Source organism: Malaclemys terrapin, chromosome 2 (genome assembly GCF_027887155.1).
Source record: "Malaclemys terrapin pileata isolate rMalTer1 chromosome 2, rMalTer1.hap1, whole genome shotgun sequence".
Lineage (NCBI taxonomy): Eukaryota > Metazoa > Chordata > Testudines > Emydidae > Malaclemys > Malaclemys terrapin.
In genome coordinates, this window is record NC_071506.1 from 40,134,574 (window position 1) to 40,238,728 (window position 104,155).

The 104,155-nt window shown below is 45.3% G+C and overlaps 1 protein-coding gene across 2 annotated transcripts; it reads left to right on the forward strand.

Moving 5' to 3' along the window:
* Positions 1–4,689: 4,689 nt before the first annotated feature.
* On the forward strand, positions 4,690–80,532 carry NIPAL2 (NIPA like domain containing 2). Of its 2 annotated transcripts, XM_054020305.1 has the most exons (12): positions 4,854–4,932; positions 26,732–26,800; positions 27,987–28,055; positions 32,026–32,197; positions 44,787–44,846; positions 48,668–48,789; positions 55,418–55,514; positions 57,457–57,592; positions 72,202–72,290; positions 75,489–75,552; positions 77,739–77,833; positions 78,181–80,532. In XM_054020305.1, the coding sequence occupies exons 2-12, from the start codon at positions 26,795–26,797 to the stop codon at positions 78,273–78,275; spliced, it is 1,005 nt and encodes a 334-aa protein (XP_053876280.1). In that variant the 5' UTR covers positions 4,854–4,932; positions 26,732–26,794; the 3' UTR covers positions 78,276–80,532. The 2 variants fall into 2 exon arrangements, with proteins under 2 accessions (XP_053876279.1, XP_053876280.1); XM_054020304.1 differs by lacking the exon at positions 26,732–26,800 and having other exon boundaries at positions 4,690–4,932.
* Positions 80,533–104,155: the final 23,623 nt, after the last annotated feature.

The window sequence follows — 104,155 nt, forward strand, 5'->3', positions numbered from 1 at the left end:
GAGAAAATATGTTGTATGCCTGTTAGGGAGAGAAAATGTATTTCGTATTCAACAAACAAATCTACAATGTTTTAGATTATTATTTAGAGTGTTGGAGAGCTCAATCCTGCTCCATTGAAATGAATGGGAGTTTTGCCATTGACTTTAAGCGGATCAGGATTAAGTCTAAATTGAGAGAGTAGAGAAGATAAAAACGAAAATGCAAAGGACCAAAATCTCTGGACTGTGAGTGAAAGAGAGTAAAGGGCAAAAGCCTTCTCTGGGGTCTGTAAAACGTATCTCTGCTCCAATGCTCTTTTTTTCCTTACATTGATAGACATCCCAAAGGGAAGCAGCTCGCAATCAATACTGTAGTTGAAATCAAACCAAAATGGCAGTTATCAAATGTAAGCCAGGCAAAAGTACAGCACTGATGACCTACACTACAGATTTCAAAGAGCATTATTCTTGGAAACGTTCTGCAGTACACTTGTGTTCTGTGCAGGATGTTTCCTCAGAACATTTAACTCTAAGTGGAATGACGTTTTACAAATTATTAAAAATAAAGTGATATTCGACTAATTGCAGCTGCTGGAAGGAGAGACTTTCTGCTATTGGCAGGTGGCAATTGAACTGAAATAGTTCAATATTACTCAAGTGAATTTGACCCTTCCTCAGACTGTAAGCTGGTATAATATAAAAAGAAGTTTGAGACCTATTACATATCCAATACCATCTTCAATTCTAAAAATCAGTGTAGTGTTAGAGCATAGACAAGAGGGGGTGAAATGGCTGGGGACCCTAGAATAATGCTTCCATCACTACTAGCATTGCACTGTACCAACAGCAGGAGAAACTCAGAATATGCTCAGCTACAGAGAGCCCGTCACCACCATAACAACAACAAGGAGTCCGGTGGCACCTTAAAGACTAACAGATTTATTTGGGCAAAAGCTTTCATGGGTAAAAAAACCACTTCTTCAGATGCATGGAGTGAAAATTACAGATGCCGGCATTATATACTGACACATGAAGAGAAGAGGAAGATCACAGTCATGTTTTTATTTCAAGTGATAAGCTGATGAGAAATGAGTGATCTATGACAATGGTCCTGTGCCTTGCAGGTTTATTTTGAGGGTCAATTCAATGTATTTTATGCCGCCTCCAAATTTTCGTTATGCTGCCAATTCGTGCATTTTTGAAAATGGGGAACTGCATTGCAGAAATTATTGGCAGCTGAGATGGGGACCAATGTGGCTTTTGGCACCCAGGAAGGGGTTGGAGGTGGTTTTGGTTATCCAAGCAGATGAGGTTTTTGGCACTAAGCATGGGAAGCATCAACTCCTTCCCTCCCAACTTGGGGCAGAGACAGAGATAACTTTAAATATGGGAATAGGAGCTGGATTTGGATTTGTGTTCTCACCCCAGCAGCTGCTCCAACTGCTCTCTGGACCTGTATCTGCCATTACATCCAACAATTACAAACTGAAAATGACAAATAAGAACATTAGCTGTTTCTGCTAAAATGATCTGTCTTGAAGTAGCTAATGTTGACATTTAAATTGTCCCTAGCCTTTTAGGTTAACAGAAGAATGGAGGCCATTCACAATTCTCCCACAGCTATTATTTCAACTCTTTCTAAACGCAGGCAAACATCAGTTGCATCAGTTTACATTCCATACCCATTTTGAAGGCTACTTTGCAACCATAAACCAAACTGCCTACAGACAATTTTTTTAAAATGCAAGCTTAGATTCCAGAGCACAATTATGCAACATTTTTAAATAATCTGCAATTATGCAGCCATTCACATAGCCATGTAATAGAGAAAAGAAGCTCCAGTAGAATGTACTTATTTATTCATATCTATAAGCATCCCGGAATTTACAAAGTACTCACGGGAATTGTTATCACAGGAACTGGTATTTCAAGTTAGACTGTACACATTGAATCACTGAAACAAGATGTTTCTTAGTATTGAATTATTTAACTGAATAAGTGGCTTTTAGAAATAGGGTCAATGAAGAATCAGTTTTAGGCATGCACAATAGAAAACTAGTTTGTCTAGAATACTAGTATTGACTATGTTTGTTCTTACTGGCTGCTTGGAATAGTCTTCCTGTCATAGACCACCAAACTTCCTTTCTTTTTTTTTTTTCAAATGCTCCTTCAAGCCCCCCTCTGTGTTCAGGATTTTTTAGCCCAACCCACTCAACCCTTGTAATATTGAATAATTTAACCTATGGAACAGGGCATCTCCTACATTTTCCATTATTGTCACGGCAAATCCCAAAGGAAAGTGACCTCCTTACAAATTGAACACCACCTGGACTGAACTCTGGCAAGATGCTTAAGGTAGCGTGGCCTGGTTGAGTATTTACTTCCCGTCCATTTGGCAATCTAGTCCTGCCACTGAAGCTTCTTGATGCCCACTGAGCACCAGCCATGAAGAGGCAATCATTGTTACACATGCTTGGAATTCATCCATTTTCCATCCTAATAATACCTCCATACCAAGAAAGCTACCAAAACTGAACCAGTGATGATGGAAGTAGTTGCTAGGTTCACCTTCAAATATCCTCATTTCTGACCACGTCCTGTCACTTGATTTGGGGCAGCTAATGAAGACTATATGAATCAGAAATATCAGTCTGGTGTTCTCCAGTCTGTCTTAGCACCCATAGTTCACCGCTATACAACAGAGTTAGTAAAACTATGGTTCTATAGCATGACATCCCCCCCCCCCCCCCCCAGAGGCTGCTGGCAGCAATTGCTTACATAGAAAAGTAGCAACAGGACAATCTGTATTTTATCTTTAGCTTAATGTATTCATGTGTTCTGTCCTTGCTGAAAGCAGCTAATCACACCTCTCTCTGCCCCCTGCATCTGTCACCTGGGCTCTGCCCCTCCTTCTCTGCTGCTCAGTTCCCTTATACACGATGCTCAGTCACCTGCTGAAAGTTCATTTCTGCACCTGCTCCCCGGGACATATTGCCCAGCTGCCTAGTTCTCTTCACCCCTGCGTCTCTGGACCCTCCCTGCTGGTAGGTGGGAGCTCCAGTCTCACTGGGTGCTCTGGAACTAAACAATGAATCCTATTTTCTCTCCTCCAGCTCTGCAGATTGTGTTGTTGTATCCACCTGTTGGCTCTCATCTGAGATTTAGATTATATGCTCTTCAGAGCAGGGACTGTATTTTCATTATGTATTTGTACAGTGTCCAGCACAATGGGGCCCTGGTTGGGGGGGCCAGAGGTGCTCTGCAATACAAATAATAAGTGCAGCCTGAATGGCCACCAGTGCCCATGTGTGTCATACAAAAGATGTTTCAGAGGTGCACACTGCTAATAATGCTGCTGTCACTTGTATCTCTGGGAGCACTGCTCAGCAAAACAACAGTACCTGAGAAACAACATGGAATGAGGAAGGGATGCCAACCTAATTATTCCAAGAGTTTTCTCACAGTATACCTTCCTGGGCCATTTCACATAAATGAGGCCAACAAGCAAGATTTCTAGCCACAGCAGACTGGCAGATGGACAGTGTAAACAATAATTGCCCAAGGGTATCCAAGATTCTCTAGTTCTCCGATAGTCATGTGTCTATAGAACTGTTCAGATTATGCTCAGTTACATTCTCTACAAATCCTAGGATGCAACAGCTCTGCCTTTGGTTCTCAATATAGAGCCCTCTCTGCTACTCTGTGAGACCATGTCTATCCTCCTGTGATTGTCAGCCCCCCACAACCCTTCTTTCTTCATGATCCCCCAAATGTCTTGACCTCCTTTAAAGCCCTCTCAATCCTTTAACTTCACTTCTATTCCCTTTTTCCACTACAGTGATCAAAATTTGTCCAGAGGAATTTCAGACTTCATCTTTAAAACCCAATGGACTAGTTTCCCCTTACAAAACCAGAGTTATTTACATTTTGTGCACACTTCATACACACACTCCAATTTAATCTCATTCATTCATGTACAAAACCATCCTACTGAAACTGAGTAGCCCTTTAAGAGGAAAAAAGTTGGGTGAACATATGAACAAGGGTTTACATGCACCATCAAGTGTATTTGCCCTTGATTATTACTTACTATCCCATTGAAAAAGTTTCACTTGTCTAGTCACTGAGCAGAAATAATACCATGTTGTACAGGTGACTAATCAGACATTGCAAATAGGTGAAGTGACATCTTGAAAACAGACCCATCGGCTGAAATCTGTTCACATAAATTATTTGGAAAATACTTACAAATAATGAATAAGATCACAGAAATAACAGTCTGTGCAAATGACTCAGTACTAAAAAAGAGCTAAATTAATTGGATAGTTTATTTGCTATGAATAATCTGACCAGCCTAAATTATTAGAGTTAGTCAATGCTCAGTGGGTTGTGAAAGAGTTAACCTAGCAGGCAGCTGATACAGAACAGGGGTAGGGCACTGGGACGTCAGAGGGGGGAGAAATGGTCGGAGTGCTGTGCTAGGAGCAGTAAAGCTAGCTGAAAAATTCCTGCATTTGGCTTTGTTGTTATGCTACCCCCTACAAATTTGTATAGGCAACAAAACAAGTCATAGCCCCCCCGCCACCCCCATACACCTCCAAGTTCCCCAGTGTCCCAGCAGTAGCTCTCCTCCCTCCCCCGACTCTACATACACCTGTGCAATGTCCGGGCAGCAGTAGGTGCAGAGGAGTGTGTCATACAAGCAGAATTTCCTACTCCCAAACCGTCCCGAACCAGGAAGTGACTGTAAAGTCTTCACGCTCCTCTCCTGATAGCAACACGTCCCCGCCTGCTCATGGCACTGCCTGCAGCGGAGTCCCCCTGGGGGCACAACTGATGGCTGGAGAAATGCACATCCTGACCATATTAGACCATCTGCCCTGGAACTCCACCTCTGCGGAGCAAGGGGCCAGAAATGGGTCCCAATCCAACTTTTGGTACAATACAAACAAGGTAAGCCAGGGCGTGTTTGACCCAGGAGGGCTTAGGAGTGGGAGTGCCAGACAGAACCAAGGAGAGGGGGAAGGAGAGCCCAGTGGAGTTTATTACAGGAGTTACTACAGTTTCACAGGAAGTTTATTTTTGTTACCTCATGTTACTTGCTTTAAAGAGCTACTCTTAAGCAATTTACACCTGCTTTTCATTAGTTAATTAATCAGCATTCAGCCTCCACTCCCTTAGCTCTGGACACCCCTCTATCCCCAAAGCATAGGACACTGAAAGATGCAAGAAATAGGCACTTACTAACCTTCACAAGGATAGACAAATGTTCTCCTATGATAGTTTAGGGTGTAGCTATTTTTTTAAGTGCCAACACTGTGCTTGGTGCTGTATAGGTCACAAAATGGAGACCGGCCCTGCATTTTAGAGCTGACAACTTGTTAGTACATCTGCTAATAATAAAAAAGCTTTCAAGGCTGATTACATACCTTGGCCTCCTCCCTTTTTATGGATTCACAAACTGTGAAGTAATGGAGGTTAATAAACACGCTATTCTGTTTGGATGAAAATTGAGCTCCCTTTTTGTAATGCAAAGTTCTTAATCATTACTGGAGACCGTCCTTTTTACATTTGATTTGTAAAGAGCTACTACCCCTCCCCACAAAATGTCCCAACAATAGATCATACTCCCCTACCCTGATTCTGCATTCACCTATTGGGCAGGTATCCTGGCAGCAGTTAAGATAGATAGAGGCATGTGTCAGACAGTCTCCTATTCCCAAACCAGTGAGTGACTGTGAAGTCTACACAATTCTCTCCTTTGAGTAACTAGTCCTCTCCAGCGCTGGTTGTGCCTGGTATTGCTTGTGGCAAGACTGCAGCGCTTACCCAGGAACTGGGCAAGTGAGAGCCAGAACTTAAGTGATGCCTGATGATGGCAAAGAGATAGCTGGTCTATGGCATTCAGGATGTCTATTGGGGAACTACACCTTCAGGGAACAGGGGGGTGGCAATGGATCGTTGTCTGACTTCTGGTCCAACACAGGCAAGGTAAATAAAATGACTTGCAAGGTAGGAGGGAGTTCAAGTGAGTTTAGAAGCTAGAGCCCAGGAGCCCAACTGAACTTGCTGAGCTACGCAGGGAAGGTAGTGCAGAGGAACTGCTGCTGTGACACAAGGAGTCACCAAGTGCTTATAATACGAGGCTACTCTGTTTTACTCTCTCTAATGCCCAGCCCTGCTTTTGTTTTTTTAGGGGATGGTTATTTAAGTATAACTGTTGTTGTTATTGGTTAGATAAAAGATGTCAGTACTCTTGGAGTTTTGAACTGTTTTGTGGAACATTCTATCACTTTAATTTGGACACCAGAACATGCTCTTTGGGAAAATACTTATTCTTTCTGTAGTCCCAGTTTTACAAGTAAACTGAGGAACAAGGGAAATAACATTAGCTAGATCTAGGGTTGTGGGGACAGTGTGTGTGTGTGATATATATAATATTAAAAAAATAAGACTAACATGATGTATGCCCATCATTGGCCTGATCCCTCTGCTTGTGTATCTTAGCCCTTTCCCACACCTTTCACCTGTCTATTTAGGCCACAGTTGTACAATGAGAAGTATGGACGTGCATCCCTGTGCACATGGAGCCCACTGAAGTCTATGGAGCTTGGTGTGCAACTCCTTGCAGGAGCAAGCCTTGGATTGTATTCTTTTTGCTGCAGGGACTGGATCTTCCTGTGTGTTTGTACTGCACCTAGCACAATGGGGCCCTGATCCTGATGGGGGCTTCTGGGCAGGAGGACAGTTAATAAGAAATAATGCTTATCAAGATATGGGTATTGTGAGGCCTAAACCATGGTATGTAAAGCATTTTGAGGTGTTCTGATTATATCTCCCAGACTTCAGTTCCCAAACTGTTGACCTTTTCCCCTTTTCAGTTTGCCTCTTTGGAAGTATTGAAACTATTTCCTGTTTCCTTTTTTGGAAAATGGATAGTCCCAATTTTGTTTGTGGACTGATGTCCTTTTTCAGAACCTCATGGGGCGGGCCCTGAAGGCAGGTGATCTTTGACCATGTATAACAAAAGTATAGGAACCTTTTGTTTTATAGAGAAGTGAATGATAATGGCTGAGGCAGTTTATTGTTAGTTTAGAAAAGTCCATCGAGACAGAATCATATATTCTCACATTTTCCCTGTGTCTGCCCTGTACTACACATTGTTACATACTGACATGTTTAATAATGGATTCAAAATGGATTAAATATGCATTTAGTTACCTGTAACATTGCTTGACAAACTATTGTCACCTTTTGGGAACTTGTGACTTATTGCAGTCATTCCCTAACTTTTTAGTAGGGCAACCCACCCACTGCATTTGTCTCTTTTTTTGTGTGTGTGTGTGCAACCCACCCAGGGTCCACATTCATGGGGGTGGAGGCAAAATCATAGGCCAACATCTTCATCTTCTGTTGCCACTTCCTTCTCGCTCCACCACAGGGCATTGACTGCCCTCAGTATCACCTTCCACCCTGGGGGAGGGAAGCTGCGATCGGCAGCACTTTGGCGGCAGCACTTCGGCAGCAGCTCCACTGCACCACTTTCTTCTTTGGCAGCAGGTCCTTCCCTCTGAGAGGGACCGAGGGACCCGCCGCCGAAGAGCTGGACGTGCCGCCCCTTCCCCTTGGCCACCCCAAGCACCTGCTTGCTGTGCTGGTGCCTGGAGCCGGCCCTGATTGCAACCCTAATCCCTACCTAGTATATGTGTGTGTGTCTGTGGCCGGGGGAGGCTGGAGAGCGAGCACACCCCATGTTCACCCTTACTCCTGTCCCACACCGCTGGGCCTGGCTTCCCTCTCTGGGCATTGCAGCCTGGGCACCCCCAGAAATTTTTCACGTGGTACACACAATTGAACCATTCTCATTTTCACTTGGCATAGCGTCTACACACACTCTTTTATCTTACATTGGGCACAATGCAGCTAGGCCAAACTCCCTTCTGTCCACCTCCCATGCTCTCCGTTGCCCCTCTGCCAGTCGGCTCCCTTCTGTGGGCACTCACCGTAGTTCCCCATACTTGTAGCATGTCTTCAGGCTGTCACTGAACAAGTCCTGCAAGCAGAGCAAAGGGGACATGGGGTGCTGGAATCGGGGTGAGGCCAGATAGGCTCCCAGGAGGGAGCCTTGGTGCAGGAGCTGGCCCAACGACAGCAGCAAGGAGGAACAGTGCTGCCTGCTCAGGTTTGGCCTTATGGCCCTGCATCATGACGGGGGGCACCAGGGCTAAAACTGAGTGAGTGGCATTGCAACCTGGTGCACGAGGGTCACAACACTGCTCAGATTTGGTCTCGTGGACTCTCCATCATGGGGGCCAATATTCTTGCCGGCAAGTTGAAGAAGTATGGGCTGGATGAATGGACTATAAGGTGGATAGAAAGCTGGCTAGATCATCGGGCTCAACGGGTAGTGATCAATGGCTCCACGTCTAGTTGGCAGCCGGTATCAAGCGGAGTGTCCCAAGGGTTGGTCCTGGGGCCGCTTTTGTTCAATATGTTCATTAATGATCTGGAGGATGGCGTGGACTGCACCCTCAGCAAGTTTGCAGATAACACTAAACTGGGAGGAGTGGTAGATATGCTGGAGGGTAGAGATAGGATACAGAGGGACCTAGAAAAATTAAAGGATTGGGCCAAAAGAAATCTGAGGTTCAACAAGGACAAGTGAAGAGTCCTGCACTTAGGACGGAAGAATCCCATTCACTATTACAGACTAGGGACCGAGTGGCTAGGCAGCAGTTCTTCAGAAAAGGACCTAGGGGTCACAGTGGACGAGAAGCTGGATATGAGTCGACAGTGTGCCCTTGTTGCCAAGAAGGCTAATAGGATTTTGGGCTGTATAAGGAGGGGCATTGCCAGCAGATCGAGGGACTTGATCATTCCCTTGTATTGGTGAGGCCTCATCTGGAGTACTGTGTCCGGTTTGGGGCCCCACACTACAAGAAGGATGTGGAAAAATTGGAAAGAGTCCAGCGGAGGGCAACAAAAATGATTAGGGGACTGGAGCATATGACTTATGAGGAGAGGCTGAGGGAACTGGGCTTATTTAGTCTGCAGAAGAGAAGAATGAGGGGGGATTTGATAGCTGCTTTCAACTACCTGAAAGGGGGTTCCAAAGAGGATGGATCTAGACTGTTCTCAGTAGTACCAGATGACAGAACAAGGAGTAATGGTCTCAAGTTGCAGTGGGGGAGGTTTAGGTTGGTTATTAGGAAAAACTTTTTCACTAGGAGGGTGGTGAAGCACTGGAATGGGTTACCTAGGGAGGTGATGGAATCTCCTTCCTTGGAGGTTTTTAAGGTCAGGCTTGACGAAGCCCTGGCTGGGATGATTTAGTTGGGGTTGGTCCTGCTTTGAGCAGGGGGTTGGACTAGATGACCTCCTGAGGTCCCTTCCAACCCTGCTATTCTATGAAATGTGAGTGGACAGTGGGGCACACAGGGCTGCTCCTCTTTACTGCTGCTGTTGAGCTGGCTCCTGCACCAGTACCTGAACCAGACCAGTTGGAGCTCAGGTTGGGCCCCGCAATGAATTTGGCCCTAGGCATGTGCCTAGGGCCTTGGCTACACTTGGCAATTCACAGCGCTGCCGCGGCAGTGCTATGAAGCGCAAGTGTCACGCTGCCAGCGCTGCGAGAGCTGTCTCGCAGCGCTGCAAATACTCCACCTCTCCGAGGGGAATAGCTTGCAGCGCTGTGAGTGAGCGTGCAGTGCTGCAGGTGCTGATTACACTGGCACTTTACAGCTCTGCACTCGCTGCGCTCGGGGGAGGAGGGGGGCGTTTTCACACCCCTGAGCGCAGCAAGCTGCAGCTCTGTACAGCACCAGTGTAGCCAAGGCCAAGGTTTCCTATGCCTTAATCTGGTCCTGCAAATGGTACGCACCCTGCGTAATGTGCATACATTTGGGGGTACCAGTGCACAGCACCAGTCAGGTTTGGCCCAGTCATCTTTCTGTCTGTCATGATGGAGGGGCAGCCTGTCCAAACCTGAAGGGAGCTGCAATTCTGTGCACCAGGTTGCAATGCCTGGAGTGGGGAGCTGGGCCCAGCCCCACAAGACAGGAGCCACCACTGCAGGGTGAGTGCAGGTCAGGTTTGCTCTCCGACCTTCCCACCGGGACATGCATTTTCCCTGGGACTGCTACCCATCTAGAACCTTCCAGAGACACTATTTGGGAAACACTGTCCCAGGGTATGTCTTCATTAGCAACATTAAAGCGCTGCCAGATAAGCGCTTTGACATGGACGTGTAGTCGCAGTACCAGTGCTGGAAAAGAGCTCACCTCCAGGAGGAGAGGGGAGTAGCTACCAGCACTGGGAGCATGGCTCCCAGCACTGTAGCACTGTCTACACTTCCACATTACAGCACTGAAACTTGCAGTGCTCAGGGATGTGTTTTTTCACACCCCTGAGCAAGAAAGTTGCGGTGTTGTAAAGTGGCAGTGTAGACAAGGCCCCAGTCTTTCTAGGCTTGTCTACACTGAGTTAATTGATCACCAGTTAACTTGAGGTAGTTAACGTTTGTAAAGGCTCCACTGGATACTCCCTAGATGTTTATTCCAGCGTGCAATGTCTGTGGTTTATTCCGTGGAGTGCAGGGAATATTCTCACTGTCCTGATTGCAGAATTGGGACTGCTGTGCTCCATGAGATACACTTGTGCACCTGCATACAGCATCACTGAAGTCCAAGGGTTTTCCCCCAGGAAATGTGGCAGGATTGAGGCTGATGTGAGTTATCAGGAAAATGGGAATGCTCTCCTTTCTCCCCCGGATAAAATGTCTACTAAAAATGAATAAATGTCTCAAACCATGCTTTGCAAAGTACTCCCTCCTCATTCACAGTTTCTTACGTGTCTGGACTATGAAACTTTATACTTGACATTTTTAGTTCTCTGCTTCAGGGGAGTGGACAGAATTTCCTTACGTACCATATTTCCCAGTACTCCTAATGCAAAAATATGCTCAGACTTTAAAAAAGCAAAACAAATTCCCCTTTTGGGATCATTCCTGGGGAATTTGAATGCAAAAGATTACTGTTAAAATTAGGAATGTAAAACCTGGTTTATAATGGAACAGTTTTGCAACCTTCACTAGCGCAGTTTCTACCAGTGCTGATGTATATCACTCATTTCTTTTCTTGTATTGTGACCACCATTCTGAATGAAAGGGGACTGTGCTGTTTATCTGCCATGCCATATAATTAAAATCGCCTAGTGAGGAAGTGTGGCCTGCTGTTTATAAATGCACGGCTGGGAGCCAGACAGGCTTCTAGATGAGCTTTCAGGCTCTGCCAAAGACTTGGACCTTGCATACCCAGGCAGAGCCTCACTAAAATCAACAGGGGTCCAGACGAAAAGGTGGTGCTGTTTTCATGAGCAATATCCTCTGTGGGGTTATCATAGGTACTTGATATGGTAGGGATTGGCAACATCTGGCATGCGGGGCCAGGTCAATTTGTTTACCTGCCGCGTCCACGGGTTCGGGCGATCGCGACTCTCACTGGCCGCTGTTCGCTGCTCCATGCCAATGGGGGCGGCGGGAAGCGGTGGCCAGCACATCCCTCGGCCCGCACTGCTTCCCGCCGCCCCCATTGGCCTGGAGCCAGTGGGAGCTGCGATCGGCCGAACCTGTGGACGCGGTAGGTAAACAAACTGGCCCGGCCCGCCAGGGTGCTTACCCTGGCAGGTCGCATGCCAAAGGTTGCCAATCCTTGTGATATGGAATTGCTGGATTAAACATTTAAGAGAGTTGTATAAGTATTATGGGTGAGATTCTGTATGAGCACAGAACTCACAGCCCTGAGGAATGGGGGGCTAACGTGGCTATAAGTCACCTTGGTGCCTTCCTTCCTAGGCTGCTCTGGGGACTGCAGAGACCACCAGCATAATTTAGACAATTCCATGGGCTCGCTGCCTAGGCCACAACCCCACCCAAAATATCTGCAGCACTGCATGCTGCTTTCCTGCCCAGGACATCCCATTCCTAGCCACGCTGCCAGTGCACCCTCTATGCCAGAGGTTACCAGGGGTCCACATTGCCTGCACCAAGGGAATCCTCCACAACTGAATATGGGGCTTTTTAGGATCCGTTTATGCTGCCTCAGCCATTTCCTACCGCATAAAGGGGCAGGAGCTGGGCTGAAGATCTTGCCCTCTTGCCTTATTTCCTTTTATGCATATCCTAACAATATTTTTCTAAAACTGTATATAGCCTATATTGCAGCAGTCAATCTTTCTTTCTGAATTTGGATACTGTGGTCTATGTGATATGATTGTTTTCTCTGTATTGAACTTGTAAAATTTCTTAGAGCAGTTGTCTTCAGGGACAGCTGGCATTTTGTGAGGCAGAAATGATGCAGCATGTTACAGAGAAGGCACATATTGTGCTCTCTCTTGGAGATTTTATTTTTGTTTGTTCTTGCTTTTCCCTTGCTCTAAAACAAACCATTGGGATTGGAAGCATGTGACTGCTCCTTGTATATCGGGGGGGAAAAAAAACATAATGAGGCTATCATGGAGTTGGCTGAAAAATGGTAGTTTTGTGACCATTTATAAAACAATATTAGTACCACAGGTTTAAAAAGGAACAATTCTGCATTTATAGGAAATTTTTCACAGCCGTGTACATTTTTATTTATTGTTTGTTTGTTTTAATTCCCTTCCACTTTCACTTTTCCTTTTCTCCCCCTTTTTCCAAAGGTGGAAAAAAAAGGAGGGAGGAGAGAAATTGGAAAACCAGAAACTTTATTTTTTTGTATGGGGAGGGGGGTTTGGAACAAAAACTTTTTGAAGAAAATTAAAATTCCCCTGGCCTCCCCCCCCAAAAAAGAAAAAACAACAACAAAAAACAAAAACCCTTCCCTTCCCATTTCAATAAAGGACATTTTACAGTGAAAGGATCTGATGTTAAAAGCTTCCATTCAAAAAATGTTGACCAGTACTAATTATTACTTGTATAAAATCTTTGAAGGCACTCATAGAGTTTAAGGCCAGAAGGGACTATTATGTAAGGGGACTGTTGCCCCCTTACTAACATTCAGTGGGGGTGTTTTGGTTGGCTAGCTCCCAGCACTAAAAGGGGAAGGGTCGATGGCAAATCAGAAGCCTGAGACTGACAGTCCCCAGGAACAATAAGTTCTAGTAGCACGGTCCGGGCCTGGTTGAGTACCCTACCATGGCTGGAATTGAAGAACTATGAACCTAGTTTGCTGAACTTCAGCGCAGATTATCAGACCAAGCGGAGGCATTACAACAAGCTAGACCTGAACAGAGAGAAGCCTTATCGCTGGCCAAGGCAGTAATAGACCAACAGACAGCAGAAGCTAAGAAACCCCCTACTATTTATGTCCCACAGGAGCGGAAGGTCACGGAGTTTGGTGGCTTCCCGACTAGACCAGGAGACATTACAGTAGAGGAGTGGGTCAAGTCTGTAAGGCGGCTCTGCGTGTGCTAAGAGTACCTGAAGAAGATCATGTGGACTTCATAGAGGAGCACCTCAAGGGCCAGGCCAAGGCCACAGTAAAGTTCATGCCAGTGGCAGACAAGAAAGATGTGGAAAAGGTATTTGAACTCCTCCTAGAAGTGTATGGAGACAAGGTACCTATTGGAACCTGACTAAAGGAGTTTTTTGAGAGAAAGCAGGAGCCTGGTGAAACTGTCCGGGCATACGCATATGACCTCCAGGAGAGAATGAGCAAAGTGGAGCGGCGAGACCCTCAGCGAGTTCCAGACCCAGATACGGTTCTGAAAGAGCAGTTGGTGCTGGGGCTCCGTGATGACTCCCTCCAACGTGAAATGAAAAGGAGGTTTAAAGAAGAGCCCAGTAAGAAGTTCTATGAACTCATGCAGGCTGCCATTATGTGATCAGAAGAAGAGGAAGTTCCTGTGGCAGAGACAGCCAAGACTAACCCCCGTACACGAAGTGGCGACCTTGTGAATGCAGCTGCTGGGGAAAAGGCCCTGCCCCAAACAGAGCTAACATTGGAAAGCTTAAGTGAAGCTACCCAAAAACTGGCGGTCCAACAGGGGGAGATGCTGAAAGTGATGACCGAGTTGATGAAAGAAAAAAATCCCATTAGTATGCCAAAGTATCCAAGGTACCGGGATCCCGAAGAGCCCCACTGAAGGACGAGCTGGGAAGATACATTTGTTACACTTGTGAAAGGCCAAGACATACTAGCCAAGAATGTCCACTGAGAAGGAGAATAGAGTCTCAGGCATTTGAAACCAATGGGGCACCAGGAACAAGTGGTCCATGTACAGTAGAAGGCCAAGCAGTGGCAGAAGGATTCCTAGGCCTGTCCTTCGTGGAAAATCCCTCTGCATACAATGTTGAGAGGAACATGGGCAGTGCCAGCATATCTAGTGACTTCTGTAAGCGAGCATTTGGAGACTGTCTAACCGCTGAAGTATGTATAGCAGGGATGAAGACCAGATGTTTGTTAGATACTGGCTCAGAGGTCACCACCATTACTGAGTTGCATTTTCAAAAATATTTGAAGGACAAGGACCTGACCATGCACAGCACACGGTTTGTACGTCTAACAGCTGTTAATGGACTGGCAATCCCAGTGGTGGGGTGCCTTGAAGCAGACATAGCGTATATGGGCCAGACTCTGCCAGGAAAATGCATCTTCATCCTGAAAGACAAAGCCTCAAAAGGGAGCCATATTGGAGAAGGAGTCCCAGGGATTCTAGGAATGAACATCATTAGTGAGCTGAAGGAGCTACTCTTACCAGGAGAAGGAACCAGGAGGATGAACTGTCACGAGCACTCTATGAAGAATGCTGTGCTGAGTAGAGTAGTGGCTCGAGCAGAGAGGCAGAGTCATTCCCTGGGCCCCACACGGCATATTGGAAATGTTTAAGTGGGCAGAAAACGGAAGACTATTATTCCTCCTTGGAGAGGGAAGATCCTTGACGAACACTGCTGTTTACCAGGAAATGAGCTGCAGGTGACGAGGGAGAAGGGAGGACGAGTTACCTTTCTTCAAGAAAGATGTGATGGGAGACTGCCAGTTCCAGTTCAAGAGGTACACCCAGGGCTGATTCCTGCACATGTGGCTAACATAAGGGCGTTGCCAGAGAAGCATCAAGAAGTCTTTTCTAAGGATGAGGTGACCAATTATGATGACCAGGTCAAAGGTCACCATGACAGGCTGAAGACAGCCTGGAAAGTTGCTCTCAGTACATCTAAAGACACAGCCCAAAGTAGGAAAAGGACTTATGATAGCAAGTCCAGTGGGGTTCTCATCAGATCTGGTGACTGTGTACCAGTTCGTAGCCGTAGACGCCGGAGATGTAATAAAATACAGGACAAATGGAAGCCAAATTCCCCACACTGTGGTCATCCACAACAATCCCGAACTGCCAGTGTACGCTAACCAGCCTGAACGAGGAGGTCCTGAGAGAGTAGTACATAGGGACCAGTTGAAACATTGCACTCTTAGTCCAGACAGGGAACATAGGAGGTGTAGATCAGTACACCCCGAGGAGGCTGAAACCAATTGGGAAATGGTTCTAGTCCCACAAACCGAATACAGAGGGGGACAGAGTGGGGCAAACCCAAACCCTAACGAGAATGGCCAGATCCTTCAAACTGACCTAGTATTACCCGAGGATAGGAAAATAGAAAATATGGGTAATGAACCGCCAGTCTTAAGAAGGTCCCAGAGGGCTAATAAGGGAGTACTTCCTGTTAGACTTAGAGATAAGTATGTTATTGGTTCTATGTTAGGGTTACCATATTTAAAAAATAAAAAAAGAGGACACTCCACGGGCCCTAGCCCCGCCCTCACCCCAACTCCGCCCTTTCCCCGCTCCTTCCCCAAAGTCCCCGCCCTAACTCCCCCTCCTCCCTCCCAGGCACGCGAAAAGGGCTGCCCAAGCGCTACTGGCTTTACGGTTTGCCGGGCAGCCTCCAGACCCTGCGCACCCGGCCGGCGCTTCCCCGGCACAGCTGGAGCCCGGGAGGGGAAGCGCCCAGCCGGGAGCTCAGGGTCTGGAGGCTGCCCGGCAAACCATGAAGCTGGTAGCACTCGGGCTTCGGGCAGCCCCTATGCCTCCGGACCCTGCGCCCCCGGACGAGCACTTCTCCTCCCCGGCTCCAGCTGCTCTGCTCCTCCCCGGACTCAGACTTCGGCTCTGTTTAAGAACCAAGCTGCCCAAGGCAGTGCTACCGGCTTCGGGCAGCCCCCTTGCCTCCGGACCCCGAGCCGCCGGCCGGGCACTTCCCTTCCCGGGCTCTAGCTGCTCTGCTCCTCCCCTCTCAGACTTCGGCTCTGTTTAAGAGCCAAGCTGCCCGAGCCAGCGCTACCAGCTTCGGGCAGCCCCCCTTGCCTCCGGACCCTGCGCCGCCTGAGCAGAGCCGCTGGAGCCGATGAGGAGAAGTGCCCGGCCGGCGGCTGGGGTCCGGAGGCAAGGGGGACTGCCCAAAGCCGGTAGCGCTGGCTCGGGCAGCTTGGCTCTTAAACAGAGCCGAAGTCTGAGAGGGGAGGAGCAGAGCAGCCGCGGGAGAGGAAGTGCCCGGAAGGTATTTTTCCCGGACATGTTCGGCTTTTTGGCAATTCCCCCCGGATGGGGGTTTGATTGCCGAAAAGCCGGAAATGTCCGGGAAAAACCAGACGTATGGTAACCCTATTCTATGTAGCGTTTTAATGAATATTGTTATGTGTGGTATTAAGAAGTAGATGTGGAATGTTAAATATGTTAAATGTTCTTTTGATAATTGCTAATGGGTTGTTGATATAAAATGATGTGGGTATATGTTGTTACTATGGGGCCCGGATGTACCGGTGTGAATATTGTGGATGTGGCAGTATTTTAGCAAGGGGGAATGTAAGGGGACTGTTGCCCCCTTATTAACATTCAGTGGGGGTGTTTTGGTTGGCTAGCTGTTTACGTTATTGACATAAACTGGGACCATATAGATCATTGTTGCAACCAAGGTCCTGTAGTGGCACCCAAATCTTGTATAAAGGGGGTCAAATGGGGTGTCTAAGACAAGGTTATGGTTTACTGGTTATGATTATGTTGTCTATATGTGTGTATCAGTTTTGTAGTTGAAGTTATGAATATTGGCTCTATACTGTCTGTATGGCAAACTTATGCTATGCTTCTGGGTAACATCCCAGACAAGCTGAGATTAGCTCTGCCTAGCCTGCTTGATGGCCCATTAAGGACCATCAGCTATACAATGGACTCATTGAGAGAAGGTAAGTATGCCTTCAGACTCAGCAAAGTATGCAGGAACTTGCCCATGTGACTCCAGACTCCATTTTGCTGTAATTTTCCACAGTAAGGACAAAGTGGGGTTCTTACACCTGGAAAAGACTATATAAGGCGGATGCCTCATCTCCATCTTGTCTTCAATCCTGCTTCATACCTCTGGAGGAGCTTTGCTACACTAAAGCTCTGAACTGAGGACCCATCCCAGCAGGGGATGTATTCCAGAGACTTGATTTGAACCTGCAGTTTATTCCATCGCTGCTGCAAGCCTGAACCAAGAACTTTGCCATTACTATATGTAATTGATTCCATTTAACCAATTCTATCTCTCATCTCTATCTTTTCCCTTTTATGAATAAACCTTTAGATTTTAGATTCTAAAGAATTGGCAACAGCGTGATTTGTGGGCAAGATCTGATTTGTATATTGACCTGGGTCTGGGGCTTGGTCCTTTGGGATCAGGAGAACCTTTTTCTTTTATTTGGGTATTGGTTTTCATAACCATTTGTCCCCATAACGAGTGGTACTGGTGGTGATACTGGGAAACTGGAGTGTCTAAGGAGATTGCTTGTGAGACTTGCGGTTAGCCAGTGGGGTGAGACCGAAGTCCTCTTAGTCTGGCTGGTTTGGTTTGTCTTAGAGGTGGAAAAACCCCAGCCTTGGGCTGTAACTGCCCTGTTTGAGCAATTTGTCCTGAGTTGGCACTCTCAGTTGGGTTCCGCCAGAACTGCATTGTCACACTAGCTCCCAGTACTAAAAGGGGAAGGGTCGATGGCAAATCAGGAGCTTGAGACTGACAGTCCCCAGGAACAATGGGGAGAGGCCAATGCTCCAGATCAGCCTGATTGACAGGGCGGGCAGGCTAATCAGAGAATCAGGAGGCCGGGGGGGTCCCGTCCTCCGTGTGAACTGGAATTGCCTGAATCAGACAGAGTGGGGCCGAGCTAAGGAGAGAGCAGGGGCCTGAGCTAAGTTGCTGGAAGCAGAGCTGCAGCCCCAAAGCCAAAGCACAGCCCAGAGAGAGCAGACCTGCCCTGGGAGCAGAGCTGCAGCAACCGGAGCCAGAGGGGCCAGACAAGCAGCCCAGGGAGCTGAAGGCAGAGCAGCAGCAGCAGCCGTGCTGAGGCAGAGTGGAGCTGGAGCCGGGGCTGGAGCCGTCCGGAGCTGGGTGCGGTGAGCAGCTGGGGAGAGTGAGGGGGACCCTGGGCAGTGGGCCCAGCACAGGGAGACGCCTCAGCCAAGAGGCTCTGCAGGCCAGTTTTGGAGGGGGGTTATAACCCCGATCGGGCAGGGGCAATGCTGGAAAAAAGGGTCCTGCCACCTAGAGCCTGAGAGCGTGTGGCCACTGCCAGAGCAAGTGTCCAACCCGCAGCGTCTCTGCAGCACAGCCAGGGCCTGAGAAGGAGCCTGGGACCTACAAGAAACAGACTGTGAACGCCTTGATGTTCCAGAGACACTGTTTGTGATGTTCCCTGCCACAGAGGAGGGTGATGTGTTTCCTTTAATCTTTCCCATTTTTCCTTATTCTTTTTTTAAATTAATTATTAATTAAACAACTTGTATTTGCTTTAAATTGTATGAAATGATCAGTGGGTCAGGGAGGTGCCCAGTGCAAAGAGAGTAGCCCGGAGTGGGGACACCCTAGCCCCTGTCCTGGGTGACCACAGCAGGGTTGGGGGTCAAGCCCCTCAGGAATCCTGGGCCCAGCCTTGTTGGGGTTTACGAGGACTCTGCCAGACAGGAAAGTGGAAGAGGAGTCCTCAAGGGCAGGGAGGCCTCTGGGTAAAGGAAGTGGGAGTGAGGACTCAGATCCTTTCGCTAGCCCACTTCACTGGGGTAGTGCAGAAGCTAGGAAGGTTCCCCACAATAGTGGGACCATTCCCCCGCTTACAATTAGATCCTCTCACAGGGCTTTAAATTTCACCCATTGTTTGATTAAAGCATCACTTGTTTGGTTGAAACATCACTTCCAGAAAGGCATCCAGTCTTGATATGAAGATACCACTTCCCTTGGTAGTTTGTTTCAAAGATTAATCACCGTCACTATTAAAAATGTGTGCTTTATTTCTAAATTGAATTTGTCTGACTTCAGCTTCCAGCCACTGGTTCTTGTTATGCCTTTCTCTGCTAGATTAAAGAGCCCTTTACTACCTGGTATTTTCTCCCTGTGAAGATCCTTTATACACTGTAATCAAGTCACCTCTCAGACTTCTTTTTGACAAGCTAAACAGACTGTGCTCTCTAAGGCCTTCTGTACCCAACACAGTTTTGTCGATAAAAGTCAGCTTCCATCACAAAACAGTGGAGGTGTACACGCTGAAATGCTCCTCCTGCTGATGTAACTCCCCTGCTACACTGACATAATAAAATCACCTCAACAAGTGGTATAGATACGGTGACCAGATGTCCTGATTTTATAGGAACAGTCCCAATTTTTTGGGTCTTTTTCTTATATAGGATCTTATTACCCCCCACCTCCATCCCGATTTTTCACATTTGCTGTCTGGTCACCCTAGGTATAGAGAACTGCAACACGGGATGGCGAGCACGCCCTCATGATGCACTGCAATCCATTCCCAGAGCTCCCAGCAGCAGAGGGTGACACAGGGTGGCAAGTTGCTCAGTGGGATAACACGAGCAATGATTGTGGACGTGCTTCATCGACAGTAGGAGAGTTGTATGGACATGCACAACCAATGTAATTAAAGGATCTTATGATAGTCAACATAACTTAAATCAACTTAACTCTGTAGTATAGACATGGCCTAAGTCTCTCCCTCTAAGAAGAGCGAGCTGCTTGCACACACTAGCAGACCAGGGACAGCTGCTGGTGAGCGTGGTGCCTGCCCCAGTGGGCAGGGCTGGAGGCGGTATAGCCACACCAGAGAAGCTGCCAGCACGGGGCTCTGGCTTCTGTGAGCGGTGGCCCAGCATGCTGCTTCTTTCACCGCTGCACTTCCTAGTAGAGCCCTGCAGCTCCATGGATATCCACTTTATATCCGTGGATAGCCGCATCCATGGATATAGTTCTGCAGATGCAGATATCCATGGATATAAAATTTTGTATCCACGCAAGGCTCTACCTCTAAGACATTTTCTCCAGCTCTCAAATAATTGTAGTGGCTCCTTTTTGCCAGGATGAAGTTGTTTATTTTTTGATTTATCTGAGGACTGTAAAGGCATCGCCCATTTGATTCCTTAGTGCCAATGTAATTCTGAGCTAAATGAAGGATTTATACTTGTGCTAATTTAGTTTATGTAGGAAGGTGAACGTTACTGTTGAATTTGCTAGCCAGTAATTAAAATTAAATGTTGCTCTCTGTCAGGAGGGGGAATGCAGAACAGAAGATGAGCTCAAGAAAACTTGTAAAATAAAAACACAGTTCCATGTATCATGCAAAAAGAAATAACTTAAACAGTACAGAGTTTGGAAGACTCTATTTTCAAAAAGATTTGGATGTCTCAGTCTTCAGAATGGGTCTGATTCAACTCCCATGATAATCAATTGAAAGACTCCCATTGATTCCAACAGAAGTTAAATCGGCTCAAAAACCAGGGTTTTGGATTTGTAGGGAAGCAGTAGAAGGTGTGTAATAGTGTTGAGGGATGTGACAGATCCTTTGGTAACCTGATAAATGAAGTTACACTATACAAGGCTGTAATTATTCCATTTGTAGTTTTGGTGACATTAATAAACTAACAGTTATACATTCTTCTTTATAATATCACCGCAGATCCCCTGAAAAGAATAAACCTTGTTAACATGAATAGTTGGGTGTATACCCTTTCTCTCTAGTGACTAATCTGGACTTTGAAATGTACTACAGTAAACTTGGAGATAGCCAGTTGGTATGTAACTAAAAGATGAGAGCTAAAGAAATGCAGCATTGTTATTTTCGTAGGAGTGAGCAATGAAAATTCAACTAGCTTTCAAAAGTAAATGCATTCACTATCTAACAAAACAAACAAGGACTCAATTCACTGGCTTTACAAGTCACTCCATCTTCTTCAAAGGAGTTAACCGCTGATTTACATTCATGGTATCTAGACTAGAGTTGTTGGTCCTGCTGTAACAAATTTTAATTGGTTATCAGTTAGTGAATTAACCCGACATGATCACAAATGCTAATGTGGACACATCACAAACAATTGCTCCTGGCCAGGGTTTACCTGGTGGGTCAGCCACCACCAGAAGCAATGCTTGTGTTCTAGAACAAATGTTTGTGAAATGTGTACATTAGCATTTACAAGCAAAGTGTTACATTACAACATGACCAAACACTCTAGTCTGGATAGAATGTGAGAGGGGAATCAGGCATCCTGTGTCCTAGGCACAGGGTGTCAGAAATCTAGTTTAAATGGGGTTTGTCTTGAATAGAAAGGTAGGAGCATTTGTTTTACAATACATTAACTAGCCCGTTCTAACTAACAGATGCTAAAACTCCAATGCTTCAAGTCAACCAGCTTAACATTTTAGTACATCTTGCCTTTACTAGAATTTTAGCTAACACATTCTAACTATACATATTTTATCCTAGTCAAGACAAACCCAATGTAACAACTAGTGTGGATTGCATTATTTCAGTCTACATTTTTTCTGTTTGTTTTGATCAGACTTCTACCTCACTTAAATCTACATTACAGAGGGTTTATTATAAAAGTTACATCGAAGTGGGGCCCTTGTGTGCATATGCAGACTTTCATCAAAATAATTGAGGGTATGAATTAAAACTGATTTAATTATTTTGGTTTCAGTATGTGTGTAGACAAGTCCTGGCTCCATTTAGTTTGTTCTGTGAGTCTAACTTATTTTTTCTCAACACTTTCTTTCCTATTTTTTTTTTTTTTTTTTTGGCTTTTGGCTTTGTTGTCACTGGGTTCTTGTATTTATCTACTCCTTTTCTGTTGATATTAATCTCCTTGCTTTATGTTTCTCTCTTTCCCCTGACAAGCTGTATTTCTCTGCAGTGACTAAGCCACCATGAATGTTATCATTTGGAGCCTTTGTTATCATGCAGCAATGATTCAGTCCTCAAGTCAAGCTGACAGACAGTGAAGCCTGTAGTGTCTGTGGAAAGCTCAGTCAAGCAAAGAATAACAGCTTTCATCTAGTCAGGATTCTAACAGCATCTCTTGACTGGTATGTCAGAGGCTACTAGAACAAATGAAAAGGAGTGTGGGTTTCCAGGAGCTTAGAAAAGTTTCTGAAAAAGCAGCAAGTGGCTCAGGAAAATGTTTGCTGAACTCAGCTTCGTGTTTGTGCTTTGTTTTGGGTTTTGGGGGGTGCAGGGTTGAGGGAGGCTCTAAAAGGAGAGAGTAGGCCATTTTTTTTCTGGGCAGCAAGTCTGCAGTGCTCCTTATCAGCCTACTAGTTTACATAGGGTTAGCATACATCCGGTTTTTCCTGGACATGTCCGGCTTTTTGGTAACACTGGTCTACAATTTTTGAGAAGTCGTCTGCTTCAGAAATAAAATGTGCTATTTATTATGTATTTTGATGTGCTGAATTCAAATATGACAAAACAACTGCTTGGCTACTGTTTCTAAGATATTTAAGTTTTTACATTTTGTGTCTGTATATTGTGTAGATAGTAGAGTTTTAATCATAAATTGTAAACCTAGGTCTTTTCATGTGTTTATGGTTGCTTTACATGATAATATTTCACCTGTCCTGTTTATGTAACACTTTAAAAATCAGCAAAAGGGTTATATAAATAAAATTTATTATGAAACAAAAGGCAAAAAACTATTATGTACATCGTTTAGTCCTATTCAGCGTCTACTCGGCGCTTCTTGGCTTGTCTCTTGTATTCATTAAATGGAGCATCTCTTGTCACTGTCCAGCAATAGTCTGCATGCATTGATGGGCTCCATTTGCCCTGATAGCGTTTCTCCATTGTTGCAATGTCCTGCTGAAATCGCTCGCCGTGCTCGTCACTCACTGCGCCGCAGTTCGGTGGAAAAAAATCTAGATGAGAGTGCAAAAAATGTATCTTTAGTGACATGTTGCAACCAAGGCTTTTGTATGCCTTGAGGAGGTTTTCCACCAACAACCTGTAGTTGTCTGCCTTGTTGTTTCCGAGGAAATTTATTGCCACTAACTGGAAGGCTTTCCTTGCCACGCAGTGCATGGTCAAATGCATCATCTCAAAGAAGTTCACGAATCTGAGGACCAACAAAGACACCTTCCTTTATCTTAGCTTCACTTAACCTTGGAAATTTTCCACGGAGGTACTTGAAAGCTGCTTGTGTTTTGTCAATGGCCTTGACAGAGTTCTTCATCATACCCAGCTTGATGTGTAAGGGTGGTAACAAAATCTTCCTTGATTCAACAAGTGGTGGATGCTGAACACTTTTCCTCCCAGGCTCCAATGACTGTCCGAGTGGCCAATCTTTCTTGATGTAGTGGGGATCTCTTGCACGACTATTCCATTCGCAGAGAAAACAGCAGTACTTTGTGTATCCAGTCTGCAGACCAAGCAAGAGAGCAACAACCTTCAAATCGCCACAAAGCTGCCACTGATGTTGGTTATAGTTTATGCACCTCAAAAGTTGTTTCATGTTGTCATAGGTGTCCCTCATATGCACTGCTTGACCAACTGGAATTGATGGCAAAACATTGCCATTATGCAGTAAAACAGCTTTAAGACTCGTCTTCGATGAATCAATGAACAGTCTCCACTCATCTGGATCATGAACGATGTTGAGGGCTGCCATCACACCATCGATGTTGTTGCAGGCTACAAGATCACCTTCCATGAAGAAGAATAGGACAAGATCCTTTTGACGGTCACGGAACATGGAAACCCTAACATCACCTGCCAGGAGATTCCACTGCTGTAGCCTGGAGCCCAACAGCTCTGCCTTACTCTTGGGTAATTCCAAATCCCTGACAAGGTCATTCAGTTCACCTTGTGTTATGAGGTGTGGTTCAGAGGAGGAGGATGGGAGAAAATGTGGGTCCTGTGACATTGATGGTTCAGGACCAGAAGTTTCATCCTCTTCCTCGTCTGACTCAAGTGAGAATGATTCTGGTGCATCAGGAACCAGCAGTCCTTCTCCGTGGGGTACTGGGCGTATAGCTGATGGAATGTTTGGATAATGCACAGTCCACTTTTTCTTCTTTGACGCACCTTTCCCAACTGGAGGCACCATGCAGAAGTAACAATTGCTGGTATGATCTGTTGGCTCTCTCCAAATCATTGGCACTGCAAAAGGCATAGCTTTCCTTTTCCTGTTCAACCACTGGAGAAGATTTGTTGCACAAGTGTTGCAGCATATGTGTGGGGCCCACCTCTTGTCCAGATCTCCAATTTTGCAGCCAAAATAAAGGTGATAGGCTTTCTTAACCATAGTGGTTATACTGCGCTTTTGTGATGTAAAAGTCACTTCACCACAAACATAGCAGAAGTTATCTGCACTGTTCACACAAGTACGAGGCATCTCTGCTCACTTTGGCTAAACAGAAATGTGTCCCTTTGCAAAATCAAACACTGACAAATAAGAGAGCACGACACTGTATGATTTCTAGAGCTGATATAGGGCAATTTGTTCAGCAGAGTGATGTAAGCTTCGTTATGATTGCATTACCCATGACTTCTAGGAATAACATGATGCAATTCATATCATGTATGACGCAATCCCAACTTCAGATTGCATTATTCATTGTTTTGCCTAAAAAGCAAGTACTGTCCAAACCCAGTCATAGATTTATTCATAGATCCAGTCAAAGATGTATTTTAGTCATTTCTGGTTTAAATTGAGATCCCTTCCCTTTATAACTCACTTATCCTCTGCCATTCCCAAGTCAAGGGTCGTATATACTGACCCAATAGCATATCTTGAAAACTAGAGCCAATCAACAATTTTAAGCATCATTTTCGTTCTCAGTGAGCCAGAATTAGTAAAGTTTGACTACATTTATTTCAGAAGCATTTTGGCTGTAGAGCAGTGTAATCAAACCCCCGTCCGGGGGGAATTGCCAAAAAGCCAAACATGTCCGGGGAAAAATACTGGCCGGGCACTTCCCCTCTCGGGCTCCAGCTGCTCTGCTCCTCCCCTGACTCTTCGGCTCTGTTTAAGAGCCGAGCTGCCCGAGCGCTCCGGCTTCGGGCAGCCCCCTTGCCTCCGGACCCTGCGCCGCCGGAGCAGAGCAGCTGGAGCCCGGGAGGGGAAGTGCCCGGCCGGCGGCTGGGGTCCGGAGACCTGGGGGCTGCCCGAAGCCCGAGCGCTACCTGCTTCACGGTTTGCCGGGCAGCCTCCAGACCCTGCGCCCCCGGCTGGCACTTCCCCAGCGCAGCTGGAGCCCAGGAGGGGAAGTGCCTGGCCGGGGGCGCAGGGTCTGGAGGCTGCCTGGCAAACTGTGAAGCTGGTAGCGCTCGGGCAGCCCTTTTCACATGGCTGGGAGGGAGGAGTGGGAGTTAGGGTGGGGACTTTGGGGAAGGGGTGGGGGAATGGGCAGAGTTGGGGCGGGAAAGGGGTGGAGTTGGGGCGGGGCCCGGGCCTGTGGAGTGTCCTCTTTTTTTTGTTTTTTAAATATGGTAACCCTAGTTTACATTTCTAGCTAAAACTAGAGTGTGCAGGAACAGGCTGACAATTCTGGAAGATTATCAGCAAGTGCTAGGACTCGAGTATTTGGCTAAACAACTGTTGTTAGAAGACTCTCTGAGTTGGAGAAAACTATGCTCTGAGTTGGAAAAAGCTTGAGTTCTTTCCTTCATTCTGTTATTAGATGGCAACACTTTTCTTGGTGCTGCATACAAGACAGAAGAAGACCTGGCCTTTGCTCTGAAAATTGCCTAAATTGATAATATTTCTTACCGGGGGGGGGTGGGGGTGGAGCAGGGGCGGGAAGAGGCAGGGCGGAGCGGGCTGGGGCCAGGTCACTTGCTGCTGCCAGGCCCCCCACTAACCCTTCAGGACCCCCTGGACCCCGCATCCCCCTAAAGCACGGAGCTCACCAAAGCGCAGGGCCCGAGGCAGTTGACCCGGTCCATCCTATTGACGGGACGGCTCTGAAAATATAAGCCCAAACATTGGTGGAGCCGGGCCCACCTTCCTGAATATTGGTGGAGCATGGGCGCCACGGGCCCATATAACTCGCCATATATGGACAAGGCAGTGTATACCTTATCACATGTTCGGCTGGTTGAGTTAGGGTATGTCTACACAGCAGCTGGAAGGTATAATTGCCAACTTGGGTAGATGTATACATGCTTGCTCTGATTGAGCTAGCATGCTAAATATAGCTGTGGCTGCAGCGGCTTAGGCTAGTTCCCAAGTACAAGCCTGTTCGAGACCCTAGGTAGTACTCAGGTGGCTAGCCTGAGCTGCCACCTGTGCCACGTTGCTATTTTAGAGTGCTAATCAGGGTTGCAAACTTTCTAATTGCTGACAACTGGACCCCCCCCCCCTTGCCACACCTCTTCCTCCAAGGCCCTATCCCCTACTCCACCTCTTCCTCCAGGCTGCCCGCTCGCTCCTCTCCCTCTCTTTACCCATCACTCGCTGTTCTCCCCCTTCCTTGTAGCTGGGCTCGCTCTGCTTCGAAGCTGCAGCCTGACATGGAGCCTGCTGCCTGCCTGCCCATGAGATGCAGGTAGGTTGATAACCCAGGGCCCTCTTTCCCCCCGGCCTGTGGTAACTGGACTTTTGGTGTCTGGTCAGTACATCTGACTGGACACTGCCATGTCCCCTCTTTGACCGGACTTTCCAGTTGAAAACTGGGCACCTGGGAGCCCTAGCGCTAACTGCTAAACTTCACATGGCCACACTGCTATTTTAGCACACGAACTCAAGCAGAGCTGGAAACGTACATCTACTCAAGCTGGAAATTACACCTCCCACTAAGGTTGCCGACTTTCTAATGGCACAAAACCGAATACCCTAGCCCTGCCACTTCTCTAAGGCCCCACCCCCTGAGGCACCGCCCCCACTCACTACATTCCCCCTGCCTCGGTGGCTTGTTCTCCCCCACCCTCACTCACTTTCACAGGGCTAGAGAGCAGGGGCTTGGAGTGCAGGAGGGAGTCAGGGCTCTGGGCTGGGGCTGCAGGCTCTGGGGTGGGGCCGGGGATGAGGGGTTTAGGGAGGGCTCAGGGCTGGGGCAGGGGGTTGGGACTCAGGGTTACCTTGGTTAGCTCCCAGTCAATGGTGTAGAGGAGCGTGCGCCCCAGAAGCGGCCAGCAGGTCCAGCGCTAGTAGATGTGGGGGCAGGAGGCTCTGTTTGATGAAATAACAAAATGCATTAAGGAAGTTATCAGGATACCTGTGTTGCTGGATGTCATGTGTCATATGATGAATACATTAGTACACAAATGACTGTGCTGTGGTGTGCACAGTCTGATTGCTGTTGACTTAGATTCTAGCCTCTATAATAAAATTGTTAAACATTCTTAGCTGTATAAAAAAATTCACGTCAGTATAACATTTTCTCAAATCCTATCAGGCTTTCTTTGGATATAATACAATGTGTGCTATCAAAGGATGGCAAAAACAACTGTACAATGGAATAACCTTTCAATTTACAGTTGTTTACTGCTCATGTCGCAGGCAGAATGCACCATCTTCATTATCTTTATGGGTATTCAGGCAGAGGCTTTCCTCTTTGATTTACTTAGTGAGGCATGAATTCAATAACTGAAAAAAATCAATTATTTGGGGTTTTTTATTCCTGATTTATCCTTTCACAAAAGTGTTAGCAGGATCCTTCTGTTCTATTACCCTGTATAAATTCATAAGTAGCAATGTTTTAATTTTCTTTGTTTTTTAATTAAATTTTGCAGACTCAGCTCTTGGGTGTTTTGCTGGCAATCACTGGAAATTTTCTGATTAGTATCTCTTTGAATATCCAGGTATGAAATATTTGTTTCTAATTATTTGGATTTATTTAAATTTTAGTAAATGATGTATGTTTTATTATTTAATTAAAGGACTTTTTAAATAATCATTTTAATAGCCAATTGAAATGTAGACTTCCTCCCCCAGTAACTCTGTGATAGTGCACTGGTTCTCTACCTTTTCTATGTGACCCCATGTTACATCAGAAGAAAGTTTCAGGATTCCTCCTCCAACTAGCCATAAAAACAGGAAAGCAGATCACTACACCCTTGGACCTCTTCATGATCTCAGTGGTGATTGTCGCCCTCAGCTTGAGAGCCAGTGTGTTAGTGAATGCAAATCCTAAAGAGAAGCTGCCCATAAACAAAGGCTCCCAATCCTGTTTAATAGAACTAGTCTTGTAAGTAAATTAACGGGGGGAGGGATAGCTCAGTGGTTTGAGCATTGGCATGCTAAACCCAGGGTTGTGAGTTCAATCCTTGAGGGGCCTATTTAGGGATCTGGGGCACAAAACAAACAAACCTACCTACCTATCAGGGACAGTATTTGGTCCTGCTAATGAAGGCAGGGGACTGTACCTGATGACCTTTCAAGGTCCCTTCCAGTTCTATGAGACAGGTATATCTCCATATATTATAGCACATTTACTTAAGTGTTTGCAAGATTGGGGCCGAAAGCAATCCTTGCCAGACTAGTTTCATTGTGCAAACTGAAGGAAACACTAATAATAAATAGCATAAAAGACAAAAAGCAAACTGAGGTCCTGACCTTGCACCTTTACCTTCAAGAGTAATCCGTTGAACCCAGTTGGACTGTTGGCATGAGTAAGGATCACTGAGGTGAATTCTTAAAATCTCTTCTGTTTTAATAATCAAAATTGCTACTAGTTAAACAGTAACAATTTTTTTATTGTGATTTTTTTTTTATCTTGAAAATGTCCCTTTAAGTATTTTCAGTAATCTTACAGATGAATTTTACTGGCAGAATCCATGTTTGAAGCTTCGAAGATTTAAAAAAGAAAAGAAAAGCAATTTCTCACAAAATTACTTTGGTAACATTGTATTCAGGCTTTTTTAAGCTCTCTTAGTATAAAACTGATTTTGTCTATTAAGGATGCAACTGCAAATCTATCTCTCAGCATAATCTCTTTTACACAATCTTTCATGAAAGTCTTCACCAGCCCACTCCTATTTTCTTAAGTGGATTTAGTGCTTTTGAATTATTCTAGATTGACAGCCCCAGAAACAGAAGTACTCTGTGTATCTGCAGACCCCTTGTAATTTGCCATTGTTCTCTAAGACAAGCCAGTGTTCCTCAATTCTGGGTTGGAGACTAGGATCTCCTCTAATGGGAGTAGATCCAACTCCCGTAGAAAATCTCTCCCATTGACTACAGTGGAAGTTTGATCAAGGCCAGGGTGAAGAGGTAATTCAGAGTTTCTGTCCCTAGTCTTGCTTAAAGTGTTTTTTGTAAGGTGGACCTTCACTAGGAAGCACATTGAGATTACACAGGCCTGCAAACAAGCTTTAACTTTTATTCTTTAACAACCTGGGCTGGATTTGAACTGAATCATCTTCCTTTCTTTAAACACTGTGTACAAACTTAATAAAGACTTACTCCCTTTCCCCATGGATAACCAATTGCAGCAGAAACTTCTGTTGCGTTATAAAAATGGTATTGTCCCCTTTAGTAATGAAAGAGAGGTTTATTAAATGGACACCTGACTTCTTTAAACCCCAACATTTATTTTCCTATTAATATTAATGGGATATAGGCCAAATTTTGTTACTCTTCACTATCCCACCCACCAAATGACCCCTTCTCCTTGTCTTCCCTTCCCCACCTCCATTGGTCCCCAAATAAAAAAGCAGTCTGCAAACAAACACACCAGAGTCAGTACAAATTTGTGACTGAATTTCAGCTGCATTGGAAATGCCCTCAGAACTCCCATGTGGGCAAAATACTTATTCTTGGAGCATGAGCAATCTGAACAGAGGAGGATGTGTAAGAGCTGCCAGTGGATTGGGGTTGTATGATCAAATACATGGAAAGTGTCTCTTCATGCACTCTAGAATTTTTCTCAGGGCCTCCATGTTGTTTTTTGCGGGTGAGGGAACAGAATGAGGGTACAATTAGAGCTAATCAGAAATTTTCCTTCAAAATTGTTTTTCAATAGAAAATTAGGTTTTTGACTAAATGGAATTTCTCACCCAAAGTGTCAGCTTTCTGTGGATAATTTTTTTAAACTGAAGCCTGAAAATTGAAATATTTCAGACAAAAGCCAAAATAAGTTGATTCTGAAATGCCACTCTGGTGCCTCATGAGAGTTGTAGTTCAGCTGCCTTATCTTCCCATTCTGCTTCATGGTCAGGCTCCCCTGCTGGACGTCATTCTGCAGGGTGCACTACAGCCGTGCACCTGCCATGATGCACCACCTCCCCTCATCAAGAGGCAAGACCACGATGCCTCATGGGAGATGTCATCTGACCAGAGAGCCCTGCCTCTAGAGGAGAACGGGACACCTAAACTACAACTCCCATGAGGCACTGCATCTGCATTTCCAAATCAAAATGTTTTGGTTTTAGAATTTTTTTGCCAAAAAAAATGAAATTTTCCACAAGGAAAAAGGCATTTTCCCAACCAATTCTAGGTAGAGCAGTAACACCAGCTCTCTTGGTTACTACCTCTTACACTGTGCAGAAGGGCTGGTGAGAAATTTGGCTCTGTATGTGAGACCACATAGATAATTATTTATGTATGTATTTGTAGTAACATAGCACCTAGGAGCCTTAGTCATAGACCAGGACCCCATTGTGCTAGATGATGTACAAACACAGAACAAAAAAATGGTTCCAGCTCCAAAGAGTTTGTAATCTAAGTATAAGACAAGAGACAACAGATGGATACAGACAGATGGGAGAAACTGAGACAATATTAGGCAGCGTGATAGGCAGGGTATCACGAACTAGCAAGACTGGCATAGTGAAAATTGCATATCCACCCAATAATTATACATTCTTGACTATCATCTACTCACTCCTTTAAGTGATTTCAGTGCAGCCGGAACCCTGTTTTAGAAGACCCGAATGACCACGGTCATCAAAACATCCGGTCACGGCCCAATTTAAGGTGTAAAACTAAATAGAAAACAATTACCATGCAAGTAAATAGTACTTTTGCCCTGTAGAAAAAGGTGTTGACAAACTGTTATTTGCCTATGTTATACAGTACTGTTGAAATAGAAATTAAGACATTTGGAACATAGACAGTGTTGACAAACTTTCTTTCACTGAGACTAAGCAAATCCAGATTATGCTTTACAATGTGCGGGTTTTTGTTTGTTTGTTTGTTTGTATAGCAGGTGATCATGGCCCAAATCCTGCTTGCTTTACTAATGTGTGTGATCCTACTAAAGTCATGCATGAGTTAGGTGAGCAGAAATAGGCCTCTGTCTTGTGTGAAAGGAATGCCAGTTCCTCCTGATACTAGCCAGGCTTAGTTGCACAGTTTTATTCTTAAGCTCCTTTGAAGCCACTTCATGGATCAGCTAGAAGGAGCACATTCCTCTATGGCCAACTTCACCTAGTTTGTGGCTTCAGCTTCATACATTGCCGCTTAGGCTCCCCTGGGAATTTTTTTTTTCTTCCTGAAAAACCCTTTGAGATAACACCAGAGGCTTGTAGTGCTAGCCACCTAGACTATATATTAACTTCAGAGTGCCTTGATATTTTTTTTCTAGTGGGGTAGATTTTTCATCCTTTCAAACCAGGGTATTTGGTTAAGGAAGCATCAAGCCAGAGTAGCACTGTATTAGTACAAAGCACTATGTCTGCAACATCAAACTGAAACTAATTTAAAAAAAAGACGAAATCTTGATGTACCTGGAATTTGCAGTTGACAGGCCCCCTAATTACTCAAATTTCATTCTATGTATTAACACAATGAAAGCTTCTTTTTCATCTGTTCCTAATAATTAATTTCCAGAAATATGCTCATCTCCGACTGGCATGCCAAGCAAATCAAAAGCCCTATTACACAAGCAAGCTGTGGTGGTGTGGAATTATCCTCATGGGGCTTGGAGAGCTGGGAAACGCTGCAGCTTATGGATTTGCTCCAGCCACCCTTATAGCTCCATTAGGATGTGTATCCGTCATAGGTGAGCTGGTTTTCCATGTTTTATTTATGTAGATATTTTACTAAACACTTGTTAGTGAGAAATATAAGAAAAATACAAGAGGGATTGCAGAGAGAAGAGAGAATTTGGGGGGAAATAGGGCTATTACAGTCTGGAAGTGAATGAATCATACAATTGAATAGGATGTAATTTTAAAATAAACCCCCCTACTCAGTGCAAAATATCCCGTATTAATCTATCCCATAGTTTGGCTTAGTGGTCTAGGATAATTCTGTGTAGAACTGCAGTACATGTTGATAGTGGGTCAATATCCAGTTGTTTGAGGTACTCCACAATGGGGCCTGAGCCAAGGCCCATTGACATCGACAGAAGTCATTCCTTTGACTTCAGTGAGCTTTGGATTGAGCCTTTTGTGCTTAAATACTTTCTCTGTCTGTCTTATACAGTTGTCTCTCACTGTGGCATCAGGTGGCTTTCCCCTGCTGTCCCTTGCCCATTGCCATCCTCCATGCAGACTTATGCATGGCCTCCACACAGACCCTTTCTGGCACTCCGTTCTCCCTCTGCTCTATTGTTGGCTCCACAAGAACTACTATACTAGGAAGCTTAAACAGTGCTGAGTGGCTCTCCTGAGCCCTTGCACCAGAGTGAATGCCACACTGTGCATTTGCACCGAGTTGTGCTTTTCCTCAGATTAGTGTCTTTGGTTCCTTCTCTCTTTTGGGAAGTTTATTAAGTGCATAAACTATTCTACCTCCTCTGATAAGAGGTTTGTGTGGTTAGAGAGGCCTACAAAATTCCAGAAACCTTCACTTTGTTCTGGGGCACTACTAATGCTGCCATCTTGTGCTTTCATAGGACAAATTAACAGACCTTTCAAATAATTATTTATACCATGGGCCTTATTTTATTATTTCTTATTCCATATTTAGAGCCTTTTATTAATGCATTTAAGCACCCAACCACTACAGGGCCAAAATCTTTTTATCTTTTATTTTAGTTATGGTGGTGGTATTTCATTTATATTCTGTTCCTTCTTTTCTGGGGAACTCTATTTTTAAACAGTTTTGTCTCATCTGTACCAGTGGAAATTACAGTAGATAGGCTAACATAGTACAGAAGCTGTAGAAATAGGAATTCACTGGTGCAGCTGCATCCCTTAATAATGTTGCTTCACATCCAAAACTGAAGCATCCAGTGCAGCCGTATCAGGATCCAGGTACACTGGAGTTCATCTTGACACCAGAAACAGCATGTATTTCATGGACTCTCTCTTTCTATCCGTTATCCTCCTCGACTCAACACTTCTGAAAATGGTGCTGCATCCTAGAGTCTTTCTTCAGAAAGGCTGAGTTCTCTTCCCTGCAGACTTCCTGGCTGTAGTGGAAGGATTCATTCATGCATGCATGTGTGAGGGGTTTGTGTGTGTGTGTGTTTGTGTAAGGAGAGAAGGTGTAGGCAGCTTACGGTACCCTTTAACATTAAAATGTCCCTGAGTTTTGGCATCAAGTCCAACTGTACATCAGCACACACAATCCTTGGAAGGATTTACCATAGAAGGAAATGAAATATTTACCTGAGGATCAAACAGTATGTTGGGCTGACACATACATATGTGCTTTCTAGTGGCAATAGTTATAACTTCAGCAATTGCAAATCTTGCCAGTTCCAGATGTCTCTGAACACTAAAGAAGCATTGTTCAGATAAAAATCAGTATTAAAAAATTACCCAGCAACCCATTAGATTTTTGAAAAGTATTTTTCTTTTAATTTTTCATTTCTTCATTCTACTTTATATTGTGTTTACTTTATGCAGTTTGGATAACAAAACTAGATCTGGTCAGTTTCACATTCTTTGTATCTTTCTCTCCACCTACCTTTGCAGGGAAATGTCTTCATTAAACAATCTGTCTCTATTGCTTCTCCTGCTCCTCCTACTCCCAAAAAATCATGGAAAACATTTCCATAAACATTACATTATTCTCACTTCCCTGCCTCCCACTCTCTTTTTAACCAAACCAAAATTTGGTTTTAAAATATGACTATCCCTCAAACACTTTATATTCCATTCCCTTCTACCCACTCTGAATATCATTTTTTTAAGCAATGTAGAACTATTAAACTATATATTGTCCAGCAAACACATTCATCTAGCAATTCTGTACCTTACTGTGCCTGTTTCTCCAGTACTTAGTTTGAGCACAGACAAACTATTTTAGTTAGATAACCTCCCAACGATATTAAAGAAGGGAAAGTAAACTGCAAATGTCAAGAAGAAGAAATAAACTACCAGATTCAGTGTGCTGATGAAGTCAACACCTCCAGTAATATTCCCTACCAGTAGATGTTTTCTTCCTGAAACTACTGCCATGGAAACAGTATTTTGTGAATTTTAGGCCCTCCTTTCGAGCTGTGATGGACTGATCAAGTCAAATATTACCTTCTGCTAATAACTGGGCAAAAGTAACTTATATAGCAAGTCTTCTAATAGAAGAAATATTTTTCTCATTACATTTCAGCTAGTTCAGGGGGGAGGAGGTCATACCTGAGCTGGCTTCAATTTTGCACTGAAGTTGAATGTGCTTCTTTCCACAGGTCATAGTTCAGTGTCAAGATTGAGAAATTAAGCACTCAAAAGTAAAATTTCCTACATTTATTTGAACAGACAACCTTAACTCTGCCCTCTTTGTGCGTATTTTTCAAAATATCATCCCTCTGTCACAAATGTGTCAAATAAGAGAATCTGGATTTTCTTATATTCCTACAGTACTTATAATGGACCTGCTCCTAGGATTGGATATGCTGTGTGTTACCATGCTGTACTACTACATATTACAGATTATACATTTAAAGTAATGATATGAACATTTTGTTTTCAATTAATGTGAAAACTTTGTGCCTGATCCTATGAGGTGGTGACATTAGTGAGTTTTATAGGGGGCATCCAGCGCTGTGAGGAAATGGGCCAGAAATTGGCCCTATAATAGTAATTTTTTAAAAAATAGATTCAATCCAAGAAGACAAGACAATGTTTTTGAGTGACACAGTGGGAATATTCTTTGAATAGTTGCAATGATGTAAGCTCTAACATCTGTTCAGGGTTTTAAATAGTTTGAGCAGACAGCTGTTCTCTTCTCCAAGGAAAGAAAACGGTACATTTTTAATAATGTATTTTTAAAAATAGATCTTAAAATAGCATTTTTATGTTTTTAAAAATTAAAAATATAGTGCTTTACATATATAACAGGTGATTCTTTTTTATTCTTCAGGCTTCCGTTTCTGCTTGAATAAGTGGGCAAGAAATAAGGAGAGGGCTGTGATATCGGAGGCCATCTTTTATAAAGTTCTTATCACTCTATAAAAAATTAGTTTTATGCATAATCCACTAAGATTGGCATTGCTGAGATGTTTTGCCTTTTCATATATCCATTCCCAAATGGCTTTGGGTCAAGAAGCTAGTTCTGCTACTTTAAAGATGATATAGTTCAGGGGTAGGCAACCTTTCAGAAGTGGTGTGCCGAGTCTTCATTTATTCACTTTAATTTAAGGTTTCACGTGCAGGTAGTACATTTTAACGTTTTTTAGAAGGTCTCTCTCTATAAGTCTATATTATATAACTAAACAAGGTTTTCAAAATGTTTAAGAAGCTTCATTTAAAATTAAATTAAAATGCTGATCTTATGCTGCCAGCCTGCTCAGCCCGCTTCCAGCCTGGGGTTCTGTTCACCTAGGCCGGTAGCGGGCTGAGCGGGGCCTGTGGTCGGGATGCCAGCTGGCAAGGGGCCGGCAGCTGGGACCCCAGACTGGGGAGAGGGGTTCAGGGGTCAGGGCAGAGGGCAGTGGAGATATGGCAGGGGTTCAGGGCAGAAGGCTGGGTGTGTGGGAGGGGTTCAGGGATCAGGGCAGTGGGGATGTGGGGGGGTTCAGGGCAGAAGGCTGGGGACGTAGGGGGTTCAGGGGTCAGGGCAGAGGGCTGGAGGTGTGTGGGGTGCAGGGCAGAAGGCTGGGTGTGGTGGGGGTTCAGGGCAGAGGGCTAGGATGCTCGGCTCATGGCGGTGCTCCCAGCCCCCTGCCCTGAGCGGCTCATGGCAGGGGGCTGGAAGGGATATGCCCTGTTCCACCCCCTTCCCCAAGGCCCCGTCCCTACCTCTTCTCTGCCTCCTCTACGGAGCAGGGAGCACGCTGCCACTCCTCTCCCTCCCCCTTGCAAGGGCCATAAGCTGATCGGCACAGGGAAAGAGAGGAGGAGGGGCAGGAGAGCACCACACTGGGGGAAGAAGCAGGGGAGGGGGAAAGTTTGGCTGCTGCAGGACCAAGCTTCTGCCTCCTGCCCACGCAGGGGAGAGCGGTGGGGGGGGGGGCTGAGTGGGGCTGGGGGCCGGGACCCCCCCCCCCCCACTCTCCCCTGCGGGGGAAGGAGGCAGAAGCTTGGTCCTGCGGCAGCCAGCTTCCACCTCTCCCCTGTTTCTTCCCCCAGTGTGGTACTTTCCTGCCCCTCCTCCTCTCCTCTTCCTCTCACCAGGCAAGTAGCAGCGTGCCATTCAAAATCGGCTTGCGTGCCATGTTTGGCATGCGTGCCGTAGGTTGCCAACCCCTGATATAGTTGAAAAGAAGTACTTTACGAAAATGTCTGAGAACCCTTTCCCTAGAGTGGAACTCTGTCACATGTTCCACCTCCTCTCTCATTCATTATTATGTAACATCCCTGTGATAAATGGGGATCTGTGGTTTTGAGAACTCAGCTAAGAGCAGCCCGGATATAGTCACCATAAAGTTTTATTTCAGAAATTTTTAAAAATTCGTTTATTCTTCTCATTCTAAAAGAACACATAGCTGGATGTTATGGTTTTCTGTGTAGTCTCCTGTCTTTCTTTCTTTCCTTTTCTTTGTAATTCAGCATCTTGAATTAACTAAGATTTACAGTTCTCTGTTGATACCAGCCTCCAATATTTCTGTTATCTTTTTGATGGAAGAAGAAGCTAGGTATGGAAAAGACCTTTTTCTGACATCTTGTCCACCATCTTTCCCTTTCTGTCTCTGCCACTCAGTCATTCTTGACGCGCCACATCTTCAGTATGTAATGGATAGAAAAAGGTCACTTTTTATAATTCCTTCCTTTCTTTTGTGTTCAGGACAACATTCATATCTATCTTGCATGATAAAAACAGGCTTGATTGGCCAATTAACTGTTATGCACTTCTTCTAACACGTCTTGGGCAGAATGACACTAACGCTAAGAAATTATATCTAGCTTCATGTTTAACGTTGTGTATGCATGCAATCATTGTTTCATTTTCTTCCTTTTGTGGTATGTTTTGACACTGGGATAGATCCAGGGCTTTATCTAATCTGTCTAGCCAAGTGCACATAAGAGCATCCATCACCATAGTATCTAAGTATCCCTCATCAAAATGAACCATAATAGGTCAGTAGTCTAATTTTTCTCCCTGCTCCTAGTTATTCCCTAGCTCCATTCATGGAGTGGCATATTTTAGGGACATAGGCTGATGCAGTGGAGGTTAAAGAATGACACTGTCGCTATTCTATTACCTGGGGAGAAAAATTCCTTTCCTATAGGCCTCCAGGAGAGAGACCCTTTGCAGTATCTAAAGTCTGTGCTGGATGAAAAGATTTAGGACTTATTCAAGAGGTTGACCGAGACCAGAAGTAATGTTTTCACCGTTAAAAAAACAAAAAACAATGAAGAAAGTTGGTCCTTTTGCAGTGTTTTGAAACTTAAATACTGTAGCACAAAGAACGTGAAGACAGATCCTCAACTGGTGTAAATTATCATAGCTCCACTGACTTCAATGGGACTATGACAATTTACATTAGCTGAGGTTCTGCCTCTTGAAAATGAAATTGACAGAAGGGCTTAAATAATGCCAGGTAAACATTCTTTCTCATTTCATCTAAATTGTTTAGTGATGTTGCAAAACATACAGTTTTAAGTTATTCCCCTTTAAATAATGGATGTGATCTTGTGCTTGCTCTAGCCAGGCTTAATAGACAGAGAGTGTGAGTCAGAACTTCACTTCTGGGTCACACATTACCAGAAAGATATTGACAAGTGGGAGAGATTTCACAGCAGAGCAACAAAAACTGTGTGTGGGTGTGTGAGATCTATTTAAAAAAATAAGTAAATGAGCTAGTCTAAGATATGAAAAAGGGATCTGGAAGGACAATTTACAAATATTTGGAAGTTATAAACATACAGAAGAGAGAGGAATTATTAAGGGTAATACACGGGAATATAAATAGGAGTAATAGGATGACGTTTAGAAAGGGATAAGATTAATAAATGGGAAACAGCTTAACAATGAATTATTACACTGTGGAATGTTTCAGAGTAGCAGCCGTGTTAGTCTGTATCCGCAAAAAGAACAGGAGTACTTGTGGCACCTTAGAGACTAACAGATTTATTAGAGGATAAGCTTTCGTGGACTACAGCCCACTTCTTCGGTTATGCATCCGAAGAAGTGGGCTGTAGTCCACGAAAGCTTATGCTCTAATAAATCTGTTAGTCTCTAAGGTGCCACAAGTACTCCTGTTCTCTTTACACTGTGGAATAGTCTCTAAGGGGAAAAAGTGGTGGAAATCTCATCACCTGGATCTTTTAAGGTTAAATTGGTCAAAAGGTACTGTAGGGATCAATCCTGCATTGACAAAGGGATGGATTGAATATTCTAATGTTTTTTGTCGCCAACTTCTGTGATTCTATATTATTTCTTTTTAAAAGAAAAACAAAAATAAACCTAATTATACACTCCATATCTGTGAGATGACAGTTGTTTTTCAATCACTACTCAGACTATTAATTGTTTATTAGTGAAAGACATCAAATTTAAAATTATTCTCCATTTCTACTTGTGCCACAGAAGGCATATAGTTGAGGATAACCAGACACAGAAAAATCCTGGGAAAAATCAGCAATAGTCTAAATTAATGAATGTAGCGCTCTATATTTTTTCCTGGTTAAATGTATAATTGTACATCATGCAGAATAAAGAGTCTTCCAAACATTTCTTTCAGGGAACTGGAATTTGTATGCTGTAGCACTACACTGATAATGAATACAATGTTGATGCATGAGAAGACAAGGTTGTTTCAACAGAACAATTAAGCCCCTGAATTAAGATCACCCCCTGCTTTTGTATGCAGTAGTTTTTGCCTAGCATGACTGTGATACTGCAGCAAATCATAAGTCTTGCAGTGCAATGGTAACTCTGTTTTTGAAGACTCAGTCTTGGGTTTTTCAAGCCTTTAAAAAGGGCCCATATTTTCCCTGGGGCCTATCTTCTCCATTTTGTATGTAGCGCCTACTAATGTCTAACCCAGGGTGGAAAGGAGCTCAAAGAATCCTTTAGATTTTATTTTTTTTAATCAATGAGATCTTGCTTTGTCCAGGCCAAATTTTACTAGGTGCTGAGCATTAGGACAAAGTCTTCAAAAGTGCCTAGTGGGACATCTATAGGTACTGAAATCAGGAGGTATGATTGCAGTATGTGTCGATGTACCCAAGCTAGCTTTGATCTAGCTAGACCAAAACTAGCTTAAATAACAATAGCTGTGTGACGTTGTGGCAGCATGGATGGCAGCTGTTCAAGTAGGTACCCTGGGTCTTGGGCGGGCATGGCTAGCCTGTGCAGCCACCATACTGCCGCAGCTTCATTGCTATTTTTATTTGAGTTAGCTAGATCAAAATGAGCCAGGTACGTCTGGATATGCTGCAGTCATACCTCCTGATTGCAGTGTAGATATACCCTCAGTGGAATTCTCACAATCCCATGACCCCAGGAGTTGTGGCTTTAAGAAAAACACCAAAATTTATAAAACTCATGATAAAGTTGCAAGAACTGGCAACTCTCCAGCTGAGTAGTCCCACTGATGTCAATAGGAACAGTCATGTGCATAAAGTTACTCATGTGTGTTTGAAGAATCAGGGCCTAAAATTTATTATCCTCCCCTGGTGTTGGAGACCCTCTGTTCCCCATTCACTTTCATGGGAATTGAGGGCACTTGGCATCTTCCAAGAGGTACTCAGTACCTTGCAGGGGTAGGTCACAAATCTTTTTGTTCTTTCATTTAACATATTCATTAACTTATAGGACAAGATCACAGGCTCAAAAAACCCCTTCTATTACGGAAGTATCAGTTCATTAAGCAATAAGCAACGGAGGGTCCTGTGGCACCTTTAAGACTAACAGAAGTATTGGGAGCATAAGCTTTCGTGGGTAAGAACCTCACTTCTTCAGATGCAAGACATCTGAAGAAGTGAGGTTCTTACACACAAAAGCTTATGCTCCCAATACTTCTGTTAGTCTTAAAGGTGCCACAGGACCCTCTGTTGCTTTTTACAGATTCAGACTAACACGGCTACCCCTCTGATACTTCATTAAGCAATGGTTCTTTGTTGTTATAGCAACTATCTAGGTAGATGGCCTGATAAGAAATTTGAAAGAGCTGTGATTGCAGGGAAAGAAAGAGAGCAGTAATTCAGTTTCTGGGGGTGGAGAGTGGGGGCTCTCCCTCTCCCCTCCCCCTTACTTTTTTTCCACTTTTTTTTTTTTTTTTTGGTTGGTTGGTTGGCTCTGGTTTTACAAGATGTTGCTTGGATACCAATGTGGTTTTGCTCAGCAAAGCTGTCATCTTAATGTTGTGCAAAGGAAGCATAATCAGCTAAGTAGGTACATCTTCGAGATGCACTTTCAGAAATAGTTTCTTTTATCATTATTAGTGGTTTAGCTAGACCTCCATAACTCTTCATATCATTTACATCTAAGCTGTTTAGAAAAATGTAGAAGAATGGATGAGTGCAGAAGTGCTGTTGAATGCTGATTGTCTGTCTATCTCCTGATGTTCATGGAGACCTCACACTGATTTTTTTTTTTTTTAACAAATGTTTTGCAACTCAGGAAATCATTTGTACCCTCCTTGTCATGCATGTTGATATCTCCCATGCAGCAGTCACAAGCTGGATATTTTTTCCCTTGTCTTCTGCATTTTACAATCATTAGGACAAGCACTATAGCAGAAACAATGACAATACTTTGCATTTCTGTAGTGAAAGATTGTGCAGTGTTTTGCAAATGCTCAAAATATGCTTGGCAGCTAGGCACAGGTGATTTGTTTTGTCATCCATGAAATGGAGATACTGAGGCAGAGAAGTCAGCAATGAGAGGTTAAGTGATTTGTCCACGGGTCAAACATGAAGTTCATGGCATAGCCAGGAATAGAGCCCAGGTCTTTTGAATCACAATCCTGTGTTCTAGGCACAAGATCATCCTTCCATCCCCTCCCTCTGTAATCGTACTTGGAAATTCCAAGTGAGCTCATATCCCATCTTTCTCCTCCTTACATCAGCTCTGCCTCCTTCTCTCCTCAAGTCCCTTTCTCTCTCTCATTCTTTCTCTTAAATGAGAGGTTTCCATTAAGTTCTCGCCTCCATAGGCCCACCGCCCCTCCATCCCCCAACAGTATACTAGAATAGAACTCTCGTTTCTGGGATGTCAACAATTTCATACTTTCCCTGGCCTTCACTCATCCAGCCGTGGTCCCTGCCACTGCTTCTGCTCTGAACTGCTCACCCACTGCCACTTCCCCACATGAAGCAGGACTGGGAGCAGGCATCGGGGGAAGAGAAATAAAATGAGAGAGTTGGCCAGGGAAAGGAGTTGGGTCTCAGAAAAAAGGATGTGGCTTGCACTGAATTGTGACTAACTTCTCCCAGTACTCCTCACTTTGCCTTCCTCTCAGAAGCCGTAAGGTCCTCCCCGCTACTCATTACCAGGCCGCTTAGACATAAGCGCCAACTCTGTGGGTGCTCTGGGGCTGGAGCACCCACAGAGGAAAAAATGGTGGGTGCTAAGCACCCACCAGCAGCCCCCCTATCAGATCCTCCCCAAACCCCCAGTGCCTCCCGCCAGCGGGCCTTGCAGCTCAGCACCTCCTCCTCCCTCCCTGCACCTCCCGCCCACCGCAATCAGAGCTGGTTTACAGCATGCAGGAGGCTGGGAGGGCAGGGGGAGGAGCAAGGATGCGGCACGCTCCGGGGAGGAGGCAGGGCTGGGTGGGAAGAGGAGGGGTTGGGAAGAGGTGGTGTCTGGGTGAGGCCTTGGGGGAAGGGGTGGAGTGTGGGCAGGGCCCGGGGCAGAGCCGGGGATTGAGCACCCCTTGGCATTTTGAAAAGTCGGCGCCTGTGCCCTTAGAAGACCTTAAAAAGCCCCTACTCCTGAAGTTTGTTACATGTTGTTAATTTTCAAATTTCAGCAAATCACAACCAGTCTCCTAGTCAGTAGTGCAAATTAGAAAGTTTGTCCTGTAATCTGCATGTATATAATGGCTTTCATCCACAGATTTCAAGGTACTTCTGCAAATATTGTATACTTTAAGGAAGTATTATCATACCTCTGTACAGATGAATAAAGAGAGGCCCAGAGAGATTCAGAGTTATGCGTGGCCATGAAGTGGGCACAGCTGGGCATAGAACCTAAGAACTGGTCTACTACACCTGAGGGAATTCTGCGCCACTGCGCATGTGCAGAATTCATGTGCCCCACAGATTTCTTTGCTTCCCTGAAGAAAAATGACTTTCTGACAGAGAAGCAAAGGGAAGCTGCAAGAGCAGTCACACACCACTCCCTAGCAGTGCAGGTATGTCATTTCAGGCACCTGTAGCAGGTGGCAGAGAGGTAAATCACTGCAGGGCTGGGGACACTCCAGCCAGTGGCTCCTACTCTGAGCCGGGATCAGTTGCTAGTCCCGGCTGGAGGCAGGAGAGGATGGGACTTCCTCTTCCCCTACAAGGAGTGGCTCGGGCTGTGTCAGATCCACCCCCAGAAACCTCCTCCAGCTGCAGGAAGCTCAGTATCCTCCCCTACTTCCTGACCCCATTATTCCTCAGCGGGGGGGGAGGGGTCACTGTATGGGGAGCTGCCTCCTCCCCCATCTACCCAACCCCTGTGCATCTGGACCTCCCATACCCAGAGGCCCCCACCAAGCCTCACCCTGTACGTCCAGAGCCCCTCTAAGCCTCCATACCTGAACCCTACCCCACTGAACCTCAACCCCTACATCTGGAGCCCCCCTGCAACCAGACCCCCTGCCTCTGGCCCCAATCCCTGAACCCAGACCATCCCCCACTGAGCTTCCTGCACTCAAATCCCCACCCTGATGAGCCCCACCTCCCTGCACCACCCTGAGCCCCCACATCCAGACCCCCAAGCCACTGACCCCCAACTACCTGCACTCAGACCCCACCCCACCAAGCCCCACTCCCCCAGCATCCAGACCCCCCTGCTGAGACCCCCACACCCAGACTCCTCTGCTGAGCCCCAACCACTTTCACTTGGAAGCCCCTGCAGAGTCCCATTGCACCTGGAACCACACCCCAACGAGCCTCTGTGCATCCAGATCCCCACACACCTACACCCCCCACTGAATTGCCTGCACTCAGATTGTCCCACACAGAATCCTCTCACTCCACACTGAGCCCCCTCCACACTTGGATCCTGCCTGGTTGAGTCTGTCTGCCCCACACCTGGTGAGCCTGGTGCAGCGGAGCAAGGCCCCAGGGTGTTTCTGGGGCAGGCCCAGGCCTTGTGCAGTTTCAGAGTCGGGTGCAGCCTCCCCACTGAGTCCATGTTCCCGGGGTGGGGGATGGGTCAGGCTGCAGGGTGATCTCCAGGGCTGTCCCTAGCTATTTTGGTGCCCTACACAGTCCCCCCTTGAGGGGGCTATGTGGGGCCCCAGGCATGCGTGGGGGGAGGGGAGCTGGTCACTTCCTGCGGGAAGTGGAGTGACCTAGCCCCAGCCTGCTCTTCTCCCCTGGCTCCCAGGCTTGGGGATGGGGGGAACCGCTCCTCAGCACTCGCCGGTGGCATGGCTTGGAGATGGGGAGAGGAGCAGGCTGGGGCTGGGTCGCTCTACTTACTGGTGAGTGCAGGCAGGGAGTGGGGGCAAGACGGGGGCAGGAAGAGGCGGGGCTGGGGTGGAGCAGGAGTGGGGCCCTGGGGAAGAGCCAGAGCATGCAGCTGCGCAGGGCATCACGAAATTTGGTGCCCCAAATTTCCTGGTGCCCTACGCAGCCGCGTACTTTGTGTATGGGTAAGGATGGCCCTGGTGATCTCCCACCTTTGTACAGCCGGTGGCGTGTGCTCCTCACTGCCATGCTGCAGCCTCTGCATTTATTTATTGACAAATAAAGCTTGCAGAATTTTAAAATATTGTGCACAGATTTTTTAATTTTGGGGGGGGGTCACAATGCTTGAACAGCATTTGTTTCAAATGGATACAGTTAAAATGGTACAAAAACTGTGGGTAGACAAGCCCTAAAGACGGAATTCTGCTTTCAGTTACATCAGAGCAAAACTGGAGGCTCTTCCAAAGTCAATGGAGTTAATCTGAACTTATACCTACAACGTACACCATTGCAAGTGACAGCTCAGTTTGATTCCAGAAGTCCCTGTTCCCAATCCCTACCACTGCACTGAGCCTCAGTATCTGCATGACAAAGCATGCTGCAGCCATCACAGCAATTATTATGTGTTTTATGCCTGGCCCATCCCATTTTAATACAGTGCTGTATAAATATATAATTTTTTCCCCCCAGGTAGTGCGTTTATTTCTGTCTTATTCCTAAAAGAAACCATGAGGGCTGCTGATATGTTAGGTAAGTAAGCAGTTGCGAACACAAGCATGTGTGGTTCCATATGTTTAGCAAACTGGAAGTCTCAAACTCAAACACCCCCACTTGCCCCAGCAAATGTTTAAAGGCATATACTTTAAAAAATTGGGTCCATGTCACAATGTGAAGGAAAATCTTTAGGGCTGTCAAGCAATTAAAAAAATGAATCGCAATTAATTGCGCGATTAAAAAAATTAATTGTGATTAATCATGCTGTTAATAATAGAATACCATTTATTTAAATATTTTTGGATGTTTTCTACATTTTCAAATATATTGATTTCAATTACAACACAAAATACAAAGTGTACAGTGCTCGCTTTATTTTTGATTACAAATATTTGCACTGTAAAAAACAAAATAAATAGTATTTTTCAATTCACCTAATACAAGTACTGTCATGCAATCTCTTCATCATGAAAGTTGAACTTACAAATGTAGAATTATGTCCAAAAAAACTCTGCATTCAAAAATAAAACAATGTAAAACTTTAGAGCCTACATGTCCAATCAGTCCTACTTCTTGTTCAGCCAATCGTTCAAACAAACAAGTTTGTTCACATTTGCAGAAGATAATGCTGCCTGCTTCTTGTTTACAACATCACCTGAAAGTTAGAACAGGCATTTGCATGGCACTGTTGTAGCCGGTGTCGCAAGAGATTTACATGCCAGATGCGCTAAAGATTCATATGTCCCTTGATGCTTCAACCGCCACTCCAGAGGATGTGCGTATATGCTGATGACGAGTTCTGCTCAATCACGATCCAAAGCAGTGCAGACCAATGCATGTTCATTTTCATCATCGGAGTCAGATGCCACCAGCAGAAGGTTTATTTTCTTTTTTGGTGGTTTGGGTTCTGTAGTTTCCGCATTAGAGTGTTGCTCTTTTAAGACTTCTGAAAGCCTGCTGAACACACCTCGTCCCTCTCAGATTTTGGAAGGCACTTGAAATTCTTAAACCTTAGGTCGAGTGCTGTAGTTATCTTTAGAAATCTCACATTGGTACCTTCTTTGCATTTTGTCAAATTTACAGTGAAAGTGTTCTTAAAACAAACAACATGTGCCGGATCATCATCCGAGACTGCTATAACATGAAATATATGGCAGAAGGCGGGTAAAACAGCAGGGGACATACAATTCTCCCCCAAGGAGTTCAGTCACAAATTTAATTAACGCATTGTTTTTTTAACAAGCATCATCAGCATAGAAGCATGTCCTCTGGAATGATGGCCGAAGCATGAAGAGGCATATGAATCTTTAGCGCATCTGGCACATAAATATATTGCAAGGCCAGCTACAACAGTGCCATGCGAACGCCTGTTCTCACTTTCAGGTGACTTTGTAATTAAGAAGAGGACAGCATTATCTCCTGTAAATGTAAACAAACTCTAAAGTTTTACATTGTTTTGTTTTTGAGTGCAGTTATGGAACAAAAAACAACATATGTAAGTTGCACTTTCATGACAAAGAGATTGCACTACAGTACTTGTATGAGGTGAATTGAAAAATACTATTTCTTTTGTTTATCCTTTTTACAGTGCAGACATTTGTAATAAAAAATAATATAAAGTGAGCACTGTACACTTTGTATTTTGTGTTGTAATTGAAGTTGATATATTTGAAAATGTAGAAAAACATCCAAAAATATTTAATACATGTCAGTTGGTATTCTATTGTTTAACAGTGCAGTTAATCGCGATTAATTTTTTTGAGTTAATCGCATGAGTTAACTGCGATTAATAAACAGCCCTAGAAATCTTATTTGCATATGAAAATTAGCTAGTGATCCAAAATCCTCCACCCTTAGAGCTGTAACTTAAGGTTTACATATGGTAGAGATTACTTACTTAAGATCACTCTTTCATTGCATATTTTTAACTCTGAGATGGTATTTAGTATTTTATGAACATGATGCAAGTTCAGTACAAATGGCTAGGTGATTAGATGTTCTTTCAAATTAAAGAGTGTTTTTACACTGTAGGTATTACACAAAAATTAAAGCTTCATTTAAAAAATGAGAACTATTTACTCCTTTATACTAACTTAGTCATTCCAAAAAAGCAGGAATGATAATCATGTTATCAAATGTCTTACTGTGGAACAAGGTCTTTGTTGCAAAAGCCGTAGGCTTTCTGGCTGCATCAAAGATTTTAGTTGTGTTTCAAAACGGTCTTGCTCTGCATTCTTCATTTATAGCCTTGAAGGAATCGAGCATTTTAACAGAAAGAGGCCAGCAGATTTCAGTTTTTGCTTTTTAAACCATGCCTTCCCGGATGAATTATCCAAGTGGCAGTGCCATTGATATTTTTGGGGACATGTTACTCATGTGGCATGTTGAGCAAGATTTAGTCCATAGTGTGATAATTATAGCACAGCTGTTGTTGTGCACATTTTTGAGAAAGAGGTTCAGTATTGTTCCAACAACCTATAATATTTACTTAGGTTTTGGATCCTAATCTGCCAACTCAACTGATACACTGAGACTACATCCCTCAACTGATCATTGCCTTATACATTGCACATTGTTTTAACTAGCATTCAACACTGATTTATTTTATTTCTGTTAGTTTGAGTTTGCATGAAAGATTTAACAATGTTGCTGCATTCCATAGGAATGAGCTGTATAATGGGAAATATGGTGATGTTTTTGCAGGCACATAAATTTAGAACAGTTCTGCTTTTCCAAAGAAACCGTGCTGTAGCAGTGCCAGCAATGTCCTGCTGATGTGCTTTGTTTTGTATTCTTAAACCTCATGTTCCATATTGATTTATTGGTTTCCAAGAATGTTTAATGATTACTTAAAAAACAACTACATTGAATTAGGTAAGATATTAGCTAATCAATGGAGCTTCTGAGCTCAGTAATCAGCCTAGTTACATCTAGATATCCCCAGGAACATCTGTGTTTGTCAGCTGGCTATCCACAGGGCAGAAGTTCCAGACTTTTATTAAAACCACAATAATACAAGTTTGACCTTGAAAAGGGGCCCCCACAACCGGATAACTGAGTAGCCTCTTGCAAATCAATTCTGCCCTTTTATGAAACAGTTCATAGATCTGCAAGGATGGTAGGGAGTGGCAAAAGGGCTGGCTTCAGGTCAGCTTTACACTTAGCTATGAAGTTGTCACACATCTGTTGCTCTTAGAGATTCCAGGCCAGATCCTTAGCGGTGTAAATCTGTGTAGCTACTTTGACTTCAGAGGAGTTACACTGATTACACCAGCTGAGACTCTGCCCCTGCCTCAATAAACAGCATGTCCTTTTAGTTGACAGTAATTTGGGACATGGTCATGACTATCAGAAATAAGGGACCTGATTCTCCTTTGTTCTGCTTTGCTGAACCAGGGTCCTATTTCAGAAAAGTATGAAACTGTGCTGATAACGTCTCTTTACGGTTCTGAAGGAGTTCCCCAGAATTCTTCTGGATTTTATTGAAAAATTATAGTAGGTAAGACCGGGGCCGGCTTTAGGACCTGCGGGGCCTGATTCAAATACCTGATGGCGGTCCGGGTCTTCGGCGGCACTTTGGTGGCGGTGGGTCTGCTCCGCGTCTTCCGTGGCACTGAAAGACCCCCCGCCTCCGGAGTGGACTGCCGCCAAGTGAGCCTAAGGCGCGGGGCCCGATTCCGGGGAATCGGCCTAAAGCCAGCCCTGGGAAAGACTTCAGATGCAGGCAACATGACTAGCTAATTGTATATCTAATTAAGTGGATTTAACTTTATGCTAGAAACTACTTTCAAAGGGGCTTGAATGGTAAATTGGACAATAATATACTTTGTAAAATTAATGTGTGTTTTTATTTAAAGGTGGAACCCTGACAATTGCAGGAACATATTTGTTGGTGACATTCGCTCCAAATGTAACCCAGGAGCTCACGGCAACTAAAATACAGAATTATTTAATTAGCTGGCAGTTTCTGATCTATGTGGTGAGTTTCTTGTTTATAATTCTCTGTAAGTCAAAATATCTTGATTTTTGCATCACAAGTCACAATGTCAAACAGCTGCTCCTGAAGCAAATTGTTTCCAGTACCATGGCCATAGCCATGTGCTGCAGATCAGCTTCTCAAGTGCTTTCCTCCTCTCCATCCCTGGGGTTCAACAGATCCTGACATTTGTTGAACTTCAGAAGAGCAGAGGATAGATTGAGAAAAAGGTGGGAATTTGCAAGAAGAGGAGAATTTAAATGTTAGTGGCTTGGGAGGGAGTAAATATTGGCACTGGTTGTACGTGATTTGAATGTATTTATTCCACATTTTCTGTACATGTATCTAAGAGTATTTATTTATTTACAACTTGAAATAATAGTGGTTTTGAAGATGGGGCCCTATTTCTTCTTTGTATAGATGGCTCAGTTGTGCTCCCTGTGTTGCCCAGCCAAGAGAAATGGCTCCTTATTCCACTGATTGGCTGAGTGAATGACTCTGCATTGTTGCCATTAGCTATTAATCAATGTCTGAATTTGAATTCAAATACCAAAATACCACTTTGATTAGAGCTCCTATATACAAACCTTCAAAATCCATCCTTGCTCTTTGATGCATTCTAATTAACTTCAGGAACAAGACCAGAGTGAGTGGGAAGACTCTGTCTGTCTCTCAAAAATGCAGAAAAATATCTGTTTCATCTGGATGTAGAAGTTGCAATATGCTCTAAACCCCAGAAGTTTTTTATTCTTCCTTCCCCTCCTACCCCCCCCGAGATTATTAATGTTTTGTCATTTTAAAAAAATGACATTTTCAAATAGGTGAAGATTTCAGGATGCTCAGTTAAGAAGTTATAGACTAGCTAGCTTCACCCTGAGGCCTCACTACTCCAGCCAGTTTACCAGCTCACAAGGCACCTATACTGTAGATGAGACTATTGATAAAACAGTCAGGACAAGATAATACTAAATAGCTTTTCTTTCTTCTGTTGACTGTGCATTTTCAAAGCTCATGAAAGACGGTGATACAGCTCAATGGAAGAGACTGATGGGGTTTCTAGCCATACATCAAAATATGCATTTTTAGTCATGCAACAGAGTTGATTTCAAGGTGCTGCATGGAGACTCAGCCACACAACTTGACATCAGTGTCAGTGGGCATTGGGTAGCTCCATCCTGTGCACAACATAGAAACTGTGCTGTTCAATATTTTAAAAAGGTCTGGCTTTTTAAGAAATGCTTTTAAATAGCTGCCTTGCATTCTTAAAAAGCTTCATTTAAAGATGTTAGAGAAATAAAGTACACCCTCATTGACAGCACAGGTTTTAGTGAGCGGCTTGCTTTGCTAAAATGCCAATGATAGTTCAGTGTCAATGAACTAACACTTTTGCAAAATCAGTGGCTTGTCTGGAATAGGGCCTTCTCCCACTTCAGGAGATTAAGGCTTTGCTCTTCCCAGGAGAAAGTGTAAAGGGTTGGAAGGAAATTCTTACCCCTTCTTACCTAATCCCAATGCAGTGTCTGTGCTTAGTAATCAGCCCACTTACATCAAGTTACCCGCATCAGCATCCGTGGGGGCTTGTCATCTGACAACTACCCTCCAAACCTTGTCTCCTTTCACTAGCCCCTTTGCCTCCTTCATTGTGTCCAAACCCTGTTACTAGCTAGACCCCCTATTTATTTCCTTCTCCCATTTTTGCCTGGCTGCATTCTTTCGAATTCACATATCCCCCGATGCCTGAAGCCCCCTCCATGACCTATTCAACCATGACCCCGTTAAACTCTCTCCTTAAAACTCACCTCTTCCACAAGACCTATTATCTCATCTTCTCGCTTACTCCCAAATACCAACTTATACCCCTACAGCTTGGGGTGGGAAAAGGACAAGACCGAAAACAAACAAACAAAAGGCAAGTGCTGGATATCAACACTCGTTTAATGGTTAGATTTGTTGCCTTCTGTTCCTTGTTTTCATCTACTAAGAGCTTCCTATCGCTAGAGAAGGGAGAAGAGTCAAAAGGCTGCCATAGGGACCTTGTTATGCAAATCTAATCGACCCGGGAAGAGTCTACATGCTGCAATGATGGGTATTTAATACGAAATTCAAACAGAATTTGATTTAACCTGTGCAGGTGAAGCCTAGGACAACCTATGGTAGAAAATAGGCCTGATACTACACTCCATTGATTCAATGGAGTTGTCCGAGTTTTTTCATCAGTGTAACAGAATTAGCAAGAAAGATTGAGGTCACGTTGTGGCTAGCCGATGCTTCATCTCACCCAGACTCCCCATCACAATCTAGGAAAGCATGTTGAGGGAAATAGGTGACAGCATTATATATAATGCTGCATTATATATAATGGGGGAGGGATAGCTCAGTGCTTTGAGCATTGGCCTGCCAAACCCAGCGTTGTGAGTTTAATCCTTGAGGTGGCCACTTAGGGATCTGGGGTAAAATCAGTACTTGGTCCTGCTAGTGAAGGCAGGGGGCTGGTCTCAATGACCTTTCAGGGTCCCTTCCAGTTCTATGAGATAGGTATATCTCCATATATGTATATATACATAAACAGACACACACACATGGAGTTAATATCACCCAGGATTTAGATAAATTAATCTTGCCAATAGATGTGCTTACTAATGCAGTCTTTCTTCATATGAAAAGTGAATGCCTTAAAACTGCAACCACAACCCCATAATCTTCAATCAGTGTCTGTAGACATTTCAGTGCAAAAACCACATCCTTCTAGAATGTAAGATTGTCCTTTGATTACACTTGGGGCAGGAAAACACATTTTAAAAAAAATAATGGGACAAGAAACCTAAAGGGTGGGATGCAGCGATCCTTCCCTTGGGAAAAAATTGAGACTTAGGGTATGTCAACACTGCAAGCAGTAAGTAGATCTAAGTACGTTGACTTCAGCTACGCTATTCACGTAGCTGAAGTTCTGTATCTTAGATCAAACCTGTACGATAGTGTAGACAAGCCATTACAATGGTGGGAGTAAGGCTGTAGTGTGTACACTGACATAATTAGGTCAGCATAAGCTGGCTTTCTAGTGTAAACCAGCCCTAAGAATTGCAAGTTTTGGATACTGTGGTGTTGGGTTCTCACTGTACTTTCTGTCCTCCCCAGAGTCTGTCACTATCCCAGCACAGTCTCTGCTCTCTCTCTGTCCAAGCCCTTAGAGATTGTAGGGCATCCTGTGTCTGAGGGAATGGGGCATTTGGAGCATCCTCAGGCTGCTACTTGTACCCCAGTGTGAGGTGAGGATATCAGGGCTGCCAGCTTCCTGGTGCAGGGTTCTATGCTGAGCTGGCTGGCTGGCGCTGTGTTCCCTACTGCATGCTGCCTCCTGCTCTGCTCTGCTGCCTGGCCTCCCGCATTTAGTGGCCATAATAGCAGCCGAGTGGAATAGAGCGGCCAGCAGAGCATGCTGTGACAGAGCTGCAGCCAGCGGTGCGGGGTGCTCAGCAAGAGTTAGACGTGAGGGCATCAGTGGAAGGCAAAAGGTTTGGAGGGAGAAGTTGTCCCTCTGAGTGCCCAACTTCCCCAGTGCTTGTGCCCAATGCTTGTGCCTATGTGTTTCCATGACTCTTCAGTGTGTGGAATTCCCACTCACTCACATGGCAGTTCCACACACACAGCACCTGCAGGATCAGGCCTGGAAGAGACACGAGGGCACTTGTTTCTCAGATGATCAGTCTGATGCTTCGAAGGGACAGAGGTAGCCATGCTTGTCCTGTTATACCTCCGAAGTATAGGCAGATAGTCATCAGCAGGCCATGCCTTCCTGTGGCTCAGATCCTGAGTGCTCCATGCAGCTGAGGAAGCAGGGTGTAAAGATGGCTTTAAGTCACTTTAATGCTCCTCCAGCCTTGGAACTATCTGGGGCCCTAAGGCAGTTGTCCCCAAAAGTTTTTTAAGTCCCCCACCCCTTGTTCCTAATATAATTTGACCTCCCCCACCCCCGGAAGCCATGGTCGGAGGCTGGAGCCAGAGCCATGGCTGAGGTCAGGAGCCGGGGGCTGCGGCTGAGAGCTGGGCCGCAGTCGGGCCGGGAGCCCGGGGCTGGGCCGGAGCAGGGCTGAGGCCAGAGCAGGGCTGGGTGCCACTCCGTCCCCACCTCCCATGGAGCCTGGCACGGACCCCGCCACGACCCACTGAACATTGCTCCATGCTCCACTAGGGGGGCTCTCCCCACAGTTTGGGGACCACTTCCCTAAGGGCTACATTAATTTATACCAGCTGCCAACAGCCCCAAGATATTACTGGGGATAAAAGAGCCCTGGCCACAGCCCCTGCACCAGCAACAGTGGAGGGAATGGAGAAGGAGCCACTATAGCAGCTACTAGGCCACCTGACTATTCCCCTGTGGCAATACTCCCATAGCTGGTTAAGTCAGCTTTGAGCTTTGGGAGTGCCACAGAAACTGTCCTAATGCAAGCCAGAATCTAGGTCTACATTTCAACCTGTGAATCTGAACTCCGCTAAACTGACAGTAGAATAATTACTTGTTTCTAGATGGGCTGCTGGCTGCCTGCCTCATTCTATTACTCCCAAGAGCTGTTTCACTCATTGCCTGCTTTTTCAGTACAGAAAGAAGGTTGAATGTTGACATATGATTAAAAATTCTGTTGCTGATAATAGCGAGGCTGTTTTCTGCAGCTGGTGATGTTACAGAAGTGTCACAGTACTGGCAAGGGAGCAAGTGTTACTGTGGGAACCTGTAAGAGCTAGCATTACTAGTGAAGCCAGTAAATTTAACTGTCAGTGTGGAAGATGGTGGTGACATAGATGAAGCGAGTCTGGACTGTGTACAGTGAACAGTGTGTCAGCATTACAGATGACCTGCAGGGCAGTCTCTGCTGGTGTGTCATTGAGCTTCGCCAGTGTACCTTCTGTCATGTACCCTGACAGGTAGGTGGGTAGCCAGTGACTGAAGATCATTGCATAGCTATAATCTGAATGAAATACATTCCCCCCATGATTGCATGGCGGGAAGTTTGGACATGAAGATAGTGCTAACTAAGGTTTTGTTGACTGAGGCAAACGAAAAGGGCAAAGAGGAAAGAAACTAATGCAGTCAGATATTATGGTGATGGTCACTGTAGAAAAATTGAGCTAAAAGTAGATAATGTTCTGCTTCAGGCTAGCTCTCTACTCTTTAGCCCTGGGGGTTATATATTTGGGGGTGTCTGTATTGATAATCCCTAGCTCATGTGGGTACCTTTTGCTGTCCCAGAAAAACAATCTTTGTTTTAATCTTCTCAATGCTGTGAAAGCAAACAGACTCCTCGAGAGCAAAGAAATGAGAAAGTTAACTTGAAACGTATCTTAGGAGCAGGAAAGATTTATGAGAACAATTATTTGTTAACTCAGTTGACTGGAGATAAGGTTACTGTGACGTTCCCCTCTGGTGTTGTCTGGACCGGTGATCTGCTAAGCCACTCCAGTCCTTGACTCTGAGAGCCAGCCTTACCCTGCTCTGCTGTGAGAACCCCCACTCCTGGGTTGTTCACGCACAGCCTTTGGCATGTAAGCTGCTCCCAGGTACTTGCAAGCGAATGACACTAGCCAATATCTCCAGTCCCAGACACAACCCTAGGAAGCTCCGTCTTGTAGTGTCCAGTTGTGCCCGCTGGATGCTGCAAGCTTATATGATTTAATAAAGAAATTGATATGTACCCGGCTTGTTATCCCCAGGGGAGCCTCTGACACACTTCAAACCAAACGCACTCTTCAGGTAGAATAAACAAACAAATTTATTAACTATAAAGATAGATTTTAAGTGATTATAAGTCAAAGCATAAAAAGTCAGATTTGGTCAAATGAAATAAAAGCTGACCTTAACATGTTCAATGTCCTTACAAACTTAGATGCTTCTCACCACAGGCTGGCTGGTTGCTCTTCAGTCAGGCTCTGCCCTTTGATCAGCGCTTCAGTTGCTTGTTGTGGTGTCTGTAGATGTAGGTGGAAGAGAGAGAGAGCATGGCAAATGTCTCTTCCTTTTATCATGTCTTTTCTTCCCTCTTGGCCTTGCTCCATCTCCCACTTCAGAGTCAGGTGAGCATAACCTCATTGCAGTTCCAAACTGACCAAAGGAAGGGGGGTGACTCCCTTGAGAATCTAACAGATTCTGTTGTTGCTGCCTATGCCAGCATTTTTTGTTCCTGTGAGGCTGGGCTGGGTTTGCCCCATATCTGCCCTGATGAGGTGTGAACTGCCTCTCTGCTCTTAAAGAGTTTTTGCCTGTGCTTATTTTAAGCCATGAGGATACATTTTCAGCCTCATAACTACATATATGAAATTATAACCTATAACAGTACTGTAACAATTACTATAACATCACTATAACTACCATGCTCAATGCATCAGGAGCCTTCCGAAGACACCCTACATGACAAACTTTGCATTGGATACCACACAATCATTTTACAAGGATGAACAAGGGGGTGTTGGATGTTCCCCCGAGGTACAGAGCATCCCAGTTACTTTTTAGTAGATGTTTAATAAAGCAATCCTCCCTTGAACTGTTTGAGCAGAGTAGATCAATGTGACATTTTAAAGAATCTGAATGAAGCATTTGTTATATTGTTTACAGCTTAACCTTTCTTGCCTTTTTTTCCAGATCTTAGAAATAATAATATTCTGCATTCTTCTGTATTTCTACAAAAGAAAGGATGTGAAGCACATCGTGGTTTTGTTAATGATGGTAGCACTACTAGGTAAGAACATATTATTCTGTTTGTATAATATTCCTCTCTCTCTCACTTGACCACTCTCTGTCACTCGGTCCCCTGTGTTAGCTTATGTCAGTGCTGTGTTCAAAGGGACAATCTGAAGGGGGAATCCTTAGGTTTTTATATGGCTTCAATGAGTCTCTTTCTAACAAGCAAAGCTAATTACTCAACAAACTTTATATGCCTATTGCTAGTACTGTTTGGTTTTCTAGATTTCCAGTTTGATTCTGTGTGAATCCGACTTGTGCATGGATATTCCAAGGCTTTTTGTCTCTGCCATTTGAAGTAATCCTTTATCATTAGCTTCCTGGAAGAATGAATTACAGAGACTTTTGAAACTCCATATGTCTAGAACATATTTTGGTGACCAGGACTAGCTGAGGAAAACAAATCACTAATTTAAAAACAAAAACAGAAAACCTCTTAACCACTCTGCTTGTGTGCAGTTCTTCAGTATAACTGCCTGGGACCTTCTGCCTGCATTCCTCTACTCCCACCTATGTATGAATATTTTTTTTCTAGAACTGAAGCCTTAATAAATGCAACATATTTTCCTATACTGCCTTTATAGATATGTATTAAGACTTCAGTGGTCCACTAAACTTAGTTAGAGTTTGCCATTTGCATTAACCTCTGCCTAGGTATTCCCCAGAAAATCCACTTAACACTTATTGTCCCAAAAATCCATTCTTGTCTTGTACATTTGCAGTGTAGTTCTTTGAATTCCCAGACCTTACATTTCCCCTGGAGAGTTTACGTACAATCCCGGCCCACAAGAATACATAAATCATTCATTAAATACAATGGACCTCAAAGGTACTTAAATGTAATTTGATCTCCCAAGGATGTGGTAGGATGTTGCCATGTCAGTCACACTATCATGACAAATCTCTTCACCTTTCAGCAATCCAGCCCTCATCTGGAAAGCCCAATTTCTACATGCTACCCTGTAACTGACTGAGGTTTTTAACCCCACACATCACCATGATGGTTTGTTGGTTTTTTTGTATCATACTCATTATGGGCCAGAAATTCAAGGATTCCCTTTGCTCACTTTGAGTACTACCTTGAACAATCCGATTGATTTCAATAGGAGTGTTCAAGAAGTAAGGTACTACTCAAGGGGAGCAAAGGAAATCCTTGAATTTGGCCCTAATGGTGAAATTCAAATAGGCCATCACAAGGCCTATGCACCACTTAAACCCCATGCCAGAGTTGCTCTAAGCAAAATACTTGGAACAGAACCCCAGATCTGAATCCCTTCCCCCACCCTCCTGTCCAGAGTGTTGGGAAGTTCTGAACTGTATGTCAATATGAATTTTGCACCTGGGAGCTATCTCTGTAATTGGGCAAATTGGAACTTTGGAACTGAGCTTCTTGGAGAACCTGGAATTAGATCCAAGTGATGGGACCTTGTCCCCTGCTATTAATTACTTTCCTTTAGTGTGACGAGTGCACTGTTACTCCTCTCATCTTGCCACCCCATATGTTTTGAATTTGTTCTATTTTCTGTGAGGTTATTGTAACCTCCACAATTGAGCTTCAGCAGCAAGGGCTGGGGCAAATCAAGAGCCCACGCCAGAGGAGAAGTGTGAGTGCCTTTTAGTCTAGCCATCTGCACCTTTACTCGCTCAGGTAATGAGGAAGCCTGATTCTGCTCTCCAAACTGGTAGTACGTCATGCTGCAATGCTTCTCCTCCTTGGCTGGCCTGAAGATTGCTGCTCAGTTTCCTTTAAAGCAAGCTTTGTTTGTGGTTATGTGCATTTCAAACCTTTTATTGGTTTAAAAAGAAAATCAGAAGAAGGGTTAAAAACATAACTAACTTTTTACATAGCCTGCTGATCAATATGTCTTTCTGCAGCACTGACACTCTGGGGTAAAGGCGAATAATTCTATCTTGTTAACATCTCTCTCTCTCTCTTCCAGCATCATTGACGATCATTTCAGTAAAGGCTGTGGCAGGCATGATAACATTCTCTGCAAAGGGCAAAATGCAGCTAACATACCCCATTTTCTATATCATGTTCATTACAATGGTGACATCTTGTGTTTTCCAAGTCAAGTAAGTTAGTTTTTGTTAACCTTTCTATCCATTTATCTGCTGGTTTTGCTAATTACTGGTGCATATTGACTCCTGGTGTGAATAACAGTTAAACACACCGATTGCCTTCACTGATTTTTTTTAAAATTTATTTATTTATTTATTTATAATTTATTTCTCATTGGATTATTTCACTTGGATTTATTATACTGGTGCCTTCCTCTCTTATTAACAAACAATTCAGGTTCGTTCAAAATGCATGTTTATTTTTCTCACAGTTCTTAAACCCAACTGTGAAGTAAAACTTGCTGTTTTCTTTCTGTTACTTTGTCATGCAGCTTTTAGACCCATTGCTGGTAACCAATTAATCTAATAGCCAATGCGCTTTCAATAACTTTGTCCTAAATTTAGAAAGGGAATTCTTTTTCCCACTTAGCCCTGGTCTACACTACAGAATTAATTCGGTATAACTACATTGCTCGGAGTGTGAATAATCCACACCCCTGAACGACATAGAATCATAGAATATCAGGGTTAGAAGGGACCTCAGAAGGTCATCTAGTCCAAACCCCTGCTCAAAGCAGGACCAATCCCCAACTAAATCATCCCAGCCAGGGCTTCGTCAAAACTGACCTTAAAAACCTTTAAGGAAGGAGATTGCACCACCTCTCCAGGTAACCCATTCCAGTGCTTCACCACCCTCCTAGTGAAAATGTTTTTCCTAATATCCAACCTATATCTCCCTCATTGCAACTTGAAACTGTTACTCCTTGTTCTGTCATCTGGTACCACTGAGAACAGTCTAAATCCATCCTCTTTGGAACCCTCTTTCAGGTATTTGAAAGCAGCTATCAAATTCCCCCCTCACTCTTCTCTTCTGCAGACTAAACAATCCCAGTTCCCTCAGCCTCTCCTCATAAGTCATGTGCTCCAGACCCCTAATCATTTTTGTTGACCTCCGCTGGACTCTTTCTAATTTTTCCACATCCTTCTTGTAGTGTGGGGCCCCAAACTGGACACAGTACTCCAGATGAGGATTCACCAATGCCAAATACAGGGGAATGATCACGTCCCTCGATCTGCTGGCAATGCCCCTCCTTAAACAGTCCCAAATGCTGTTAGCCTTCTTGGCAACAAGGGCACACTGTTGACTGATATCCAGCTTCTGGTCCACTGTAACCCCTAGGTCCTTTTCTGCAGAACTGCTGCCTAGCCATTCGGTCCCTAGTCTGTAACAGTGCATGGGATTCTTCCTTCCTAAGTGCAGGACTCTGCACTTGTCCTTGTTGAACCTCATCAGATTTCTTTTGGCCCAATCCTCTAATTTGTCTAGGTCCTGCTTTATCCTATCCCTACCCTCCAGCGTATCTATCACTCCTCCCAGTTTAGTGTCATCTGCAAACTTGCTGAGGGTGCAGTCAATGCCATCCTCCAGATCATTAATGAAGTGTAGGGGTGGACACCCGCTGCTGCTTGGGAGAGCTGGAAAGCAGCCCTGGAGAGGGCTGCAGCTCTAAAAGCTGGGCTGATTGGGGAAGCAGCCGCAGCTGGGCCATGCCCCAATCAGGCCACAGCTGGCCTGTATAAAAAGGCTGTGAGCCAGGATCCCAAACAGTTTCTCTTTGTTTGTAGAGGGAGATAGGCCTGGCTGCAGGGAGCTAGAGACAGGATACCTGAGTGGAGCAGGGCTGGGGAAAGACAGAGGAGCCAGGGAGCTCCAGCCTGGAAAGCCCCGGGCTGCAGCCTAGCAAAAGGCAAATAGGTACTGAGGGTTGTAGAGGGCAGCCCAGGGGTAGGCAAAGGCAGCAGGTCCAAACCCAACCTTCACAATGATGAGTGGCTTATACTGCAGTCTGCCCCAGGGAGCGGGGGCTAGTTGGTGACTGGCAGTGGCCTTATTCTGAGGCAAGGTGGGGATAGTGGGTGGAGGTTCCCCGGGGAGGGGAGACCCAAAGAGAAAGGGGTTACTGCCAGGGGGCAGCCCCCCAGATAAAGGGGCACCAGGTCCTGGGAGGGACACGGGGGCCAAGAGGCAGTGGGACACTGGCCTGCAGAGGGCACTTCCAGAGCTGCCACGAGCTAATTCCCATGGACGACCAGCAGGAGGCGCCGCAGGGGTGAGTCCGACTCCTTACATGAAGATATTGAACAAAACTGGCCCCAGGACCGACCCTTGGGGCACTCCGCTTGATACCAGCTGCCAACTAGATGTGGAACCATTGATCACTACCCGTTGAGCTCAATGACCTAGCCAGCTTTCTATCCACCTTATAGTCCATTCATCCAGCCCATACTACTTTAACTTGCCGGCAAGAATACTGTGGGAGACAGTATCAAAAACTTTGCTAAAGTCAAGGAATAACACATCCACAGCTTTCCCCTCATCGACAGAGCCAGTTATCTCATCATAGAAGGCAATTAGGTTAGTCAGGCATGACTTGTCCTTGTTGAATCCATGCTGACTGTTCCTGATCACTGCATCAGAATTGATTCCTTGAGGACCTGCTCCATGATTTTTCCAGGGACTGAGGTGAGGCTGACTGGCCTGTAGTTCCCCGGATCCTCCTCCTTCCCTTTTTTAAAGATGGGCACTACATTAGTCATTTTCCAGTCATCCGGGACCTCCCCCAATTGCCATGAGTTTTCAAAGATAATGGCCAATGGCTCTGCAATCACATCCGCAATCCAACCTAAGCACCAGTGTAGACAGTGCTATTGTAACCCACACACCTTGTGGGGGTGCGGGGGAGGGGAGAGACAGACCGAGACTGCTCTACAGCCTTACTAAGAGCCAGCTTTTACCTTATGCAGTAGAGGCTCATGCACTAAACTCCAAAGGCCCCAGATTCTATCCCAGCCACCCACAACCAGAGTCTGTCAGTATTACACTATCTTGGTGAAAGAGCTTCTCGCAGAGGTGGATTAACTAAACCGACAGAAGAACCTCTCTCCCTTCAGCTAAGAGGGTCTTCATTAAAGCGCTACAGCTGCATCGATGCAGCATTTTAAGCCTAGATCTGCTCTTAGATTTATGTTCACCTTTTGTCCTAAGGTGGAAGCAATAGATTATCCTCCCATCCCCTTTGGCTAAATCTGCATACTGTGTTTTGCCTCTGAGAAATTTGTGCCTGAAGTGCAAGCTAGGTATGGCTGAGCCTCTCTAGGAAATAGTTAACTTTGGAGAGCACTCTGCAAAATCAGGATTTTTCCTGCCGGGCTCTGGCCTGCTAAGGGCTGGTCCACACTAAGCCCCCAGTTCGAACTAAGATACGCAACTTCAGCCACATTAGTCGAAGTATCTTAGTTCAAACTTAAAGGTACGTACCGCAGGTCCACACGCGGCAGGCAGGCTCCCCCGTCTACTCCACCTATTCCTCTCGCGGAGCAGGATTACCGGCATCGACGGTGAGCACTTCCAGGATAGATTTATCACGTCTAGACAAGACGCGATAAATCGATCCCAGAAGATCGATTGCTTGCTGCCAAACCAGCAGGTAAGTATAGACGTACCCTAAGTGATCATTGTATTGCTGCCACTGGAGACTGCTGCTGCCATCAGAAATGTAAAATAGAACTCCCAGCTGAATGGAGAATCCAGTCTCTTTATCCTTGTCCCTATGCTTCTGGTGCAGATTGCACCATTCAGTGCACTTGTACAGGCTGCTCCAGATTAATTTGGAATGTTTGTTTTCATTGTTTTTAATGAAATAGCCAACCTAGCACTCTAGTGGCAGCGCTATCATAGGGGAATCAGGATTATCATTCTTCTTCGAGTGATTGTTCACGTCCATTACACATTAGGTGTACGCGCGCCGCGTGCACGGACGTCGGAAACTTTTTCCCTTAGCGGCTCCTGTCGGGCCCCCTCCTTCCCGCCAGAGCGGCGCCCCGCTCCAGGGTATATATATCCCTGCCGACCCGACCACTCCAGTTCCTTCTTATCGTCCGTGGCGGCGTTGGAACAACTCTGTCTCTCGTCTGAGAGTGTCCCTTAGCAATAGACAATTAGAGTTCTAACAGTTATCAGTTAGTTGTTGTAGTGTTTAGTCAGTAGTTAACAGCTCATTAGAGCACTTAAAAGTTCCTGCCGGGGTTGTTTGTTCAGCCCCGGCACCGGCCCCGGGCGGTGGGGTATGCCACACGCCCAAGGCTTCAAGGCTTGTGCCACGTGCCGCAGGCCCATGCCATTGAGCGACCCCCACGCTTTGTGTCTTCGTTGCCTGGGGGAGGCTCACCAGAAAGAGCGCTGCAAGATCTGTAAGGCTTTTAAGCCCAGAACTAAAAAAGAGAGGGACTTCCGCCTTAAGCAGCTGCTCATGGAGACGGCGTTACAGCCCTCCACTTCGACGGCACCGTCTGCCTCCGTGCGGAGTGCCCCTGCCTCGGTGCGAGACCCGGCGCCGGTGGGTCATCCGAAGACCGCGGCACCGACACAGCGGGGAAATACACGACGCCGATCGTCTTCGCCGGCGAAAGTGAAGGGCCAATCTAAGGCCCGAGGTCGCTCCCCGCACAAGAGGGCGGCACCGGTAAAGACCTCGAGTGCCCCTAAGGCCGATACGGCCCCAACACGGACCCCGGTAGTGGCTCCGGCGCCGAAGGGCCCGTCGAGCCCCGGGATGGGCGCGTCGAGCGAGGAGGAAGGGCTGGAGGAACTCGTGGAACAGCCCTCCACTCCGGACACGTTTGAGGCAGCTAAGGACCTCATTGCCTTGTCCGTCGAGGCCCCGGCACGCGCTGAAGGCGCCCCGCCTATGCTGCCACGCAGAGGCAAGCCGGCGATGGTGCACCCATCACTGTCGCCGTCTCGGCACCGTTCCAGGGACCGGTCCCGGTCGAGCTCCGCCTCGGTGGACTCCCGGTTGCCCTCGGCGCAGGAAGCACCACAGCAGTCGGGCTTCAGCAAACAGTCGGCACCGACTCAGCAACCAAGCACGAGTCGGCACCACTAAGCATCGGCGGTTCGTTACCCGAGGCCGACCAGCCGTAGCCGTTCCCGGTCCCGAGATCACTGGTACGGTTCCAGGTCCAGGTCGGCAAGGCACCGTTCCAGATCCTGGTCGCGGAGGCGCTACTCCCCAAGACCAGACCGGCACCATCCGACGGCGCCACCGTGGCCTTCCAGATCACCGTCAGTGGTCTCGGGGGCTGACTCAGACCGATACGGCGGGTATGCCCATAGGTCACAGGACAGCAGGGACTACGGTCAGTCCCAGTGGGGCCAGCCGAGCCAATGGCCATTCTGGACACCCTGGGCCTACCACCAACAAGGGCCCCCATCGAGAGCCTCGAGATCCGGGCCATCCCGGTACCGATCCCGCTCCCCGCGGCACCGTCCGCAATCGTATAGGGAGGCAACGGTCTCTAGACCACCGGAGCGGGAAGGAGTGGACCCGGCACCGAGTACGGTACCGTCCCAATCACACGCTGCGGGTCAAGCCGCAGAGGAACAATTGGCTGATGCAGGTCTACAGGACAATGAGGATGGGCAGAAGGCCCCGACCTCTTCCTCCTCGCCAGATGAGGCGGTAGCGGGCACACTGGTGTCCAGCCCTCCCCCGATTGACCACCGGGCACACCAAGACCTGCTTCGCCGGGTAGCCCTCAATCTGGGCTTGCAAGCGGAGGAGACTGTAGAGCAGGATGACCCCATGGTCGATATCCTGAGCCCAGAGGGCCCCTCCAGAGTCGCACTCCCCATTATACGGACAGTACAGTCCAACTATAAGACGGTGTGGCAAACACCGGCCTCCAGTGCACCAACTGCAAAGGGAGTGGAGAGGAAATACTTTGCCCCGTCTAGAGGGTTTGACTTCCTCTTCCTGCATCCGTCCCCCTGTTCTTTGGTGGTCTCGGCGGTCAATGAAAAGGAGCAGCATGGCCAGCAAGCTCCTGCCCCCAAGGGCAAGGAAGCCAAGAGATTGGACTTATTCGGGAGAAAAGTCTATTCTTCGGGGGGCCTTCAACTGAGGATCGCCAATCAGCAGGCGATTCTAAACAGACACAATTTTAACTCTTGGGCATCAGTCGCCAAGTTTAAGGACTCCCTCCCATCTGACGCGCATCAGGAGTTCACGGCCCTGGTGGATGAGGGAATGGCAGTGGCCAAGACCTCTTTACAGGCTGCGCTAGACTCAGCAGACGCTGCGGCTAGAACAATCGCGTCGGGAGTCGTGATGAGACGTTCGGCGTGGTTGCAGGCTTCAGGCCTCCCGCCGGAGGTGCAGACTACGCTGCAGGACCTCCCGTTTGAAGGTTCGGGCTTGTTTTCCGACCAGACGGATGCCAGGCTACATAGCCTTAAGGACTCCCGAGCGACCCTTAAGTCGTTGGGTATGCACACCCCGGTAACGCAGCGTAAGCTCTTTAAACCCCAGCCGCCGCAAAGGCAATACCACCCTCGACCCCGACACGAGCCGTACCGCCGTCGAGGCAGAGATAACAGGCGGAGGCGTAACAATACGCCTAACCAGGGCCAGAGTCACGGCCAGGGCAAGCCGCAGCCAGGAAATAAGCCAGGCTTTTGAAGTTACGCCCGAGGACAGCGTACCATATTCCATTCTGGATCCTCCTCTGTCTTTCAAAGACCGCCTGTCCCATTTCTACCGGGCATGGTCGCGCATAACATCGGACCAATGGGTCCTGCGCACAGTGAAGGCGGGCTATACCCTCCAGTTTTCCTCGCCCCCTCCCTGCCATCCCCCTTCCCCGTCCCTCTTCAGGGACCCTTCTCACGAGCAACTTCTCAAGCAGGAGGTTCAGACCCTTCTCGCTGCTGGAGCAGTAGAAGAGGTTCCAATAGACCTAAGGGGAAAAGGATTCTACTCCAGATACTTCCTGATCCCCAAGGCAAAAGGAGGCCTCCGTCCTATTTTGGACCTGCGCGATCTCAACAAGTTTCTGATCAAAGCTCGCTTCCGTATGGTCTCCCTGGGAACTATTATCCCATCCCTGGATCCGGGGGATTGGTATGCTGCCCTCGATATGAAAGATGCCTACTTTCACATCTCAATCAATCCGGCCCACAGACGTTTTCTGCGCTTCGTCGTCGACCAGCGCCACTTCTAGTTTACGGTCCTGCCCTTCGGCCTGGCGTCAGCACCACGAGTGTTCACAAAATGCATGTCCGTGGTAGCAGCCTTCCTTCGAAAGAGAAGGATGCGTGTATTTCCGTACCTGGACGATTGGCTACTCGCGGGCAGGTCGGAGGCCGAGGTCCGGTCTCACGTGACGCTGGCCCTGCAGACGTTCGACAAGCTCGGCCTCCGGGTCAATGTGCCCAAGTCCACGTTAGTCCCCACACAGAGGCTGGACTTCATAGGTGCAACCCTGGACTCGGTAACCGCACAAGCGAGCCTACCAGAATCACGGTTCAGGTCAATCCACAGAGCCGTAAGCACGGTCCTAATGTTCCCTACGACAACGGCAAGGTGTTGCATGCAGATTCTGGGGCATATGGCAGCTTGCACACACGTGGTCAGACATGCCCGCCTGAGGCTTCGGCCCCTACAGTTGTGGTTCGCCCATACGCACCGCCCCAACAGAGACCCATTGGATCAGGTAGTCACGATCCCAAACCAGGTGCTCGGCTCGCTACGCTGGTGGCTAGATCGCCAACAGGTATGCGAAGGGATCCCCTTCGATGCCCCACAGCCCACTCTGACGTTGGTAACAGACGCATCGGACTTGGGTTGGGGGGCGCACCTGGGAGAACTGCGGAGCCAAGGGCTGTGGTCCAGAGAGGACAAGCTGCTTCACATCAATCTGAAGGAGCTAAGAGCGGTTCGCCTCGCCTGTCAGACCTTCCGCGCCACCTTAAAAGGTCACAGCGTGGCAGTCCTGACGGACAACACTACCGCCATGTTCTATATAAACAAGCAGGGCGGGTCACGATCTTCCCCCCTCTGTCGCGAGGCACTCCAATTATGGAACTTCTGTATAGCCCATGCGATACACCTCATCGCGACGTATCTTCCGGGGATTCAAAACGGTTTAGCAGACCGCCTCAACCGGTCCTACCGAATGCACGAATGGACGTTGAGGCGAGACGTCCTGCATTCGATCTTCCGGAGGTGGGGCTTTCCCCGGGTGGATCTATTCGCCACCAGGGACAACAGCCAATGCCCTCAGTTCTGCTCGTTCCAGAACCTCAGCCGGGGATCATTAGCAGACGCTTTCATGATTCCATGGGGAGGGAGCCTCGGATATGCCTTCCCTCCATTCCCACTCATACACAAGGTTCTCCTCAAGATCCGCAGGGACAGGGCGACGATCATACTTGTCGCCCCGGCCTGGCCACGCCAGCATTGGTTCACGTCCCTGCTGGAGCTGTCAATAGCCGATCCAATCACCCTCCCTCTACATCGCGACCTAGTCATGCAAGACAAAGGTCGCCTACTCCACCCGAACCTGTCTTCGCTACATCTCACGACATGGCATCTCTCTGGCTGAATGATGCAGAGCACAGGTGCTCTCACCAAGTCCAGCAGATCCTCCTTAATAGTCGGAAGCCCTCGACAAGAGCGACCTACCTGGCAAAGTGGAAAAGGTTCTCCCACTGGTGTGAGCCTCAACGCATACAGCCCTTACAAGCCTCGGTCCCGTCGATCCTGGACTACCTTCTGCACCTAAAAAATCAAGGGCTTGCGCCCGCCTCTATTAGGGTTCACTTAGCTGCAATCTCGGCCTTCCATCCGGGAGAGTTGGGTGTGTCAGTGTTCTCCAACCCCACAGTGACCCGATTTCTCAAGGGGCTGGAAAGGGTGTTTCCCTACTCGCGCCCGCCGGTCCCGACGTGGAGTCTGAACCTAGTCTTGACAAGACTCATGGGTTCCCCCTTTGAGCCCCTAGCCACTTGCTCCCTTACGCACCTCTCGTGGAAGGTGGCGTTTCTCGTGGCCATTACTTCGGCCAGAAGGGTATCGGAGTTGAGAGCCCTCTCTTCGGAACCACCCTATACAGTGTTCCATAAGGATAAGGTGCAACTGAGGCCGCACCCCAAATTCCTCCCAAAGGTGGTAACACAGTTTCACATGGGACAGGACATTTGCCTACCGGTGTTTTTTCCCAAACCCCATACGGACCCTCACCACCGCAGCCTACATACCCTGGATGTCCGCAGGGCGTTGGCTTTTTACCTGGAACGGACCAGGCCGTTCCGCAGATCGCCCCAGCTGTTCGTTGCTAGTGCGGAACGTATGAAAGGCTTGCCTATCTCGTCACAGCGCTTGTCGGCATGGATTGTGCATTGTATACGCACTTGTTACGAGCTCGCCAATGTTCCGGCCCCGGAGATCCGGGCCCACTCGACTAGAGCCCAAGCGTCCTTGACGGCCTTCTTGGCACAGGTCCCTATCCAGGAGATCTGTAAGGCAGCCACTTGGTCGTCCGTGCATACATTCACAGCCCACTACGCGATCCATCATCAGACCAGAGAGGACGCGATGGTCGGTCGGGCCGTGCTACAGTCAGTTGTATCTTGACTCCTACCCACCTCCAATGGTAAGCTTGGGAATCACCTAATGTGTAATGGACGTGAACAATCACTCGAAGAAGAAAGAACGGTTACTTACCTTCTGTAACTGTTGTTCTTCGAGATGTGTTGTTCACGTCCATTACACTTCCCACCCTCCTTCCCCTCTGTCGGAGTCTCCGGCAAGAAGGAACCGGAGTGGTCGGGTCGGCAGGGATATATATACCCTGGAGCGGGGCGCCGCTCTGGCGGGAAGGAGGGGGCCCCGCCGGCCCGACGGGAGCCGCTAAGGGAAAAAGTTTCCGACGTCCGTGCACGCGGCGCGCGTACACCTAATGTGTAATGGACGTGAACAACACATCTCGAAGAACAACAGTTACAGAAGGTAAGTAACCGTTCTTTCTGCAGTGACTCTGGAACTCCCTGTCACAGATTGTAGCATAGTTTACACCCAGATCTTTGCTGGGAGAAGAGTTCAGGGCATTTAAGAGAGGAAATAGAGCTTGGTAAATGGGAGGCTGCTGAATGAGTCTCTTCTCCTTCGGCAGATCGATTTTTTTTTTTTCTTCCTTCACTTGGTCAAAACTCAAACAAAGGCAAAATGTGGCCACTTTGCTTCCTGGGCCCAATATCTGTCTTCTTCCATTCCACCTGAGCAGACTTTTCAAAAGGAGACAATGCTGTTACTCCTGACTCCCGCCCCCCCCCATTTTACCTAGATCTCTCACCAAGTTAGTTTATTTTACTGATTCTTGAGAACTCAGAACAGCTTTTGTTACATCTTTTGGGGACTTGCTGCTAAGCATCAGCATCTATGTTTCGGTCCCTGAGACTAAGATTATTGCAAATGAGAGAAAATAATGAGGTGTTTTCAGTGACTTCAAAATCCTGACTATCCTGTGGATATGTAGGATTTCTTTATTTTTAAAGCACCATGGAGACTGCTCAACAGTCACTAAAATAACCTTGCAATTACTTTAATGGCTAAAACAGATCAGAGTTTGGATTTTTAGTATTCACATATATTGTACCAATGAAATGTTTAAGCATAGTTCTTTTTATAGGTTTCTAAAACACTCTGCCATCTCTTAATATTTCTTTCTGTTTCAAATGCATTGTTGGCAGGATACAGTATGTGGGGGTGCAGTGACACTGAATTTACAAAGATACATTCCAGTGTTCACAGGCATGATTCATAATCCTATGGGTAGATATGGATGTGGCAGGTTGTAATACTTCTGCATGAGACTTTCATTCTCCTTCAACATGATGAATTGCTTTGTTTTTGTTACGGGATTAAATAGACCATGAAGGTTGGTGTAAGAACACATACATCCAAGCGTTGTCCTACACATCCTTGTATAGTGCACAACCCCGTTGCACTCCAGCTGAGGCTACGGGTGAGGTTCTGTGTTGTGCTTCTGAGAGGTGCCGCACTGAACATGTAGCCTAGAGGGAGGTGGGGCTAAGGTAACTGTAAATCACCTTTTTGTGCCTTCCCAACTCTGCTGCTCTGGGAGCCAACGTGGCCTCTAGTGTAAATGAGATGATCATCCATGGCTACTAAACTACATCAACCTGTCCCCAGCTGCCTGTGGGGAGAGGTGCTGCCCAAAATCTCCATGGTGCTATGTACTGTGGCCCCACCCCGATGCCTGCCACGACCCCTGCATCAGTGCTTGGGTGGGGGCTAGGGTGATCAGGTGTCCGGTTTCGACTAGAACACCCGGTCAAAAAGGGACCCTGACGGCTCTGGTCAGCATTGCTGACCAGGCCATTAAAAGTCTGGTGGGCAGTGCTGTGGAGCTAAGACAGGCTACTCCCTACCTGTGATGGCTCTGCGCTGCGCCCTGGAAGGGGCCAGCAGGTCCGGCTCCTAGGCGGTGGGAAGGGGCACAGGGCTCCATGCGCTGCCCCCACCCCGAGCACTGGTTCCGCACTCCCATTGGCTGGGAACTGCAGCCAATGGCAGCTGCAGTGGCGGTGCCTGCAGGCGAGAGCAGTGTGCAGAGCCGCCTGCCACGCCTCCACCTAGGAGCTGGACCTGCTGCTGGCCGCTTCTGGGGCGCAGCACGGAGTCAGAACAGGCACAAAGCTTGCCTTAGTCCCCCCGCTGCGCTGCTGACCGAGAATCGCCGGAAGTAAGCCCATGCCCAACCCCTCTGCCCTAGTCCTAAGCCCTTCCCCAAACCTGGAGCCCTCTCCTGCACCCCAAACTCCTCATCCCCCACCCTACCCCAGAGCCTGCACCCTCAGCCTAGAGCCCGTACCCCCTCCTGCACCCCAACCCTGTGCCCCAGCATAGAGTCCCCGCACATATCCTGCACTCCTGTGTCCCACCCCCCAGCCTGGACCCCCCTCCTGAACTCCAAACCCCTCATCCTCGGCCCCACACCAGAGCCCCCACCGGAGCCCTCATCTCCTCCCACACCCCAATGCTCTGCCCTAGCCTGGAGCCCCCTCCCGCACCTTGAACCCCTAATTTCTGGCCCCACCCTGGAGCCCGCACCCCCAGTTAAAGACCTCACCCCTTCTTGCACCCCAGCCCAGTGAAAGTGAGTGAGGGTGGCGGACAGCGATCCACCGGTGGAGGGGAAATGTAGTGAGCGGGGGGCAGGGCCTCGGGGAAGGGGACGTTGTCTGGGGAAGGGGCGGGATTAGGGTGTTCGGTTTTGTGCAATTAGAATTTGGCAATCCTAGTGGGGGCCCTCAACAGACAGTCCATGGCTGTTTACCTCTGACATAGGGAAGGATGTATTCTTCCCTGTGAGAATCTGTGGCTTTTTAAGCCCCTTTTATTCAGAGTACAGGAGCTGGAACAGGGGTGAGAGCCTTGCGTGGTGTGTGAGCACAAGTCAAGTTAAACATTAAGGTTAAATACCATAAAAAGGCCAGGATTTGGGTGCTTTATTGGAGATGGAATGGTTTGTCCTTAGTGTGCCGGCAGGTTTGGTGAGCTCCTTTCTCCTGCTCTGACGCTGACTTTTGTCTTTGGGGATAGCTGGCGCTTGTACACTTTGATATTCTCCAACTATTTCCCAGCTGTGATTGCACATGCTTCTCCTCCCACCTATCTTTGAAGGCAGTGAGCTCCAGAAGGGTCCATGCAAATACATGAGGCCTGCATGATAGCTCTTTTGAATTTTCTCCAAAAAATTGTGCGACTCTGAGAAATGGTAGTTGCTTGCTACCAAAGTGGCTTCCAAATGGGGCCCATGTGGATTTGCCAAAGCTGTTTAAACAGAGGAGTGGTTTCCAGGCATACTGACCCCCACTGAGAGATCAATTCTGCAGTGACTGGTGCAGTGTGGGATAGTAATGGGAGGACTGTTCACTTATATAAGAAGTGGGATGCATCCACTGGAGCTAAATTGATTTAACTGCCACCAAAATAGAGTTGTGGCATTTGCAAAATGGCTTCATTAAATAAATGTAAATCCAGTGATCTTGCAATGGGAGATGTGTGTGAACACATGCCAGCTCCCACCAAAATAAGGAGAACTATACTAACTTCTGTGTGGAGACCAGGCCTTATTCCTCTGCGATAAACGGAATAAAGGCTCAAATCTCCTGCTTGCTTCCTTGCTCAGAAACATAATCTATCTCCCACAGTATTCTTGCCAGCAAGTTAAAAAAGTATGGATTGGATGAATGGACTAGAAGGTGGATAGAAAGCTGGCTAGATTGTTGGGCTCAAGGGATAGTGATCAATGGCTCGATGTCTAGCTGGCAGCTGGTATCAAGTGAAGTGCCCCAAGGGTCGGTCCTGGGGCTGGTTTTGTTCAACATCTTAATTAATGATCTGGAGGATGGCATTGACTGCACCCTCAGCAAGTTTGCAGATGACACTAAGCTGGGGGGAGCGGTAGATACGCTGGAGGGTAGGGATAGGATACAGAGGGACCTAGACAAATTAGAGCATTGGGCCAAAAGAAATCTGATGAGGTTCAACAAGGACAAGTGCAGAGTCCTGCACTTAGGAAGGAAGAATCCCATGCACTGCTACAGGCTGAGGACCAATTGGCTAAGCAGCAGTTCTGCAGAAAAGGACCTAGGGATTACAGTGGACCAGAAGCTGGATATGAGTCAGCAGTGTGTCCTCATTGCCAAGAAGGCTAACGGCATATTGGGCTGCATTAGTAGGAGCATTGCCAGCAGATCAAGGGAAGTGATTATTCCCCTCTATTTGGCGCTGGTGAGGCCACATTTGGAGCATTGCGTCCAGTTTTGGGCCCCCCACTCCAAGAAGGATGTGGACAAATTGGAGAGAGTCCAGTGGAGGGCAACGAAAATGATCAGGGGACTGGAGCACATGACTTACGAGGAGAGGCTGAGAGAACTGGGCTTGTTTAGTCTGCAAAAGAAAAGAGTGAGGGGGGATTTGATAGCAGCCTTCAACTACCCGAAGGGGGATTCCAAAGAGGATGGAGCTCGGCTGTTCTCAGTGGTGCCAGGTGACAGAATAAGGAGCAATGATCTCAAGTTGCAGTGCGGGAGGTTTAGGTTGGATATTAGGAAACACTATTTCACTAGGAGGGTGGTGAAGCACTAGAATGCGTTACCTAGGGAGGTGGTGGAATCTCCATCCTTAGAGGTTTTTAAGGCCCAGATTGACAAAGCCCTGGCTGGGATGATTTAGTTGGTGTTGGTCCTGCTTTGAGCAGGGAGTTGGACTAGATGACTTCCTGAGGTCTCTTCCAACCCTAATCTTCTATGATTCTATCCCAGGTATAATGGCCCGATGCAAAGCCCAGTCAGTGGAAAGATTCCTGTTGATTTTGGTGGGCTTTGGATCAAGCTCTTAAAAAGGGGAAGAGGGTGGGTGTCTGAAGAGACAAAAACTTAAGCTTCTTCATGCTAATCAGCATTTAGCTATTGTCAACAGGCTAGATCTTACTCCTGCTAATAGGCAGGAATAATTTGGCAGTCATACAACATTACTCTAATTGATTCAGAGTTGGATTTCCTGTGCTCATCATCTTTTATCTTGCACTATTCATTTGTACTATGCAGGGTCAAAACCAGTATGCATATCTGCTGCAGACGCCAACACGTACTGCGCTGTTAGCTGTTTTAATGTGAAAGTATTACACCTATTACTACACTTAGTGCACAGCACACTTTGTATCCAGGAGATGTAATAACTGCCTTCTTTTAGGTTCTTAAATCAATCTATGCAGCTCTACAATGCAACAGTCGTTGTGCCGATTAACTTTGTGTTCTTCACAACCAGCGCCATCATTGCAGGTTTGTTTTTACTTTTTATCCAAACAAAAGCTCTTTCTAAATAGCAAGATTGAATTCTCTTCTTTGAATCAGGAATGCTAACAAATCACTTTTATCTTCAAGGAGAGATCTTTATGTAATATGACAGGTGTATATTTTGAAAATGATCATAAGTTCAGAACTTTGAAATACAATTAAATGCCATCAGATTCTAGCTTTTCCAGTACAATACAGCCATGTACAGTTTATTCTGCTTTACTGGCTTATTAGGTACTGTCATTAGTATTAGCCTCCTCTGGAAGTACCATAATGTGTTTACCATGTGTACATTGGCCTCTCCATACCCTAGCTAGTAAAGTAATTTTAATAGTGTGGCAAGCTACTCAAATGACAGACAGCTGTGTTTTGTGGTAGTTTGTGTATTATATTTCAGAACGCTGCATTCTAGGTTAAGTGAAGGAAATAAAATACTCCAAAGGCCTTTAAACCTTATAACGTTTTATTCTGGGTGAGAACTTTGAACTTGCTCTCATTAAAGAGAGACTGAAAATCTTGGAAATTGTCTGCACTGAAAGAACAAGAGAGGAGAGAAAGACGATGACGTCTACACTGAAAAAAAATTCTGCCGCACTGAGTCTCTGAGCCCGGGTCAATTGACTTGGGGGGAGGGATAGCTCAGTGGTTTGAGCATTGGCCTGCTAAACCCAGGGTTATGAGCTCAATCCTTGAGGGGGCCATTTAGGGAATGGGGGTGTATGGGTTTTTTTTTTTTTTTTAATTAAAAAAAGAAAATTGTCTGGGGATTTGTCCTGCTTTGAGAAGGGGATTGGACTAGATGATCTCCTGAGGTCCCTTCCAACCCTCATATTCTATGATTCTATGACTCAGACTTGTGGGGCTAAAAATAGCAGTGTGGACATTCAGGCTGGATCTGGAACCCAGGCTTTGAAACCTGGCCAAGGGGTTGGGGCTCCAGCCCGGTTAGGAATATCTGTACTACTATTTTAAGCCCCGCAGTATGAGCCCAAATCTGTTGACCCCGGCTCTAAGACTCAGATTTTTATTTTTTTTAGGGCTGTCAATCAATTGCAGTGAACTCAAATGATTAACTCAAAACAAATGAACTCAATTAAAAAAAATAATTGCAATTAATCTGAGTTTTAATCGCACTGTTAAACAATAATAACATGCTAATTTACATTTATTATAAATATTTTGGATTTTTTCTACATTTTCAAATATATTGATTTCCATTACAACACAGAACACAAAGTGTACAGTGCTCCCTTTATATTATTATTTTTTATTACAAATATTTTCACTGTAAAAAAGATAAAAGAAATAGTATTTTTTAATTCACCTCATACAAGTACTGTAGTGCAAACTCTTTATCATGAAAGAGCAACTTACAAATGTAGATTTTTTGATTACATAACTGCAGTCAAAAACAAAACGATGTAAAACTTTAGAGTTGACATGTCTACATTTGTAAGTTGCACTTTCACGATAAAGAGATTGACTACAGTATTTATATGAGGTGAATTGAAAAATACTATTTCTTTTGTTTATCTTTTTTACAGTGCAAATAGTTGTAATTAATAATAATACAAAGTGTACAGTGCTCACTTTGTATTCTGTGATGTAATGGAAATCAATATATTTGAAAATGTAGAAAACATGCAAAAATATTTAAATAAATGGTATTCTATTATTGATTAACAGTGCGATTAAAACTGTGATTAATAATAATTATTTTTTAATCATTTGATGCCCTAATTGTTTATGTATTTATTTAATTTATTGTAGTATAAATGTACCTAAAGATCCTGTTTCAGCAATAAGCCAAAATGATACAGCTATAATATTTATGACCGATTTTAACGTACACAGGGGCAGTCCTGTCATTGGTCTGCAGGAAATTTAATATTCAGAACTTCCATAAATGGTAAAGGGAGTTCCATGAAGATTGCCTCAGCAGCTGTGTTAGAACAGACCTGTGCTTTGTGACCGAGAGGAGACATCGGCCAAAAGGGCTTGCACTGGAGTAACCATATGGAGAGTTTGGTCTTGTGCCTACTTTTTTTAAAGGCCACATCCTTATTCAGGATCATCTATATCAGTGGTTCTCAAACTTTTTTTTTTTTTTTTTGCGGACCACTTGAAAATTGCTGAGGGTCTTGGCGGATCACTTAATGATCTTTCCAAATGTTGTTTGTACCATTAGCTAACTATTGTAAAGCGCTTTGGATAAAAGCGCTATATAAAAACCTTAATAGTAATTAACTTTTTTTCTTCTACAAATAAAAGCACACAACTCATATTTTAATATCGGTAGTCTTACCTTTCTAATGCGATGGATGTGCTCTCTCTCCCCCGCCACGGCAGTCCCCAAGCTGGGGCTGGGAAGGAGGGCGGGTCTCTCCCCTGCCGCAGCAGCCCCACGATATGAACTGACATAAAGTTAGATGGGTGTCCCTTCATTCTCTCATGTGCAGCCGCCCAGGCACGCACCTTACAGGGAACTATCTGTGGACCACCTGAATGGAGCTTGCGGATCACTGGTGGTTCACGAACCACAGTTTGAATATCTCTGATCTATATACAAATCTGCACCTGTTTAGTTAAATGAGCTAAAATGGTGCAAACCCCTATGAGGCTTAAGAGAAACGTATTGCCGTTTTAAATGTGTTCCTAATTGTCTAAGCTAAACCCAAATAAACCTGATTTAATCTGAAGTAAGAGTCTTTACAGAGCCTTTTGTACTTAACTTTATTGGTTTAAAACAACACATTTAGTTAAATTGCTGCAACTCTGCATGTAGACAAGCCCTCAGTCTGAGCCTGACCTGAATAAACACTGTGTAAGGACCTCTATGTAATTCAACAAGGTTTCATTCTTTAAAAATATCTTTTACACTTAACAAGGGTTTTCAGTTGTTGGCAATATAAAATGTGACTATACTGAACAATTAACAACACAAGCAAGAAGTCCAAACCTGGTAGAGTGAGATCTTATCAAGATATATGCAATTACTATTATCTAAAAAAAGGCATAGATACTGAATATGTGCATATAATATGAACCCACCCAAAATTTGTATTGACGTATTTGGGATTTTTTTCCACTTGATCATAACCTACCTTCTGACCCTGTCATCGGTAATTCACTTCACTTGGAATTTGTTCAAGATCTGCATTTCTTGTTTCTGTCACATTCTAGGGGTCATATTTTATCAGGAATTCCAAGGTGCATCTTTGCTGAGTGTGTTCATGTTTCTATTCGGGTAAGTGTATTTACTGAAAATCTGTAACAAAGTTTGTATCGAAACAGCAGTTACCTTTCCAAAGAACTTTTCCTTTTCTCCTGAAGAAGAAACCTATTCCATTGCAATGTGTTAAGGAGTAGCTGTTACAGTAGGATAAAAAACATTACAAAGGCTAATATTTGTGTTTTGTTATAAGGGCCTGTTTTTGAATCCAAACCTGTAAAAATATTAATATTTGCCATTTGTGAGCCCCTATCTCTCCCACTCTCCCCAATGGAATGAAAAGCTAACATTACGTGTTCCCTCTGTAAATGAGACAAATCATTGGCTGTTTTCCATCAATGATCGCATTGTGGAGTATGTACTGATTAGTGCTAGAAAAGTCCCTCCCTCCATGTTATCTTCTACCTGCTGTTCTCTGCTGCTACTAGCCATGGGCAATACTGTTAGTTAATCACACAGAAGGCACCATGCTCACTTTAGTAACGGCATGCCTCTCTCCTGTTGCCTTTGGATAGGAAGGGACAATCTGTCTGTTGGTGATTATAGTTCCTGTCATGCTAAGTAAGTGGTAGCAGTAAATGCTTGAAGGGCAGCCTACCCGTCATACAGCCAAGTGAAACAGAAGCAGCCACAGATTCCTCAGGAGTTGCCAGTACAGTAAAGGCTCAGGTGATGGGTGAGAGATCATTGTTGATGGGAATGGGATACTTAACACACAAGTGGAAGAACAGTTCCCAAAATTATTAATTAGATGTGAGGCCCTAATGTAGTGAAACAAACGCAACTGACAATTGTATGTGACCACTCCCACTGGAGGTAGGACTGAGCGGCCCCATAGAACTATTTAATGGTTTGTGTGACTGACCGTGTTTGTAGTGGAAGTGGTAGAAAATGAAGATAAGCAAATTAAATGCACACACTTGGCAGGCGTGAAGTTGATGTTGTGTACAGCCTTAGAGGGACAGAAGACACTTACCAAGCAGTTGAAAATCACTGCCGGCCAGAAGCCTGGTTCTGAGACACAAAAGTCAAATGAGCGAAACAAAGGGCCTGTCTAGACTAGAGTTTTTGGTTGTGTTGTAACTTGAGTTAACTAATAATCAATTTAACTGTAAATGTTAGTCTAGATACTCCACAAACAATTGTTCCAGGATGCAAATGTGTTTTTCTTGCTGTGGCTCAGTTTGGGGCTCAGCTCAGCTTTCTCACATCAGTTCCTTTGAAGTCAGTGAGATTAGGTGTGTGAGTAAGGCAAACAGCCTTTGAAAACCCACAGGAATCCATAAGCTGCCAAGGGATTGTCGAGAGCATAATTTGGTCCCCAGAACCTTTGTTACCTTCTCAAACCGCACTCCCACTTAAGAGCCCAGCCTGACATTGGGTCTGACTACACAGCAAAGAAAAACCTCAGGGCTGTTTCATTGCTGTGTAGGCGTCTGGGCTCAGACTAGAGCCTGACCTCTAGGATCCTGCGGGGTAGAGGGTCCCAGAGCTCAGGCACCAGCCTGAGCTCGGAAGCATACACAGCAATGAAATAGCCCCGCAGACTGAGCCAGGCAAGCCTGAGTCGGCTGGCATGGGCCAGCCATGTTTTTTTATTTGCTGTTTAGACAGACCCACTGAGCCCTGGATGAGTTTGCTGGGCTGCCAGTCATGAAAAACTAATTCTCTTTACTTGTAAACTGACAGCTCAGATATGGAAGCTGTTGAGAGAGAAACACGGATACCCAGGACCAGGGGCGGCTTTAAGCCGATTCGGCTGATTCCCCGGAATGGGGCCCCGCGCCTAAGAGGGCCCCGCAACCTCCGGGGCTGCCAGCAGAGCGGGGGGAAAAAAAAAAAACGCGTCCTGCTTCTCCCCCCTCCCTCCAGCACTTGCGCTGCTATACAGCTGATCAGCGCAAGCCTGGGAGGGAGGGGTGAGGAGGAGGAATGCAGCGTGCTTGGGGAAGAGGCAGGGCCAGGGCGGGGATTTGGGGAGGGATCTAATGGTGCGGGGCTGGGGGCGGGCTAAGGGCAGGGATTTCAAGAGGGATCCAATGGGGCAGGGAGGGGCGGAGTTGGGGCGGTGGGAGGGTACGAGACAATTCGCGACCCGATGTGGGGCTGCAAACCTGCTAAAGCCGGCCCTGCCCAGGACAAGACCCACACTTCAAATGCAATGAGCTGCTTCTAAACTTATTTTCACAATGCCTTTGTAGGTGTCTTCTGTCATTTCTTGGCGTGTTTGTAATCACACGAAATCGAGAAGAGGAGCATTTGCAAGTTCCTTATATTGATTGCGGACACATTCCTGGTAAGCATGGTTTTGGACGTTCTTTGTTAAATATTTGCCAATCATCTATGTTTAAAAGTCTAAAAGCATCAGGTAATGGAGTGGAGAATGAATGGAGAGAATTGAAGCAGAAATATTCTCCAATCATATTTAATAAACATACTTCTTTCTTCATTTCTATTCCTATTTCCAATTGATTTTTTTCAAAGACTTTCTTAAATTGTTTCTTAACTATTTCCACAGCCTATCAAAGGAAAACAAAAGGTGTCTAGACTGAGGAGCCTTTAACAGAAAAATAATGGATTAGCAGGATTGTGATTTTTTTCATTTTTTTTTTTTTTTTTTTTTTGTTTGTTTCTTTCCCACAGGGAAAAAAGAGATTGACAAAATACAGCCAGATTCAAACAGCTTATCCTATGGCACTTTGCATGATGAAGATGACTGGACAAGTGCTCAGAGCTAAGAGCAGCTTCAATTCCAGTGAACAAGAGGAACTCTCTATTCATTGACATCATATTCATCACCCCAAGTTGATTGCATATATTCAGTGTGTGTGTCATGTTGTTTTATGTTGAGAACCCTTAGTGTTATTTAAGTATCCTTAAGTATCCCCTTCCTATCACAAATGTGTTACGATGAGCAAGGAGGGCTATTAAGCTAGTAACCATTAAATGTAGCTGGACATTTTCTTGGTAAAATACCTCTTACTGGTGGTTTAGGGTCAGGTTTTTAAAGGTATTTAGATGTCTAAAGATGCAACTAGCCACATAGTGGGATTTTCAAAAGCACCCATTTCACCTGCCTGCATTTATAGGTGCTTAATTCCTTTAAAAATCAGTCATCAAAATATAGTGTGTTTCTATGTAAGCATCCGTTGGAAGAAATCCTGCTTACCTTATTCATACAGCTAGTCCCATTACCTTCAAAGGAACTACACATGTGAGTAAGGTGAGTGGGATTTGTTCCAATACATAAAATGGATGCATACACATGATATGTAATTTATGTTGAGATACGGTAAAAGGCTTGGCATTATAAATTCCTCCAAAGGAGTCCTCTGGGAGGGGAGCTTGTCTCTGTCCTGCTGGATTGGAGCAGCAAGCAGCTATTTCAGTACAATCCGTTCTGAGCCTTGACCCCTCTGTCTTCATTAGAAAATATGTTTTTGGTGGGGATTTTGAAGAGGGTACACACTATTCCAATAGAGAAATGGGAAGCCAACCTTCCACTGCTGTTGTATTTTGAATAGGCCCGGCTGGGGGAAAAAGTGAGTTCAATATATGGGGCCCAGTCAACGAAAATGTTGTGTGGGTAAAAGAATCAGAATCTCGAAGGATAAGCCACTGGGCTAAAATATATCTTTTTCCTTCCTAAAAAGACTTCCCTGCATTAAGCTAGAGAGCTAGTACTGGCAGCAGCTGTGGTCATACAGACTGAGTTTGGAGCTTTGAATCAGAAAGTCGTAATCCTACTGTAGCTGCTGACTCACAGGAGAAAGTTACTTATGGCCATAGGGAGCTACACAGCCTCAGTTTCTGCTTCTGTCTGATAATACTGATCTACCTCATGGGCATGTTGTGAGGATTAGATGGGTGCTTTGGGGGGAAAGAAGAAGCACTTTATATAGTGTTCAGGGTTACTATTTGAACCTTGTACAAAGTACTTTTGCTCTTTTTAAAGTGCATGTCATATATCATATGCAGCTAGCTTCAATGGGGTCTGCTGAATGATGCCTCCTTTAAACACAATATTTTTGTAATCAGTATTTTTATTTTAGAAGAGATCCAGTCAAAGTGACTTCAGTAGTTTAACACTGTCATTTCTTTATAAGACATGTTGAAGTACCTAGAGAATGGTACATTTTGCTATACATTAATCTTCCTACATCCAAGATTTATGGCATTTTATTATTTATGATTTAAGCTTTTGCAAATTGGGATAGAGCCATGTACCCATGGATTCAATACCACCCTCCCCGACTTTTCTATTAAAGTTTGAGGAAGCCGCCCATCTATATCTCTCAGATGCCCAATGAGTCTTCCAGCAAAAACAGGAAAGACTAGACTTTACATTACTGATCAATCTACGGTAAAAATGCAGATTTTTTTTAACACACCCTAAAGAATCAAAAGGGCACTAACTGAATTTTTCTTTCCTTTGTAGCTCAGCTTTAAGCATCCTTTTTACCTGTCAAGTGAAAGTGTGTGCTAAAGATGGAAATAAGATGTCTATAACTTTGATTGCTATTATTTCCTAGAAATATTATTTTTTTAAGTATTGGCAGCCGATACCTCTCTGAAATTTGTTTCCACAATTTGGGAGGGGTGAAGGAGGAAATTCTCCCAGGATTTTCTAGTGACAGTTGGAAATTGGATGCAAAGTCTCTGGGTAAATCCATTATTTATTTTAAAAGTACTGTAATTCTGTGTGACACGTCACCTCCTTCTGACAATTTAATAAAAAATAAAATGATGTTCTATAGATGGGGAGGGGTAACTTTTGGTGTAAAATTAAGTGTAATTGAAATTGATACATTGATTAAAAGTTCTAGGAGCCACTGATATGTAATTACACAATTAACAATGGTTATCAGACCTGATATAGAGATTTAGGCACACTTCAGTTAATCTACATAAGTTCACGTTATACTATTGTAATGTATAGTAAAGGGGATTCATTATTACTGCCCCCAAAAAAATAAACTTCTCAGTTTCACTTTGTTTAGAATTGGCTTCTAGTCAATTTCAGATTGCACTAGTTATGCTCCCTGTTCACTCCCCCTCTCACTGAGGGCTGGTCTACACTGGGGGGGATCGATCCAAGATACGCAACTTCAGCTACGCGAATAGCGTAGCTGGAGTCGAAGTATCTTGGATCGAATTATCTGGGGTCCACACGGCGCGGGATCGACGGCCGCGGTTCCCCCGTCGACTGCGCTACCGCCGCTCACTCTGGTGGAGTTCCGGAGTCGACGGTGAGCGCATTCAGGGATTGACCTATCGCGTCTTAACAAGACGCAATATATCGATCCCAGATAAATCGATACGGCGGGTAGTGAAGATGTACCCTGAGTTGGAGCAGAGCAGTTGAAAATCTGCCACTTAGTCTACATCTGTAATAGTAAATCTGAAACCTACATTTTTCACTAGGCAATAGCATCATCTCTGGGTAGTTCCCATTCGTATTTCCATCTGCAGAGTCGATGGAAATGTATAAGGCATGCTGACACTGATGCTGGAATTCTGCATACAGTGCTGGTGTCCATATTTTTAAAAGGATGTGACTACAGGGAGGGTGCAGAAAAGAGCCATAAATGATTCTAGGTCTGAAAAACGTGCCACAACAGCTACCACCAAGAGAAAAACATCTCCAGCTCCAATGGGCTGTATGTGCACATGCCTTAAGTGGAATGGACATGTGCAATCATGCAAAGAAGAACTGGATGAAATTCTAGGATGTGGGTTTGTCAGGAGGTCAAATGGGATAATCGGATGGTCCCTTCTGGCCTTAAAACTATGGATCGATTACTCATATTACTACATTGACTGTTAAAATATGTTCACATCCATAGTCCTCAGTCTGTAGAGTGTCAGGATTTTTTTTGCTAATAATAACAATTAAACATTGTCCAAAGAAAACAAGATTACATGGGGAACGGTGATGTTTAGTATTTCCATTAAGTTCATTCTCTTTATATCCTTCATTACAGTTCCCCTGTAAAAATACAGAGCATCTAGGAACACTAGAGGTTGAAATATCGTGATGGTTGATGTATTTTATTGCCTTGTGATGCATTACCAGCAGTAACCTCCACTAGCAGGTAGAATTGCCTACTAACAGCCTCTGTGTCTTTGTCTTATTCTTGGTTCGCTATGTTAGAGAGGATAAGGGAGACTACTGAGCCTGTTAAGCACACTATTAAACCTCAAGGAAATTAATTAAAAGAAGGTGGGGGAGAGACAAGTTTCTGTTCCTGTGTTAACACTAGTTTGGATTTATGCACATCAACTATCGCACAAAGGACAAATGCCAATGCTGTTTCTCTGACAAGCTTAATAATTCTGGCAAGCACAGTGGTGGCAGTCTCCAGCAAATTGCAATAGGGGAGGCAATGCCTATTCCAGGCTTGGAAATCTCCAGCTGAGTGTTGGCAAGTGTGTGCATGTGCTGGAGGCTTAAATCAATCAGTTCTATTTTTCCTGATGTGACCTAGCAAAATGTAACAATTGGTTTCATCATTCATGGCCACGGGAAGCTATGCAGGTTTAAAGCATTAACTCTATGTCTTGCAATAATGCATTAATTTAACATAAAACAGTGTTAAAGCCACCTGTTTAATCACTTTCTCGTTAGGTCTAATTTGAAAACTGTTATCAATTTTCTTCTAAATATGGGGTCTGCAACTCAACTCTCTGTGCCTATAAGCCAGACAAGGATGCTATCTGACTCTGCTGTAGAATTCCAGCCCCACAGGAATAATAATGAAGCCTAAGGATAACCCTAGTCAATCACCAATTGAACTGCTCATTCAGATGCCAGGATGTCAAGTGCCCTTCTACTTTCAAGGCTAGGAGTAGAGCAGGTCTACTGGTTGCAAATTACCTATGCATTGGATTTAGCTTTTGCCCTGATTGCATATTGTTGGCTGCAAACGGATTATTGCTCTCACGTATTTATTTACTATGCAAAGCTGCTCAACCCATATGTTTCATGGACATAGCTGAGGGACTGTTAGTTGTCACTGTTCATAGCAAGCATTTCAGTATTTGTCATGAAGTATTCTGTATGATTGGTCACATGGTATGGGTTCTGTTTCCTGTTTGGATGACCAAGACATGACACCAACCCTGATAGCAGGTGACTGTTTCCAGCATGAACGTGCTTGGCTCCCATATCTGCACGAAGACCAAGTTCTTCTACAACCATTCATGGAAAGAAAAGTCACATAAAGGCTTGAAGAAAGAGTTCAGATTTAAACAGACCGAATGGCATGTTGGCTTTGGTGAACATATTACAAATAGAATTTTTTTTTTATTTGCCCATCTCTACCATCAGCGTAGATTGAACTGACTTGTATCACTGTTAAATTCAGCCCTAGTATGCCAGCTGTTAAGTTCTGTAATACATCTATATGTGTTCTAATGTCACCAAGTATTTAAGGTCTTCGCTGGACTAGGATGTGGAAGACTAGTGTAGACAAGGGAATGTGCCTTTAACATGCATTTTAAACTGGAACCAATTTAGCACACGTTAAAAATTACACTGCTGTGGCCACAGTAGCCTGTTAATGCACGTTCGTCAGCACCATCCAAATGCTAATCTAGTTTCAACCTTAGTGCTAGTAGGTAGAGACGGAAGACGCATCATCAGCCTCCTTCATATGACTCGAAATAGCTACCTCTGAACTTGATCTTAGGCACACATAAATATTCAATACGGATAAAACAAATGGCTAAATAGTAGCAAACTACCTAATCAAGTTGCAGACTAAAAATTAGTTTCTTAAACTATGCTTTCCTATTAAGTGCTATATAAAGTACTTTGGACTAGAAGATTAAAAACATCTCACGCCGAATAGAGTGTCTTGGTGGTTTTGGAATGCACGTTGTGATGTTACACAACACAGCATGCATGACTATTTTGCTGTTGCGACTGTACTATGACTAGTCTAAATTCATATTTTTAAATTATTATTATATTATTATAATAGCATAATTTCAAGTAATTTAATTTGTGGTAGATACTGTGATTTTAATAAAGCATTCATATCTGCTCTGGATAGCTGAGTATTTGCAACTGAAGCCTATGCTGGAGAACTGTGGCTATGGTGACTCATTTTTAACGGCTTTTTTTCCATGTTACACTGGCTGTTTTCCAATGAAGTCCTGCAAGACCTCATATAACAAACAAGGGTTACTGCTCTTTTCCACGCATCACATGAAAAATATCCTTCTGCAGCGCAGCATATATGGCTGTACAGCTGCTGCAGTTTGGACTCAGGCACAGCACTATTCACTTACCATTCCACATGCCACTTAGTAAAGCAAACCACCTGTTTCCTGGATAGGCTTCAGCCCCCAAGCATTTTAAACGTTTCTCCAAGGATGAAATCCATCCAAACCACTGATGGGGAAATGACAACCTTGGCATTCTTTTCAGCTCCATTTGTTGTTGTGCCATTTGTTGTTCGCTAAAGAGCTCTGTGGTCTTTAGTCTAGTTTTCCACTGAAACCACAAAAGGGCAGGCCATGCCAAAGGGAAAGAGAGTCCTAGTTTCCTATTTACTGAGTGTCAGTCACACTTGAGGAATGAGGGCAAAGTCCCCACTGTGGCACAGAAGAGAGCACCTTTGAAAGAGCAGAAGGGAGGGTAACAAAGAAAAAGGAGACAGGCAAAGAAACCCTGGCCATCCTTGTGAGCTTGCTATGGCATTTCTCATGTGGTGCTATTCCAAAGCCTCGGTGGCATGTGTTCGGGGAGCTAATGCTGCAGCCTTTGAGCCTGGTAGTTTCATTGAGCTGCAATGGACTTTTTCTGTGAGTAGGAGCTTCCTACACAAGTATAGGGTGGCCAGAGCAGACCTAAACTAAGCTAAGCCAGCCAAAGTTTCTTCCTTCATGTCTTTCACAAGTCCAGATGATCACAGCAGTAACAATAAAATCACACACAAATAACTGATAAAAGAACATTCAGGTTGCAAAACCATCAAGCACTCAAAAGTTAGGCAATGCCAAAACTAAGGCTGAATGGCTCATAAGAACGGCCATACTGGGTCAAACCAAAGGTCCATCTAGCCCAGTATCCTGTCTTCCAACAGTGGCCAATGCCAGGTGCCCGAGGGAATGAACAGCTCAGGTAATCATCAAGTGATCTATCGCCCATTCCAAGTTTCTGGCAAACAGGCTAGGGACACAATCCCTGCCCACCTTACTGCTGACATTTCCTAACAGCTGAGTGCTTGACTTTGCAACCTTAACAGGTCTTTACTGTAGTTTGTTGTTTATAATTTTCTAGGCCTTTTTAAAAAGCAATTTGGAAAAAACATATTCCAACATGTGGACTCATACTGACCCCCTTTATGGGTCAGCAGTAGGGTTAGAACCTTTGTAGTCACATCACAGCTCTCCATTACTAGAGCTAACAGAGGAATTGGTAGATAAGTTTTCTTCTCCTATGTGCACCAGCCCACTTGAGGGTGATGAGACATGGTAGGTGACTGGGTTTCACATACTGGGTTTCATGAATGCTGAGATACAGGAATCTTGGCGTCAGTGTCAGGTTCTGGAGGTGCTTGAGATCTCATTGGTAGGGCTCTGTGTTTGACCCTGGGGACCACTCAAGCAGTGACCAGTGCAGCCGGCCCTGGGGACTGCCCAAACAGAGGTCCCAGGGACAGCCAGAGCAGCTGCTCTCGGCAGACGCCGGCAGCATCCTGGGACGGCTGGCGCAGTCGTTGCTCAGTGGCCCCCAGGAGCTGGAGCTGCTGGCCTCGCCACCCTCTTCCCCCAGCAGCACTCCCTCCTCCCAGCTCCCTTCCCAGTGGTGGCCTTCCATGGCACCCCCCACCCTCCAGCAGTGGGTCCCCCAGATGCCCCCCAGCAGCAGCCCCCGGGTCCCCCCCAGCAGTGGTTCCCCCAGCAGCACCCCCCACCCAAGATTTAGTCAGGGGGATTTATAGTATGAGTCATGGCCAGGTCATGGGCTGTGAATTTTTGTTTATTGCCCATGACCTGCCCATGACTTTTACTAACAATACCTGTGACTAAATCATAGCCTTACTCATGGGCATAATAGACATCTTTGCCCCTGTTCCCACCAAGCCTGACACTGTCTGTCCAGCCTATCCCTGTGCCAATCCCATCTGTCCCCCTGGACTTCTAACTCCTCAGCCCAGGGCTTGTCTATATGTGAAACGCTACAGCTGCATCAGTGTAGACACTCACTACATATGCTGATGGGAGGGGTTCTCCTGTCAGCACAGGTAATCCACCTCCACAAGAGGCGGTAGCCAGGTTGATGGAATAATTCGTTCATTGACCATGTGCTGTCTACCCCAGGGATTAGGTCAGTTTAACTACATCCTCAGGCGGTGTGTGGATTTTTCACCCCCCCCCCCCAAGTGACAGCTGGGTCGACCTCACTTTTTAGTGTAGACCAGACCAAAGTCCCACCCTACCCTGGCTTCTTGTCCTAGTACCAATCTCCATATCCAGGCAGTTTCAGTCTTCATCTTGAGAGTCCAAGTCCCAGGTTTGGTCTACGCTTAAAAGTTACATCAGCATAGCCATATGGGTTAGGATGTGAAAAAACACATCCCTGAGCGACGTAGCTATGCCAACAAAACCCGCAGGGTAGGCACAGCTATGGTGCTGGAAAAGGGCTTCTGTCAATGTCGTTAACAGAAACAGCCCAGCTGTCAGTGAAGGCTGGTCTACTCTAGGGGGTTATGCCAGTGCCAGGACGTCCCAGTATTTCTCCCCCCGGCCGCCTCCCGCCTGAGCTCCCAGTCCAATCTATTCCCACCACCACCCTGTCCAGCTCTTATTCCTTCTGCTTTGAATCAGGCTGCATCCATGCTGGCAGGGCCTCAGCAGGCAGGGAGCATTGAGACCACAAGAAAAACAGTTTCCCTGCTCTTAGTACTGTGCCCAGTGCTGCAGCAGCCAGGAGAGGCCAGCTCAGCCCCTGCAGATGGAGTCTTCAGGGCATTTAGCCGCCAAACACTAATAAATCGCTATTGAGTATTTGCAAACTGCCGTTTTTCAAAGGCTTGGCACTTGGGTGAATGGTCACCCCAGGGCCTGTAAAAGGCACATCCCTGACACCAGGGCAGCTGCCATGCCAAATTTCAAGTCCTTTCTCCAAAGCATGGAGATGCTAGAGCTTCTCAACTAAACAGCTGTACAATTTTTTTTTTCAAAACAGGGTAAAACAATGTATTTTTCTCTAAACTCATGCTCAGAAACAGCTGAACCATTTTTGCTGAAGCTTTCAAAACAAATTCAGCCTAAGGCAGACACAGCATGGAAATGATCAGCCCAAATGGTGGAAGTCTGGCATAGTTATAAGTAAACAGGGGGCTAGATTCACAAAGGATCATAGGCATCTAAAGCCAACATTTAGGCACCACTGACATTCACAAAGCCGCCTCTCAGAGTTCTACCTAACCCTGGAGGTGCCTAAAGGCCCCTTGCTGCTTAAGTTTCCCCTGGCAGGCACATGCAAAGTCACAGATATGTGTAACTTTAGCACCTTCATGGCCAAGATGGTGTCTGCTCTGGCCAAGCGAAGGTGTGCGCAGGAATGCAGCAGAGAAAGATTCTTCTACCCCAGGGGCACCTGTTCCAAACCCCCCAGAGTGAACACACAGATACTGGAAGAGTACAATGAATATAGGCAAGGGAAATATTTATTTACAGAGGGATGAATGGAGAAAAGCAACAGGGGGAAGTATAGGGGGACCAGTAAAACAGAGGTGCATTCAACACAAAGCCCCACAGGCCCAATGGTGCCACAGTCTGAAAGGGCAGACACCCAGGAATGTGTCTGCACACAGAGTTCAGGAGTCCTGAGAAAAGTTCCAGTCCAGGGGTGAATCTTAGGTGCTCCTCATCGTCTTCAGCGCCAGTGAACTTTCCCCAACAAACCCCTCCAGTGCCCTCTTCTGCCGCTCTCTGCAAAGCCACACAGAGCAACCACCTCCCCGCTTAACTAGCTAACAGCCTCCCTTCTTATTTCCAATGCAAAGTCACAAGCCCTAGTAATCACAGCCCCAGGCTGCTCTGGGTAGCAGTAATACTGGGTCCAGCTCCTGTTTGTCCTCCTCGGGTGGTTCCTCCCTGGCACAGTGCTCCTCCTGTCCTGGGGTGTCCCTGGTCAGCCGCTCTGTCCCTCCCGGGCTTCAGGCAGGTTCTGGCTACTTCACTCTGTGAGAGCCTGCTTGCAGCAGCCCTTCTATCTGGAGCTCCAGACACACACACACACACACTGTCGCTCACCCGTCTCCCCTCTCTCTGCTCCCCCTAAACCCCAACAGCACTTCCTCCTTCCGGAACAATCAGCACTTCCCCCCTCAGGAAAATGATTTAAAGGGGCCATGCTCTTGAACCCCAAGGGGGTTACATATGTGGATGCCACCCCGTCGTCCCCATTGCTAATGGACTGCTCAGAGCCCTCATTCCCTGCAAGATTCTCAAACTAGGTGTTTCCCCCACTCCTTTCACATGTGGGGCCTGAGCCAGTTGGCATTATTGGAGCACATCTAATCCGCACAAAAGGCAGCTGGGGGAAGGTGGTCAGGACATTTGGGGCTGGCTGATTGGCATTCATGTGTGTGTGTGTCCCAGTTGATTCTAAAGCTCAGTGCTGAGGGCACTCACCTGACCCAGGCTTAAACCCAGGGCTGGATTTACGGACAGGCTACCCAGGAAACTGTCTGGGATGCCAGGCTTTGTGGGGGAGGAGGCACCAGGCTTGGGGTGCTGTTTTGGTTGTTAGCGACAAAAGAGAATAGAATGTTTGAAGTAAAATGTTTCGGGTATTCCATATGCAGCGTCATTTTTCACTAACAGCCTAGAATGTTCTAGATCTTTGTAGGGGTATTCAAATGGAGGGGGTGGGCACCAAAGACGTACCTCACCTGGGACGTCAATTCTGCGGCGGGGGAGCCTTCCGTGCTCCTGGTCTTCGGGGCACTTCGGTGGCGGGTCCCAGAGTAAGTGAAGGACCTGTAGCAGAACCGCCGCCGAAGACCCGGAGCGCGGAAGGACCCCTCCGCTGCCGAATTGCCGCCCCCCCCAAATCCTGGTGCCCTAGGCGACCGCCTAGGTCGCCTCAATGGAAGCGCCGGCCTGCCTCTGCCTAATTTGGAGCAGGGACATGAAGCCACGTGAGTGCCTGAACTACCAGGCAGCAGCCTCTCCTGTGTACCCGTGGAGGTGGTGGTAGCAGTGAGCAAGGACCATTTCAGTCTCTCCAGCTGGAGCTGTGCCACTTCGTATAGATAATTAAATAGTCATTGGAGCAGGGACTTGTGGATCTGGGCCCTAAACCCTATCTCTTTCCTCTGCATTTTACACCTGGCTAGCTTAGGCGGCTCCCCACTCAGCTTGCTGCCTTCTGAGAATCCCTTTCTTAGGCACCTAACTCTCCCCATACAATGCACCGGGAGCTGGGGTGCTTAATTCAGGCAGCGAGTGTCACTGGGTGACAGGGTGCCTAAGAGTTAGGTGTTGCAACTCTCAGCAATGCTAAGTTCTCTTTGTGAATCTAGCGCCTGGTCTTATAACGGAGAGTGTTGAGCAACCTTAACCATAAGCAGTGCTACATGCTCTGCCTATAATTGGCTTATTCACTCATTTGAAATATTTTATGTAAAAGGAAAAGATAAGCAGTAAAATCTGGTAGAGGCTTTGTCTCTGATTAACTGGGTACTGTGTGGCATTTGACTGTATTATTAGCATCCAGCAAATACCTACAGTATTCGCCAGATTCATGTCACACCACTAATTGCTGCAATAGCTGCTTTTTTCTTGTACGCAGCTGTGTAACATGCACAAATACTATTAATAGTGGAGACAATATTTATTCAGCATGCAGTAATAATACTTCCAACATAAAAGAAATAGTTTAAAAATTTCTCAACACAAATCATTGGCCAAACTCCAAACCTTGTTAATTGGCTTTTGATATGCTACTTAATGGCTTTAAACACACCAATCCGTTAACGCAAGCAGATTGCAGTAGTGTCATATGGAGTAACGTTTCTTAACAACCGGTCCTTGGTCTGGCGCTGGTCCCTGAGATCTCCCTGACACAGTTTAGGAAGGCAGCAAGCCGGTCCCTGGTATCAAAAAGGTAGAGAAACATTGATATAGAGGATGGAGTAACCTATGTCTGAAACTCTTACCATAGCATACTGCCATTTAAAATGGGGTCAGATGATCTAAACAAAGAACTAACAAAACAGAGTTGAATTAAAGCACTGCAGAAATGGTTATCAAATTTAAGATTCTGTAATCATAGTTCAACAAATTGTGATGTTAGCAAATCACAGACACCAGAAGAGATACCACCGTTCTGATGTTTTCTGCTGGCTGCATTGTAACAATCAAATGGATGGTTTAATTTGGTAGATGTACTGTGAGCCTTTCAGCCATGTGCCTTTAGAACAAGAGAGGGTTAGCTTATAACAGACAGCCTGGTGCTATAGCACAGAGTACAGACAGAGTCTATAGAAGTCCTGCGAGATACTTACTGTGCTTTAGGAGGGAAATGTGTGTTTGCACTGCGGTCACTTCCTCTTGGCTGAACCCATGTAAAGTGGATGCGCAGCAGCCATAAACCCTGCCCTCTGTCCCTCCTGGCAGCGGCCCTGCATAGAGGGCCTCTTTGGCTCTATGCCAGCCCCTCTAAGAGCCCCTGCAAGGCTGAGGCAAGCCTATATCCTGGCTATTCTCCAGTAGTGCAAGTGCCCACAGGTCCCTCACCAAAGGCTCTTACGTAAATTAAGTTGTCATGGGATAAGAGGGAAGATTCTTTCAAGGATTGAGAACTGGTTAAAAGACAGGGAACAAAGGGTAGGAATTAATGGTAAATTCTCAGAATGGAGAGGGGTAACTAGTTGTGTTCCCCGGGTCAGTCCTCGGACCAATCCTATTCAACTTATTCATAAATGATCTGGAGAAAGGCGTAAACAGAGAGGTGGCAAAGTTTGCAGACGATACTAAACTGCTCAAGTTAGTTAAGACCAAAGCAAACTGTGATAAACTTCAGAAAGATCTCACAATACTAAGTGATTGGGCAACAAAATGGCAAATGTTGTCTTTACATCTTAAATGTAAAGTAATGCACATTGGAAAAAATAACCCCAACTACACATACAATATGATGGGGGCTAATTTAGTGACAACTAATCAGAAAAGAGATCTTGGAGTCATCGTAGATAGTTCTCTGCAAATGTCCACACAGTGTGCAGCAGCAGTCAAAAAAGCAAACAGGATGTTAGGAATCATCAAAAAGGGATAGAGAATAGGACAGAGAATATCTTATTGCCCTTATATAAATCCATGGTACGCCCACATCTTGAATACTGCGTACAGATGTGGTCTCCTCATCTCAAAAAAGATATATTGGCATTAGAAAAGGTTCAGAGAAGGGCAACTAAAATTATTATGGGTTTGGATGGGTCCCATATGAGGAGAGATTAAAGAGGCTAGGACTTTTCAGCTTGAAAAAGAGGAGACTAAGGGGGGATATGATAGAGGTATATAAAATCATGAGTGGTGTGGAGAAAGTGAATAAGGAAAAGTTATTTACTTGTTTCCATAATATAAGAACTAGGGGCCACCAAATGAAATTAATGGGCAGCAGGTTTAAAACAAATAAAAGGCAGTTCTTCTTCACACAATGCACAGTCAACCTGTGGAACTCCTTGCCTGAGGAGGTTGTGAAGGCTAGGACTATAGCAGGGTTTAAAAGAGAACTAGATACATTCATGGAGGTTAAGTCCATTAATGGCTATTAGCCAGGATGGGTAAGGAATGGTGGTCCCTAGCCTCTGTTTATCAGAGGGTGAAGATGGATGGCAGGAGAGAGATCACTTGATCATTACCTGTTAGGTTCACTCCCTCTGGGGCACTTGGTATTGGTCACAGTCGGCAGACAGGATACTGGGCTGGATGGACCTTTGGTCTGACCCAGTATGGCCGTTCTTATGTTCTTAAGGTGCACGGTCCTCTCAGTGTTACTTTGTGCTTCCCCTGACTCTCTTTTACACACCTGTTGTCTCTCATCTTAGATTTGGCTTGCTGGCTCTTTGGGGCAGGCGCCATCTTTTTGGTGGGTGCCTGTACAGCACTTAGTACAATAGGGTCCTGATCGGGGCTCCTAAGCACGACTGCAATATGCATAATTAATATAGTAAGCTTGGGCAGCCCCAGGGTAGGGGGAGAGACAATTTATTCTGTTACACACAGTCTTGATTTACAGTACACTCAAAGCTGTAATGCAAACATCTCTATACACACCAGAAATTACACTAGCTTAATGTAGTTGGACTGAGAGGAGGGGAAGAGACACGGATCTGGGCTGAAGTGGTATATCAACCTTGGCATTCCTCAAGCAGAATTTATAAGGAAAAAGTCAACTCAGCCTGAGGTGTGCCCCTACTAGAATAGGGGTAATAAAGACTCAGGCTCCATTTTAGCCATGGCAGGGAGACACAAGTAATGGAGCAGAGGCAATACATAGGTACAAGTGGTTTTATGAGTACCACTGCCATCGCTCGTCCATATAATCAACATTAGTATTTGGTAGAAGGCAAAAGTGAATAGCTAAGAGAGAGAAGCCAGATAGACCATTATTTCATGGCTCTGTCCACGTGTTACGTAGCACTCACAAGGTACATTTTCCCGTCTACAACTGACAAAAATAGTGATAGTATTTCTCCTGCAGAACACCTGCACTAAACCCAACCTCATAGTGAAATTGTCAGCCAGCTACACACATCCCAGTGCAGTGTTTCCAAAACTGTGGGGGTGAATGGAGAACTACTGTGACCCTAGGCACCCCTGTATTCATACCCTCCATACTACCAGGGGCAGATTAACAAATTTGCTGGCCCTAGGCCGTCAAAAAATTGATGCCCCTCCCCCCCCCTCCGCCAGCTCACCTCCGCTTCCCCGCGGCAAGCCGGGGAAGGAGTGGGAAGAAGGGGAGTTGTGGCGTGCTCGGGGGGATGGCGGCAGCGGAGCAGGGGTGAGCTGGGGCGGGCCGGGGAGCGGTTCCCGGCCCCCCGTTACTCCCCACACCCGCGTACCCTAGCTCACCTCTGGTCCACCTCCTCCGAGCGCGCTGCAACTCGCTTTTCCCTCCCTCCCAGCGCAGCAAGCCTGGGAGGGAGGTGGAAGGAGGGAAGTGCAGCGCACCTGGGGGAGGAGGCGGGCCGGGGATTTGGGGAAGGGGCGGAGTTGGGGAGGGGGCAAGAGCAAATTTGCCGCCCTAGGCCTAGGCCTTGTTGGCCTAGGTGATAATACGCCGCTGCATACTACTGCAATAATATTTGTACAAAATATGCTTTGTGCGGTATCATATGAAAGCTAATAACACTAGTTATTGATATTATTGCCAAATCCATGTGTTAACTTTTTAATGTGAAGTTATTAATTCCCTCTGTATGCTGTCACTAGAACATATGTCTGACCAGACAGCCTCACCTAGGCAAAGGTGATAAACAGGCCTGTCCTAGACAAAGGAATCTGGGTTTACCTCAGTTTATGTATTAGCAGTGAACAAAGCCATCAGGCTAAACCTGAGCCTCAGCATGAGAGACAGAGAATTAACATGGCTCCTGCACCCCAGAGCGACACAGGAGACTTCAAAAGGCCTTCCCAACTTGTAAGCCAAAGGCGATCCTGTGGGGATATAAGGAACACAGAGAGACTATCTTTATCCTTCACCTTATGAGACAAAGGACCCAGGCAATTTCATCTCTGTGATGAATCCTGGCCAGCAAATACTAGAAAGGAGACCGTGGGTGAGAGAAACCACCTTGAACAACAACTGGATCTTGCTAGATTAAGTTTTAGACTTTTAGATGCATGTGTTCACTTCTATTTGTGTGAACATCTCTACCTTTATCATTTTGACTTGTTATCGCTTAATCCCTGCTCTTTTGCTAATCAACCTATTTTACTTTTACTATAAACCAACTCAGGGCTGTGTTTGAAGGGAAGGGTGCACTTATCCCAGTTAAATTAATAAGCTGTGAGGTACTGACTCTTTAATAGAGTAGTGAATTTAATATCTTCTGTGAATGAACAGTGATAGGGGCTATGCATTGCAAAGAAACACCTCTGAGGAGCTTGGGGGCTGGAGTTCACTGGTTGTTACTTGCAAGGCGAGGTCTAGGCCGGGAGAGCCTTGAGGAGTTTGCTGGTGAGGAAGACAGAGTGGTGTGGCAGGGAACTGACACACAGTCTAATCACCAGCAAAACTCACTCTTGTAGAGGCAGAGGGGTAACAGAGTGGCTCACAGCTCTCGGTGTCCCCTGCAGCATGTGACAACTATCCAGTACCCTTCTCACTTGTTCTTTCAGGTTCAGCTTCCATTCAAAAGTGGGAGCTCATCCCCATCTCCAGAAGCTTGGAGGACCACAGAAGATGCACAAACTAAGATGCTAAGAGTGTTTGGTGCCTCAGAAAATGCTGTAAAACGAGAATCTGACTAGAGCTAACACATGCACAGATGCTTCTTTTCAAGTTTAATTATGAATGGTACTAGAGTGCAGATGTCAAGGATTCCATTTGCAATATTCACAAAGGCTTTGCTTTTCTGTTCCTTCTGAGGAGCACTTCAGCTTCTAAAGACAGACAAAGATACTCTCTTTTTTCTTTGTCGGCTGCAGGATCGCAATACAATTACTGGTATCCTAAAATTACTGGCATTAAGCAGAGGTGCAAGAAAGGAAAACAGAAAGACAGAACAACAGAAAGAAAAAAACCAAGTGAAAATTTAAACTTTTCTTTCAGAAAAAGATTTGCAGTTATAATCGGTCCAGCTATTTGAATTCCTCTGAAGGCTCTGCACATTTATCATCATGAATGTCAAAATTTCCATTGGCAACCTTCATTAAGTTTCTCAAAGTCAACCATCAACACCCACACACGTTAGCAGACAGCACAGTATAACCAATAATATAGTCAGTAGGTGTAGTAATCATGCTGTGTTCTTGCTCTTCCCATCACTTTCTATATATATTTGTAAAACAGATATAAAATACATCTAGGAAAGAGTCGGTCTTGCTTCTCTCTGCACATATCATACAAAGATGACGTGTCTCCAAAAGGAGCATTCTGAAACAGACAAGTGTACCATCTCTGCTATGTTAGCACTGCTACATCCTCCCTATAGTTGCAAGGGTTCCTCCACCCACCCAAACCATCCCTTATGAAATTATTAAGTATAATAGTTTGCCACAGAGAACAAGAATTCACTTTATTATTGAGCATTTTGCTATAGGTGACTGTGTGAGCACATACGGACGCGGTCAGTCATGACAATTACACCTGAGTCTCACCATGGTACAAATGTCAAACCATTTCATAAACTGACTTCCTACTCTGCTGTTAGCTGTCCCTGTGTTCCACCTCTCCCAAAGACATGGCTTCAGTAGTAACCATGTACTTCAAAGGAGTAGAAGCACAAGGAGACTAAACACTGAACAGAATGGCCTAAACAAAGCCTGCCCATTTGTAAGGGGATCCTCTGGAGGTTTTATTGCTGCTGGCTTTGGAAGCCTGCACAGCGAGATAGAACTACAGAGCTTTCAAACACTTAGTCTGATTTTCAGACGTGGCGAGTGGCCCCCATCCCCTGTTGATTTCAGTGGGAACTGGGAGTTTTCAGCATTCTGCAAGTAATGACTGTTCCCTGCCCACCTTCTGTGCGTCTTGAGTAAATGTGTGGCTTCATCTCAACTGCCTCCAGATAAATGTCATTAAAGCAGAAGTGTTCCTCTGCCCATCCTCAGACACAGCTCAGTTGCCTCACGCTCCCTCCTCAGCTCAGGCTTTCCATTAACTCCACTGTCTGATCCTTGCTGTTGTCTTTAGGCCTGAACTTTGCTTCTCCTACATATCTGCCAATCAGCACATTGTGTATGCTGCTGCCTCCATTCCACCTCTCTGAAATTCTCAGCCACACCCAAATCTCTACTCTCGATTCATTACAGTATTCAGCTTAAAACTGTCCTCCCACAGTGTCCCACCTGTTTTCTAGCAGCATGCCTGTCTCACAGAGCTCCCGCTTTCCCCCTCATCTAGCACTGGTCTCCACTCTGCTCCACCATATATTCTTTTCATTCGTGTTGCAAGAACCTTCTGCTTTGCAGCTCCTTAATTAGACTAGACATTCTGTATTGCTCAGCTTTCTCGGTTCACATTTCATTGGAAGATCCCTCTTTTCTTCTTAGGTTATAGATAGTAATTTCTCCCTTCAGCTATTTTTTTTAAATGTAACCTTGTAGCTATTATTTACTTGGGAAATACTTTGTATGAAAAAGCTATAATGGGCACAGAAGTTAAGATTGGAAAGGGGTTTCTATTATAACCTCATTTTCATTCATCATAATTTTAAGAAACTGTCACCTTTTGAGTTCAGATTTTCCAGGCCTGGAAGCTGCTTGAAGCTGTATGTTTTTTTGTTTTCTTGGAAAGTTTGAGCAACAGAATTTCAGCCATTATTGAGTGAGATGAGAGTGAAAAAAAATTCTTTCCCCAGTATAAAAAAAAAATCTTTGTAATTCCTCCCACCCACACCCAATCAACCCTTCAGCCTAAATTGCTGAGATTTGAACATTGGCATTTGCCATGGAAACAGCCCTCCCTGGGTAACAGTGGGGCCTTGTCCTGGAGGGAAAATGTTGAGATTTGACAGAGTTATGAGTATTTGGAAATCAACTAATGAGCATGTGCAGTAGAATGTTATTGTTTTACTAAACTCGTTACGTGTGCACCTGGTGACTGCATGTGCAACCAATTCAGTTGTGCACTGAGTCACACAGGCTCCAGAATGGCTGCAAACCGGCCATAGGAAACAAAGATCTAGAGGAAGAGTTATATCCCATAGCTGGAGTAAGCTCCTGCAGATTTCTTAGCTGTGTGGGAGTGTGCTCATCTATAGCTCCGCTCCTGTGGAATTTAGCATCAGTTCTGTAGCGCGGGGGGGTTCCATGGCATGATTAAAACATTCAGATAAACTGCTGCCCACAGAGTAAGTTCATCTATAGCTATACTCTCTAGCACTGTAGGAGCTCTGCTGGAGCTTAGCTTAGCTTCAGACATAGTGGAGTCTGCTCACATGGAAAATGCAAACTAGTTCTACTTCTATCTAAGTAATATAGTCAACCAAGGAATCATACCTAATACCACTCTGTATGTGTATTTCTGTGAGACAAAGAGAGAGACAGAACAATAAATACTGACACTAATTACTCTTCAGAGGTATGCACATGCAAGAATAATGTTCTCGGGGCAGAGAATGTCTCTTACTATGTATCTCTACAGTGCCAAGCACAATGGGGTCATGATCATAGCTGGGCCCAGTAGGTGCTAACATCACACAAATAATACATATTAATAATAATATCCTGCTAGACGTGTAGTACCTTGGCATGGGGGAAACATTCAGACATTCCTTAGGGAGATGAGAAATTATCTAACAAAACCCACCAAAACTTCCAAATCCATCAATGGGAGTTGCATGGGCTTATTACCACTAAGGACGTGGTGCTGAGTCAAGAAAGAGATATAGAATCAATACAGGAATCACCATATGAGATAAGACCAGTGACCTAGCCAGACCATTAGTTTGTTGCTGATACTGGCTAGAACCAGACACTCCAGAGGAAGGTATAAGAAATGCTATAGCTGGTTACTACGGAATAATCTGCACCTAGGGAGAAGTCATTTCTAGCCCTTATCAGTTAGAAGTTGACGTATACACTAAAATGTGAGGGTTTATTATTACTGTAGGGCCTAGTGGCTCTGATCAAGGCTAAGCACTTTACACACACATAATAAAAAGACAGTCCTGGACCCAACCTCAGAGATTTTACAGTCTACACAAGTGAAGAGATATCATCAGGTGAGTAAAACAGAGAAACAACCCTGTTTATTTTAATACGTGGAAGTGTCAGATCTCTTCTACATATTCAATTTTATCTAATGTACCTGTGGACGTTCTCATTATCTGTATAAATGTCTCATTATGACAATGAGCTTATTGTAAGTATACAAGAAAAAAATACAAGATACTATACAAGGATCTTAGCCTGTTGGGGAAAAAATGTCTGATACAATATCTTCAGATTTGCAAAATAGGATGTGAATGTCTAATAGAGAGAGCATCATCCAAGCTGAAATTTTGACATTTGCTGACTTGATTGCTTACTGATACACGCTTAACAGTCTATTAATGTGGGATTTTGCCATGGAATACAAAAGAAGTATTTAAACCCTGCAGAGACTTACACACGAGTAACTCTATCCATGCATAAAGTTATGCACCTGTGTAATTATTTGCAGGATCAGCAACTAAAACTTGGATTGTATTACTCGGGAATAAAACAGTCCTGGCAAGACTACTAGCATGGGCATATACATCAAAAATGCAACACCAAAGTGAACAATATAAGAAATGTATAAAAGTCCTGGTGACATAGGAAAGAGAGAAAAATGATGTGGCAAATAGAGGGGGAAAGGTCATGAGAAAAACCAAGAAAAGTAAATTGCATTAGCAGAATAATAGAGCATGACCTTACCATTTGGCAAAGAGGTAGAAATCTTAACCCTAGGAGTCCTATTGGTTTGTGGTTGCTGGAAAGTTGGCTAGAAATGGAGCATTCAGGATTGACTCAGCTCTAGGGTTTCTGCTATAAGCAAACTAACACATGAACACACCTCCCAGCTCACAGTCACTCTCATAATGAACAGTTATAATAAATATTATGTTATTCCTAATATTTTGCTACCCTAGGCAACCACTTATTTCTGCCCTGTATGATACAGCCTGGAAGAACTAGATATTGTAGAATCTCTTTGCTGCTCCAGTTTAGTCCAATTTTATGATTTTAAAAATTGTCGTTTGGTCGGGAACAAAATATTCATTGCTCCCTGTTGAGGAGCCATAAATTCTCATTAACCAATCTGAGCATATTTCTTTACTTCCTTGATGAAGAGACAGTGCTTATACATACTATTGCAGTTGGCTTTTCCAGTTTTATTTGCACCGCCAGTCCCTCAATTAAATAGGAAAAGCCCAGAAGGCTTGATGGTTTTTATTTCCAGGCGATTGATTTTATAGTGTGAGTTTTGGTCCAGTTTACTTGGATCATGAATAGATCCATGTGAGTTCTTCAGCTGGGTGAGCTGGCGTTCCGAGTTACTGCTGGTTCCTATTCCAAGCTCTGCCAGTCAGGTTTTTTCTTCTTTCAGCATTAGGCTTGATTTGAATTGCCAAGAAACAGAAATTGAGGTTGTTTTTTTTTTAGAGGAGAGTAATCGGTTTAGAATGTGTGTTTGTGCCCAACACATCGGATTTTGAAGGAGCAAGCACCTTAGATGTAAAGCCAGAGACACTAGAGGGTAATTCTTGCTTTGAAAGTAGTATTGAGTTAGATTTAATTGTAATGGAAAGCTTTATGCAAATAGGAAGCATTTTTAATTTATTAGGGAACCATAATCCTACTGAGTTTTCTAGGAGATGTTTTTGCTTGAGATTTGAAGAAAATGTTTGCCAGATGCCGAAGGGATAATAAAATGCCTATGTCTATCATTTTCCCAAATATTATGTGCATGAAGGAATATCACATGGGAGAAAATTGTATTTACAGTAATGATGAGGTCCTATGAATCAAAGAAATAAATAGAGAGAGGAATGGATACTGACATAAAGATTTGAAATATCTGCCAATGTCAGAACACATCCTGAAAAAAATACCTTTTGATGCTAACAATCAAAACTCAAGGGAGAAACCCTGAATAATTACATGATTTTGGGTTTTGTGCTTTGGGATACAAAGAAATTCCATTTCTGAGCAGAAGGGAGGTGGGTAATTGTGTTGTGCAACTTGTAATTTGCTCACATGTCTTTAGAAGTAGTTTAAGTCCAGTGAACAAGATTGGTTGGGGCTTCAATCAAACACGGTTGTATTCGGGGTGGGGGTGGGGGTTAAACGTGCACTGGTCTCAACATTTCAGAGACTGGAAAGGCTGAGCGAGATGGGACTATATGTTTTTAATCCTATTATAGATATCTGTAAGCTAGTTTATATTTCTGAAAGTATGGAAGTTAATTTTATAACCTGACATTCATTTACTAGTTTAGAAGATTTTCTTATCAGACATAGGTCAAATGACCCTTGACATAAAGGAAGGTGCCTTTCGTGCTTCCAAATAATCCCTAAGAACTAGTTGACAAGACCCTGCAATGTTCAGTACTAAAAAGTATGCTTCATCAGATGAGTGTTTGATAAGTTCTTCCCTCTCCTTTGAAGGCGAAGGTGAAACCTGGCCACCTGTATTGAGACCTATGGCTTAGCCTGATGCTTTTGCAGTCTCTGGGTTGACACTAACAGAAAAACATCAGCTTGGTCTCTTGTTTTGTAGAAAAAAATTGAAGAAAATTGAGTTAACATCTAATTTCATGAGGATTTTTGGCAACCATTCGATCACATAAGTGGAATTCTTCATGGTACTGTGGGACAGTATTCCTGTTCTCTCACTTTTGTGTCAATTATGGCAAAGAAGGTAAAATCAAAACCACAAATAACCACATTTGAGAGAGAATTGCAAAATTAAGGTCAAGATTTACTGTTAGCAAAACTATCTAAACCCAGACATAAGGGAAATGAACTAAACTGCAATTAAAAACACATGTATCACAGGCCTTCGCTTTTGCTTTGTCCACATCTTGTGATTACTTTTTAATGAGACTCCTCCCCTCAGAACCAAAGATAGCAAGAGCACTGAGCACACGCGAATAAAAGAGAGGCCATCAAAGCATTCAGAGGAACATCTCATCAGAAACATGTTAAGCCATGGGGAGTGAAGCCTTCAGTATTTTAACTTCCATTTTCTAGTCATGGAGTGAACCACATGAATGTTTTGAAAAAATTAACTGTTGCAAAACAAGGGTAGAAACAGCAAGATAGGTCAATAAATTAAGAGACCTAATCATGCCTAGTACATATTTTAGTATAGCTATTTCAGTGGAGACTTCACGTTATTATATTTATTTTTAAGCCCTGACCAGGTGCTTGGCACTGTACAAGATAGTCCCACGTCCAGAGAGTTTACCATTTTAAAGGTATAAGGTACCTTAATATCACAAAAGGTATTTTCAAAGAATCAAAACACAACCCAAATTGATCACTGCCCCTATTTATCCACATCAGTCCAAGGGGCAGATTTACTGCAAATCCAAAGAATAGTCTGAAGGGCCTGTCACTAGTGTTCCAATTGGTTGCAGTTCTTGAAGATCCCCTCCAAATTCTCGGCAATTACATGTTGCCTAATGCGAGTTCTGATTGAAAGAATTCCAGGCAGTGGTCCTAATAGCATGTGCGCACTGTAATCTCTTATCATTAACATCGGAAGAGGCATACGACCCATCTTAGCCTGGCCAGAAAACAACGCTAACTGCATCTGACTGCCTTGAGAGTGAGACAGTGTGTGCTTTCATATGCCTTCCTTCAGAGTCATGTGGTACTACCGACATCTGGGGTAAACAAGTATTATAATGTTTTTATAATCTATAGTGTAGCTAGGCATTTCCTGGCTCCTTTGAGTAATGGCCACATCTCTGAGGTGATCTATTTTACTGTGTACTGCACGTGCAATGTTATCTCAACAATGCACCCACAGGTGGTAATGCTGCATAAAATGGAACTGAACTGAGGCATTTTTACAAGATAAAATATGGCATACTATTAAAATTCCCCTTCTAAATAAAACAGTTTTCAAACTACGTTAAAAACATTACTGACCTTTGGAGATTTCAAATGTAAATCTATTGGCAAGTCTTTCTGAACCCTTATGTAGCTATAAATAAAGCAAATTATTTGCATATTCCCCCTACAACAGAAGAGGCCAATTTAACCGTTCAAGCATTAGGGAGTCATGCCCCTTTTAGCATGTGCATTGCTTGTGGTGCCAAGAGGCAACCATCTATGTATTGACGCCTTTCAGTGATGACTAGTTCCAGTTTTATAGTAAACTGACATCTAATGGAAAGGGTTCAAGCCTATGAGAAGTGAGGATCAGGCCCCAGGCTGGGATTTATTACTTCTTCGGTGCTTTCAGCTTTATTGTGTAACTCAAATGGAACCAAACCAAGGCTATGTATCATACATTTATTAACCTAACCAATTATTGCAGATGTATTTTAAAAACAAAACCAGGTCAGGATTTCTGAGACTTTGCTCAGACTATGCCTTCCTCCCACAACATCCAACAACTCAACACTTCCTCATCTGCACCACAGTATTCTTTGGGATGGATACTCACAGCACTTTAAAGGAGATGTTGCTTCCCCCTTGCTCCAGAAGTGATGCAGTGCAAATCTGTGCAAAGATTTATTAGATATGCTCCTGTCATTTAAGGTTCACCAGTTGTGGCAGGTTACTGAGCACATCTGCTTCAGATACAGGTTGGATGCAGCCTTGTAAATCCCTTATGTTCAAAGGCAGCTGCTGGTGACTTTTTTGTGGGTTGCCATGATCTACAGGTTGGGAGTCACAGTTTTGGAGGGTGTTTGACTAATATGCTTCCTAAAGAATAAAAGTAGACTCTCAGGGAGGTGGGCAAACTACGGCCCGCAGGCCACATTGGGACCTTGGGACCTTCCTGCCTGGCCCCTGAGCTCCCAGCCGGGGAGGCTAGCCCCCAGCCCCTCCCCTACTGTTCCCCCTCCCCCGCAGCCACATCGCGCTGGGCCACCAGCACTCTGGGCAGCGTGGCTGCTCTGGCCGGGCCCCACAGCTGCGAGCTCCTGCCGCTCCGAGCAGCATGGTAAGGGGGCGGGGGGCTGGATGAGGGGCAGGGAGTCCCGGGGGGCAGTTGGATGGGTCGGAGATTGGGGGGGGCAGTGAGGGGACAGGGAATGGGGGGGTTGGATAGAGGGTGGGAGCCCTGGGGGGGGCCTGTCAGGGGGCGGGGGTGTGGATAGGGGGCAGGGCAGTCAGGGGACTGGGAGCAGGGGTGGTTGGATAGGTGGTAGGGTCCCGGGGGCGGTTAGGGGCGGAGGGTCCCAGGAGGGTGGTCAGGAGACAAGGAGCGGGGGGGTTGGATGGGTCAGGAGTTCTGAGGGGGGCAGTCAGGGAGCGGTAAGTGGGAGGGGGCAGATAGGGGCATGGGGCAGGTTGTTTGGGGAGGCACAGCCTTCCCTACCCGGTCCTCCATACAGTTTTGCAAGCCCAATGTGGCCCTTGGGCCAAAAAGTTTGCTCACCCCTGCTCTAAGGCCTAGTCTACACTACACAGTTAGGTCGATGTAAGGCAGCTTACGTCGACCTAAATATGTCAGTGTCCACATCTACATAATAACTCCACCTCCATAAGAGGCATAGGGCTTATGTCGGGGTAGTTAGGGAACAAAGTGTCTGTGTAGATCCTGCATTGCTTACATTGGCTCTTGGCTCCCCACTCAGGGAGCCGAGGAATCCAGGCAGCTGCCCCCTCCATTCTCCCTCCCCCCGCTGGAGTGGGGAGCCAAGAGCCTGGGGACAGGTGGGCTCCTGGTGGGGAGCTGAGAGTCCTGGCTCTGAGCCCCCCACACTGCCCCTCTTCAGTTGGTGGAAGCGCTCCTTCCACGTGAGGACGTGCAATACTGTGCAACACCGACAGGAGGTTAGTGTGGACATCAGCCACCGCAGTAATTACCTAACGTAGATTGACTTAGGGCCATAGTGTAGACATGCCCGAAAAACAGAACTGATTGCAGATTCTATTTTTTCTTCTTTTTTGAAGACTTTCCTCTTGCTGCACTAATGCCTATTTTCATCTGCTCTCCTTTGGAAAGATTTGGAGACCCATGATATATTTGCCAACTAATTTACAAGAATTATTGCATTGTAAAAATATTCAGAAAAGCTGGATGCAATTGATTTTTCTTACAAGATGACTTACTGGAAAATATATATTTGGTTAACCCTTTACTCCCTTGGGGCACTGTACTAAAAACACTTCCAACTGAGCCCTTTAAAATCACCATATTAACTTAATAAGAATCACACATTAGGGAGGAGTTTTCTCAGTGTGAGAATACTGATCAATACTTACCCCTGAATAGTAAAGCATGTATAGTAGGCCCATAAGGGGGTTAATGAGGAGTTATGGACTATGTTGCTTTCACTATGCAAATAACACAGCTCTCTATGGCCTTTCTGTCTCACCATCTAGTGCTGTTGAACAACTGGCCTAATATTTGGCTGAGGCTGACACACGGATGAGAACTAGAATAAATAAAATAAGACTGAGGTAAGCTTTGTAGGTTGAGGAAGCAAGTATAAAATCTGGGCAGGGTAACCTCTGCTCCAGTTACCGAGGGTGCCTGCCTGTCATTTGTTACCATACTGCACAAACTGAAGGTGTTGCTGAATCCCTAGATGCTGTTACATGATCATTGCCAGCAGTGCCTAGGAAGGGCCTCCCCACCACACACACCTTGGTTTGACTAAGAGATTGCAGCTGATGCAGATGTTGCTATTATTATTAATATTATTAATATTACTGTCACACTTAGGAGTCCTACTCATGGACTAGGATCCCATTGTGCTAGGCACCA

Excerpts from the sequence above, each read along its gene's own strand:
- NIPAL2 (XM_054020304.1), top strand. The coding sequence starts at position 4,816 with ATGGCTGGAGAAATGCACATCCTGACCATATTAGACCATCTGCCCTGG. Across the intron at positions 44,847-48,667 it reads GAGGGCTGCTGATATGTTAG|GTGGAACCCTGACAATTGCA; the intron begins GTAAGTAAGCAG and ends TTTTATTTAAAG. Across the intron at positions 75,553-77,738 it reads GTGTTCATGTTTCTATTCGG|GTGTCTTCTGTCATTTCTTG; the intron begins GTAAGTGTATTT and ends ATGCCTTTGTAG.